Source organism: Budorcas taxicolor, chromosome 13, assembly GCF_023091745.1.
Source record: "Budorcas taxicolor isolate Tak-1 chromosome 13, Takin1.1, whole genome shotgun sequence".
Taxonomy (NCBI): domain Eukaryota; kingdom Metazoa; phylum Chordata; class Mammalia; order Artiodactyla; family Bovidae; genus Budorcas; species Budorcas taxicolor.
This window is the reverse complement of record NC_068922.1, coordinates 56,919,894-57,064,072: the sequence shown is the minus strand read 5'-3', so window position 1 is coordinate 57,064,072 and position 144,179 is coordinate 56,919,894. Positions and strand designations below refer to the sequence as shown.

The window sequence follows — 144,179 nt, the reverse complement described above, 5'->3', positions numbered from 1 at the left end:
CTCAAATATCTTGTCCTCAGAATATTTTGCTTTGTCTGTCTCCTCCCAGCCAGTTGTGATTGTAAGTCTTTTCTTGTTTTTTTTCAGAATACGTACAGCCGCCTGACATTATTTCAGTTGTCCAGTTATTGTGTTCCATTATTTGGAAGTTGGGGGGTTTCCTTGGTGGCTCAGTGGTAAAGAATCCCCCTGCCAATGCAGGAGATGCGGGTTTGATCCCTGGTCCAGGAAGAGCCCCTGGAGAAGGAAATGTCAACCCACTCTAGTATTCTTGCCTGGGAAATCCCATGGACAGTGGAGCCTGGTGGGCTATAGTCCATGGGGTATTAAAGAGTTGGATATGACTTAGCAACTGAGCAGCAACAATTTAGAAGATGGATTTTTTTCACATGATCATACAGGTAAAATAAGAATGTATCTCCATGACACTGTTGAATTGCCCATGTGTGTGAACATCAAAATAACCATCATCCAAATCTGAAGTTCCCTTCTGCAGTGGACACACGTAACTAACATGCAACTGACCAGGGTCAGCATGCTAGAAGAAGATCTTGGATTGGATGGGAAGCTTCTGTAACCTTTATGCATGTCATGGATGTAGGGATGGAGTGGAGAATTTAAGCAAATCATAGACATTTAGCAACAATCCTGAAATGGGAACCAAAGCAGGAAAACCATATACAATTCTAAAGTCTGCTTTGAAGAGTCCAACACTTGGGACTTTAAATCCTTTGATGGATTCTTTAAAGAAATGCCACATCATCAGGGTTATGGATGAATGCATGGATGATGAGAGACCGTGGAAAAAACCCAGACACTGATGACAGAAAAGTCAGGCTCTGTGTAAAGAAGTCTGAGGAATAATGATCAGTTTGTTTCACTTGTATTTTCATTTTTATGTATGCACAATAGTAATATATGATAAAAAATATTTGTCTAAAGAAGTCTCAAAGAACCCTTTCGATAAGTAAAATTAAAAATTCTAAGTGATAAGAAAGCATTTGTATCATGGTTTAATTGGCAGAGTATTTTTCTTTCACAGTGGAACGAAAAATAACAGTGCCTATTGCAATTGTGTGTCTTAAGAGTTGATGAAATATGGTATTTCTGGCTGGGGCTGCTCTTATCTAATGACATCTGCTGTGTCACTCAATTCCATTTCAGTGGAGTTTAAGCAAGACCTCTGGCCATTTAGAAAATTGGCTCACTTGGCCTTAGAGGCACTTTGCTTTTAAATGTTACCACCTCAGAACTTCAGAAGGGCTCGAATTTTGCTTTGAATGTCCACTGGGTGCCTAAGGCTTGGATGTCCATAGGTTCTGCCCCTGGATGGGACTGGGACCCTTAACCCCTAGAGGAAATTCATCCATTCCTAGACCTTGGGTGTGTCTTATGTTACCATCACAAATTTTCTACTGAATTCATGAGTCACCTGTACTATCATTGAGTTAATACTTTTCCCTTTGGAAACCTTTTTTCAATAATTACAAAAAGAGTAGAGAGAGGTTCTTCACCCTCTTTCGTTGGTAACATCATAATAACTATAGTACAATATCAGAAGTGGGAAGCTAAAAATACAATTTATTAAGGTGGAGACCTTAGTCAGATTTCACCAGTTTTTGCATGTATTCATTTGTATGTGCAAATACAGTCTATGCAATTTTATCACACGTGGCCCCTGTCAAGATACAGAACTGTCACCTCCTGGTTTATAGTCTGTGGGAAACTGAATAGAATTTGTATTCTGCTGTTGTATGAAAACTGCATAAATCTTATGTTGAATTGGTTCATAGTGCTTTTCAGGTCTTATATCCTTCTACTTTTCTATTTATTCTATTAATTTTTGAGAGTATGATATTGAAACTCCAACTAAAAATCTTAATTCATCTACTTAAAAAATAATTGTAACATATAGTGGAACTGTATGGAACTCTATTCTATATTTTCCAGGTCTTCTGTAAATGTGTTATCATACTTTCATAATTTAAAAAAGAGAGAAGGAAAAAAGATATAAAACTGTCAGTTACTATGACCCCTTCGTGGTCTTACCCCACCCTCCATCCCTATGCCCCGGTCCGCTAATCTGTTCTCCCATCTCTATAATTTTGTCATGTTAAGTTGAATCACACAGGATGTACAACTATTTTTTTCCACTTAGCATAATGTGCTTGACATTCATCCAAGTTGTCGAGTGTATCGACACTCGACACTTTTTGATACACTCGAGTGTATCAGCACTCCAGTCTCTTTTTCTTTATTGCTTAATTATATTCCACAGTGTAGACACACTGCAATTTATTTACCTGTTGAAGGATATTTGGGTTGTTTCCAGTTATTGGCTATTACAAAGAAGGTATCTATAAACATACATGGATGGATTTGTATGTGAAAATAAAATTTCATTTTTCTGGGCAAAATGCCCTAAAGTGCAATTGCTGAGTTGTCTAAATAAATGCATGTTTGATTCAGAGAACGGACCTATGGTTGCTGGGCTTGGGGGAGGATAGGGGAGGCAATAGTTAGGGAGTTTGGGATCGACATGCCCACACTGCTATATTTAAGACTGATAACCAACAAGGACCTACCATGTAGCACAGGGAACTCTGCTCAATGTTAAGTGGCAGCCTGGATGGGAGGGGGGTTTGAGGGAGAATGGGTACACGTATATGTATGGCTGAGTTCTTTTGCTGTTCACCTGAAACTATCACAACATTGTTAATCAGCTGGCTACACTCCAATACAAAATAAGTTAAAAAATAAGTGCATGTTAAATTTCATAAGAAACTGCCAAATCATTTTTCAAAGTGACTGACCCATTTTTCACACAAACCAGCCGCTGGTGGGTGATGATGCCGTTTATTCACATCTGGACCAGCACTGTACTGTTTTTGTAAATTTCATCTTAGCCACTCTGACAGGTGCACAGTGATGTCTCATCATGGTTTTAGTTCGCATCCCTTGTGGGAGATCCATTGAGCATCTTCTCAAATACATCCTGGCCATCTGGCTGTCCTTTTGATGGAATATCTGTTCATGTCTGTTGCCCATTTTCTAATTTGATTTTTTTTTCCACTGTTGAATTTTGAGAATTCTTTATGTATTCCAAATACTAGTCTTTTGCCAGATACAAGGCTTGCAAATATTTTCGTCTTTTTTTTTTTTTTAATAGAGACTTTGTTTTGTGGGGAGCAGTTTTATGTTCACATCAAAACTGCAGAAGTCGGGAGAGGTCCCATACGCCCCCTACCCACCCACTCTGGGTCAATATCCCCCATCAGACGGTGCTTTTGTCACCTCTGATGAACCTACGCTGACAGATCACTGCAACTCAAAGACTCTGGCTTTCCTTAGTGTTCATTCTTCCTGCTGTATTTCCTCGAATTTCGAAAAATATACAAAGACACGTGCTCATCATTAAAACAGGCTTCCTTATCACACATGCCCTGAGAACGCTCTGTGCTCTGCTATTCCTCCCTCCCTCTACCCCTTTAGCTGTTTGCTGTCGCTTGTCTTTCTTTTCGAAACTGTCTCTGTAGTTTTGCCTTTTCCAGAATATCATCTGGGTTTTCTTCTATGATATTTTCTAAGAGTTTGATAATTTTGCATTTTGCATTTGGGTCTATGATCCACTTTGAGTTAATTTTTGTGAAGAGTCTAAGGTTTGTGTCTAGATTCATTTTTCTGGCATGTGGATGTCCAGTTGTTCCAGTACCAGCTGCTCAATAAAGCTGTTTTTCACGTTCTTAATAGCATCTTTTGCAGAGGAAAAGATTTAGTTTTAATGATGTCTAATTTCATTGGCTTTTTTCCTTTATGGATTGTGATTTTGGTGTCATGTCTAAGAACTCTTTGCCTTAACTTTAGGTCCCGAAACTTTTCTCTCATTTTTTTTTCTCTAAAAGTTTTATAGTTTTATATCTTACATTTAAATCTACAATCCATTTTTGAGTTGCTTTTTGTATAAATTGTGGGTTTAGCGTAGATTTTTTTTTGCCAAGACATCCAATTGCTCCAACATCATTTGTTGAAAAGATTATCCTTCCTCGATTAAATGCTTTTGTGCTTTTGTCAACATCAGTCAAGCATATTTGTGTGGCTCTATTTCTGGTTCTTTGTTCAGTTGTATTGATCTTCATGTTTATCTCCATCAATACCTCACTGTCTTGATTACTGTAGCGAGAGAGAAAGCCTTAAAATTTGATAATGTGATTGCTCCAACTTTATTCTTTTTCAAAATCACTTTAGGTCTTCTAGTTTGTTTGGATTTCCATATAAGTCTCAGAATAGAATTTTTATTTAAATTGGCTATTAAGATGCATTTAAAAGGGATATACACAAGTTGGATCTGGTATTTTTATTGAAATTAAAATATAACTAGTACAATTTTGAAAAACTCACCTGGGACTTCCCTGGTGGTGCAGTGGATGAGAACCCACATGAAGATTCACATGACATGGGGCAACTAAGCCGTGTGCTACAACTGCTGAAGCCTGCACACCTATAAGAGAAAGCCACCAGAACAAGAAGCCTTCACACCGCACCAAAGGGAAGCCCCCGCTTGATGCAACTAGAGAAAGCTGTTGCTCAGCAACAAAAACCCAGTGCAACAAAACCAAATAAATAAAAATCAGCTGAAGACCATGTGAAATGATCTCAGAAGCCACTCGATTGACCCAGACCCTTCCCTCCTGGCACCCGTGTATTGGGAAAGGGGCTCTCTGTGGAAGGCCAGCGGTGCTCCCTGGGAAAACACACAAGACCCTGCTCCCTCGTCCAGGGCTGGCTCAGTGGTGGCTGACCTCACAGTCATCTACAGGATGGCTTGAAGCCTAGGAATTGGCCCAGAAGGTGGGCTCTGCTCAACTGTAAGGTCTTTTATGAACCAAGTGAGGCCACTGGATACTCCCTGGGAAAGCGTGAGTGTCAGGTGAAGGGGGCTGCTGGTGGGAACAGGGTGGCAGCCATGGGGGAGAGGACATAGGAGGGAACGAGACACTCAGGAAGCAGCAGCCACTCCTGTGAAGAGCAGCTGATTCCCCAGTGGGACATGCCTGAGCGGGGAGCCCTGGACCTCCTCTGGCCTGTCCTCACAGGGAGGGGGGCAGAGCTAGACCACCAGGCACACTGTAAAATCCATTAAACATAACTGCACTAGGTTCTGTTGTTTTTTTTCCCTAGCATTTTATTTTGTATTGGAGTATAGCCAATTAACAATGTGATAATTTCAGGTGGACAACAAAGGGATTCAGCCATACATATCCATATCCATTCTCCCCAAAACTCCCCTCCCATCCAGGCTGCCACATGACATTGAGCAGAGTTCCCTGTGCTATGTGGTAGGTCTTTATTGGTTATCCATTTCAAACATACCCAGTGTGTACATGTCCATCTCAAACTACCTAACTATGCACCCCATGTAAACAAAAGCAGAGATTAGCTTTTGTTTATCCATCACCGTTTTGCTCCTAGTGCCAAAGTGCTGGCACAGGGAAGTTCTCCAATACACAGCCATTGCCTGTTCTGGTTAGTGAATGGGTAAGTGGTGAGGGTGGAGAAGGACATGGCAGTCCACTCTGGTATTCTTGCCTGGAAAATCCCATGGATGGAGGATCCTGGCGGGCTACAGTCCTTGGGGTCAGACACGACTGAGCGACTAACACACACTCAGTGGTTGGGGAGGCACTGGGATATCCAGACTCGCAGGCGGCCTTGCTCTGCTTTGGCTCCTGGAGGAAGCTGATGTAACTGGTGCTTGTGGGTCCCATTCTGTGTCCACATCAGAAAGCTGGCTGGTTTTTTTTTCCTTGAAAGCCTCTTTGTGAGGGCACTGGTCTCAGCCTGGAATCCCCCACCCCCACATCCTCCCTTCCTTCTCTCTTGGGATAGGCCTGAGCAGTCCTGACTCTCACTCCAGTCACAGCAGGACAGCCCCTACCTGCCTCTCCCGGGCTCCCACCCACTTGTACTTTTTCATCATCCAGGAAAATCTGTTTCCAGGGCCAAGGTCCTGGGTCCTGCCCTCGGGGTTCTACCGGAGCTGGGGTGCAGAGTGAGAAGCGGCCAGTTTTCTTCCTTGAGGTTGGGCAGTCATCTGGAATACACATCTGAACTTGAATTTCACTCTCCTTTTGTCAGCCTCCAATAGTTTGCTGTGTGCTGGGGCTTGCGTGGCAAGCCCGGCCCAAGATTTCTTTGAAAGATGCATTAGTGTTGTCAGCACAACCGTTACCCTCCTTCAGAGAAAGGTCAACAAATAATTTCATCTTTGTTTAAAGCTTCTTTAATGGATTCTGTAAAATGCTCTAATTACCAATGATTATACGTCGAAGTGCTTGCGAGCTTTTAAAAGATTTTCTGCACCCATTTCACTTTGTTCACACGGAGTTCAAGTTCTCTGGTGTACTTGAGCAAGAGGAGGCATTTCTTTTCTTTTTCTTATTTATTTATTTGCTTAATCATGTGATTTGGAGTGTTTACAAGGCCAGCAGGCTTCCTCTCTTCTTGGTCTGAAGCAGAAAGCTCTTACACGACTTCCCATCTGTTTCCATTTTGCCCCCCAATCAGAGATGAAATGCCACCTAAATGATGAAGAAGTCTCTTTCTTATCAAATGTAACATAACTGCCTTTTGCTTTACTCAGAATCCTCGTGCGCATGGTCTCACTTGAGCCCCACCAAGGGGGCTGAAGGACTCACCCAGACTGGGTCCTTCACTTCTGCTGGGCTGTTGACCTTCAGGATGGATCATTCTCTGCCTTGGGCCGCCCTGTCCATCTTCATAGGCTGTTCGACAGTATCCCCAGCCTCTACCTACCGGACACCAGTAGCACTGTTGCTAGTTGTGGCAACCAGAAATGTCCTCAGATAGTCTCAAATGCCCATGAGGGCAAGATCACGCTTGGCTGAGGAGTTTTCACATGAGAGGCCAACGCCCAATGCCCAATACCCCCATCGACGGTGAGCCATAGAGCTAGAGTCTCTTGGCACTGATGGGCCCAGCAGCCCCCGAATCCAGTAAGGCGCACCATCTTTTCCTCCCCTACTCCTGTTCAACTCCCTCCATCATGGTCCTTTCTGACCTGAGCGTCTCTATGCAGCAGGTCTCTCTCCTGGAATTTCTGTGTTTCACACCTCTTCTATTCTGGTTCCCTAATTCTCACACTGTCCAGGATCAGACTTGCCATCTGATCGTTAGAGTGTCCATCAGGGGTTTGAACAGGGTGTCAGAAGGCTCCCCCAGGGAGTCTGTCCCCCCACCTCACCTCTGCCACCCTGCTAGTTTGGGTCAGCTCTGACCTCAGGCAAACCCCACCCCTGGGCTGCAAAAGTGAGGTGGAGACCCCCTGGAAGGGGAGAGAAGCTGCACTGACTCAGCTCCACACAGCGCCGGGGAAATTGTCCACTTTCCTCGTGTTCCTTGTCCAGCTGGAAGCACAGTCTCCAGTTCATGGGTAACTAGCCAGAGCACCCATGTTAGTAACAAGCTTAGAGTGTTCTGAGATGGTGACCTCTGACCTGCCTGGTTCCCAGGATCTCGCTTTACCTGTCCTCTCTTGGCTGAAAGGGTTGATTTGGGATCAGGCCTCCACTGGGGGGTGGGGTACATGAACGTGTGTACAAAGTGTGCATACATATGAGTGTGTTGTCATGGGTGGTGGTGGTATTTGGGGAGAGGGGATTCTTTCATCTAAGGTCTACATGTATTGGAAATACTGGATTAGACAACATTACACAGGATTCTTTACTGAAGGACTTCTCAGAGTCTTTACTTGCCAACATGCTCTGTGACTATCTTAGAGTGATACAGGATGCAATGGTTTCCAAGGTAATTTGTCCACAGGATTTTTTTTCCCCATTTTCATGGAGTATCTTATGCCACCATTCAGAGTATTCCTTGAGAAGGCATTCACTGGATATGAAAGTGCACCTCTTTCCCCTTCGTCGGCCAGTTCCAAGGTAGCTTTGCAACCAGGAGGGATCCAGGTGGCCAAATACAGATGTACAAACCCTCCTTGGGTGTGATGAGTCTCAGTGGCTGGAATCAGGGCAAGACCCCAGAGAAAAGAAAATCCTTCCCAAATGTCTGGGCATGCCCACTGTGGCCTGGGGGCTGATCTGAATGACCTGACCTTCCCGTCCAGCTCAGTGCCCCTAAGGGTAAATGGTGTGGCCAGAAGACATGGGGTGATGGGGTAGGGGGAGCCTGGAGAGAGAGAAATCCACCCTTGCCCACCTTCTCTGAAACTCCAGAAGAGAGGTGCAAGGGAGAGTGTGCAGGGGGAAAGAAAAACAGAAGATTCCATTTGTACCGGATGGTTTTGTTTTTTTATCTGTTTGCAAATGTTCAGTGTAATGGTTTGAAACCCAGCCGTGTAGCTGCCGCCGCCCACACACAGAGCTGCAGTACCACTGAGCATCGGCAGGCAAGCCGTATCTCCAGCATCGGCCATTACACCCGAACCCACACCAGGGCAGGCTGCACCCCTACCCCCTGGGTCCCTCCAAACCTCCCCCCCTCCGCCACCCTGCACCCCTGACACCCACCATCCTCCACACACACAATTAAAAAAAAATTTCCAGCACTCGGTTTCCTCTAGAGAAGGCAGAAAGAGAAGCAAAGGCAGACATGGGACGAGGAGGGAGGAAACTCGTGCCTCATCGGAGCCACCGGTTTTCCGGAGAGCGCGGCAGCCCCCACCTGCCTGTGGACTGACCACTTCAAGGTGAGAGAGGTCTTTGTGATTTCTTTGTGCACCTGGAGGTCTGGGAGGCAAGGCCAGATGAAGGGAGCTTAATCACTGAGCCTTGTCTGTCACCTCCCGAGTGATTCTATCAGGCAAGCATGATGGATGCTCTCTCCCAAGCACACACAGTTTTCTGTGACACAAGCCCCCACTCAGGTCCCCGTGAGCGCCTTGGAGTCAGGGGGCTTCTCAGGCCCCCTCCTCCACCTCTCAGCACAGCCTCCTGAGCTGAGACGTGGACTAAGGGCTGACCCTGCCTTTGGCTTGACCTGTTGATTTCCGACTGAGGCCACTGACCTTCCTCCTTGGAGTGAGCGCTGACCCCAAAGTGGGTCCCTACAGAGTGGTTCTCCATCTATGGGGCTTTGGGAAACCTGTCTGCCCAGTGGCCCCAAGCCCGGTAATCAGAAGCAATCAGACCCAGCTGTCCAGCTAATCTCTATGAAATAGGCTTCCTTCCCAGTAGAAATCAACAAAGTTTAAAATAGAACGGACTGTAATCGGAAATGAAGCTATAGAGTTGTGTGTGTGTGAGGCAACAGGCAGCAACATCCGTATGGAAAATATTAAGGACAAATTACATAGCTCACCGCCATGGGAGCCAGGAAAAGAAATGATTTCCTTGCTTATTAAGCATGTTTGTGGGTCGGAGGGGAGCTGAGTGGGGACATCTCCTCTGGACACTTTCAACCTCTGGACCAGAAGAAGAGGAATTAGAGAAGAACGACAAAGATGGAGGGAAAGGAAAAAGGCCATAATGTAACGTACTTGGAGAAGAGAAGCAGAGAAAAAAAGCTCCGAATTCTGTGCAGTGAGGGATGAATCAGTTGGCATAGGTTTATTTTTAGTCTCTAAGATCTGCTGTTACAGTTTGCCTGGCATTAATTAATGTCATAGGCGTGTTTCAGACTCCGAAGGTCCTCAGCGTGTCACTCAAACCTGGAGGTGTCGACCCTCATGTCTGGGTGCTCTCGGGCCTTGGGGTCTGGTCTCTGCACAAACACGAGTCCGGAATGTTGCGCTCTCTGACCTTGCCCTCTCCGGGTGTATCCGTTCATCTCCTGGCTCCAACCCGTGGATGTCTGGCCACTGGCCAAGGGAGAATTGCAATTGTTATGCTTTGTTTTTCAAAAAGGAAAGGCTGTACGGAGTCGAAATTGGGGGAAAAAGATGTTGGATCATGGCTTGGAAAAAAAAAAATGGCTTTAGGGGCATCTCTACCACCACAGGGAAGAAGGACGGGGCTCCCTAATCTCCACACTGGGTGAATATTGACGAAGTGTGTTTTGTAAGCAGAGAATCGCTCCCAAGGTAGTTAGGACGAAGTGTAATACTTTAGAAGGAACTCATCATGGGGCTTGGAAGTGGTCAGATGTTGGCTGAAATCTCACCTGAGGCTACTTACCCTGAAAACGCCTGTTCATATTTTGGAGCCCAGGCTGTACTGAAAGAGCAGTTTAGATGCAAGAGCTGTCCTGAGCAGGGTGCCTTGCTCTCTGAGGTGAAAACAGGATAACAGCTGGCATGAGGAAGAGGCAAGTGTGAGAAACAATACCGAGCAGTAGTGGAACCATTGTGCCAACTGTCTTTGTACGTTTGCAACAATTATTAAGTCAGTAAGAAAGTGTGAATGCATCCCAGCCCCTGATTCAAGAGGACATCTCTTATCCTTTCTTAAATTAATCCAAATATCCCCCCACGACCCTACAGTCAGACTCAGTTATTGATGAGTAGGTGTTCAGAGCCGCCTATGTATGGTCTTCATTTAGCTTCTGAGTCGTTCATGGTTGGTCCATCTGAGACAGGGGCATGGACAACCCCACCCAGGAACATCCCAGGGCAGTGGCTGACCTCTCTATGGAGTGAAGAAATACAAAGAGTGTGGCTGATCTCTGATGGCCACTGGGCAGGTTCAGTGCTCAGGTCCTCAAGAGAGATTAGCATCACTGAATTTGAGAAGTTCTTAAGAAGGAGGGTCAGGACAACCGAGAGGGTGTAAGTAGGCAGGGAACTGACTTGGGTGTTTTGTCAAGACTGCGTTCTGTCCTTCAACCCAGGCAGCGGACTCAAGGATCCCGAGTCCATGCATGTGAGCTGTGTGTGTCTGGGTGAGTCATGCCCTCCCGACCACACCAAGCTCCTTGAACATGGCCCATCATATCCTCTACCAAAGCTTCTTCAGCAACCACAGTTGGATTTTTCTGGGCTGGGAACACCTAGCTGGCAGGGGGTGATGAGTGGGGATCCAGTGGATGGGTAACGGGAATTCCGTTCTAATGGGAACCTCTGGTTCCTTCCAGGTTTGCCATGTGTGTGGCCACTGATGTACGAGATGGGTGCCCACCTGGGCACATCAGACAGGACAGATGACAGACCTTCAGGCTCTTGTCACCTGCTTGAGACCTGACCAGAGGATGCCCTTAGAAAATGAAGTGAAAACTTCCCCTGGTGCTGAAAACCTGGAGTCTTTAGCAGCTTTGTAATTTGTTTAAGTGCAGAGATGCCAGGCCAGTTGAAGGGATAAGTCCAAAACTATGATCAGAGAAGGTGACTGCTGCTGCTGACTCTGACTGCCCGGTGTTATGCCAGGGAAGGAGATGCTTTGCCTGCATCTCTTTTTCTAGTCCTTGTAATGCCTGGGAGGCTGCAGCCATCCCATCACCTTCTGATGGAGGAGGAAACGGAGCCTTATGTATGTTATTTTTTGCATTGCCTTCCACAGTAGACCCACCGATCTTACTATAAAATAACTCTTTCCCCTAAACAAGGCTTGATGAAGAATTTTCCGCTCCCTCACTCCTGGGTGAGGCACGTGTTTACCTGTGGTGTCTGCAGGTGGAGTCCTGCCTATTCTGGAAGTACAGGGGCCTCATCGGAAGAGCCAGAGCTCAGACCGCTGGAGGGAGGCCTGTGGGGCCGGAGGGGTGGCCTCCCTACAGGTTTGTGCTCACTGGCAGGTGAAGGGCAAAGGCTCCCCAGCCCCGTCCCTTCCCTGCTGAGTTCCCACCCCCAGCAAAGGTTTGCAGCTAGGCAACTGTAACCTATGATCCTGGGAAGGGCCAGTTGTCTGCAGTGCGATGCAGAAACTAGACAGGGGTCCAGCGTGGAGGCGGTCGTCCCACATGAGGGGGTGGGGTTCTCCAGGGCCCCTAGCTACAGGCCCTCCCTGCCCCCCTTCTCCTCTGTGACCGCCGTGGGCCTCACATCCTGGGGGGGGGGTCCCTAGAAACAGGGCCTGTTGATGCAAACACATGTGTCTCTCGCCACAGGAAACGTGGGCTCACGTCCACAGTGATAACCACCGCGCTCCTCCCAGACACAGAAGAGGAACAGGTTTTCGATGTTTAAGTAAATTAGGAAACACGTGTTCTCCCTCCCCCGTTTCTCCTTCTGGCTGTTCTCAGTTGACCTCAAGTGGAGCCTCTGCTCTTGCTTTCTGTCCTACAGTGGGAAGCTGGACAATTAGGCAGTAAAGCCCTGTTCCTCTGATCTTAGCTAAAAGCTGGGAGAAAACATGGTATTAGTGATACTAGAAGTCAATGCGTTTCTAGTTTCTAGATACTAGAAACCAGTGGATCTGGGGTCCTAGGTAGGGCTGTCCGATAGAATACAGGCACCCAGCTGGACTTCAGGGATGCTGTGAATTCTCTTATACTATAAGGATTGCACAGGATATTCTAGCTTATTCTTTGTTGTTTCTTCTAGACTCAAATTTAACTAGGCATCCTGTCTTTTTTAAATTTTTTACTTTAAAAACATTTAGTTTTATTTGTTTATTTGGCTGTACCAGTTCTCAGTTGCAGTACGCGGGATATTCAGTCTTGGTTGTGGCATGCAAACTCTTAGTTGTGGCATACGGGATCTAGTTTCCCAACCAGGGATCAAACCTAGGTTCCCTGCATTGGGAAAACAGAGTCTTAGCCACTGGACCACCAGGAAACTCACCATTCTGCATTTTTTCCTTTTCCTTTTTTTAAAAAATGATTTTATTTATTTATTTTTATTATTATTTTTTTGGCTGTGCTGAGTCTTTGTGGCTGTGCAAGCTCCTCTCTAGTTGCAGCAAGTAGGGGCTACTCGAGGAGCGCAGTTTTCTTAGGTTTCACATGCAGGGCTGCTCTTGCTGCAGAGCACAGGCTCTAGGGAGCTGCAGCTCCGACAGCTGCAGCATGTGGGCTCTGTAGTTGTGGCTCTCGGGCTCCGGAGCACAGGCTCAGTAGTTGCGGCACTCAGGCTTGGTTGCTTCTTGGCATGTTGGATCTTCTTGGACTAGGGATTGAACCCATGACTCCTGCTGTGGCAGGTGGATTCTCGCCCACTGAGCCCACCAGGAAAGCCCCCCCCTCATGCATTTTTAAAAATTGATATATAGTTGATTTACAATATTAGTTTCAAGTGTGCAGCACAGTGATTCATTCAAAGATATATATATATATATATATATATATATATGTGCCCACATACATATATATTTTTTCAGTGCATTCTGCATTTTTATATATTTGCTACAAGTAGTAGTAGTATGGGCTTCCCTGATAGCTCAGTTGGTAATGAATCCACCTGCAATGCAGGAGACCCTGGTTTGATTCCTGGGTTGGGAAGTTCCCCTGGAGAAGGAAAAGGCTACCCACTCCAGTATTCTGGCCTGGAGAATTCCATGGACTGTGTTGTCTATGCGGTCGCAAAGAGTTGGGCAAAACTGAGTGACTTTCACTCACTCACTCACTCTGTAGTAGTATCTGTAGTACAGGGTATGCCCACGCAAACTTGAAAAACTTGCTCTGGGAGGAGCTGGGGTCAAGTTCTCCATCAGATTAGCTCCCTGGGCCCTGAGGAGAATAAAGTTGCCTATGTGCTGTAGTGGGTACCTGGCTCTGGGCACACAGTAACATCTTATATGCAGGGTGGTCTCCTTGGGATTTTCCTGGGGAGGCGTGATGAAATTCGCTGTCCCGGGGAGCAGCCAAGACCCAGGGATGCTGGCCTGACTTTCCAGGTGCTCAGATTCTGCCTCCCTGCCTACGACTTTCTGACAGTGGGTGGGTAAGCAGCACAAGCGCCTAGGAAAATCAAGCTTTGGAGGAGCAGTAATAACAGGTTAGCTTGGAAATGCTCTATGCAGAGACGGGAAGGCTGTATCAACACATGCAAATTATATTCAAATACACTTGGCCGCCTGGCAGTGTGTACCTGTGGGAGGCCATGAGCTCATCCCACCTGCACCCCACTACTGTCCTGGGTCTCTGGCTATGGCAGGTGTACTGGGCTGAGTGCTGCTGGGACCTGGTGAGGTCTACGTTCCTGGAACATGTTTGGCCTGGGGCAGGAGGTGTGTGTGTGTGAACAAGTACACACACGTGTTCTCTGGTGTAGCTGAGGATGCGAGGGGGCTGGTGTGGAGGTGGATGCATGCGGGGGGAACACATTGATGTGTGCGTGACTTGCCACTGTGATCTGTGCACGCCCAGCCAGACACACAGCTCCTGTCTCTCAAGATAAGCCCTCCTTAGGCTCCCCTGGGATCTCTCTCCAGAGAGGAAGAGACAGTCCCATTTTCTGGTCATCCTTCTGCCAAGACGCCTGGGATGGATGCTGTTGATGAAATAGTTGCAGCTGTAATGTTCCCACTGGCTTCCACCATGGCTTCCCACGTGGCTCAGTGGTAAAGAATCTGCCTGCCAATGCAGGACATGCAGGAGACGCGGCTCAGTCCCTGGATTGGGACGAAAACCTGGAGAAGGACAGAGGAGCCTGGCGGGCTGCAATCCATGAGGTCACAAAGAGTTGGACATGACTGAGCACACACACAAAAATGCTCCCATTAACATTGACTGGGGTTAGAGGTCCACCCGCCTTTTGGGGAGCACCATGAACTTAATTGACCCAAGTGCCTGGGGTTATTATCATCCCTGCCAGACAGAGCAGTCTATGAAGGCTTTGAAAGATAAAGGAACTTGTCCACAACTAGAGAGAACGGAGCCCAGGTTCAACCCTAGGTGCCCTAAGACCCCTGCTCTGAGATTTTGGGAGCTTGGTAGAGCCCTGTCCACTGAGGACTGATACCTGAATCTTGGGCACAGACTTTTTGGAGAGAGTGGATTCTCATGGGAAAGTCTTCACGGAGATTTGCAAGTTTTAAGTGAGATGGTTTGGGATTTGTGCTTTTAGAGTTAACAGGGTTGGCCTCAAATATTGGTGCCAACTGCACCCCCATATGTTGAGAGATGTTTCCCAAGAGAGCAGCTGAGCCCAGGGACCGATGATGGAGGGGTGGACTTCCCCAGCCCATCTGTCTTGTCTGCTGAAGAAAGGAGCTCGGGTTAATGGCTAAGCATGGTGACGTGAGCCTCTTCTCAGGCTCCCCAGAAGACCCCAGATCTGAGTTAGGTCTGAAGGTCTGGAGCAAGGTGATGAGGTGCAGACAGAAGGATGGACACGGACCTCAGGACTGGGAGTGGCTCCCGTGGGGCCCCCATGCCAGCAGGAGCTGAAAGGCCATGGTGGGCTGGGATGCAAACAGGAAGTGGAGTTTGGGACGGGGCCGCAGAGGTGTGCAGAGGCCAGCACCCTGGCGACCATGCAGGGAGGCTACTTTAGGGAGCTGTGACTGGAGTGAGGATGCTGGACGGGATTCTGTTTGAAAATCAGCCCTCTGGTCGTGGGAGGAGCGTGGTGTTTACAGGGGGCCTGGGGGTGAAGGGAGATCACTGGACCTTTGCTGCTGGTGGGCACACAATCCATTTCCATCCTGCTCGACTGCCTTCTCCACCCACAGCCCAGCAGGCTGAGCGGCCCCTGCAGACCGTGTTCCTGAGTTCACCCCTCTTGGCTCCCTCTCCTTCCCGCCTCCAGAGAACACGTGCACTGGCTCCCAGCCCGCACTGCCCTGAGTTCTTCCCCTCAGGGCCAAACTCGGCACAACTGGACCCCACGAGAACAGGAAGAAGTCAGTGCAATATTAAGCATGCCTGAGCCCTGCTGCCTGACTTTTGAGAAGGTCAGGGCCTGATTTTTGTTTGGCCCCCACTTCCCTGGGCTGGGCTTCCCATGGAGCAGAAGTCATGGTGGGAGGAACTGATTGCCTCACCGAGCGGTCTTGCTCCCAGGCCCAGTGGGGGAAGTGCTTCATGGTGCAGGATGCCGCCCCCAGAAGCCTGGGTCTCCCAGCTGCCCAGACTTGATCAGGGGACTGGACAAACACACCTGATGGTTATAGCCACCCCTGCCCCCACCAAGTGCACCCGAGGAAGGACAAGTCAGAGGTTGAGCATCCCTGCCATGCTAAGCTCTGGAGAACAGGAAGGTCCTAGAAGGAAAAGGACATGGTAGGAAGTTGCTTTGGCCAGCCCAGCCTTGGAGAGGGAGTTACTGCCCCACTGTTTTGTGCCAGGGGGAGCTCTTTCTCTGAAAAAAGCTACAAACAACCTTTGCTCTCCCAGCACAGCTGGGAAGTCGATCTGACAGTTGCTTACCAAATACCTGCGTGGAGCTGGCTACATGTGTGTCACTTCAGTTGTGTTCCATTCTTTGCAACTACATGGACCATAGCCTGCCAGGCTCCTCTGTCCATGGAATTCTCCAGGCAAGAATAGTGGAGTGGGTTGCCATGCCCTCCTACAGAGAATCTTTCTGACCTAGGGATCGAACCCATGTCTCTTACATCTCTTGCATTGGCAGGCAGGTTCTTGATCACTAGTGCCACTTGGGAAGCCCTGTGGAACTGGGCTAAAAAGTTAAAATTTGTCACCACCTTCAAGGAGTGCAGCTGGTGACAGAAGCTGTTGGGTAAACCAGTCATTGCAACATGCTGTTTGAAGTGCATGGGGAAGGATGTGCAAGCTACTGGGGCTCCCTGAGAGAGGAGAAGGCCCTGGGGTGCCTGGACAATTGGGTCACGCCTCACAGAGGATGCAACATCTAGACAGGCTGGATCACTTTTTCCTGCTCGAGGGAGAGGAATCGTGAGTCCAGAACGTAGTCATACACATGGGTCGAGCTTGTAGAACAAGTATATAACAACTTTGGAACAGGAACTCATGTGGTCCAGTCTCAAAGCAGCTTTACAAGCCCCAGACAGGGGCTTGTAGGAGACAGCAGATGATTTATCTGATAGGCAAGCAGCAAGGTCCTTTGCTTGAGTTTCTTCAGTGCTGGGGAGGAGTCTCATGTTCCACAGCAAAACTTGTAACATTTCTTCTTTCTTTCTCATCCACGTTCCCTCCTCCAGTGTCCCTCTTCTCCAAACTCCAATGAAAAGCTTGTTCCTCTGTCCTGACCCTCTTTCTCTCAACCGATTTCCCAACGTCCCTGCCACGTCTTAACATCACTGTTAGTCGCTCAGTCATGTCCGACTCTTTGCAACCCTGTGGACTGTAACCCACCAGGCTTCTCTGTTCGCGGAATCCTTCAGGCAAGAATACTGGAGTGGGGCTTCAGTCTTGCCCTTCCCTTCTCCCGGGGATCTTCCCAACCCAGGGATCAAGCCTGGGTCTCCTGTGTTGCAGGCGGATTCTTTACCATCGGAGCCACCTGTGGCCTCAAAAGCTCTACACCCCTTGCCCTCTGATTGGACTTTGGCCTCATCTTGTAGCATCTTCCTCTTTGCTATTGTTCTGCATATCCATCAGCCTCCTGCTGGTTTTAAGTTGCCCAGTGGGTACTTATCCCAGGACCTTTGCACATCAAACTCCCTCCATTTGGCACAACTCACCCTCAGATTCCCCCTTGGCTGAATCATCCTTGCATTTCAGCTATCCTCATGTGTCACAGCACTCCATTTTTTTTTTCTGTATCACTTATCTCTATCTGAAATGACTTCACTCACTTATGTGTTCTCTTCTATATGATTGTCTCCTACTCCAAAAGGTGAGCCCACAAGCGCCGGGGCCTTATCTTATTTTCCCCTGATCCTTTGAACTAGAACAGAAACTTGGAACCTGTTTGGTGTTCAAGAAATAGTTGGTGAATGTGTGAGTTAGCTGTGGAATGCAATTTCCCAGGAGTGGGTCTGTTTTCTTCTTCATGGCTTTTTTTGGTTGGTATCTGCCTGTTTGGTTTTTGTCCTTGTTTTTCCTCAAGCATCTTGAACATGCATCACAGAAAAGACGAAGACCAGTTTGTTGTTGTTCAGTTCAGTCCCTCAGTCATGTCTGACTCTGTGACCCATGGACTGGAGCATGCCCGGCTTCCCTGCCCTCCACTATCTCCTAGAATTTGCTCAGGTTCATGCCCATTGAGTTGGTGATGCTGTCTAACCATCTCATCCTCTGCTGCCCTCTTCTCTTTTTGCCTTCAATCTTTCCCAGCATCAGGTTCTTTTCCAATGAGTCAGTTCTTGGCATCAGGTAGCCAAAGTATTGGAGCTTCAGCTTTAGCATCAGTCCTTCCAATGAAGAACAGTTCAATGATGGCAAAACCTTCTCTGGGCAGTGGGAGGTGACAGGGCAGACTGGACAAAGCACAGCTTCGCCTGGACAGGAAAACGAGCCAACCCACTGACTCAATGGACGTGAGTTTGAGTGAAGGACAAGGAAACTGGGTGTGCTGCAGTCCATGGGATCGCAAAGAGTTGGACACAACTTAGTGACTGAACAATAACAACACGTAAGGGACACACCCGGAGGATGGGACGGTGGGAAAGAAAGCCAGAACGTGAGCTCAGAGGCCACCAAGAGAACAAAATCCCTGGGGTCTCCTAGGCCAGGACTTGGACTTGAGGAACAGTCATCATTCGGTTTCTTGAGGACAAAGGGATACTTGGCTTGGAGAAGTAGCTGGCAGAGGCTGATATACAAATCTTGGTTTTAATCTGTTTATTGAAATGTTTAAACATATCATTTTTGTAAATACATCCGAAAGACACTGATTAATCCATCTCCCAAGGGGTGGGAGGGGTGGGGGTCTTAGCACCGCCATTTTGTTCCCCATCTGGATCAGTGAACTCTTCCCCTTAAAAAAAAAAAAAATAAGAAAACAAACTCCTTACATAAGAAACTTTTGACAGAGGGTGGAAGAGGGGAACCAGTTTTTCTTTTTATCTCTGAAATGTAGGGCTTATTCTTTCTGGTCTAAAAAATTAATCTACAGAAACAGTGGGTGATGCCGACAAAAATCACTTCAGGTGCTGGGAATGATTTCATTTTTACACTTGATGATTAAAAATCAGATCAGCCAAGTGCTCAAGAGCCCCAGCACGCCTTCCTAAATAGGGATACTATGGGGAGGGAACGAAATGCACATTGCCTTCGCCTGGCTTTTGGTCTGTCACTCAGGTGCTTCTGTTCTCTCTAGCTCTGGGAAAGCAGAGTCAGGGTGACAGTCTGGGGAAATGAACTGCTCAGGCAATTATGGCAGGAGCATCAGCAACAAGGCAGTAATGGGCCCCAGAGGCTCTGAATCTTTCCCCAGATATAGTACGATCATAGCCCGGTGTGAGCCGGAAAGCTGGAGTGATGGGAGCTGTTCTGGAAAAGGAAGGGGGCATTTGTTTGCTGACTAGGGGTGGAGGAGGACAGTTTTGGGGAAACTGTCTTGAGAGTCAGAAGGACATTGTCCTGATGAACCTGTGCCCCCCATCCACTGAACCACGGCCAGGGGTATCTTCCTGTTTCCTCATTCAACCCTCCCCTGAATGGATCTGGACCAGAGAAACCAACCCAAACCCAGCCCATCCCCGGTATCAGAAGAGTCTAAGGGGCTGGCACATTGTCTGACCTGACATTTTCCAAGACTGGTATCTAGACCTGGGGTACTATATATATTTTTTTTAATTTCCTCACTTCTGTAAATTTAGGTGGAACCATTGAATATTATTATTATTTTTTTAATTGGAGGATAATTACTTCCCAATGTTGTATTGGTTTCTGCTGAACAACAGGGTGAATCAGCTATGTGCTTGCATGCTAAGTTACTTCAGTCGTGTCCGACTCTTTGTGACCCCATGGACCGTAGTCTGCCAGGCTCCTCTGTCCATGGGATTCTCCAGGCAAGAAAACTGGAACGGGTTGCCATTCCCTTCTCCAGGGGATCTTTCCAACCCAGGGATCGAACCTGTGTCTCTTACGTCTCTGTCTCCTGCTTTGGCAGAATGGTTCCTTACCACAAGAGCCACACGGGAAGCCCTGAATCAGCTATACATATATACATTTGTGTCTATACTATATACATGTACAGAGGTATCCCCTCCTTCTTGGGCTTCCCTCCCCTATCCCCCTCCCCTCGCACCCCACCCCTGCAGGTCCTCACAGAGCCCCGAGCTGAGCCCCCTGTGCTGACAGCAGCTTCCCACTGGCTCTGGTTTACACGTGGTCATGTATGCATGTCAGTGCTACTCTCTCAGTTTGTCCCACCCTCTTCAGGAGAAGGTGTGTCTGCAAGTCTGCTCTCTACATCTGCATCTCTATTAAACATTTTGAAGATAAACTTTGTATCTTGGAGCCATGTTCTGTTTACAGGAAAGTTGCAAAGTTAGCCCTTTGTCCCACTGTGAGCATCTGACATGCACACAGGGCTGCACAATGACAGAGATGTAGTATGTTGACGCACGACTGTAACTGAATTCCAGACTTTATCTAAACTTCCAGTCTTCCCTGGATGTTGGCTTTCTATTCTAGGATCCAGACGAGGGTCAAATGGTATCGTCTGACATATCATTTTAAAAAGTGACTACCAAGGGAGTTATTTTAATGGATATTGCAGAAGTATATCATGACCACATCAACTGTGATTACAGTTTGTAAACAATTAAATGACAAAAAACATGTCAGTTTGAAGAAATATGTTCTAAGTATAAATGAAGATGACGCTCAGCTTGGGGATGAGGATCCGGCATGCAGTGGTCTGGCTCCTTTTCATCACCACTGCCCTCCCCCCAACTGAAAGGGAGGGCATGGCGTAGGGTCCCCCAGAAATCTGGTTGTAGAATCCAGACTGTGAAACTGGCCCAAGGGAGACCCCCGGGCCAGCAGCTCTTCCACGATCCAACAGCGCCTCCTTCCTCAGCAGGAGGAAGGCAGGAGGTGGAGGTGGGGGTGCGTGAGATCCTCTGGTGGGAATAAAGTTTCCATCTCAATTGTTCAGCTGACCCTTGACTCCCATTATCATGGATAATCACAAACTGGCTGGATGCTGCGTGTTTTACATAAAAACGTGGTTGAAGTGGCCCTGAGGACCCAGAGGCAGGTAATTGCATGGGCTGCTCCTGCGACTGCTCTTCAGGGGGGTGCGCTTTTCCATCCGCACAGAAATGAGAACAACGGCTGTGGGGACGCGTCACATCCCTGTGGAGGGCTCCCCTCAAAAGGAGCTCTACAGGTGAACCTCATTTCTCACTACACAGGGATTGCAGTTACAAACCTCTTTTGATAAGCAGAATGTTAAGGGGAACAGAATCCAGAGAGCAAAGGGGCTTAAATGAAAACCCTATTGCATGTTCCCAAGAGTGCATGTGTGCGCCCCTGCCTCCCGCTTGAAGCCCACTGCGAACACTCTGCAATTGATAAGCTTGGAGACTTGGAGGTTTTCCATCCCGGCAGGTCCCACCTGGCTGGTAGGTGTCTATGGGCCCCCATGCAAGGTCTGGATTTGGCTCAAGGCTGGAGAAATTTGATGGCGTTTGTCTCTGGGTAGATAGTGTCCTCCGGCTGACCCTATGCAGGCCATCAGGTGACAGAGGGAAGCCCAAACAATTACTTAGGACACCCCAGGAAGACAACCCTAGAGGGATGAGAAATGTGAGGGCCCATCTCAGGAGAGTCGAAGGAGAAAGGTGGCTGTCTGTCCTGACTGGTCTTGCGTAGTCTCTTCTTCACAAGTTGTCCTGCTGCACGCACAGAAGTGAAAACAAGCAAACAACAAACAGATACATCTACACATTTCCTTTCGTTTAACACATGCCCTGGGGACTGCGATCTGCTCTGGGCCCAGTTCAAGGCTTTGCAGAGGCCCCTGGAGGTAGGGGAGAGAAGGGCTGGCAGCAGGATGTGGAGAGAGGACCGCACCTGGAGGCGTCTTGCAGTCACTTCAGATTTGACTCATCCGAAGCCTTGAGAAGATCTTAGCGCCCTGCTTGCTGGTGAGGCTGAGCCGGGTCCCTCGGCCCCAGATTTCCCGCACAGACTCATCCTCCTGTGCAGTCTTGGGGGAGGGCTGCTCTCAGAGCTTCAAGAAGGGGGCCAGGTGCAGCCACCCTGGGGATTTGGGCCATGTGGCTGCATCTCTAGGGGCTGGGGAAGATTCTGGGCACTGAACCCCAAAGGCAGGAGGTGATTAGGCTCCCCCGGCCCCACTTCTGGACAGGAATGTCACTGAACCCCAGAGGCAGAGGGTCATTGGACTCCCCTCGCCCCCACTTCTGGAAGGGAATGTGTGTCAAGGGGCACAGGGGCCACGCAGCATTGCTCCTTGTGTAAATTCCTCTTCCCACCCAGTCTTCCTAGACCTGCGGGATATCTGCCGTCCTGTCCTGGTCTTGCTGTCTTTTCTTTTAGCTGCAACTGAGAGCTGTGCTTTAGAGAACTGTCATTACAGACTGTAGTTTTGCCAAACGAGCCTTACTCTTGGCAAGGGAGTGACATATTTTTTTGTTTCCTTGAGAGAGGAAAAAAAAAAAGGCCCAAGAAAGCAAGTTCACAATAATTCGGAAATGATTTTTCTTTTTCTTTGGTGACTGTTGTCACAGGCTTACTGGGTTGGTTATCTGCTGCTCAATCTGGACAGTTGAATTATGTGACAGTACTTAGAAAAATTGGAAGGGGAGCCATTGTTTATTATCTTGAGATATAATTCACATACCATAATATTTCCTTTCCAAAGTCTATGATTTAGTGGTTTTTAGTGTATTCACAAAGTTGTGCACTTATCTGTATGATCGAATTCCAGAACATTCCACTCCCTATCCCAAATAACCTCTGCACGTAGCAGCCGTCACTCCCCTCCCTAGCCCCAGCCCTAAGGAGCTATAACTCTACTGTCTGTCTCTGCAGATTTGCCTTTTCTGGACATTTCATATACATGGAACCAGACGACATGTCATCTTTGGTGTCTGGCTTCTGCCACTCAGCATAGCTCTGGGGTCCACTCAGCGTAGTTCTGGGGTCCACTCAGCATAGTTCTGGGGTCCATTCAGCATAGTTCTGGGGTCCACTCAGCATAGTTCTGGGTCCACTCAGCGTGGCTCTGGGGTCCACTCAGTGTAGCTCTGGGGTCCACTCAGCGTAGTTCTGGGGTCCACTCAGCGTAGTTCTGGGGTCCACTCAGCATGGCTCTGGGGTCCATTCAGCGTAGCTTTGGGGTCCACTCAGCATAGCTCTGGGGTCCACTCAGCGTGGCTCTGGGGTCCACTCAGCGTAGCTCTGAGGTCCACTCAGCGTAGCCCTGGGGTCCATTCAGCGTAGCTCTGGGGTCCACTCAGCATAGTTCTTGGGTCCAGTCAGAGTAGCTCTGGGGTCCACTCAGCGTAGCTCCGGGTCCCCTCAGCATAGTTCTGAGGTCCACTCAGCATAGCTGCGGGTCCATTCAGTGTAGCTGGGGGTCCACTGACGTTGTTGCAGGGTCGGGATTTCATTCTTCTGTTGCCTCATGTCTCCATGGCATAGATATGTGAGATTTTTAATCTAATCACCCATTGATATGTTTATTTTCAGTTAACTCCAAAGTCATGATTTTTAAAGTTACTTTTGTACAGGAAAACTTTCCCATTAAGCTGTCTTCATGAAGTGTATTCACACTGTAACTTAGGAGGAAAAAGAAAAAGTAAATCAAAGTCCTTTCCGGATGTAGAGACAGATTCTTTTCTGAGGGCTTCCTTGGTTATGGGGAACTGTCTACTGGCTTCTCAGCCCTTTCTGCATCCTCCCCGATGGCTCTCTACTTCTGGGAGTTTTGCCTTACTCCAGGGGCAGGCCCAGCTCTTCAGCTCTTCCAGTCTTCTCCTCTCCCTTCCCTGGTCCACAGCTGTCCCATGGCCCTCTCTCTCCCTTTCGGGGACAGCTGGGCACTCACAAACCTTTGACCTTCATGCATTTCCAAGCCTCCCCAGCTTGCCTCTTGCTGCTACACCTGCCCAGAAAATTCTTTTTCATCCTGCAACACCCAGATCATCTATTTTCTCCAAGAAGTCCCCCAAACTGTCTTTCCCTGGGCTTCCATGATGCTTTATTTTTGTGTCATGGTCAGGGGGTGGTTCTATGGTATTTAACAGTGGGAAAACTGTAGGTACCAATACATTGGATTGGATGCTGGTGGCAGTGCTGGGATCTGGGGATGCTGGAGGGTCCCGGGGAGGGGAAGGGATGTTGGAGCGGTGCTCATGCTACACCACTGAAACACTGCCTCTGGCTTTCCCCGTCTTACCTGCATACTACCTGTGACCACTTGTACACCTGGTGGCTCACATAGCTGGGGAGGTGCCTGAGCATTGATGCTGGAGGTAGAGGGAGTGGAATCCACATGAATCTGCAGGATGTGGTTCTTCCAAAGACCAGTTTACTCACCCAGGTAAAATTCCTCCCCAAGCCCAATCTAGTTCAGCATGAGGCTTAGATACATGACCATCTGGAGGTTGAGATGCAGAGTCTTAATCACTGGACCACCAGGAAAGCCCTGAGACTTTTTTTTTTTTGACCATATCAATAGCTGCAATTAAAAAAAAATTGAAGTTGATTTACAATGTTGTGTTTCAGGTACACAGCAAAGTGATTTAACTTTATATGTATACACATGTATATATGTATTCTTTTTAAAGTCCTTTTTCATTTTTGATTATTAAAGATACTGAATATAGTTCCCTGTGCTATAGGTCCTTGTTACTTATTTTATATATAGTGGTGCATGCGTGCTCAGTCTCTGAGTCACGTCTGACTCTTTTAGACCCCATGGACTGTAACCCGCAAGGTTCCCCTGTCCATGCGATTTTCCAGGCAAGACTACTGGAGTGGTTTGCCATTTACTCCTCCAGGGGATCTTCCCCACACAGGGATCAAACCTGTCTCCTGTGGCTCCTGCATTGGCAGGAGGATTCTTTACTACCGAGCCACATGGGAAGCCCATATATAGTGGTGTGTATCTGTTGATTCCAAACTTCTAATTTATCTCTCCCCACCCTTTCCCCTTTAGTAACCATAAGTTTGTTTTCTATGTGACTTAGAGATTCATTTTGCCTCTCAATTTCCACCACTGAGAATAATTAAGAATAATTATTATTTATGTACTGAACTTGTACATACTGTATTTTTACATATTTATGGATTGTATTTATTATACTTTTCAATGCTTCATCACTCCTGTGTTTTCTCCTTCCAAAGTTAGAGCAGGGCAGGGACTAGAGTGGGGAGTCAGAGAAAACTCCACCATGGATGCAGAATTTAGGGGTGCTCCAAACTGAAGTCATCAAGATAATGTTTTCATGTGATGTATTGAAAAGAAAAATTAATGGTACAGCAGAAACCAACAAAATATTGTAAAGCAATTATCCTCCAATTGAAAAAGTAAATTAAAAAATATTAAAAAATTAATGCAAGTGATTCCAAATTAAGATAATATCACAGAGATCCTTGTCAGGCCTTCTTCACTTGCAGTGGAAATACTCTACCTGGGCCCTGAGAACCTGCCGTGTTATGTGGGGAGGTTCTTGGACGCTTCTTCCAACCCCACGTCCAGGGAAACAACCACACTGGCTCTACTTCTTACCAGCCTGTACAGAACAAACACGGCTCTGATATGCGGGGTGCCACACCTCCATTTCCCAGCAGCAGGCTCAGTAGATGTGCTGTTAGATCAATAGTCACAATTACTGAAGGCCTCAGCAGAGGCTGTATTTTTTTTTTCTCTCCCTCTCTGCATCTCTCTCTTCCTGTTTTTTAAAGGTTGTTACTGTGACATTAAGTGATGTATAGAAAAGAATTGACTTCCTATTTCTGAGCCAGACCAAGTTTCATCTCTGCATGCGTCTCCTCCAGGTTGTTCAAAATGGTGCTTTTCTCACTTAAACCTGGTGTTGACTCAAAGGCCAAGCCACGGGAGGTCATCCTCTTTTACTTTATTTTCTAATACACAAAGAGGATGCCTCTGCCCTCTGAGATGCTGCCTATAGAGTGGGCACCATTTCAGCAAAGAGGGTAGGAGGCAGGCCAGGCCAGCGCCTCTCTGCTCTGAGTTCTTTTCTGGGGTCACGGATGTCTCCCCAGTTTCAGGCCAGGTCATTCGTGTTTGAGTTGGAGCACCATTGGCTGCAGGTACATCTCTCTTCATCAAGGTATGTAACATACTTCACGAGGTAAGCCTATAGATGATGCTAGTTTTTTTAAAAAACAAACTCCTTTTTTTCCTTACCCTGTACTCTTAATGATGTATTTATCTTCAAGCATATAGTTAAAAAGAAAATGCTACATAAAACTGGGCTTGACCCAGTTCAGTAATTGTCCTGTGTGCTTACCATCACTGTTCTTTTTGTCAAAATATTTACTGCAAATCATAATGGCTGTCAGAAACTGAGTCCGCAATCCGTGTTCTACTGAACATAGAAAAACCTATAAGGAAATTTGTTGCTGTTGCTTGGTAAGCAGTTCTTTTTTTTTTTTTTTAGTGATGGATCTAATTAAACTGAAGGTGTGAATTGGTTAGGAACATTAGTTCTATTAGCCCAAGAGTTAGAAAAAGAAAACATACAGTATAATCTAAGTATCAAGGTATTTGAGAGCCATACTATTTATAGCAGCTCTACTGAGCAACCACCCAAGGGGAGCATTTTTCAATGAGATTTACAAGGGACCCTGGACCTGGCACCATGTATTTATACATATATTTGGGTTCCCAGCATCCAAAATAGCTAAGAGCTGGAGGGTCTGTCAGATAAGCCCTGGAGCCCAAGTCCTGAGAGGTGGCATGTCTCTGGGCTCCCGTCGCAAATCTTCCTGTAAGAATGAGAGCCGAGATGTTATCTGCCGGAATGCAAGGGGAGACAGGATGCAACTTAGAAGAACGATAACGTTGGGAGACTGGGAAAAGCAGAATCAACGTCGGGGCCAATTTAAAATAATGTGCCTTTTAACTAATTCTAGCACCCTAGCTAAGGGTAAGCTTTTAAGATCACAAGACTGATACCCATCAGAGCAAGTGTTTGGGTTCTGCACAAGGCTTGGGGACTGTGGGAAGATTCTGAGAAGCCAAGAGATGAAGGTTTGCTTCCTTGGTTTTACTTTGACCAGAAAGACAGGGGAGGGGGAACCCCCCAAAACTTAAATAATCACTGCTTAGTTGCCGAGGGGAAATGAGGCTGCCAGGAGGGCCAAGTGGGTACCAGCCAGAGGCCCTTCTCGTGGTAGAAACCACAAGCATGTATGCAGAGAACCAAGACTGTAGAAGGGGGATGGGGAGGTCTGTGTCGGATTAACACAGAGAAAAACACCCAGCGCAGAGTGCCCACCACCATACACATTTACCAGTTGTCTGATCCTCTGAACAAGTGGGCATAAGCCCTGACCTTCAGAGAAGGAAAACATGGCAAGGAGAGTCGAGGTGACTTTTTCAAAGCCCTAAGAGGTTGGGAATTCCCTGGCGGACCAGTGGCTGGGATTTGTCACTTTCACGGCAGTGGCCCGGGTTCAATCCCTGGTCGGGGAACTAAGATTCCATGAGCCGTGTGGCATGGCCGACGATGCCTTGTATGTGCATGCGTGTGTGCTGTCGTGTCTGACCCTTTGTGACCCCATGGACTATATCTGCCTGGCTCCTCTGTCCATGGAATCCTCCAGGCAAGAATACTGGAGTGGGTTGCCGTGTCCTCCTCTAGGGGATTTTCCTGACCCAGGGATTGAACCTGAGTCTCCTGCACTGGCAGGTGAATTCTTTACTGCTCAGCCACTGGGGAAGCCAGTGATGCCCTACAGCACTTTAAAAAATAGTTTATAAAATCATAGAGTTTGAAGGGAGCTGAGTAAAGAGTCAAAGACAGGTATGGTCTCCAAGGTCTGGGAGTTCTGTCCTTCTGGGTGTGGCTGAGCAAGGATGACCGAGTTTCTCTGAATGGTCAGTCAGGAACCTCTACAGAGTCTGTCAGGGAAGCCTTTCCTCTGCTTTGACTTGCAATGAAGTGAGAAATCTTTGAGGGTCTTTACTGATATCATACTATCTTTATAATCATTTGCAGTCATATAATTGTGGAGCCTTGCCGTTTATGGCAGTGATGTAAAAATGAATATAAGGGCACTTGAGGACAAGTGAATTGACCTAAAGAAAATGATGCAGAGGAAAATGATATGCATCAAGTCAGTGTTTCTCCAAGGGCAGCCTTATGGCGCCCAGGCCTAGGGATATGGTTTTAGGTCTCTAGATGCTGCAGTAAATAACATGGGTTCACGTGCAATGAAGGTCACTTCCTGTTTCAGTGCTCTTTCTTTTTGTTTATTTATATTTATTATTTTTATAAAGTAGGCTTTTGTTTTGAGATAATTGTAGGTTCCCATGCAGTTGTAGGGGTTCCCTGGCAGCTCAGACAGTAAGACTCTGCCTGCACTGCAAGAGACCTGTGTTTGATCCCTGGGTAAGGAAGATCCCCTGGAGAAGGGAATGGCAACCCACTCCAGTATTCTTGCCTGGAGAATTCCATGGACAGAGAAGCCAAGCGGGCTACAGTCCATGGGGTTGCAACGAGTTGGACATAACTGAGCAACTAACACTTTCACTTTCTTTATTTCATGCTGTCGTAAGAAATAATCCAAAGAGATCCCACGAACCTTTTAGCCAGGTTCCCTCCATGGTAACATCTTTCAAATCACAGCCTGCATGTTGATTTAGTCAAGATACAGACTGTTTCATCACCACAGGGATATCTAGTGGCCACACCCACTTCCTCCCCACTCTCCTCTCAACTCCTGGTAACCTTTCATCTGTTTTCCAGCTCCATAATCTGTCATTTCAAGACTATTATACAAGTGAAAAAAAAAAAAAAAAAGAACTTCCATAAGAGGTAGCCATTCTACTCCTGGGTATAGAAACAAAAACATTAATTTTAGAAGATCGATGCACCCCAACTTTCATAGCACCATTTTTTTTTTTTACAATTGCCAAGGTATGGCAGCAACCTCAGTGTCCACCAAGAGATGAATAAATAAAGAAAATGTGGTGTATACACAGAATGGAATATTAGCCATAAAAGAAGGAAATGATGCCATTTGCAGTAACATGGATGGACCTAGAGATGATCATAGCTAAGTGAAGTCAGAGAAAGACAAATACTGTATAACATCATTTACATGTGAAATCTAACAAAATACAACAAACCAGTGAATATAACAACAAAAAGCAGGCTCACAGATATAGGAACAAACTAGTGGTTTACCAGTGAGGAAAGGGACGGGGGATGCGGCAACACAGATCTAGGAGATTAAGATGTGCTAACTCTCAGCGATAAAATAAGCTACAAGGGTATACTTACAACAAGGAGGCTACAACCAATACTTTATAATAATGAAATGGAGTGTAACCTTTAGAAATTGTGAATCACTATATTATACACCTGTAATTTATAGAAGATTATAAAGCAACTACATGTCCATTTTAAAATGGAAAAAAAAATAGAAAAAATAAAAAAAAGAAGAATGTCGTGTAAATGAAATTACAGTGTCTGGCCTTAGGGTGTGGCTTTTTTCACACAGCATAATTCTCTGGAGATTCATCAATACTGTTCCATGTAATAGTTCACTCCTTTTGATTGCTGAGTAATAATGACATGGCTGGACCACAGCTAATTTAAATGTTCATCTGTTGAAGGACATCAGGGCTGATTTCGATTATCAGCTATTACACATAAAGCTGCCATGACCATTTCTGCACAGTCTCCTGTGTGAATCTAAGTTTTCATTTCTTTGGAATAAAAGGCCAGGAATGTAATCCCTGGGTTAAATGGTAGTGGCAGATTAATTTTTTTTTTTAAGACGCTGCCAAAGTTTTGTCCAGAATGGCCTTATCACTTCATTTTCACATCAGCCATTCATGTCATCTTTCCACATTCTCGCCTGCGCTAGGTGTTATCACTGTTTTTCATTTCCGCATCCTGATGGGTGTGCAGTGATATTTCGCTGTGGTTTTCATTTGCATTTCTCTGATGGCTAGTGGTGCTGAACGTCTTTTCATGCGCTTGTTCCCATCTGTATACCTTTGGCGATGGGTCTTTCTTCATGTCTTTTGCTCACTTTTTGATTGGACGGTTGTTGAACTTTTTTTTTACATTTAATTTTATTATATATTGGCATATAGTTTGAATCTTTTTTAAACTTAAAATTTTTTTATGTTAGATTTTCATACTCTAGGTTTAATTCCTTGGTCTAATATATGGCTTACGAATACTGTCTCCTGGTCTATAGCTGATGTTTTATATCCTCTTCAAAGCAGGGATTCTCATAGAGCAGATATTTTTAATTTTGACGGAATTCAATTTATACATTTTCCCTCTACGGCTCATGCTCTTGGTGTCAAGTCTGAAAACTCTTTCCTATGCTCTGGATCCTAAAGAGTTTTCTCTTGTTTTTTTATTCTAGAGTTTATAGTTTTATAGTTTCCATTTAAACTTCACATTTAGAGTTAATGTTAATATAAGTAAGGTCTGAGGTGTAGTTGAGGTTATTTTTTATCTCTGGATGTCAGTTACTCCAGCACTGTTTATTGCAAAGATTACCCTCCCCTCACCAAATTGCTTGAACTTTTGTTAAAAATCTGTTGGGCCTACTTGTGCAAGTCTATTTCTGTTTTTTTCTTTTTTTAATTCTGTTCAATTGATCTATGTGTCTGTACCTCTACCAGTAAGGCACAGTCTTCTTTACCATAGTGCTGTAATAAGTTTTAAAATTTATTGAAAATTTAAACTGATTCCTCCCATTTTATTATCCTTTTTCCCAAACTGAGTTACCCTAGTTCCTTTACCTTTCTCAATAAATTTTCAAATAATCTTGTTTATGCCCACAAAAAAAGCTTATGCGGATTTTGATAGGAATTGAATTAAGTCTCTCTATCACTCTGGGGAAAACCTATACCTTTACACCTCTACTATGGCTAGTCTTCCAAACCATGAACACAATCTATCTCTTTATTTCTTTAGATTTTCTTTGAGTTTTTCATCAGTGTTTTGTAGTGTTCAGCATATAGGTCCTGGTTATGCTTTGTTAATTTTACATCTAAGTATTTCAGTTTTTTGAATGCTTGTAAATGGCATTGCATTTGAAATTTGGGTTTCCGATTGTTCATTGCTAGTATACAGAAGTGGGATTGATTCTTGTGTGACTTTGCTGAACTTGTTAGTTCTAAAAAGCTTTTTTCCTTTTCTCTCTCTCTCTTTTTTTCTGATTTCCTGGGATTTTCTACATAGATGATTATGTCATCTGCAAATATAGAAAGTTTCGTTTCCTCCTTTCTTGCCTCTGTGTCTTTTATTGTCTTTCTTGCTGTGTTGCACTGGCCAGAATTTCTACATCTCTGTTACATAAAAGTGCTGAGTGATCTCTGTATAATCCTGTTTCTGATGTTTAGGAGGAAGTATTCAGTTTTCCATCATTAAGGATAACATTTTTAGATGCACTTCATCAAGCTGAGAAGCTTTCCCTCTATTTCTATTTTCTGAGAAAGTTTATCATGAATAGGTGTTGACTCTTGTCAAAAGCTTTTTCTCCAGCAATTGATATACATGTGATTTCCCCCCTTCTTTCCTCTGTAAATATGATAGATTAAACAGATGCAGGCCCGGGGCCCTGGGTCATGGGCTGTGTAATTCTTTCTATATTGCAGAATCTAGCTGCTGATATTTCATGAAGGATTTTACATCTATATTCATGAAGGGATAGTGCTCTGTAGGTTTTGTTTTGTTTTGCTTTTGGACTGTCTTTGCTGATTTTGGTGTCAGGGTAATACCTAGCTTCATGAAATTAATGGGGAAATGCCCCCTCCTCTTTTGTTTCCTGGAAGAAGTTGTATAGAATTTGTATTAATTTTTCTTTAAATTCTAGGTAGAATTCTTCAGTAATACTATCAGGATCTTAAGACTTTTCCTTGGGGTGTTTTAAAATTACAAATTTGGGGGACTTCTCTGGTGGTCCAGTGGTTAAGACTTTGTCTTCTAATGCAGGGGGTGTGGGTTTGATCCCTGGTTGGGGAGCTAACATCCCACATGCCTTGCATCCAAAAATCCAAAACAAAGAACAGAAGAAATACTATAATAAATTCAATGAAGACTTTAAAATGATAATAAAATTACAAATTTGGTCTGCTTAATAAATACAATGCTAATCAAATTATCTGTTTTATGTCTGGTGAATTTTTGCTAACTTGTGCTTTTCGAGGAATTGATCCATCTCATTTAAGTTATCACATGTATGTGGATGGAGTTATTCACGGTAACCCTTGTGCTGTCCTTTTGATACTTGCAGAGTCTGTCATGATATTCTATTTCATTCCTGATGTTGGTAATTTGTGTCTTCTGTCCTTTTTCCTTTCTAAATCTTTGTAGAGATTCTAAAGATAAATTTTATTAAAAATTTATTTTATTGAAGTATACTTGATTTACAATGTTGTGTTAATTTCTGCTGTATAGCAAAGTGATTCAGTTATATATATATGTATATACATTTATTTTCAAGTTATTGTCCATTATGGTTTATTATAGGATACTGAATATGGTACTTTGTGCTATATAGTAGGATCTGGTTTTTATCTATTCTATATGTAATAGTTTTCATAAAGATCAATTTATTGATATTATTAAAGAACAAGCTTTATTTTTCATTGACTTGATTAGTTTTCTGTTGTAGTTTAATCATTTTGTTTCTTTTTCTTTATTATTTCCTTTGTTCTGCTTATTTTGAGTTTCCTTTACTTGGTTATTGGTGTAGGAGCTTGGTTATTGATTTGAGATTCTGTCTTTTCTTGAATAAGCATTTAATACTATAAATGGCCTCTCAGCACAGCCTTAGCTGTGTCCCATAAATTCTGAGATGTTATATTTCCAGTTTCATTCATTCTCTGTGTTTTGGACTTCCCTTGACCCCTCCTTTTTGACTTGTGGGTTATTTAGTAGCTTGCGCTTTAGTTTCCAAGTGTTTGGAAATTCTCCTGTTGTTGTTCAGTTGCAAAGTTGTGTCCGACTCTTTGCAACCCCATGCACTGCAGCACATTAGGCTTCTGGGTCCTTCACTATCAGAATTTGCTCAAATTCATGTCAACTGAGTTGGTCATGCTATCTATCTCATCCTCTGGCACCCTCTTCTACTTTTACTTTGAACCTTTCCCAACATCAGGGTCTTTTCCAATGAGTTGGATCTTCGCATCAGGTGGCCGAAGTATGGGAGCTTCAGCTTCAGCATCAGTTCTTCCAATAAATATTCAGGGTTGATTTCCCTTAGGATTGACTGGTTTGATCTCCTTGCAGTCCAAGGGACTCTCAAGAGTCTTCTCTAGCACCACAATTCGAAGGCATCCATTTTTCGGTGCTCAGCTTTCTGTATGGTCTGACTCTCACATTTGTACATGACTACTGGAAAAACCATAGCTTTGACTATAGAGCAATAGTACAGGGTTCTTTTTGAAGGACACTTAGGCTTCCCTTCAATCAGAGGCCTCTGGCTCTGTGAACTGACTAAGGTCTGCAGAGTGGATGAAGGGCCAAGTCAGGTTACTAGTGACCACACAACCATGCATAGAGTTTCTTGTTATCCAGATCAAGCCATATCCTAGGGACTGACCTCCTATTTTACCCCCAGTGGCACCCTGCTCAATCAGCTACCACGGAAGATCTCTAGGGCCCAAGGAACTCTGACTCCTGGCCCCTCCCCATGGCCCTGTGCTGGATGCGCCCACTTTCTCATGGACAGTTAAGTGCTCCCACTTGGCCTCCGCTCTCTTGGGATCCCCAGTGAAATTGGAGGACCCATCTCAAGGCTGACACCCCTAGACATACGTGACCTCAAAGGAGAGCAACCACAGAGGTTTTCAGGGATATGAGTGCAATGCCCTAGAGAGGAGAGGGCCTTTGGGTCTTCTAGAAAATTGTGGTTGGGGAGTGGGTGGGTAGGTCTGAACGTGGCACACGGTACATCCAGGCCAGCCTTCCTAGTTACCTGAGCTGCTGAATTCCTGCCTCCATATCAGACCAGAGGAGTTCTGGCATCTCAGTCTCATGAAATCTAGGTCACCATTGGGTCCAAGTTTCTGTTAACCAACCAAGGAAGCTGCAAAACCACATCCAGCCACTCAAGGAATACATTAAGTTGAGAACTTCTAATAAGCACCTTATCAATGGAAGTGGCCCAATCACTGATGGTCTTTCTATCCCTTCTGTTATAACACTCTTAGGATCTACTCCCAAACATGGATTCCCAGGTTTCTGCTGATATGTGTTATCAAGGATCTATAGATATTTTGGTATATAAGCTATTTCTTCCTGGGTAAAGCTCAGGGGCATTATGGACTCAATGGACATGAGTCTGAGCAAACTCTGGGAGATAGTGAAGGACAGGGAAGTCCAGTGTGCTGCAGTCTATGGGGTCACAGAGAGTCGGACAAGACTTACAACAACAATAATATATAATAAAAACAATAAAATAACAATAAACAACAATAACATAGCCTGTACCTGTTCCCTGAATCATGCCGACATGCAGCTCTAGTTACTGACAAAAGGGTGGGGGGCTGTGGTGAGCTCTGAAAAGAGAGAGCATCCCCGTTTGAGGCATCTATTAATGCCCCAAGGGAGCATACCATGGGGTTTTCAAGCTGAGGAAGATTGGTCTTCTTGGACCTTGGAGGAAAAGCTACTGCTACTGGTCAGAGAGGTTCAGAGTGACTTGGAGTCAATGCTGTCAGTTTCTCCAGGTCCAATCAGATGGTCTTATTCCAAGTTTCAGGATCTCATTCTTACCTGATTACCGACCTAATTTTCACCCTAGACCCTTAGTGAGACTGTGAATCCAGCTGCCATTTAAATGCACAATTTGCACCATTAAATTTTGTGTTTGATCTTCTGTCATGTCAGCCCTGAAATAAATTCTTTCAGGGCTGTTGTGGAAGCTGTCTGATTCTCAGATCATGACTTGAGGTTGGAGTTAATAGACCTGGGTTTATAGTTTTCTAAGTGCTCAATGGCAGTCAGAAAAATTCATCTCATACCACATTCCTGATTGTCACCATCACTGATGTGTGCCTGGTATTCCCAAGGCATGTGCCCCCATTGGCACTTTATCATGAGCAACCACGGGTAATAGCTTGATTAACTGTGATGGCACTGCTTGTCATGGGTTGCAAGCATCCCGCTTCTCATAGGCAAGGATCTAACCTCACACTTAAGTTCAAGGACATGATCCCATCTTTAGGGATCTGTCTCTTGGGGCCCCTTCCAGTACTGATTCTGTAGTACGTGTATCTAATCAGGGGATAGACATCACATAGTTGGTTACACTGGGGAAGTTTAGGATAAGGATGATTAACTAAAATAAAAGAGTAACTATAAGATGTAAGAGGGCTTCCCAGGTGGTGCTAGTGGTGAAGAACCTGCCTTGTCAGTGCAGAAGACATGAGAGATGCGGGTTTGATCCCTGGGTCAGGAAGATCCCCTGAAGGAGGGCATGGCAACCCACACCAGTATTCTTTCCTGGTGATTCCCATGGACAGAAGAGCCTGGAGGGCTACAGTCCATAGGGTTGCAAAGAGTCAGACACAGCTGAAGTGACTTAGCACGCACGTACGCACAAGACTTAAGAACGTTGTTTATAGTCCCTAGGATTGTGAGAGATTGTCCACGAAAGGGCAGATTTTGGATGGAGTTCAGATTTCAGTGAAGAAGTTGTGACTTAGTCACCCAACAGCAGAGATGTTGGCTAGTTTAGCCCGACTGGAGCTGGTCTGGAATTGCTGAGCACACAATAGGTAGCCCTCTGGAGTGTGAGTTGGAAGCAGGCAACGACAAGAGATGTGGGTGTGCATTGGGAGTATGGACACGAGTGGGGACAGAGGCAGTCAGAGCTCATGGGCTGTGTGGAGGGAAGTCGGGCTTGCAGAGGGACTGGCCAGTCTGTATGGACCCCCAGCCACAGACAGTTGTGCTTTGCCTGGATGGGTACCCAGTTTCACTGTCAGGAAGGCTGCAGCCACATCCTTTCCAGCCCAAGGTTCTATGTATGGTTGCAGAGAGATGGCATCTGTGGCCTGTGGTTCAGGCAGGCTCTGTCGGATATCCTCGTATTGAGTATGTGGTTGCTGTTAGTATTGCATTATAGATTCATAACTCATCGTAGTCTATCGGTGTCCCTGCTTTACCAGCTGAAGTGAAATGTAGAAACTACCTCCTCTACCTTCTCCCACTTATATTTAATTGTCTTAAATATTTCTTCTAAATGCATTACTGTTTTCTGTTTCAAACATCATTTGGAAAATTCAAAAGGAAATATTGAATTTATCTATATTTTCTCTCTCTCCAGTGTTCTTTCTTCTTCTTGAAGTTCCAAGTGTCCTTCTTTTAGTAGTAGTAATGTTATTTTTACAAGAATGGATCACACCATTAATTTATGATGACTTTTTATTTTATGCTATTTTATTTGAAAAATTTTTTGCCACACCACATGCCTTGTGGGATCTTTGTTCCCTGACCAGGTATTGAACTTGGCAGTGAGAGTGTGGAGTCCTTACCACTGTATCACCAGAGAACTCCCCCTTCCTTTATTATTTCCTTTCTATGTAGAGAACTTCCTTTAGCCATTCATGCTGATGATAAATTCTCTGTGTTTTATTTGAGAATGCCTTCATTTCCCCTTCCTTCTAGAAGGGTCTTTTTGCTGGATATAGAATTTGTGGTTGACAGTCCTTTTCTTTAGGCCCTTGAAAAATGTTCTGCTACTTCCTTCTGACCTCAAGTTTCAGACAGGAAGCCCTGCTGGCATTAGGATTTGTTTTTCCCCATAGGAAAGTTGTCATTTCTCTTTTTCGGCTTTGAGGAAATTTTTCTTAGTCTTAAGAGTTCAGAAGTTTGACTGTGATGTGTTTTGGTGAGGATTTCTTTGGTTTATCCTGTTTGAGATTCACTAGTGTCCTGATTCCATGGGTTTATACGTCTTTTGTCAAACTGAAGTTTTCAGCCGTATTTCGATGAATATTGTTTTTATCCCAGTCCTCTGTCTCGTCTCCTTCCAGAACTCAGATGATATGAATGTTATAGCTTTTGTTAATCTCATAGGTCCCTGAGGCTCTGCTCATCTTTTATTTTTCCAGCCTATTTTCTCTCTGTTGCTCAGACTGGGAAACCTCTATTGTTCTATCTTCAAGTTCATGGCTTCTTTTTCCCCCCTCCCTTCTGTTGTGCTGTTGAGCGCACCCACTGAATTTTAAAATTTGGGGTTATAGTATTTCTCAGTTCTAAAATGTCCATTTGGTTGTACTTTTACTTTTGATTTCCTTCCTGAGACTGTTTTTATTTGTTTCAATCCTATTTGTAAGTATTCATGGAGACTTTTTTTTCATGATGGGCCCTCTAAAAGCTTCGTCAGATAATCCCAACACCTCTTGCATCTTGGTATTGGCATTTATGGGAATTATCTTTCTTTACTCAGTTTGACATCTTCCTGATATGGAAAGTGATTTTGATCAAAACTTAGTCACTTGGGTACTACCTTATGAGAGTCTGGATGGATTAAACCTTCTGTTTTTACTGGCTTCCTTTGATGCTGCTCAGCAGGGGGAGAAAATGGAGAGAAGTGCAGATTGCCCACCTGATTCCTATTGACCCCAAGGGTGAGCTCCTCATTACTGCTTCATGGGGTGGTCATCCTGGCTCCCCACTCGGTTGTCATGGGTGTCTCCCTGGAAAATAGGATGCCGTGTTATGGCTCCTCACAGGCTTCCGCTGACCCCATGGGTATGAATGGCCTTATTGCTATTGAGGGGTGGTGAGCATGCTGGTTCTCTTTTGAGTAATGGTATAGTTCTCCTTCGTTTTCCCCTCCAGTTATTATAAGCATTTATTTGTTGGTTGTTTTTGTTTTAACTGATAGCAGACACGGCATGATGATCTATGCCTCATACTTCTCGGCCAGTGACAATAAATGTCTTTTCACCTATGTCTTTAAAAACTTAATTGCTTTGATTTTTAATTTTAAAAATTAGTAGACAATTTTAAAAGAGTGGTTTAAGTTTATAAATGGGCTTCCCTGGTGGCTCAATGGTAAAGAATCCACCTGAAATGCAGGAGCTGTAAGAGACGCAGGTTCAATCCCTGGGTTGGGAAGGAAATGGCAACCCATCCAGTGGGTTCTTGCCTGAAAAATTCCACGGACAGGGGAGCCTGGTGGGCTGCAGTCCATGGGATCACAGAGAGTTGAACAAGAGCGCACATGCACGCATAATGACATGTACCCAGTGCTACAGTGCTATGCCAGACAGTTTTATTGCCCTCAAAATCTTCTGTGCCTCATGTATTCATCCCTTTCTCCCCCTCATCCCCTGGAAACCACATATCTTCTTACTGTTTTCATAACTTTGCTTTTTCCAGAATGTTATATAGTTGGATCATACAGTCCAACTATATAGCCTTTTCAGATCGGCTTCTTTTAATTAAAAATATTCATTTGTGTGTCTTCATTTTTTTTATGATTTGATAGCTCCAGTCTTTTGTCATTAAAATTAAATTTTAATTAAAATAATTTCTTTTTAATGTTGAATAATATTCCACTGTCTGGATGCACCATGATTGACTTATTCACCCACCTACTGAAGGGCATCCTGGTTGCTTCTAAGTTTTAGAATATTATGGATTATTTAGAATATTTAGAAAGTTATGAATAGAATCAATTGTTGCTTTAAACCTGTTTGCAGGCTTTTGAATGAAAATAAACTTTTGGCTAACTGGGTAATGATATAGTGAAAAAAGTGAAAGTGTCAGTCACTCGGTTGCATTCAACTCTGTTACCCGTGGATTGTAGTCCGACAGATTACTCTGTCCATGGGATTTCCCAGATAAGAACACTGGAGTGGGTAGCCATTCCCTTCTTCAGGGGATCCTTTCAACCCAGGGATCCAACCTGGGTCTCCCGCATTGCAGGCAGATTCTTTACCATCATAGCCACCAGGGAAGCCCGGTGATATATTATCACCTTTCTTTTTACTTTTTAAAAGTTGTAAAATATGCATAACATAAAATTGATTATCTCAACCATATTAAAGTGCAGTTCTGTGCTTCTGAGTACATTCACAGTCTTATGCACATAGTTCCCTGTTAAAGTAATGCTAGCCCAGGTGCCCAGGGATTGGGGGAAGCAAGTGGTTTCCCCACACAGCACAGCAGGTGACAGGCAGCCAGGATGGACTGACGTTTGGAAAACTTGCAACTAGAATGACAGTCTTGGTACCCACGTTCTTTCTGGAAGTTCCATCTGCTGAAAATTCCATCTTCATAGTCTTTTCTCTCAGGCCCGGAAGGTGAGTTTTTAAAACCTATTTGCAGCATGCCCACTTTGTCTTTTTGCCCAGGGCCCCTTGTGGGTTGCTCTGAAGAAAGCGGCCTTTGGAAATAGTCACTTTCCTCAGGTTCCTCCCACCTTTCTGTTCATCTCCCCGGGGGGCCACACACAAGCTTAGAGGAACATAGCTTTGGTGAGTGGGAAGCCCACACGTGACAGATGAAGGAAGCGAGGAGTCCTAGAAGCTCTCCGCAGGGTGGACCCTCAGGAGGGCAAGGGGGCGGGGACAGCGCTTGGCAGTGGGTCTAGCTGAGCAGGTGGTCCTCCTAGAGCCTTCCTGGGGCACATGCTTGATGGCGATAGGATGGCTTCCCACCCCCTTGGTTCAGAGTGAGAATCATCAGCGCAGTCCTTTGCAGTTTTCCTGGGAAAAGTGCCATGTCCCCGCTCCCCAACCTCCGGAAGGTGCTGGTGGGCTTGCTACCTCCCTGGCAGTGATCAGCTGCTACTAAAAGGTGTCAATTTTGCTGTGATCACGCAACAGGCTGCAGAGAGCAAAATAATCATTGTGGCAGGTGTGTCAGAGATGTAGCGCTCTTTTTCTGGAATTTCTATTTTGAAGCCTCACTCCTCCCACCTCAAGGCAGTCAGTTCTGGACTTCTTTTCTCTCTCCCCTGATGATGGGCTTATTTCAGGAGACAGGTGGTGCTCACTCAGCCCCCAGCTCCCCTCGCAAGCCAGCCCCTCCTCGCTGAGTCACCCCTTCTCCTGCATTGCCCTGGGTTTGACCCACTTTCCGGGTCACTCTCGGCCCCCTCTTGGGTACTCTGGGAGTTGTTCTGGGCTGTAGCCCTCTGGGCTCTAGGGTTCTGGGCATAGAACCCTGGGGGCTTCTTCCATCCCTCCCACTGGACTTGTGGCTGCAGCTATTGCTATTGTGGGTCTCATCGCCTCCCTCTGGCTTTTCTCCTTCCCACTTCCTCCCAACCCAAGGATGGTCCTCATCAGAGTCCCCTTAGGGTTTAGGCTTTGGAATTTACAAGTCTGTCCTCTGTTTTTGCCATAATAACTCCATTGGAAGCCTTGTCCATTCATCCTTCTCTACATTTACCATTTAGGAACAAATTGCAGGCAGTCTTGCTGGGGATGAGATTTTCTGGGGCCACAGGGCCCACTGGGTGTGTCTCCTTGGTCAGCTGGACATGCCAGCCATTGCGCCTTCAGCCCCCCAGTGGGGTAACATGTTTATATGATCTATTGTTCCCCAACCTGGTTAGGTGAGGTCACGTAGAGCCCTCAGTGAGGACTTGCTTGATGATACACTCTATTTTTAAAAAATATTTTTTATTGTGGTAAAAGTCACAAAATATAAAACATACTATTTTACTATTTTAAGATATTTCACTGTATAGTTCAGTGGCACTAAGTATATTCACATTGTCATGCAACTGTCACCATCATCCGAGTCCTGAATTTTTCACCTTCCCAAACTGAAACTCTGTCCCCATTAAAGACTAACTACCCCTCCCCTCTTGCCTCCTCTCCACCCTCCCCAGCCTGAGGCATCTATCAGTGTACAGTCTAACCCTATGAATTTGACTCTTCTAAGTACCCTGTACAAGTGGAATCAGACAGTATGTGTCTGCATCTAATGTATATTGGAATGCATTTTTAAGGTTAACTTAATCTATGGATAACACACTCCTTAAAGCTTCCTTCACCCTGCTTTCCCACTCCCTTGTCAGTGTTATCTGAAATCACCTCCTAAACTGAATCCTTATCATGCATGGCCTTCTTTCTTGGGAACTGCACCTGAGACAGCCTCCCTTCCCGGAGGCTCTGAAGGGAGTTGGCTGCGCTGACTGATGGGGAAGAGACAAGGGGTAGGAGGGAAGGTGGGGAGGGGAAGATTCGCTCATTAACAGTTCAAAATATTATGGCGTATCACTGGAAACTCAGATGAACCAAGCACTTCCTCCCTGCCTGATGCCACCCTCGATGTTTCCATACACGTCATTCATCCGATCCTCCCAGCAGCTGCGCTCAAGTGACCTGGGAGCCAGGTGAGCAGAGACAGGAAGGCGGGTCTGATGGTTCTCCTGGGAAGCACCTGGAAATTTCTCAGCTAGTAGAAAGGACATGGCACCTTCAAGGAAGACTCACCTTCCCTTCACAGCAGTGCTTAGAAATTCTAGTAGCTCCTACCCCTCCCTAGGGATTTCTGTCTTTAAGTCTTTCCTTAAAAAATTACAAGGTCTCAAATCTGTGAGATCTACAACACAGACAGGTTTATGAGGAACAGAGAATGGGAGTGACAGTCTTGGGACAAAAAAGAGAAAAAGGATTAATTGTAGCATTTTCCAATTTCTGTGGTATAAATACTTCCACTGAAGCCAATCCCAAGCTATGAATGTGACATGTAGCTATTAAGTTGTGTCCAATTCTTAACGATCCCATGGACTGTAGGGATCGTTACAGGCTCCTCTCTCCATAGGATTTCCCAGGCAAGAATACTGGAGTGGCTTGCCGCTTCCTTCTCCAGAGTATCTTTCCCCTGTGTTGTTGCCACCTTTTGGCTCTTTTGAATTGTGGCTATCAAATTTTATGTCTATGTTTTTATTTCAATACCTATTTTTAATTCTTTTGGGTATATACGAAGACGTGGAATTTCTGGGTCAGGTAGTACATCTATGTTTAACTTTTTGAAGAGCTGCCAAGCTGTTTTCCACAGAGTCCCTTGGACTGCAAGGAGATCCAACCAGTCCATTCTGAAGGAGATCAACCCTGGGATTTCTTTGGAAGGAATGATGCTAAAGCTGAAACTCCAGTACTTTGGCCACCTCATGCGAAGAGGTGACTCATTGGAAAAGACTCTCATGCTGGGAGGGATTGGGGGCAGGAGGAGAAGGGGACGACAGAGGATGAGATGGCTGGATGGCATCAGTGACTCGATGGATGTGAGTCTGAGTGAACTCCGGGGGTTGGTGATGGACAGGGAAGCCTGGCGTGTTGCGATTCATGGGGTCGCAAAGAGTTGGAGACGACTGAGCGACTGAACTGAACTGCACTGAACTGCATCATTTTACATTCTCACTAGGGTTAAAATCTTCTCCACATCCTCAGCAACATGTTATTTTCATTATTATTATAACAGTGTGCTAGTTGACATGAAGTCATATCTCATTGTGACTCTGATTTACATTTTCTAATGACTAGTGATATTGAACATCTTTACATATGTTTTTGGCTATTTGTATATCTTCTGGGAAATAGATGGGGAAACAGTGGAAATAGTGTCAGACTTTATTTTTGGGGGCTCCAAAATCATTGCAGATGGTGATTACAGCCATGAAATTAAAAGACACTTACTCCTTGGAAGGAAAGTTATGACCAACCTAGATAGCATATTGAAAAGCAGAGACATTATTTTGCCAACAAAGGTCCATCTAGTCAAGGCTATTGTTTTTCCAGTGGTCATGTATGGATGTGAGAGTTGGACTGTGAAGAAAGCTGAATGCCGAAGAATTGATGCTTTTGAGCTGTGGTGTTGGAGAAGCCTCTTGAGAGTCCCTTGGACTGCAAGGAGATCCAATCAGTCCATCCTGAAGGAGATCAGTCCTGGGTGTTCATTGGAAGGACTGATGCTGAAGCTGAAACTCCAATACTTTGGCCACCTCATGTGAAGAGTTGACTCATTGGAAAAGACCCTGATGCTGGGAGGGATTGGGAGCAGGAGGAGAAGGGGACAACAGAGGATAAGATGGCTGGATGGCATCACTGACTCGATGGACATGAGTTTGGGTAAACTCTGGGAGTTGGTGATGGACAGGGTGGCCTGGCGTGCTGCAATTCATGGGGTCACAAAGAGTTGGACACGACTGAGCAACTGAACTGAACTGATATCTTCTTTGGAGAAATGTCTGTTCAAACCCTTTGCTCACTCTTTGTCTGAGTTGTTTGTCTTTTTGTTATTGAATTATAAGAGTTCTTTATATATTCTGGATTTATCCTGCATATGATTTGCAAATATTTTCTCCCGTTCTGTGAGTTGTCTTTCCACTTTCTTGATAATGTCCTTTGATGTACAAAAGCTTTTAATTTTGAAAGAGTTCAATTTATCCTTTTATTTTAATTGCTTGTACATTTTGTGTCATAACTAAGAGCCCATTGTCAAAACCAAGGTCATGAAGATTTACTCTAAAAGTCAAGAAGATGTTTTCTTCTAACAGTTTCATAGTTTTAGTTTTTACATTTAGGCTTTAGATCCATTTCAAGTCAATTTTTATATGTAGCGTGAGGTAAGGATTCAATTTCATTCTTTCGCATGTGAATATCCAGTTGTAGTAACTTTGCTTTTAACATGCTTTATTGAATTGCAGATTTATATAATTTAACTTTTAATTGTGGGCACATTTGGGCTTCCCTGGTGGCTCAGATGGTAAAGAATCTGCCTGCAAGCAGGAGACTTGGGTTTGATCCCTGGGTCGGGAAGATCCCCTGGAGAAGGAAATGGCTACCCACTCCAATATTCTTGCTTGGAGAATTCTATGGGCAGAGGAGCCTGGCGGGCTACAGTCCATGGGATAGCAAAGAGTTAGTCATGACTGAGCATGCGCACACACAAATAATGCATAATTTTCTAGTGTAAGCAAGACCAATGCAAGAATTGAGACATATATCCATGCTAAAGAATTATGAATTGTTTATCTGAAATTCAAATTTAGCTGGGAGTTTTATATTTTCATTTGTTCAGTTTAGTAAGCATCCCTTCAGATTGGTTTTCTTCCCTGTTGTCCTCATCCAACAGCAGAGACTCAGCACTCCAGAGTGGAAGATGCTGATTCTCTGCCCACTCTACAGATCTAAAAATCAAGGCCCAAATGAAGAAAGGGACTTGCCCCAGTGCATGGGGTCACTGTGGACTTTGAGGCCCTTGATGAGCTGCACGACTTTCTTTTGTCTCAAAGTCAGCACATTTTCTGAGTGTCTCCTCTGCACAGGGCACGGTGCTGGGTAGGGGGATGCCAGTGACAAGCCCACCGCATACCTGTGTGCAGGGCAAGAATCGAGAGTTCTCTTTGGAAAACTAAATAAAAGACAGGATTCAGACAGACCTGGGTCTGAACCCTGCCCTGTCATGTTTCAGCTTCACGACAAGTCACTTCCACTTGCTGAGCTTCAGTTTTCCCCTTTTTTTACAAGAGCGTAAGGGCATTTTTTTTGAGGGAGGATTGTTGTGGCTTCAGTAGAGGTGATGAAATGCCCAGTGGGGACAGGCAAGTGTGTACTGTACAATGAGAGAAGAGAGATACCCACAGTAAAGTCCGGTTGTTGCTCACAGGTTTCCCAGCACCCCGGCCACCCAGATGATGTGGGATGGATGTGCCAGAACTCGCCTGTCCTACCTCGCCTGCCAGGGACCAGCCGGCACCTGCTTCTGCCCCACCAGGGGCCCCAGGTGGGCAAGCATCGCCTCACTTGACCCTGGGCCCCGTCATCCTGCCTCGGGAGCAGGGCTTGGCCCCCACCGTGTTCCTGAAGGCCCTGCCCATCCCGCTGTACCACACAGTGCCTCCCGGAGGGCTCCAGCCGCGTGCTCCGCTCGTGACAGGCAGTCTGGACGGGGGCAGCCTGCCCTTCGTTCTCAGCCCCCTGCTGCAGCCTGAAGGGCCCAGTCCCACCCGAGCAGGGAAGCCGGTGGCCCCGGGGCTCACGGTGAACATCGTGGGCCCTCTGCCCATCCTGTCACCAGGCCTGGGGCCCGCTCTGGGCAGCCCAGGCAAGGTGCGCAACGCTGGCAGGTACCTGTGCCCACACTGCGGCCGGGACTGCCTGAAGCCCAGCGTTCTGGAGAAGCACATTCGGTCCCACACCGGGGAGCGGCCCTTCCCCTGCGCCACCTGCGGCATTGCCTTTAAGACCCAGAGCAACTTATACAAGCACAGACGGACCCAGACCCACCTCAACAACTCCAGACTCTCCTCGGAGTCCGACGGTGGGGGGAGCAGCCTCCTAGAGGAAAGCGAAAAGGCCGCTGAGCCTACGGGGGCCGACCGGGCGCGATCACAAAGACCTCTTTCTCCCGGCACCCACGCCGCTGGGCACTGCCCGGTGCCCACCACGCATGTGTCTCTGGTTGCCAAGAACCTGGATCGGAAGTTGGACGCTGTTGCCTGCCGGGGGTCCACGTTTGATATCAAGGAGGCCCCTGTAGACTCTGCTCCCGGGCTCCCGCTGGCCAGCCCGCAGTCGAGGTGGAAGCTGCCAGAGCCTCGGTCCCCGACGGCCAGTAGGCCGAGCTCAGCGCTGCAGCAACAGCAGGTGGAGAAGCCTGGAGACGCCAAGCCATCGGAGGGCCGGCTGCGGAAGTGCGAGAGCACCGACTCGGGCTACCTGTCCCGTTCGGACAGCGCTGAGCAGCCGCCGGCCGCCGGCAGCCCCCTGCACAGCCTGTCGGAGCATAGCAACGAGTCCGAGGGCGAGGGCGGCCCTGGGCCAGGGCGCGCGGAGCGGGTGGCCGGTCTGGAGCTGGAGAAGAGGCGGCTGGAGGAACGCATTGCCAGGCTCATCTCGCACAACCAGGCTGTGGTGGACGACCCCCAGCTGGCCCACGTGCGGCCCCGCAAGACGGTACTGTCCAAGCAGGGCAGCATTGACCTGCCCATGCCTTATACCTACAAGGACTCCTTCCACTTCGATCTGCGGCCGCCGGGACCTGGGAGGCTGCCGGCCGCCTTGCGTGCCGCGCGCTCCACCTGCACGCCCCCAGACAGGGCGCGCCCCCTCTTCTTCCACTCGGTCCCCACGCAGCTCTCCACTGGCACCGATTGCGTGCCAGTCACCAGGAGCAACTCACTGCCCTTCGTCGAGGGCACCGGGACGTGGCCGGAGCCGCTGGAACCTCGGGACGCCTGGCCCCAGAGGCAGAAACCTCTGAGCCACAAGCCCACCCCCACCCGCCCAGCCGATGCCCCAGGCGGGCACCCTCGGGCCCTGGTCAGACAGGCAGCAGTCGAGGACCTGCCATGCCCCCTGACCGCAGATGCCCTGGCTCCCGTGGAGGACCCAGAGGGAAAGAGACCAGCTGCTGAGGCAGTGTCTGCCAGCAAGGGCCAGGGAGCTGCTAAGAAACGCGGCCAGAGGAAGCTGAAGATGTTCTCACAGGAGAAGTGGCAAGTGTATGGGAAGGACACGTTCAAGAGCATCTACCAGAGAGCAAAAGCCAGCCACCGTGGAGGCAGAAAGGCTACCGAGGTGACAGTGGGCGGTGGGGTCGCGCTGGAGCGTCCTCTCCAGCAAGAGGCCACGGGTGGTGGAGACACTGTTGTGGGGACCAAGCCAGGGCCGTGGGCAAGTCCGCCAGTCCTGGCAGGCCTCTTGGTGACTGAGCCCCACAAGCAGGGGGAGACAGTGGCCGGAACAGGAGGCCCTGACCAGCTGGGCTCTAACAGGGCCGCCTCACCCCCCGCCCTCAGCAGTGGAGAAGCCCTCGGTTTAGGCAGCAAGAGCCCTCTGCTTCCTCCACATGAGGGCCCAGAGCTGGAGTGTCAGCAGCTCCCAGCACCTGGTCCCCCCAAAGGGGGTGATCTAGAGGCTCTCAGGCCAGACTCCAAGCTGGAAGGTGGCACCTGCAGTGGTGAGGGCACCACAGAAACCTGTCAGCAGGCCCATGTGGTCCCGAGAGGGCCTGGTGGGAGCTCAGGAGAGTCCAAGCCCCTGGACGACAAGCTCCCCTCAGAGAGGAAGAAGCTGAAGGTGGAGGAGCTAAGCTGCCAGGAGCTCCTGGGAGCAGGAGGAGAGACTCCTGGTGGCCCCATGCAGACTGCCTCACTACCACCTCAGAACCAGGACATTAACCCTGGGGAAAAGCCAGGGGGGCTGCCTGGAAGTGGCAACTGCATAGAGAGGGTCATGTCTAGAGCCCTGAGGTGGGAGGGTTCTCAAGACATGCAGCCTCCACCACGTCCCCCTGGGTGTCCCTCCCAGCTGGCCTCCCACCCTCCAGCTCCTCACACCCTCACTGGCCCGGTGGACATAGCCTTTCCTCCCCAGTACCTCCTCAGGTTTCCCCAGCGAGACACCCGCCCCCTGTCGCCTGTCCCCCAGAAGCTGGACCAAGGCCAGGACTCTATCTGCAAGAGAGGGGGGCCTGAGGTACAGACATCCTTTGCTGAGTCAGGGCAGGGGGCCCTCCTGCCTCCCTGTCCTGTCTCAGGCCAGGCCCCAGCTGGAGAAGACAGCTGCTGGGAACACCCCAGCTGGTCCAGGTCATGGGACCAGAGAAAGGGGGTACAGGGAGAGGAGAGGGGCAGCTTGAATGCTGGTATACCAACAGCCAGCGCCCTCAAAGGGTCAGCCTCCTTCTTGCCTGCCCCAACGTGCAAACCCTGGAGGAGTGGGACCCATGACACCCTAGAAACCTCCAGGAGCAGCACTGTGGCGAGGGCTGGGCCCTCTGGGGGTGTCCTCAATTCCTGGGAGCCCACTGGGGAGCTGCGGGTGCCTTCTGAGAGTGCCACTCAAGCCCCTCCTTCGAGGTCTCCACCAGAGCTTAGCCCCTGCTGCTCCCACCAGGCTGGCTCCTGTCTCTCGGCCAGCACGGCTCCCCACTGGCCTGAGTTGGCCTTGCACACCAATGCAGAGCCTGCCCAGAGCCGTGGGGTCCAGGGCTCTTTTCCATCACTGAGAGCCGAGCCCCGGCTCACGTGGTGTTGCCTGAGCCGCAGCCTCCCCCTGCCGATGGAACAGAAGGAGAAGGATGCTTCTGTGTACCTGGGCTTACATTTGCCTGGAGGTAGCCTCCAGGGTGAGGGTCCGGACGCCTGGCTGGTGAGCAAAACAGTGTCTGGAGCATGGACCAGGATACGCCCTGGAGATGGAGGGCAGATGCAAATATCGAAGGTAATACCAGTTTTGCCCCAGGGCCCTGGGAGCCGAGGGAGGATGTTTGGCAGGCAGGACTTGTGATGATGGAGAGAAAGTGTGAGGCCGTCTGGTATAGCCTCCGCTGTCCTGTAGAATGTCTTCTCAGCCCACTTCCAAGGGAGTGAATAGAGGCCCCAAGAGTAAAATAAAATGAAAGAAAATCATGAAAAAAAAGAAGTTTCAAAGGAAAGAATAACTGTACCTACCACTCTGGGTGAGATCTTTTTCATAACGGGACATAAACCTTGACTAGGAGCTTCCTGGTAGCAGAAGCAAAAAGTAAAAATGAAATGCTGCTCAGGGGAGCTCTCTGGGTAGTCAACAATTATAAATCAGAAACCTTTACTGAGAGACAGACACCAGGGAAAAAACTCTTCAAAGGAGAGTGTTATCATTCCAGGGATTCCAGAAAAAATAGTTATAACCAGATTCTACTGATTCCTGAGTTTCCTGGGAGCCGTGGCAGAAAGGTTAAGGAGCTGAGTGCTCTAGAGGGTTGATTAATCCTTGGTGATTAAAAAAGCTTAGAGTCCCACCATTAGAGGGACCCCATGCACCTGGATTGTATCATTGAGGATGCTGTCCCACCCTGGGATGTCTTGGACCAGTGTGACTGAAGATGGTCCTGTAGCCTCTGTTCTAATTTAATCGTGTGGAACAACAGGGCCTGGTTCCCTGTAAGCAGAGCTTACAGGCTGCTCTCCCTGGTAGTATTGTCTTCATCCCAAGAGTGGTGGGTTAGGAAAGATTGTGCTGGGCCTGAGAGAGAACCTGAGTTAGCCTCCTTCCTCCAAAAGGCAATCAGTTACTGGGTGTGGATTTTGCTGGAGGAGGGCAAGGAGACAGCCACGGTATCACCAAAGGTCAGGGCTTTCCTCTGCAGATCCAGCCCAGGCAGTTTCCAGAAGATTCTGCCCAGGAATGCACAGACCATTTAGCAAGGCAGTATTTTGATGCCTGATTTCTCCAGACAGGCATCCTGTCTGCAGTGGGAGACCCCTCTGTGTTGTTCCCACCACAAGGGCTGTGAGCAATATGACGCCAGCATCACTGGTATTTTCAGCTCTCTGACCCAACAGCCCAAGGGATGCTGTCCTGGGACCGGGTGTCTGAGCCAGAGTGGAAGAAACGACGGTCTCGTAGAAGAGCGAAGATACCTCGTGGGAGCAGCAGGTGGAAACATCTGAGCACCCACTCTAAAAGGTAGGGCGTGTGGCCTCCTCTGTCACTTCCCCATGTGACACTGTCACTGCAAACTGCAATTTCAATAAACCTGCAAAGAAAACTTCACCAGGGATTCAAAAGGCATCTCTGTGCCCAGAGAGAAAGGGAGAGAGAGCGAGAAAGAGAAACTCAGAGAGAGAGAGAGAGTCCTGTTTAGGAACTGGGATCTAGAGTTTCATGGTTATAGGACTCAAATGTTTCCCCATCAATCCACTGGCTCTGTGTTTTTCAATGGTGCCCTTTTCAAGGCCAGGCATCCAGCAAATATTTGAAACAACTGAGTGGAAAACACATCCATTCAGTGTAAGTCCTGAAGAGAGAGCATGTTAATTATTTACAGATTTTATTGCTTTTTTAATTATGCAAGTGATGCGTGTCCTTTGCAGAAAAATTAGAAAATACACATGAACAAGGAGAAGACAATAAAATATTTTAGTGATCTCACCATTCAGAGACAATCACATTTAGGTGTGTGCCCTTTTAGACTTTTCTCTGTGATCTGAGTGCATATGTAAACTCCCAACTGCAAATGAGGCGGGGGGTAGGGGCAGATGGATTATAACACTCCTCTTCTAGCATGACATTCTGATTGTCTTGCCCCTTTACTCAAAACCCTTCACATTGCCCACTGTGTGCAAGTTAAAAAGCAAATTCTTTAACAGGACCATGACTTATCTGCTAAACAGCAACACGGCCCTGCACCCGCTGCAAAGTTTTTCTGTCCCGTTTTCCCATGGTTGTTCCCTTCTCCCTCAGTGTGACTTGTGGTCCCAGCCCTCATCCATTCTTCATTTGACACTCTGAACCCAGATCCCTGAGGCTCTCTTGCAGCTCCACACCATACCTCGCCCTCCAACGATGTCTCCTTCCAGGAGTGCTTGGCCTTCTCCTCTTATTGTAGGTGTTTGATCCAGACCTAGGTGCTCATCAAGAGGCCACGCAAATCCCTAATGCTTGCCTTCAACTACTCAGAGTCTCCGTGGCTGGAGATGACAAACCCTCTTTTGAGTCCCCTGCCCGTTTCACATGTCTGCCAGGACCACGTTTCCACAGCTGGCTTCACTGAGGGTTTACTGTGTGCCAGGCTCCCCATTTTTCTCATGAGGACACTGAGACCCACAGAGGGATTGGGCAGCCTCCGCAAGGACCCAGATCTGAACCAGCAAGCCTTCCTCCAGTGCTTATGTGTGAAACAGCAGCTTGCCCTGGTGTTCCCAGCCCATAACAGACACGAAAGTCGCATAGCATGTTTTGGAGATTTTTTGTGATGCTGTGTCAAATTCAGTGGGTCCGAGTGCTATCCAAGAGTCTGTATTTCTTTTTTTTTTTAATTTTTATTTATTTATTTTTGCTAATTTTATTAAAGTTTTTTAAATTAATTTTTTCTTTGTTTTTAATTGAAGGATAATTACAATGCTAATTCTACTTTTAATTTTTTTTTAAATTATGAAAATATAACACAGTTACAGGAGACTTGGAAAATGCAGAACAAAGTTACAGATAGTTCCATGATATATTATTTTTTTAAGTAGATAAATTAAAATTTTTAGTTGGATTTTCCATATCAAACTCCCAAACATTAATAGAGTGATTATACAGAGAAGTAGAAAGATAGAGTAGACCGGAAAAGCACTATGAACCAATTCAACATAATTGAGATCTATACAATTTTCATACAACAGTAGGATACAAATTCTATTCAAGTTCCCATAGACTGTAAACTAGGGGACACTGGAACATATCCAGGGACATAAGACCAGGTACAAAAATTTCATGGTCTAAAGGTATTGAAATCATATAGAGTCTGTTCTCATCACTGTTAAATTATGTTAGTGATCAATATCAAAACAGATTTTGGGATAAGCTACCCACTCCAGTATTCTTGGGCTTGCCTGGTGGCCTAGCTGCAGGGAATCTGCCTGCAATGCGGGAGACCTGAGTTCGATCCCTGGTTTGGGCAGATCTCCTGGAGAAGGGAATGGCTACCCACAACAGTATTCTGGCCTGGAGAAATCTATAGACTGTATAGTCCATGGGGTCGCAAAGAGTCAGACACGACTGAGTGATTTCACTTCACTTTCACATATCTTCAAGTGCAATATGACATTTATTGAGAGAGATCTTTGGAGAGTCTGTACTTCTAACATGTTCCTCAGTGATGCTGAGGATGCTGGTCCAGAGAGTGGGCTTAGAGAGCAATGCTACATCACCCTGACCACAGGCCAGGAGCACTGGTGTGTGGCTTTGCTCCCACATAGCAAACTACACACCACACGACATCTAAGTGACAATGGCAAGCCTGAAATCTCCAGACCTCAGTCAGGGTCCTAGGAGATGTGGGGAGGGCTGCAAGGCTGGGGGTGCCTCGTTTATAGCCTTCTGTTCCCAACGCTTGAACTAGACTGGTTGAACACATGTTCATCACGATCACGTCCGCAAAGTCTCTCTAGCCATGGAAGGTAGCATATACACAGGTTCTGGGGATTAGGATAGGGTCATCTCTCCAGGGGTGAGTGGGTATTAATCTGTCTACCACACTCTCTGTCTCCATCCATCCCCTAGATGTGAATGACTATATTATAGGGTGTGTGTATCCATTTATATATCCATCTACCCACTCACATATGTATGTATGCTTGCATATCTATATCTATCTATCAATATCTATCCATCCATCTACCTACCTACCTTGTCTATCTATTGATATCTGTCTGTCCATCCATTCATTCATCCATCTACCTTGTCTATCTGTTTATCTATCTATCCATCCATCCACCTAGCTATGCTGTCTATCTATCTATCAACCTGTGTGTTCTCTCCTTAAGAAAGAAGCCCATTTTTAAGTTCATGCCCCCATTTTCACTCCATTTGTCTTTAACATTCTACAGGAAATGAAATACTGTGGCAGATTCCCCTATGGTTCCCAGCTCACAGAGTATTGTGAAACTCATGTATCAGCATATTCTCTCTCTCTTTCTCTCTCTTTGCTGTGCTGCACAGTTTGTGGGATCCTAGCTCCCCGACCAGAGATTGAACCTGGGCCCTCGGCAGTGAGAGTGTGGAGTCCTAACCACTGGACTGCCAAGGAATTCCCATCTTTTTCTCTTTTTTTGAAAAAATAAAAATAAAGAAAAATACAGAAAAGTTTAGAAAATCTATAACAGATTCATGGGTGATGATCCAGAATTAACAGATGTTAACATTTTATCATATTTGCTTCCAAGCCTTAACAAATAAAACAAAATATTACTTTATGTAGTATTTAAATATTACATAAAATAAAGGAAATAGAACAAAAAGATAATTAGGTAGCTTTATATGTTTGGTGCTGTTTCCATCCATGTGTTCATACCTTATAATCAATGTATCCACTAATATATAAATTGTTTAGTGTTTTTAAAATATATATGTATATGTGTATATTTACATATATATCACATTGAATTTATCATCTTGCAGTTTGATGTTTAAACTTCATATTGTATTTTTGAAGATATAGCCATGTTGATACATACAGATAAAACTCATTCATCTTAATTGCTATAGAGTATTCTATCCCATGAGAATAACACGTTGCATTTTCCATTCCCATATTTATGGACATTTACATTGTTTTCAGTTTTTTGTGTATGTGTTAACTTTGCCGTGAACATGCTTATGTATGCCTCCTTAAACACAATGTGAGAGGCTTTCTAAGAAATATACCTTAAAGTGGAATTACTGGGTTATAAGATAATTACATTTTCAACTTGACAGTGTGAGAGTTTGCATGCTCCTATATTCTTCTTACTAATGTTTGTCAGGAGCAGACCCTTCATGTTTTGCCCACCCAGAATGTGTAGGATTATGTGTATATCCTAGAATTGCATATATCCTTTGCCTGTAATACATAACTACAGGTACTTTCCAAGTCTGTTATCTGATGTTTAAGCCCATGCATTTCTATTTGCCCATGAAATTGTAAACATTCTGCCTCTTCATTGCCTTTGGCATGTCAAATCTTTCTTCTGGGATTGTTTTCTTCTGTCTGAAGCATATTCCTGGGAGCTTCCTTTAGAGAAGAAAAATCTCACTTTTTATGAGTCTGAAAATGCATTTATTTCATCCTTATTGTTGAAAAATATTTTTGCTGTGTCTCCAGTCTTAGGTTGACTGTTATTTCCTCCTAATCCATCAAAATTCCTACTGCATCATCATTTAGTTTCCATTTTATGGAGAGAAGTCAGCGATTCATCTACTCATCTACCTTTTGAAGGTCTCTTTTCTCTGGCTACTTTTAAAGATCTTCCTTGATCTTTGGTGTTGCACACTTTTACTTTGATGTCTCCAGATACATGTCACTTTAAATTATTCCATTAGGAATCCCTTGGGCTTCTAATATTTGTTTGCTTGTTTGACACTGTGTGTGTGCAGGCTCAGTTGTGTCCAACTCTTCTGTCCAGGGGATTTCCCAGGCAAGAATACTGGAATGGGTTGCTATGCCCTCCTCCAGGGGATCTTCCTGACCCAGAGACTGAACCCGCATCTCTTGTGTCTCCTGCATTGGCAGGCAGATTATTTACCAGCTGAGCCACCACGGAAGCCAGTAAGCCGAGGTTTTGGGAACTTTGTGGTGGGTTTCTCCAGTAATTTGTTTTGCTTCTGCTGGGTACCTGGGAGCACCCATTGACCACTACTTTAAAGAAAATTCTTGCTTGTAGTTTTTTCCATGTCCTAGTGTAGTGTGAATTCAGATTGCAAACCCATGAGAAGATAGACTCAGTGTTATAAAATTAACAGGAGAGACTTTTGCCCCCTTTACTCAGTGATAAGATTGGAATTAAAAAAAAAGTTCTCTGGGCTGGTGTTGGGGGTAGGGTGTATTATTCTTAATTCACCGAGATATTGAGGATATAACCTCTGAGGTCTCAGCTTTACGCAGGACAAGAGTTCGGGTCTTCCGGCCACCTCCCACACAGGGTAGATTCTGGGTTTGAATTCTGCACCCCACACTGCCCCACCAGACCATGAACACGGAACAACAGGCTCCTGTGGTTTGGCAAATGCCCTCAAAATGAAAACAGTCTCACTTTTTTTAGGTTTCTATTTTCACTTGGGTTTTTGACTTTTAAATATATCTTACCTCCTAATCAGAACACCAGTACATTTAAATATAAGTTGTAAACATTTTCATATTTTAATCTGCATTTTTAGTTGGTTTCAGTATCAGGGTAAATAGGAAGGTAGGCAATCAGAGTAGCTAGCCCACTGTACTGTGGAAATGGACTTCTTATTTTTTAACCTTGTTTATCCTTTCTGGCTTCCACGGTAGCTCAGGCAGTGAAGAATCTGCTTGCAGTGCAGGAGACACGGGTAACACCGGTTTGATCCCTGGGTCAGGAAGATCTCCTGGAGGAGGGCATGGCAACCCACTACTCTTGCCTGGAGAATACCATGGACAGAGGAGCCTGACAGGCTACAGTCTGTGGGGTCGCAGAGTTAGACACGACTGAGTGACTAACACTCAACACTTAGACCTCTCTGATCATCAAGAAGTTGCATATTTTGACGTAGTCAGACGGAGCTCCCTTTTCCTTCATGGTTATGACTTTCTGATCTTGTCTAAGAAATTTTTCCTTACTCTCAGTCTCCCGGGGTAAAATGACATTCTCATGTTCTTTCTTTATCTGTATTAACATTAAAGAAGGATTTATTTGTATATTTATGTAGAAAACAATGGACCTTGGGTCAAATTTAGCTCTTGACTTGTTTCTTTATACCCTTGTGAGGAAGGCATGGTTTCTACGTTTAGAAAAATGCATATAGGCATATATGTGTATATACACAGATATTTGCATAAAAATATATAAATGTATACATATATGAGCTTTCTCTGTGGCTCAGACAGTAAAGGGTCAGCCTGCAATGTGGGAGACCCAGGTTCAACCCCTGGGTCGGGAAGATCCCCTGGAGAAGGAAGTGGCAACCCACTCCAGTACTCTTGCTTGGAAAATCCCGTGGATGGTGGAGCCTGGCAGGCTACAGTCCATGGGGTTGCAAAGAGTCAGATACGACTGAGCAACTTCACTTTCACTTTCATATACCTATATATAAATATGTATTTATGTATGTGTTAAGTTGCTTCAGTCGTGTCAACTCTTTGTGACCCCATGGGGGGCCCAGGAGGTTCCTCTGTCCATGGAATTTTCAAGGCAAAAATATTAGAATAGTTTGCCATGCCCTCCTCCAGTGGATCTTCCTGACTCAGGGACTGAACCTGCATTGGCAAGGGGATTCTTTACCTCTAATACCACCTGGGAAGCCCATAAATATATGTGTGTGTATATACATATATACACATAAAAATATGTGGTAGAGACCACATAGACTTTCTATGGCTGTGAAGTCTAAAATATTTATTATCTGGACCTTTACATGAAAGGCTTATAGACCTCTGGTCTAATCCACTTTTTTCACTTTTTTGCTGTATTTTAACTTCCTGTGTATGCTTGGAGTTTATTTCAGGGCCCTCTATTCTGTTTCACTCATCTCTCTGCTACCATCTCCAAATATGTAATGAAAATGGGTGTTTTCATTAATGAAAGTACAGGAGTTAAAGGAGAAGGATTAGAAAAGACAGGATCTGTCTTCAGAGCGGAAATGGGAAAATGTAAAAAGTTCATACTTGGACACCTAATTGCCCTGACGTTAACTAGTAGAGGTGTAGAGATTCTGAGTGTTCACAGAAAACGTCTCAGCCGTGCCCAGAGCAGGCACTGGACCATGGAATTGGATTTTATTGATTAATTTGTAACTGTGTACAGTGCTATCTGAAGCATGAAACGCTCAGAGACTAGTTCTAGGAAGCTCCTGACAAATGAACAATGAATTGTGATGCCCTGAGTGAATTGGGATGAACAAGGAGGAGATTGGAGGTTATGTGGGCAAAGGGCGCTTTGTAAACCCTAAAATGCCCGTTAATCATGGAAGCGGACGACACAGGCGAAAACACTGACGGCAGAATTCTCCTAATTGATGGTATTTTTCCTTGTAAAGCGGAAGTGTGTGTGTCTGCTCACTTAGTCATGACACAGTCTACTCATTCAATGAGATAACTCTGAAGTGAGGTGGAGGCACAGACCTGGTGCTGAGGCTCATGCTCCCCACGGCACCAGAGCTGACTCCAGATCCTGCGTGGTAGGGTGCTGAGGGTCTGCCATACCTTCCCACTGTTTCTGTTTGCTTTATTACTCCTTGTAGGATTAAGAGAGGGTCACATGGCAGACCACGTATTCCTTCTCTGGGATCAGCATGTATCAGACCTGCAAGTCTGCCTCTTTGGATCTCCCTTCCAAGACTTGCCTGATAGAAAGGGCAGTGGGAGTGGAGGGCCAGGGTGGGGTTGGAGCAGGCAGGGTGTTCAGTGGCTTTCAACCAGCATCGAGATACATGACAGTCCTACCTTGCCTGCTTTCGTGAGCCTCCCAGTGGACTCCAGAAAAGTTGGTATCCATTGCACTCGTGGCCTTGGCCCCCCGGTCATTAGGGCCCCAGCTGGTGCTGACCCAGAGCAAGAAGGCTTCTTTCTGATTGGTCTTTCACGAGGTCTATCAGTGAAGATACTGTGCTAATCTTACGTAAGTTATGTTAGTTCTTAAAGGAAGACCTACAGAGAGAGACCAAGAGAGCAGAGGGTGTGTCAGGTATGAGTTGGATTTAAAATCTGGCCCTTAAATAGCCGACTCAATGACATGAGTTTGAGCAAAAGGACAGGGAAGCCTGGAGTGCTGCAGTCCGTGGGGTCACAGAGTCCAGACATGGCTGAAGCAACTTAGCATGCACATGCATATTTGAGGAGATTTGGTAAATGCGCCCAAGTGCCGCTGGGGGAAATAGGCGGGCAGGATTGAGAGGAGGAGGAGCAGGGATGACCCTGGAATCTTGCATCTGAGGTTGGGCTCCCCAGAAGAAGGGCCTGAGATGCGGGTGTTGGTACAAGTGGTTCACCTAGGGAGGGTTCTCAGGAGGCTCGTGAGGGGTGAGGGAAGCAGGCCAGGCGAGGGAAGAACTCAGAAGAGATATGGGGTCAGCTGTCCAGTCGTGCTTGACCCCACGGGAGCTCTAGACTGTGACATGTGTCACAGAGATTGTCCCGCTCTGAAGCAAAAAGATTGGGGTCTCACACCCGGTGACAATGGCTCAGGGCCCTTCCTGGGGGTGTGCACACTTCTCCAGGCCTTCCAGGCAAGCCAGCTCCCACTGGCCAAGGGCCATGCTCTTGAGAAGGTGGTAAGAGTGCGTCCCTAGCAGCTGGCACCCCAACAGCTGACATGGACGAGTAGCCAAGGCGGAGGCAGTAGCTGAGGCACTCGTGGCACCTGCTGGAGCAGGAGGGGCCTCTCAGGACAGTGATGGTGAGCTTGCAGTCCTGCCCCATCCCAGCTGTCCACCCCAGGGGGATGCTGCGCTAGGAGGGGTGCTCACACAATGTTCTGGAGAACCCAGGAGAGAAAGAAATTGACCCTGCCCACGACTAAACAAAACTTGCTTTGAAGATAATGTCAAGGTCCACTTGGGCTCTCCCCCAGGGCCGAAAGGGTCTAGATTCCACTGCAGTAAGACCCGAGTCCAGACGCTGCAGCTCTCCTGGCAGTCTCCTAGTTATTTCCATCAAATGCAGTCCTTCGCTCTTGTCCGTTTTCCGAAAGCAGACCTCCCTGCAGTTCAAACTGTGCCATTCTTAACACCTGTGAGCGCGTGTCAATCACCTGCTGACTGGGGGCAAAGGTGGACCCACGGCACATAGGCGAGGAAGGTTCCCGCATCCCTGCACCATCCTTCCTGCCTATGTCTCTGTACTTGGAAGTCACTCTCCCCCAGGGCCTGCAGCAGCCCAGGCTGGTTTGACGGGTTTATGATTAGCAGAACAGCAGCCCTGTGGCTCTTCACCTGGGCTCAGATCACACTTTCAGGATCCTGAAAGTGAGGTCTTGACAAACAGGAAAGGGTTGCTTCAAAGAACCAGGCAGGCACCCATGGGGAGTGACAGCTCCTGCCCAGGGCCAGGGAGGCAGTAGTGCTTGCAAGTGGAGCCTCTTCCAAACATGAATAAGATGAAGAAAAAGTCACTTTGTCCTTGTTGCTGCTGTGAAAATCAGTGCCCAGGAGGATACGGCACTCTGCAGATCTTATTTAAAATTCTGCCAATGGCCCTGGTGATGAGGGGACTGCGGCTGGATGTTGGCAACAGCTCAGACAAGTGAGAAAGGAAACTCGCCAAGCAGGTTGCCTCACATTCCTCTGCCACCAGGTGGTTCTTAAGAGCATCATGGTGGGAACAGAATTCTTGTAAACTGAGCCTTGGGAAGGGAGACCTTGTAGCTTGACCAGGCAGCTAGAAGCGGTGCAGATGTCTTTTCAAAGAGCTGACCACTGATAATGGTCAAAATGGTGCAGGGACCTGAGTCAAGAGTCCCAACTGGCTACAGGGTTGCGAGTCAGGGCACATGACAGGTGGTTGGTCTGTCTTTCAGTTCCTTCACCTGCCACGAGGGGGTGCTAGACTAGCTTGCGGGTCTGCTTTTGGCTGCACATTCCTACTGGTAAAACATCTTTAGCCTGCACCCAAGAAATGCATGGAGAAGGAAGTGGCAACCCGCTCTAGTGTTCTTGCCTGGAGAATCCCAGGGACAGAGGAGCCTGGTGGGCTGCCGTCTATGGGGTCGCACAGAGTCAGACACGACAGAAGTGACTTAGCAGTAGCAACAGCAAGAAATGCATAACTGTTTATTTACCAGTTAATTATACATATTTTCTACTCCCCTAAAGTATTATGCACATTATAAAGGGCATGCAACAATAGATATAAGAAACTCTAGGTGAAAATAACTGTAAACAGAAGCTCAGTATTTTTTTTTTAATTTGTTGAAGTAGTGTTGATTTATAGTGTTGTGTTAATTTCTGCTGCACAGCAAATTGAATCAGTTTATATACATAGGCTTTTGTGGCTCAGCAATAAAAATTTGCCTGCAATGCAGGAGATGTGGGTTCAATATGTGCATGGGGAAGATCCTCTGAAGAAAGAGATGGCAACTTACTCCAGTATTCTTGTCTGGGAAATCCCATGAACAGTGGAGCCTGGCAGGCTAAGTCCGTGGGGTGGCAAAAGGAGTTGGACATGACTTAGCAACTAAGCAACAACTCTATGCATTCTTTTTTCTATTCTTCTCCAGTATGGTTTGTCACAGGATATTGAATATAGTTCCTTGTGCTCTTCAGTTGCACCTTGTTGTTTATCCATCCTATATATAATCATTTGCATCTACCAATTCCAAACTCCCACACCCACCCTAACTCTTGGCAACCACAAATCTCTTCTCTATGTCTGTGAGTCTGTTCCATAGATGAGTTTTATCTGTGTCCTATTTCAGATTCCACATGTAAGTGATATCACATGGTCTTTGTGTATCTCTTTATGACTTACTTTACTTAGTGTGACATTTTCTAGGTTCATCGGTGTCACGGCAATGGCATTATTTCATTCTTTTTTACAGCTGAGTAGTATTCCACTATATGTATAAACCCACACCACATCTTTTTTTTAATCCCTTCATCTGTTGATAGATATTGAGGTTGTTTCCATGTCTCGAGTATTGTGAACAGTGCTGCTAAGAACACAGCGGTGCCTGTATCTCTTCAGATTATGGTTTCATCTGGATATATGCGGAGGAATGGGATTCCTGGAGCTTATAGTAGCTCTATTTTTAGTTTTTTTAAAATGGAATCTCCACACTGTTTTCTATAGTGGCTGCACCAGTTTACATTTCCACCAACAGTGCAGGAGGGTTCCCTTTTCTCCACACCCTCTCCAGCATTTGTTATTTGTAGACTTTTTAATGAGGGCTATTCTGACTGGTGTGAGGTGGTACTTCACTGCAGTTTTGATTTGCTTTTCTCTAATAGTTAGCAATGTTGAGAAGCTCAGTATTTTCTTTCTCTGCCCTTGTTACATACCTCCCCTTCCCCCGGGATGTGAAGGCTCTGTTTTGGAGGTTAGACCAGATGACCTGGAAGGACTTCTCTAGGGGGAATGTCCGTGATGCCCAGTTTTTTCAGAGAAGACCCTTTGGACCCAACCAGCCCAATAATGGTAGCTACTAGTCACTTGTGGCTCTTTAAACCCATTAAAATGAAATTGACCAGAAAGCTCAGTTCCTCAGACATATGAACTACATTTCAGTCACTACAGAGATGCCTATGGTTAGTGGCTACCATGTTGGTCAATGCAGAGCATAGAAGGCTTTCATTAGTGTATAAAGTTCCACTGGACAGCCTGTCACATAAGCAGTCAAGGTCATATATTCAGTGTTTAATTACAGCAACTGACCTTGATTAAGCACGTGCTGTGTGCTAGGTGGTGTGGGAAGCATTTTCCAGATGCTGTCTCATTTCATGCTTACAAGAGCCGCCTGAGTTGTGTCCTGTTGTCATTCTCACATCCTGGCAGGAGAATGAGGACTGGAAGGAAGAGGGGTTCCTGAGAGCTGATGAGCTGCCTGGACCTCATGCCCTTTGTGCTCTCCCAGACTCCCCATGGGAGCCTGGACTTTTCCCTACGAGCATCCCGATTGGAATTTCTGTGCCCACGAGCTCCAGGGCACAGGCTTTCCAGGGTGCTCATGCCCCCTGTGCTTCTTGTTCCCCAGGTACAGAGGGAATGTTCTGCCGAGTCGTGTCCAGCTGAGAGTCACTAGACTGCGGAAGCCACACTGGGGTCTGAGAAAAGATGGCCACCCACCCCGAGCCAAGGGCCTGGACTCCTGCAGGACCGGAGGGCAAGCTTCTTCAGAAATGGCAGGTAAGACATGCTCTCCTTGGAGGTGGATCCAAACTGGGCACCATGCTGCTGGGGACGTGAAATGAGCAGAGGCAACTGTCCTTGATGTCTGAAGCCTGACATCCAGCAAGGGTATGGGTACTTATGGGGTGATGACAGAAGTGTTACTTCTGTGGGGCGGTCAAGACCCTAAACTGGGGGAGAGGGTCCTGGGTGGGGGATATTGGGAATCAAACATTGAGATGCAGCAAACATCCTTGAGTATGGAGGGCCTGAGTCAGAACTCTGGGTGCCTCCATCTTCCCCCCATCTTCTTCTCTGAAGAAGAAGCTCACTGGACTCTTTCTGCAGGGCCACTGTGAGGCTAAATGGGTCAATGGATGGGCTTTCGAGTGAGCGTGAAATAAAAGTAGCAGGAGGAGCTATAATGAGAGAGCGGCTGGGAACATTGCTTCCATGGGAGGCTTACAAAAGGGGCTCTTCGTGATGCTCGGAAGTAAACAAAGGCTGAACTAATGGAGATTGCTTCCTGGAAATGGGCTATTTTGAGTTGCAATCACTGGGCAAGTCACTTCACTTCTCTGGATTGCAGTTTCCTCTCCTTCCTCCCTCCACTGGACATTCGTGCGCCCAGCCTTAGCCTTGTGGGCAGTGTTTTGATGGAGGCAGACCAAGACCCTGTGTGAGAAGGTGGTGGGGGTCCCATCTGGCCAGTGGTGACTGAATGAACTGTCTTTCGTGGCTGATTGTTGTCCGTCTGGCTCAAGGGCTGACCCGGGGTTCTGCCTGCTGGTGGAGACAGTTGGGTAGGATCCCCTCTTCTCAGCCTCTGTGAAGCCCCACCACTCCCTCAGGAAGATAGTGCTTCCATGCTGCCCCTCGGCCCCTCACCCCACCCTTGCAATCCCCGTGCCTTCTCCTAGGCAAGGATGAGGACTCGTTTTTTTCCTCAATGAGAGTTTAAGTCAAAGTAGGTATTTGTTCCAATGGATGGCCAGTTGTGGAAGGAAAAGCACTGTCTTCTGATGGAACATCAAGGGTTAAGACCTTGTTGGTGGGCAGTGGGCCAGACAAAAATGCAGTCAGGGGACTGGGCTTTGCCCTTTCTTCATTTTCTGTGATTCCTCACGTTGAACTCCATTACTTGCCTCCTTCTCAAGGAGATCCAATCCAGGGACCTGCTCATTAGGGTGTGCTTGGGTGATATCACCCCCAAGAAAGCCCAACAGAACCCACCAGAATTTTGCCAGTTGCCCCAAATGGCAGTGCTTTCCCACCAGCTCTCTTCCCAGCACCATAGAGAGCTGAGTCAAGCTGGTCCTGGAAACTCACGTCAGCCACCATGTTTCTATTCCTAAGCTCCATGCTCAGAACTGAAAAGGAGAAGAAGACAATGCCTGCCCTTGATGAATGAGGTACAGGGTAAAGACAGACAGACAGACAGGCTCGCTGTCCATCCTTTGCTTCAATCATGTGGGGAGTGACACTGGAAATCAGCAAGCTCCCTCCTGGGAACCTTCTGTCTGTAGAGAGGACGCTGATAGAGGTCTTACCCCCATAGTGGCTCAGGGTGAGGGTTGAGCAAGGTTGCGTACAGCAAGGAACTCTCAGACTCTAAAGTAGATGAGAAATGTTGATTCTTAGCTCTGGAGCATAATAAGCATACGTGTGTAAGGTCTGGGGCTTCCCAGGTGGCTTGGTGGTCAAGAATCCACCTGCCAATGCAGGGAACACGAGTACAATCCCTGGGTGAGGGAAGATGCCCTGGAGGAGGGAATGGCAACCCATTCCGGTATTCCTGCCTGGAAATCCCATGGGCAAAGGAGCCCGGCAGCCTACAGTCCATGGGGTGGCAGAGAGCTGGACACGACTGAGGGACTGAGCATGCACACATGTGTAGGGTCCGGCATACGCTGAGCGCCGAGAGCATACACTGAGTGCTGAGAGCACGTGGGGTGCATGGTACTCAGTGTCCCTGTTGTTTAGTGAAGGATGAGGTCAGTGTTTCAGGGAGAAGCCCAAGGGGGCGATTTCTCAGCAGAGAGATGGCTTCTTCTGGATGTTCAGACGTAGGGGGAATAGAACAGATGCTCTCTGGATTGGTAAATTGCTTCGGGCTGCGGAAGAAATTGCCACAAACGCAGTGGTTTAAAATAACAACAATGTATTCTCTCTCAGTTCTGGATGCCAGAAGCTGCCAATCTCTCCAGAGCCTCCAAGAGGGGATCCTACCCAGCCTCCCAGTTTCTGGGGGCTCCGAGCATCCTTGGCTTGTGATTGCACCCCTCCAGTCTCTGCTTTCATCTTCACACAGCTTCTGTCCTGTGTTTCTGTGGGTCAAATATTCTCCAGTCTTTCTCTTATAAGGACACTTGCCATTGGACTTAAGGCTCACCTGAAATCCAGGATGATCTTACCTTGAGATTCATAATTTAATTTCATGTGCAAAGATGTTTTCCCAAGTAAGGTCACAGTCACAGGTTCTGTGAGTTTAGGACTTGGATATATATGTTTTGGAGGGATAGGCACAATTCAATCACGAACCACCTCAACAATTTTTCCCCCATCTGAGAACCAACAGAAGGGACCTCAAAATGTGTTTCTAAGCGGAAAAGGCAGTGGCATGCACGGACACTCATCGTCTGTGCTCTCCTTTTGTGCAAATGGCTTTGGCAGGAAAGTTCTCTATAAACCTAAATCAATATGTATTCATTAAAACAGGATCATGCAGCCCACCTCCCAGTAGGACATATTCACACCTGCAGGCACGTGGTCCAAGTGAGCTTCAATCCTGAGACCGGTGTGCTGGGTTAGGGGGCCCCCTTAGCTTCTCTTTGGGAGAAAGACCTGGTGGCAGTCTGGATGAGGGCAGGCAGGGCTCCACATGTGGTTGAAATGCAGTCACCACCTGTTGGTCCAGCTGTTTGCTCTGCCTGGGGAACTGTCAGCCCAAAGCAGGGAGCTCTTCTCTCCTCCCGAGAGGGTGGAGGCATCTTCCATACGTCCTCCAATGGATGTGGTCACTTCTTCCTAAGATGCACGTGTACCCTGTGTGCTCATGGTGACCCAGGGGCCTCAGTACTAGTGGAGAGACCAGCTGGAAAGTCTCTGATCTTTCATGGTCCTCCTCATCCTGTCTTCCCTTCAAAAGCTTCTCTCGACCTCAGGGACCAGCCCTGCCACTCCATGTTGAGAACATCACACTCAGTAGCTTTCTGATCTCAACACCAGCCTGTTCTACCAAAACCCAGGGAATGGGGGATAAAACCAGGCCCAAACAGAAAAGAAAAATCGGAAACAAAATCTAAATGTGGAGCTAAGATTGGGAGACCAAACACAGGGCAAAGCCCACTGGGAACGTAGTCCCCTTCCACCCCCACCCCCACGTAGGCAATAATGTTGCAGCCGCAGAGCAGGTGGTAATAACAGATGACTGTGCTTTCGTGTTTGTTGTTGGAACAGTTGAGCCAGAGGTCTAGGTCACAGGTGCCCATTTTCAAAGGGCTTCCTCCCCCACGATTACGAAGCACATGGAGTGTGTCCATTAAGGGCAGTGGGAGTCTGTGGGGTGTGGTCTAAGCATTGGCCCCAGGGAATATTAATCACCCCTTGTTCCTGATTGAAGTGTCAAAGATGGAGCAGGGATGTCAGGTCGGATAAACCAACAAGCATGGGGTGAATGAGCCATTATGGACACCATTGTGTTGGAGGGGGGGTGGAATGTGTTAAAATAAACACCCCCTGGGAATCAAAGGAGCTCAGAGAGCTTACCTCCACCACCACCCAAAGCCAATATTTCACAGCAGAGTGACGGACTCTCTGAAAGTGTTGGGTGTCTGAAGATGGAGTGCCGTTAATAACTTCAAAGGAACCTAGAGATAGGCCTTGGTCACCCACGATATACAAACAACTTTCTTGTCTTCTTTGACCTGGCAGGTCCTGGTTAGAGAGATCAGAGCTGGCTTCTTGGTGAGAGAGCTGACCCCACTGTGTGTGTGTGTATGTGTGTGTGTGTGTGTGTGTGTGTGTGTGCGTGCACACGTGCAAATGTGCACACATGATTTTGTGAGTGCGTGCAAACATGTATATTCTTGAGGGGGGAGGACCTGGTTTCCTCAGCACTGCAATGATAGGGTGATTTGTTTGGGGTGATCTGAGGGGCTATAACATGGGGGAATTTGAAACCCAGCAATGAAATGGAGAGTAATCTTTTGATGGGGGTGCAGGGTGGAATTTCCCAATTCAAATCTGGGAAAGAAAACCTTTGGCCCTCATCTTCGAAGGTCAGCTAAATCAGCAAAACATTTTCAAAGAAGTGGCCAGGAATACTTGTGTCCAGGGGCTGAAATAAGATGTTGTTACGGATTCTTTCTCCTTTTTATTTTTGGAGAATCTTCCTGTCAATAATTTATGAAGATGACAGAGAGGATGTTTTTGAAAAATATTTTTTAAAAGGATGCTTAATTTCCCTCTTTCAACTATTCCAATAACTTGGGACTAATCATTCGAATTAACAGATGGCTTGGCAGTGAAGTCTTCTGCAAGCAGAAGGCCAGAGGAGTTATGAAGGATGGAGACCTAATTTATAAGATTTTATGATGATTGGCATCTTTGAGACTCTTCTGAGGACTGAACTTTTTATTTTTTTGACTTTCCAACACCACTGAATTTAATAATTTTTTTTAAAATCTTATTTTATATTGGACTATACAATGCATATGGTTGCAAAGAGTCAGACACGACTGAAGTGACTTAGCGTGCGTATAGCTGATTTACAATGTTGTGTTAGTTTCGGGCGTATAGAGAGTCAAGTGGTTCTGTTATACGTGTAGATATATCTATTCTTTTCAAATTCTTTTCCCATTTAGGCTATTATAGTATATTGAGCAGAGTCTCCTGTGCCATACAGTAGGTCCTTGTTGGTTATTTGTTTTAAATATAGTAGTGTGTCTATGTCAATCTCAAACTCCCAGTTTATCCCTCCCCCTCATCTTTCCCCTTTGGTAACCATAAGTTTGTTTTCTATGTCTGTGAATCTGTTTCTCTTTTATAAATATTAGTAATATTGTATCTTTTAATTTTTTTAGATTCCGCATATAAGTGGTATCTGGTGTCACATGATTTTTGTCTTTCTCTGACTGACTTCGCCTGGTATGATCATCTCCAGGTCCATCCATATTTCTGCAGATGGCATTATTTCATTCTCCTGGTATGAATGTCACATGCCTTTTATTTATTTCAATTTTTTTCATATTCCTTTCTGTGATGGTTTATCACAGGATGTTGAATACAGTTTACTGTGCTATACAGTAGGACCTTGTTGTTCATCCATTCTATATGTAATAGCTTGCAGCTGCTAATCCCAAACTTCCAATCCAATTCTCTCTCCTCCTAAACTAGTGGCTTGGCAACCACTAGTTTATCCTCTAAGTCCCTGATTCTGTTTCTATTTCATAGATAGGTTCATTTGCGTCATATTTTAGATTCCAAATGTAGGTGATATGATAGGGTATTTGTCTTTCTCTTTTTTACATACTTCACATAGTATGATAATCTCTAGTTGTATCCATGTTGCTGCAAATAATAACATTTCATTCTTTTTCATGGTCCCATAGTATTTCATTGCATACACACACACACACACACACACACACACACACACACACACACACACATATACCACATCTTATTTATCCATTCATCTACTGATGGACATTTAGTTGCTTCCATGTCTTAGTTACTGTAAACAGTGATGCAGTGAACACCAGGGTATATGTGTCTTTCGAACTATGATTTTTCTCTGGATATATGCCCAGGAGTGGGATTGCTGGGTCATATGACAGCTCTATTTTTAGTTTTTCAAGGAACCTCCATACTGTTCTCCATAATGGCTATACCAATTTACATACCCACCAACAGTGTAGGAGGGTTTCCTTTTCTCCACACTCTCTCTAGCATTTATTATTTGTAGACTCTCTGATGATGGTCATTCTGATTGGTATGAGGTGATTTCTCATTGTAATTTCAGTTTGCATTATTCTAATAATTAGTGATGTTGCATGAACTTGTTTAAAACCTAAATTCATGATCCACCATCCAAGTTTCCAGCAAAGGAGTGAGGGGAGCTGGAAGTTTCTTTGTAGATTTCAAGTAGCCTTGACTTACCAGACACTTAACAAGCATAAGAATAGGAATGGTGTCTACAACTCTGAACAGAGGTTCTTATGCATAACATGTTTGACAACCACTGAGGGCAGGGAGGGTAAGCAAAAAGGTGATCCATCCATCCAGGCTGCCCTGGTAACAAACAGCAGTTTCTAGCGAGGAATTTTCAAATGTCCCTGCATGCCCATGAGCTGTGTGCCATTTAGTTTCTGCGTTAAGTGTCTGAAGTTGTGACGACATCTTAATGGATTGGCTTGTTGGGGGATTAACTAAGATATTGGAGTTGTGTCTTCTGCGTGGTGTGGGAGGTCGTGTTTCAGAAATCAGGGTTTAGGTTAAATGTGCGATAGGTCCCTGCTGGAGTGGTTTCTCTTCTCACCCGAGCACCTATCTGCCTGATGCCATTTGAAGAACTGGGGGAGTTGTTTTCCATTTTGCGATTATTCCATGTAATTGACGTCAGTAAAAGGCCATCTTTTGTACCTGAAGGAGAAGTTCACTACTAAGCCTTGTCATGAAAATGATCTGTTTATTTCCCAGGTTAGGGTCTTAGGGACTTAGGAAAGGAAGCTTTGCAGGTGTGTGTTGTGTGACAGCTTGTACATTTGTCTTCTCACGTTGGAGTGTTATTTTTCCATTAGAAAAAGTCACTGAAAACTCACATGTCCATACAAAGTGGGTGAAACTACCTGAGCAAAAGCACCTACTGATTCGCTTCTGTTGTGGTTATACAATTCCTGATGTGTTTCTCCTGATGAGGTCACTGCTCTGAAAAGAATACTTTTCAGAACATGGGGAGCAGCAGGGAAGAACTCAACATCATTCAATTCTATTTGCATTTCAAATGGGACATTCTAGTCTCCAGGAGCTTAAAACTCATCAGCAGTCAGCCTATTACCCTTTTCCTAATATCGCAGTTATTGACCCTGGGCTGCAAAAAAGAATCTCGTAATGAGATTTGTCCTGTTTTTGTGTTTATGTGCACATTTCTTTCTCTCTAGTAGATGACATATCAGCGTTTATTTATTTTTTATTATTGAAATCCTTTGTGTCAAAAGGACCTGCTCCATTAACTGAATCCTGTTCTATGTACTCTGATGTGCGGATACACTAAAACACTCCTTGGTATAAAGAGTGTTCTTATACCTTTCCTTAGAAACGCATTTCGTGGAACTGAATGGAGAACGCTGATGTGGTTGAGGTTAATTATTCGGACTTTTGTGGGCACATTGGAAGTCGTGCTGCTTCTGCCAGTACACAGACTAAAATTGGAACGCTGAAGAGGAGCCCAGCGTGGCCCTGTGCCCAGATGACACATCTGAAGTCATATTGATTGAGAGAGATGCTTTATTGAACGATAAGAACTCCATAGAGTTTCTGGTTTTGCAATTTCCTGCAGCTGGCCTGGCTTCTGGCAGTAAACACCGTGAGATTTAGGGTAACATTTCAAAGTGAGATTTTAGAGAAATCTCCCAATAACTAAACTCAGAAGGCACTTTCAATTCAGGAGCTGCACCCACATCTAATCCCCCCAACAGACTTGAGATGATTCATTCTCATTTTCAGAGGGAGAAACTGAGACTCAGCGTCTCCAAGTCATCCAGTGCCACCCAGATGATGAATCCGGGGTCCACGGTGTTTCCTAAATTCAATAATTCATGGACCATCTTCAGAAATGTCCCATCTGCATGTCATCTGTGTGATTACTTGCTTATGTGATCCACTTAAGCTCACTGGCAAAACCCATAAATTCTTTTATTTTCAATAGAAACTATTTATCAATGCTGGAAATGGAAAGCCAGTATCACACGCCATTAAGAGAACTTTATAGAAAGAAAACACTATGAACATGTTTTCCTGGCAAATAAATTCTGTCTAGATGGTTGTGGGCGAGAGCCCTAGACACACTCTCTTTGCTTAAAAAGCGACCTGGAAGATTTCAGGAGACGTTAGAGATACATTAGCATCCAATTGGGACTTTCTTTCCCTGATAAGAGGGTTGTAGGGAGAACAACCTTTTCATTGGGTGATTCCATTTTATTCAATGCTAAGCTTGCGACTCACTCCCCACTGGGGGTCTGAGTCCCTCCCTGGACTTTCTTGTGCTGTCACATCTGCTTTCCTCTGTCAATAACATTCCCTCGGCTTCTGCTGTCTTAGCTAGGATTTCCTCACCTTTTCTAAGGCCTTCACCTGTATCAGTTTAAACTCTATGTTCATCAGAGTTGGGCTGTAGAAGCTGTGGACCAACATTCTGCAAAGACCCTTCTTGAAGACTGAAGTTTTTCTGCCTCACGGGGGTGGGAGCTTAGTGGTGTCAGAGGTGTCCTAGGCAGGTTCAAACTCTGCATTTATAAGTCTGAGATGCTGACCCAGAGCCTTCTGTGACCAAAGGCGGGATGATGGGAAATGCCCAGAGTGCAGAGAGAGGAGAAGGAGGGACCAGGAGCATCTGAGACCTGGGTGGGGGCTCATCCTTCTCCTGAGGACAGTGAGGGGCCATTGGAGGATGAGGAGGGCAGAGAGCAGACCATCCATCGTAGGTGAATGTGGAGAAATGATTGGGGCAGGTAGAGTGGACGCTAAGAGGCAGATGAGGAAGTTCCTGAAACAAGTTGGGCAGGTTTGTGTTGAAAATGAAATTGGAAAACATGGATGCTCCACCTAGAGGAACAGAAAAGTTTAGTTTTTAATTATGTGAGTAATGATGAATCATACATCTTTTAACACATTCAGTTATGGTAATGAGGCTCATGTTCACTTTGACCACCACCCCCATTCCCCATGCCCCCCACACCCCCCCAGATGAAACTACACTTTGGGATAGGAAGGCACCTGCCAGAGTGTTGTTTCTGTGCATGTGTGTGTGTGTGTGTGTGTGTGTGTATGTGTGTCTGTGTCTAATAGGAATTGTACAACACTACCCATCTCATTGTGCAACTTGCCTCGTTTTACTCAACGCCATTTTGTGGTCTTCCCATACCGTTAATACATACAGAGCTATCTCAGCCTTGTAAATAGGGATGGAGTCTCTCTGGGTGGGGCTGCTGTGACTTTAGGCAGTCATTCTCTTAACAATGAATAGTTCATCTTATTCCCAGTACTTCACAGGGACCCCCTGTCCATGACTCCCAGGCCCAGGTAGGGAGTTCCTCTAGGGAAGACCCAAGAAGAATTGCTGAGTCTTTGTTATGTTGCACGTTTACAATACTTTATTTTATATTGGAATATCGATTTATAATGTGTTAATTTCTGGTGTACAGCAAAGTAATTCTGTTATACAGATATATAAGGGATATATGTACCTATTCTTTTTCAGATTCTTTTTCCATAAGTTATTACAGAGTATTAAGTACAGTTCCCTGTCTTACACAGTAGGTGGTTGTTGATTATCGAGTTTATGAATAGTGGTATATATACATTGACTACTTACGTATAGTAGTGTATATGTAGTAGTGTATATGTAATCTCCTTACTTACCCTTCCCCTCTCTTTCCCCTTTGGTAACTGTAACTTTGTTTTCTATGTCTGTGAGTCTGTTTCTCTTTTGTAAATAAGTTCATTTGTACCATTTTTTTAGATTTCACATATAACATGGTATTGTATGATGTTTGTCTGACTTATTTCACTTTGTAGGATAATCTCTAGGTCCATCCACGTTGTTGCAAATGGCATTATTTCATTCCTTTTTATGGCTGAGTAATATTCCAGTGTGTATACATACACCACACCTTCTTTATCCATTCATCTATTGATGGACATTGAGGTTCCTTCCATGTCTTGGCTGTTGTAAGTGTTGCAGTGGACATTGGGGTGCATGTATTTCTTTGAATTATTTTCTCCAGGTATATGCCCAGGCGTGGGATTGCAGGATCATATGGTAGCTCTATTTTTTAGAGTTTTGAGGAACTTCCATACTGTTCTCTATAGTGAAAGTGAAAGTGTTAGCTGCTCAGTCATGTCTGACTCTTCTAAACCCCACGGATTGTAGCCTGCCAGGCTCCTCTGTCCATGGAATTCTCTAGGCAAGAATAGTGGAGTGGCTGCCATTTCCTCCTCCAGGGGATCATCCTGACCTAGAGATTGAACTTGGGTCTCCTGCACTTCAGGAAGATTCTTTACCATCTGAGCCACGGGGGAGGCCCATGTTCTGTAGAGTAGCTGCCCCAGTTTACATGGAAGAGGGTTTCCTTTTCTTCGCACCCCGTCCAGCATTTATTGTTTGTAGACTTTCTGATGATGGCCAGTCTGACCTGTGTGAGGTGATACCTCACTGTAATTTAGTCATGTTGCACAGTTTTAGTAGATATTTCCAACTTGCTTTCTATTTCACATTCCCATCAGTACCTTTCCTATATTAGAGTACCTTTTCTTTCTTTGATCTTATCAAGCTTAAAAAAATCCCAAGATGTGTAACAGATGCTAACTGGAAAGCCTGTTACCAGGAGGGCCTTTCCACCCCAATCTTGCATCTCACTGCAGGGAGAGGGGGTCCACTGCCAGACAGACCGGGAGGAAGGCTGGCAGAATCTGGTGGAAAAAAACATGGAGGGATGAATAGACTATCTTGTTTTGAAATCACAGAGAAGTGAGTTTCTCTTGAGCAAACTTTAAGTCCACTGGGTACAATTTGATGTTCTCTCCAAATATTAATAGATTTGTTCCTCGGCTGAGGCACGATGCCTCGGTCTGCTCTGAGAGAAGTCCGTCACTGCAGAGGACACAAGGCCACACAGGACTTCCTCTGTGCCGAGCCAATTCATTAGACCTGGTGAGCAATTTGCAGAAGAGATTAATTGATTTGCAGGCTGCTGAGCTCTGAGCATTACTCAGCTACCTTCCAGAATGCTCAGGCCACCTGGGAACTCGACTAAGCAAACAGCAATATGTGAGGCTTTAGTCAAAACCTGAGTGGTATCTTCATCCCTCATTATGGATGAGATGAATGTCTGGAGAGACATGCGAGATGAATGTATGGAGAGATGAATGTCTCAGCCTTCTCTGGTTTACTGTGGGATCTGGGGCCACAGTCCAGACTCCCAGAATAAAATGAGAAGGCTTGCAGAGAATATGATAGCAATGTTTCTTTTTGCAAGCTTTGACTATCCCCAAACAGACACCTTGTTTATCTTATTCTGAAATGCTGCTACCAGCAGTGGATGCCTGTATCTTTGGGTTGTGAGGAAAGAGACTCAATTTAAATTGGTCTAGACAGAAACATTATCTCAGGGAACAGAGAAAGGGGCTTCAGGCTTGGCTGGATCTAGGGGTACAAATGATGTCATCCGGATTCAGTTTCTGTCCATCACGTGGATCTGCTCCTGGGGTGTCATCACTGGTTCCTCTAGGACCTGCCTTGCCTGAATATGCTTGACTCCTTTCTGTAACCCCAGATCCCTGAGTCTGGGTGGCCTACTTGGGAGCAGGTATCTCTCTGGAACCAATCACTGGGGACTTGAGTGACCAGGTCTAAGTCACACACCTGCCCTTGTAAGGAAGGATGGGTTGGGACCTTTAGGAGTAGAGGAGAGACAGTTTCCTAAAAGAGAGAGGGGCCCAGATGTCCAGACCACCTCTTACTCATGGTTGAATGGGATTCAGCTTCTGTGTGTCAGAGTTATGCCCTTAGAGTGGGGAGAAGCAGAAGATGCCGTGAGTACTCTCCTAAGGAGCTTGGGGACCGGTTGGTGGACCGAGACACCTTTGTGAAGTAGATGAGAGTTCATATGCAATTAGTCGGGTCCGCTCTGTGCCAGGCAGTGTGTGGGAGCAGGAAGAGAGGCAAACAAGAACACGCCACGGCCCCTGTCCTTAGGGAGAGCCCAGTCTGGCAGAGGCAGCCGGCACAGACTGGTAAACAAGTCATTACACATGCAATGCGGTAAGCTCGCTGATATGATTAAGCTTCCAAATGAGGGATCCTGACAGGGCCGACTGGAGCGGGGAAGGGAGAGTGGGCTAGCGTAAACAGGAACAAAACAGGAACAAAACAGGAGGGGGCCGCGCTTCCGCCACACATCCCATGGCCCCTCCATCCGGGCCCCCACAGCAGGGGGAGCGCGGCCCCCTACAGAGACCTGCAGCCTGTCACTGCATCATCCCTTTCTCTCCTCCTTGGATCATAAAGAATCTTTGCTATCCACAGTAAACTGCTGGAAGTGGAGGCGTGCCGCACTTAACTACTATTTACTTATTTATCTAAGATGCTAAGTGTTTCCCTTGGCAGTTGCTAATAGATTCCTGTAGAAACGGAGCGACACATCCTGAATTCCGATTTCTGCACCAACAGAAGTTGGGAGCACGAGAGTGTGCAGTGCACTCGTGCCTGGCTCCACGGGGAGGCCAGAGGTTAGGGCCATAGAGTCGTTTACAGAGGCTGAGATTTGGAAAGAGCAACTATTATGTTAAAAGATTTCTTTTAAAATAAAAGAGGTACATGCCTTTGATCACAAACCTGAACTGGAGACTGTTCTGCTTCGGGAGGGCTTTCTGGAGACTGTCTGGAGGGCTTTCTGGAGAGTTGGGGGAGCCTCTTCTCAGCAGAACCGTCAAAAAGAGTCTTGTTCTAGAATATTCTATGTTGAAGGACTGGTAGACAAATGGCATCAGAGGATGAAGCAAGAGGAGTGATGATTTCAACAGACCTACCAATGGGGGACAAAACCATGGACGGTTCCGGTCACCTTGTTGGGTCTTTCCTCTCTCACCTCCATCTGGGACCTGATCTTCTGGAGGGGACAGGCTGTTTTGCTTTGGGGGACAGGCGAGCCTTTAGGGTTAATTTCAAAGGTGAATTTTAACTAAGGGATTAGTAGCAAAGTGAGGCCTGAATGGCGTCAACAACTTTGAAGTGATAAGGAGACCAACTGCGTTGAGTCACAAGGAGAAGGTCAATCTCCGTTCCTTTGTAAGCCTCTCCATTACATCACAAAGGACGTCCCCCTTTGATGCTAATATGTCTTTAACACCTGCCTGGCTAAGTCTTGAGAGAGGTTGGGTTTCAACCTCTAACTTGAATTTGAGAACTAGGTTCTGGGTTTCTTTTTTTTTTTTTTTTTTGGTCTGTAGTTTTACAGGTACAGGGCAGATACTTCATCCTACCCATTTGCTTCCTACAATAGACCTTGGAAAGCCAAATAATTTTAAAAGTGCCAAACACTCCTTCTTTCTCCCTCTCTTTCAGCCCCTCATTTGGCCAGTAGTAGTGCAGGGCAAGAAACTTTGTTTCTGGAGTCTGAAGAATTCAAGTCCTGACTTTTCTTCTTACTACTTCCATCCTAGAAAGGATGGCCAAGGTCATCTTTTCTCTTTCCCTCAGATCCTCATCTGTAAAATGGGGCCACATCTGAGTCCATATGTATCAGAGACTCACTAACCTGGCACTTGAAGAGCCCATGAGGCCAGTCTAGATAGCCCACTCATCTGTCCAGGGGACTGTCAAGATACCCAAGCTACAGGAGATGGTGAGTTAGAAAGAGGCTGTGTCACCCATTGAAAGGACTTTGTGGGTGTCACAGTGGTTATCCTGGCTGACAGTGGGGGCTGTGGGTTATCCTTCCACCGAAGTCTGGGAAAGACTTCTACAGGTCAAGGGGATGAATCAAGGAATAGTGAATTTCAGATGCAGAGCTAGGTGGTATGGAGTCAGTGGATGCTTGGGGGCACATGAATTTATGCACTTGGGTACAGATGGCCTGTGAGTGCAACTGGCCCCAAAGGTAGAGGGGACAAAGGTATTTGAATAATCCTTTGGGTTCTGGCCCCATCCCATCTCATGCCTTCCTGGCACTGTGAGTTCTGCTTAGGGACACTGCCTTTCTCTAAATAAATGCATTCACTGTGGCCTTTACCCCAAGGTTGGATGCTGGCAGGGAGCACAGGGGAATTGTGTCCAACAAGCTTTGCTTCCTGCTTGAGCACTGGAATTTCTTCTAATAATTTTCAATATGGCCCTTTGGGGTCAGCAGGGGGACGTCAAGGCCATTCTCCATTCTACTTAGGAGTCCTGCCCAAGTTCAAACGTGGAGGAAAAGAAACGCAAGTTCCATTCTAAGGTTTTTTTCTTTTGCTAAAACTCTATATTTTGCTTGTTTATTTCCCTAACTTCCAGAGACACGAAGAAGTAATTTTTGTGCCCCCACCCGCTCTGCACAGACATTAGCGATCGTTTTCAGTCATTGCAGCTCTCCCTTTTTGCTACAAGGCACCTGGCATGCCGGGAATGGACAAAAGCTATTTCTCTAAGTACTCGCGTTTGAAATTATTAAGTGTTCATTAAGCACCCCCGGGTGCAAAGCACTCTCGGAGATGTTTGTTTCTCAATTTTCTATAATTTCCTGATTTTTTTCCCCCTTGGCAAAAGGCAGATTGAAAAATGAACTCAGTGCATCTCAGTTTCTGAATCACAGTTAATGTACGACGCCCCCTCTCATAACCGCGCTGTTTTCCTTCTGCCTCCTCTTGTCTCCTTTCTTATCAATCTGAGATAAAGTTCTTATTCTTTTAAACCCCTACTCGAGAGTTGGGGTTCGTGGGGGTGGGGGCTGGAACTTTTTTTCGCTTTGTTCTCGACTCTCTGCCAGGAAGAAAAGAGTACAAGAGCAGTGACCAGCACCCGCCCGGACTGCGGGTGGGCACCTCTGATGGGCATTGGGGCTGCGGGCGGCTCTGCGGCACCCGAGCAGGTGATCAAGAGAGCTGGGACTCTGCTCGCCGGGGGACCTGCCCCCCAGCTGGTGAGCAGCAGGGATTCACCGCCCCCCCCAGAACTCCGCTGTGCGCGGACCCTTGTGGAAAAATACAGGAGCCTTAAGCACCCCCTCCCGTCCGCCCTCACGCCCGGTGATGCTGAGTCTTCCATGAGTACAGAGAAAAGCTGTTTTTCTCTTTTTCTTTTCTTTTTTATTAAAACAACAACCTCATATAACCTCAAAAGTTGCCCATGAATTTACCAAAACTTTTTTTATGAAACTATTCTAACCTCTAATGGGGGTTAAAAAACAAACCCTGTGAATTTATTACCGAAGCGGGAGGAAAAAAAAAAAAAAGCACTTTTTATTTGATGGAAATTGTCTTCCAAGCTTCAAGGGCGCCCCCTAGCGCCGAGGAGCAGGCAGCGAGGCTCACTCTTTCCGCCCGGGAGCCCTGCTGAAAGCTCAAATTTGGGGTCCCTCTGTGGGGAACTCTGATCTCGCCCAGTTGTGGGTCCCGTGTGGATCGGACCCTGACTCACGTGGGGAGGGGGACTGCTCTGACTACCAGAAGACCCCTTGGCACGAATTTATTTTCTTTTCTTTGAAATTTAGATGGCTACAGTGCAGGGATGGGAGAGGAGGGTTTTCATCTTAGGATCCCCTCCCCACCCCATTTTTGAAATAGGGAGAACCACTCCTGCTCAAGATGTGGCCCTTGCCACTGTTTCAGCATGCAGGCGACCCCGGCTCTTTCCTGTTCTCTCATTTTTATTATAAATGAGAAATGCCACCCAGATGTGCAAGAATAAAAACCAATGCTAAGAGAGGAGGCGGAAGCGCCAGCCGAGGATGGAGGGAGGGAGAGGGGAAGAAAAGAGAAGAGTGATACGATGAGGGTAAAATAAAGGACTAGACGGGGCGGGGCGGGGGTTTGGGTGGGCTGCAGGACATTTGCCGGCTCCCTGTCCCAAGGTATGTGAGCAGGATACAGGATTCTGCTGCAAACGCAGACTCCTGGCTCCTTGCACAACAAAGAGGACTTTTCAGTCTTTCTGTGTCATGTATGTGAAGTGTTTCTATCCTCCCCAGCTTGGAAACAAACCAGTTCTCCTTCAAAGCTGACCATGTTTTTAAGAAGCACGCCTTAGAAATATGAAAAAAAAAAAAAAAAAAGAAGCAAATGTTCTAACCCAGAGATGCAGGGAACGAGCAAGCCTGCGGCAGCCAGCCCAGCAGGGGCACCAGTGGGACAGCATCTCCCGGATGGGCTTGGAGGGAGGCTGCGGTTCTGTGTCCTCGGCTGGTCTTGGCGGCACCATTACCTCAGTTTCTCTGTCTATAACTCCAAGACGACAAATGACAGTATCCATTTGGTAGGACTGTTGAGATATCACTTATGTCTATCATTTAAAACAGGGCTTAATATCTTATTTGACAATGAGCATTCCAGATCATGACTTTTAATCTCTCTCTACCAAGGAACCAGAAACCCAGAATTTTCCATTAAGTTAAATCTCCCAATTTTTACACGACGAGTGAATTCACATTTAAAAAAACAAGCTCATACATACACACTGGTCTGAGCCCCAGTATAGTCAGGAGATTTGAGACCTTTGCCAGCTGTCAGGGGGCTTGGGAAGGCTGCCCCCATCCCTATGTCAGCCCCCACCCCTACATGCTGAAGCCAGTGTGCTCACAGTTCTTTTAGCGTGAATGGATTTGAGGGAAATGACCCCTTTTCCTCCCCCTTCCCCAAGAATGTGGGAGGGGCACTTCAGTGGAATGTGGTATGTGGGCATGCATGTGGGCAACCACAGAGACGCAGGAAGGGGGGACTTGTCCCTGAAGACCTCGCTGGACCCTCCCAATAAGTGTGTGCTTTTCAACCTTGGTGCTTCAAGGTGTTCTTGGCTTCTGTCCTGGTTTTGGTGGCATCATCTGCCAGGCTGGATTACCATGTGTTCCTGTACCAGGAGAGGCCTCCCCTCTGCCCAGCCCCTCCTGGGTTTCCTGTGTCCACTCCTGACTGGTGTGCCCTTCTGCCCTGATGCCTCAACACAGCGTCCATGTACTCTTACTGCTTGGATGAGCTGGTTGCTCTTTGCACATGGCCCCACTTCCTTCACTCGGTCCTCCACGCACTCAGGGCCACTGATTGAGCATCTTCTGTGCTGTTACATTGTTTGACGGGTGAACCAAGCCCATTTTACTGAGCTTCCTTTGTCTCCAAAAATGTTGAGACCTGAGCTTCTCCAAGTGTCATAGACAAAACAACAACAGAAATTACATGGCACAGTGATTCCAAAAAGCATGAGAGGGAAGACGACTGAGAACCAGAGACACGAATTCCCATTTATCTTTGTTCCAATGGATTAAATAGAGTATGCTATTGATTTTTTTAAATCCACACATTAGTGGTTCAAAAGAAATTCGTTTTGTATGTTTTAATATGAAAGCAATTATTTTCCTTTTAAAACTGCTTCCTGGGTCTGTTTGGTTTGTTTTTTTCTTTCCCTTTTCATTCTGCAGAGCAGAATACTGCATGTTGCTAAGTGGAGGGAGGGGGAAAGCTCTTCATTTTTCCCTTATTAATCTCTATCTGCTATACATTTTAAATGCTACATTCTATGATGCTTAATTTCAATTAATTTGGATTCATTTAAGTAACATTTCATTATAGATTCAATGCATCCATATTTTTCTGTAAATTAAGAAATGAGGAACATTATTTAGTGACTTAAGTCATCCTGTATCAAAACTAAGAAAAACCACGTAGCCTTGTTTAGTCTGGAAGTTTCCTTGAAGAGGAAGAAGTTCTTTTTGGGTTTTGTGTTTGTTTACCTTTCCCATCTCTTCCTGGATTTTCTGCAGCTTGTTTAGTAAGACTTGTGTTGGTTCTGACAGCTTGAGGCTTTCAATGCTTCTGAGGACAGAGGACATATTTCTTCTTTGCCTCCAGTTTTGCTACTCAATAAATTTGAGGAGTCATGGAGCCGTCATCTGCGTAGTTAGATAAGGAAGAAAATGATGATTTTTCTATTATTTTGCTTAGAAGAATGGGAAACTAGATTAATCACTGTCCATTGGAAGTGCCTCTTTATAGAAGAGACTGGCTCCTTTCAGTGAAGTCATGATGTGTCCCACGTTGGATGGTTTTCCGGGGACTAGGAGCAGACAGTCTAGCTTTGAATTTTAAGTCTGTCATTAGGCGAGGTTTGGTAAATTCTTAATCCCACTTTGAATATGGTTAGGAAGGGGCTGGGGTGGGAGCGGGGGGAATACCCATGGCACCCACCCACCTCCTTTGCTGGGACAGAAGGGAAGTAAGCAGTGTCTGTAACAGTCGGGAAAACAGTTTGTCATGTCTTACTGATATAATTGTTGGTAGCATGGGACCAAAATCCAACTCAAAAAGATTTGAAATTACTTGTGAAACAAGAAGCCCAGAGACTCAAACAATATCACCAGGGCTCTGTTTATCCCTCTTCCTATCTGAGCTGGCCTTCTTGGTTGGGTGAGTGGGGCGTGCTTTGTTCCCTGGCATGAGGTGGCCCCCGGCATGCATCCTACCCTCTTAACAATTGCAGTAGGAAGTGTCCTATTTGAATTGAATTGAAGTCCAGCACCAACTCTGACTTAGTGAGGTTTGGGTCATGTATCTAGCCCTGAGCCTTCTGTTTGTCCAAATGAGTGGAATTTGCTTTCTCCTAGAGATGAGAAGTGGTGATTGGTTATAAACCAGCCCACTTATACTGAGAAGAGATGTTCCAAGAAGGTGGAGGAATGACTGCTGAAATCAAGGAACAGAAGATATTTATCACAACCCACTCTTTTTAGTGCTTATTTTTATTTGTTTTTAAATTGGAGTGTAGTTCCTTTACACTGCTATATCAGTTTGTTCTGTATAGCAAAGTCAAACAGCTAAATGTCTACCTCAGTTCAGTTCAGTTCAGTCGCTCAGTCGTGTCCGACTCTTTGCGACCCCATGAATCACAGCATGCCAAGACTCCCTGTCCATCACCAACTCCTGGAGTTCACTCAAACTCATGTCCATAGAGTCAGTGATGCCATCCAACCATCTCATCCTCTGTCGTCCCCTTCTCCTCCTGCCACCAATCCCTCCCAGCATCAGAGTCTTTTCCAATGAGTCAACTCTGCTCATGAGGTGGCCAAAGTACTGGAGTTTCAGCTTTAGCATCAGTCTTTCCAAAGAACACCCAGGACCGATTTCTTTTAGAATGGACTGGTTGGATCTCCTTGCAGTCCAAGGGACCCTCAAGAGCCTTTTCCAACACCACAGCTTGAAAGCATCAATTCTTTGGTGCTCAGCTTTCTTCACAGTCCAACTTTCACATCCATACATGACCACTAGAAAAACCATAGCCTTGACTAGACGGACCCTTGTTGGAAAAGTAATGTCTCTGTGTTTCAATATGCTATCTAGGTTGGTCATAACTTTCCTTCCAAGTAGTAAGCGTCTTTTAATTTCATGGCTGCAATCACCATCTGCAGTGATTTTGGAGCCCAAAAAAATAAAGTCTGACACTGGGTCCACTCTTTCCCCATCTATTTCCCATGAAGTGATGGGACCGGATGCCATGATCTTCGGGTTTTCTGAATGTTGAGCTAATTTAAGCCAACTTTTTCACTCTCCTCTTTCACTTTCATCAAGAGGCTTTTTAGTTCCTCTTCACTTTCTGCCATAAGGGTGGTGTCATCTGCATATCTGAGGTTATTGATATTTCTGCCGGCAATCTTGATTCCAGCTTGTGCTTCTTCCAGCCCAGCATTTCTCATGATGTACTCTGCATAGAAGTTAAATAAGCAGGGTGACAATATACAGCCTTGACGTACTCCTTTTCCTATTTGGAACCAGTCTGTTGTTCCATGTCCACTTCTAACTGTTGCTTCCTGACCTGCATACAGGTTTCTCAAGAGGCAGGTCAGGTGGTCTGGTATTCCCATGTCTTTCGGAATCTTTCACAGTTTATTGTGATCCACACAGTCAAAGGCTTTGGCATAGTCAATAAAGCAGAAATAGATGTTTTTCTGGAACTCTCTTGTTTTTTCCATGATCCAGCGGATGTTGGCAATTTGATCTCTGGTTCCTCTGCCTTTTCTAAAACCAGCTTGAACATCTGGAAGTTCATGGTTCACGTATTGCTGAAGCCTGGCTTGGAGAATTTTGAGCATTCCTTTACTAGCGTGTGAGATGAGTGCAATAATTGTGAGGTAGTTTGAGCATTCTTTGGCATTGCCTTTCTTTGGGATTGGAATGAAAACTGACCTTTTCCAGTCCTGTGGCCACTGCCGAGTTTTCCACATTTGCTGACATATTGAGTGCAGTGCTTTCACAGCATCATCTTTCTGGATTTGAAATAGCTCAGCTGGAATTCCATCACCTCCACTAGCTTTGTTCATAGTGATGCTTTCTAAGGCCTACTTGACTTGACATTCCAGGATGTCTGGCTCTAGGTGAGTGACCACACCATCGTGATTATCTGGGTCATGAAGCTCTTTTTTGTACAGTTCTTCTGTGTATTCTTGCCACCTCTTCTTAATATCTTCTGCTTCTGTTAGGTCCATACCATTTCTGTCCTTTATTAAGCCTATCTTTGCATGAAATGTTCCCTTTGTATCTCTAATTTTCTGGAAGAGATCTCTAGTCTTTCCCATTTTGTTGTTTTCCTCTATTTCTTTGCATTGATCACTGAGGAAGGCTTTCTTATGTCTTCTTGCTATTCTTTGGAACTCTGCATTCAGATGCTTATATCTTTCCTTTTCTCCTTTGTTTTTTGCTTCTCTTCTTTCCACAGCTATTTGTAAGGCCTCCGCGGACAGCCATTTTGCTTTTTTGCATTTCTTTTCCATGGGGATGGTCTTGATCCCTGTCTCCTGTACAATGTCACGAACCTCATTCCATAGTTCATCAGGCACTCTGTCTATCAGATCTAGGCCCTTAAATCTATTTCTCACTTCACTGTATAATCATAAGGGATTTGATTTAGGTCATACCTGAATGGTCTAGTGGTTTTCCCTACTTTCTTCAATTTAAGTCTGAATTTGGCAATAAGGAGTTCATGATCTGAGCCACAGTCAGCTCCCAGTCTTGTTTTTGCTGACTGTATCGAGCTTCTCCATCTTTGGCTGCAAAGAATATAATCAATCTGATTTTGGTGTTGACCATCTGGTGATGTCCATGTGTAGAGTCTTCTCTTGTGTTGTTGGAAGACGGTGTTTGCTATGACCAATGCGTTCTCTTGGCAAAACTCTATTAGTCTTTTCCATGCTTCATTCTGTATTCCAAGGCCAAATTTGCCTGTTACTCCAGGTGTTTCTTGACTTCCTACTTTTGCATTCCAGTCCCCTATAATGAAAAGGACATCTTTTATGGGTGTTAGTTCTAAAAGGTCTTGTAGGTCTTCATAGAACCGTTCAACTTCAGCTTCTTCAGCCTTACTGGGTGGGGCATAGACTTGGATTACTGTGATATTGAATGGTTTGCCTTGGAAACGAACAGAGATCATTCTGTCGTTTTTGAGATTGCATTCAAGTACTGCATTTTGAACTCTTTTGTTGACCATGATGGCTACTCCATTTCTTCTAAGGGATTCCTGCCCGCAGTAGTAGATATAATGGTCATCTGAGTTAAATTCACCCGTTCAAGTCCATTTTAGTTTGCTGATTCCTAGAATGTTGACGTTCACTCTTGCTATCTCCTGTTTGACCACTTCCAATTTGCCTTGATTCATGGACCTAACATTCCAGGTTCCTATGCAATATTGCTCTTTACAGCATTGGACCTTGCTTCTATCATCAGTCACATCCACAGCTGGGTATTGTTTTTGCTTTGGCTCCATCCCTTCATTCTTTCTGGAGTTATTTCTCCACTGATCTCGAGTAGCATATTGGGCACCTACTGACCTGGGGAGTTCCTCTTTCAATATCCTATCATTTTGCCTTTTCATACTGTTCGTGGGGTTCTCAAGGCAAGAATACTGAAGTGGTTTGCCATTCCCTTCTCCAGTGGACCACGTTCTGTCAGATGTCTGCATACATCCCCCCTTTTCGGATTTCCTTTCTCTTTAGGTCACCACAGAGCATTGAGTGGAGCTCCTTGTGCTCTACAATAGGTTCTCACTAGTCATCTCTCTTGTACATCACTGGTATTGTTCAGTCTCTAAGTCGTGTCTGACTCTTTATGACCCCATGGACTGTAGCACTCCAGGCTCCCCTGTCTTTCATTATCTCCCACAGTTTGCTCCGATTCATATCCAATGAGTTGGTGATGCTACCTAACATAGTAGTGTATACATGTCAGTCTCAGCCTTTCAATTTATCCCATCTCCCCTTCCACCTTTCACCTTGGTATTCATACATTTGTTCTCTACGTCTATCACAGCCCAGTGTTGTTTCCTCATAGAGGAGAGCAAAGAGCAAGACCGTTTCACTCCGTACTATTAGGTGACTGTTCTGGTGAAAGCCACTTGTGTCCTGCCCAGATCCCTTTTCAGGCTGGGTGCCCATCACCCCTGTGTCCTGGCTGCTTCCCTCTTTATCTGTACCTTCTCCAAGGGATTGGCCCTTGACTGTTGGGAATTACTTCCCCCCAACATACATGTAGTCATGTATGGATGTGAGAGTTGGACTATAAAGAAAGCTGAGTGCTGGAGAATTGATGCTTTTGAACTATGGTGTTGGAGAAGACTCTTGAGAATCCCCTGGACAGCTAGGAGATCCAACCAATCCATCCTAAGGGAAAATCAGTCTGGAATATTCATTGGAAGGAGTGATGCTGAAGCTGAAGCTCCAATACTTTGGCCACCTGATGGGAAGAACTGACTCACTGGAAAAGACCCTGATGCTGGGAAAGATTGAAGGTGGGAGGAAAAGGGGACGACAGAGGATGAGATGGTTGGATGGCATCACCGACTCAATGGACATGAGTTTGAATAAACTCCAGGAGTTAGTGATGGTGTGCTGCAGTCCATGGGGTTGCAAAGAGTTGGACACGAGCGAATGAACTGAACATACACACAGTTGCTGGAGGCTGGTCCACAGTCCCTGATTGACTGATTGATTGATTGATGGAGGGAGGGACAGCTTTTTGCCTTCAGGAAGAATGAGTTTTGTGATTATGGTTTGTTCTCCAGAGCCCTCTGTGGCCATCTCCCAAAATCCTTGTCTAAACTTCTGGATTCTCTCACTTTTTTCAAGTTTCTTCTATAACTGACTTCTTGATAAGTCAGTTACACAAGAGTGCAAGACACCGACTATCTACAGATTGTGAATCACAGCTATTAATGTTTACCACTTTTGCCTTAATATAAGGCAAAAGGAGAAGGGAGTGGTAGAGGATGATATGGTTAGATAGCATCATTGACTCAATGGACACGAATTTGAGCTCACTCGGGGAGATAGTGAAGGACAAAGGAGCCTGGCGTGCTGCTGTCTAGCAGGTCGCAAAGAGTCGGACACAACTTAGCAAGTGAACAACAAGGCTGTCTCCTATTTTCTCAACACAAAGATCCAAAGGAGTTTCTGGACCAACGTGAAATACAACCTCAAGATGGAGATGAAGTAGGCAAACTTCTCCTTATACTGTTTTATGTATTCAGCTAGTTGCACACAGTCCTTTAAATCACACATTACATAAAAGACCGGTGTAGAGACATTATGTTTTTTACTCACATTTCACAAAGCCATTCTAGCTGAACTTGTAGCATGAATCTTTGAGATGGCTTTTGTCATCGCTAGAGCCCCTGGTTTGAGTCACCTAATAGAGATTTCCGAGCACAGCATCTTCACTTTCAACCCAACTCTTTGAAATTTAGTACTTTTAGAATCTGAGCACAATGCCATCGTAGAAATTTATCCACCACGTAAGCACCTATTTATATAACATTAGGACAGTCACTTTCATTTCTCAGGTAGGTGCCTGTTTGAAATTTCCACCAAATAAACACATCCTATTTTGCTTTTTAAAGCAATCTTCAAGGGACTTGTTTGCAACAACACTCAATGCTTATAACTGTGTCCTCACCACCCAGGAAAAATGACTAAATGTGTATTCAAGGTCCTCCTTCCTGTCACCTTTTCGAAACCAAAGGATTCAGTTTACATATATGTATATCCATTCTGTTTCAGATTCTTTTCCCATATAGGCTATTATAGAATATTGAGTAGAGTTCCCTGTGCTATACAGTGGTTCTTGTTGATTATTTTATATATAGTGATGGGTATATGTTAATCCCAAACTCTTAATTTATCCCTCCCCCCCAATCAAGTCTCCTCTTTGGCAAACATAAGTTTGTTTTCAAAGCCCATGTCTTATTTTAAAAGGACTTCCCTGTAGCTCAAATGGTAAAGAATCTGCCTCCAATCCAGGAGACCTGGGTCAGAAAGAACCTCTGGAGAAGGGAATGGCAATCCACTCCAGTATTCTTGCCTGGAGAATCCCAGGGACAAAGGAGCCTGGTGGGTTACATCTGTGGGGTCGCAAAGAGTCGGACACAACTGAGTGACTAACACTCATTATTTTAAAAAGTCATTCATTTCAAAGTCTTTTATTGTAAACATTTTTATTCTCAAACTTCAATTCTATTCATTGCTCAGCCATATTATAATTTGTCTGCAGTGTATTATCTAATAAGAACCACAATAGGAATAATCTTAGCTAATATTGATGGGTGGTCCCCATCACTAGTCACTATTCTGAGCCCTTTTATTATCTCTTGTAAAATTCTTGATGGAAATACAAAAGTGCTCAAATTATACTCATTAAAATTTTGGGGGTTGTTTTTTAATTTTTACAATGTATTGGTTTCTGCTATACAACAATGCAAATCAACCATAATTATACTCTCCTCACTCATTTTAATGATGCAGAAATAAGATTATACAGCAAGCAAGTGCCAAAACATGTAGGCAATCTGCCACTAGACCAAGGTTATGAAATGTTATGCTTCTCATTCCCAATCTCATTAGTTATCATTGGACATCCCTAAATGTAATATATTTACATCCAATATTTATAAACAAATATTCTGAAGGAATTTGTATCATCCCAAAATATGCATATTAGTCATCATAAATATGTATCTCTTGTATCAAAAGTAATGACACATATATTTACTATATAGCAGTATCTATGTCAAACATAGGTTTACCTGTGATATGTTAGCTACTGCTGTGTAACAAAACACCCCCAAACTCAGTAGTTTATGAGTATTTATTCTTGCTCATGAATCTTTGGGTCAGTGGGCTATCAGGTTTGGCTGAATTGGCACTCGAGTCTTGCTGGGTTTGGTCATGCATCTGTGGGGTCCTTGTGGGAATGGCTGAGACTGGCCAATCTAGGATGGCATCACTCACATCCTGGAAGTTGGTTGGCTATAAGCAGGGAGAGTGGGGCTGGTGGTCTTTCTCCGTAAAGGTCAGATAATACATGTTTCTTTAACATTGCTGACCATAAAGTCTCTGTTGCAACAACTCAACATTGACATGTTAGGGAGAAGACGGCCACAGACAATGTGTAAATGAATGGGCATGGTTGTGTTTCAATAAAACTGTATAAAAGTAGACAGAGTGTCAGGATTGGTCTGCAGGCTGTAGTTTGCTGATCCCTGGCCCAGATAATTTGTAGATATGAAAAAATGGGTGAAGGCTTAATATTAGTTGGTCAACAGGCAAACCAAATTTGTCAAGACTGTATGGGGATAATCAAAGTTTAGGGGTTGCTGGGTGGCTCAGTGGAAAGGAATCTGCCTACCAGTGCAGGAGACACAGAAGACATGGGTTCGATCCCTGGGTCGGGAAGATCCCCTGGAGAAGGAAACGGCAACCCACTCCAGTATTCTTGCCTGGAGAATCCCACAGACAGAGGAGCCTGGAGGGCTACAGTCCATGGGGTTGCAAAGAGTTGGACATAACTGAGGACGCACACACACTCTAACCAAAGTTTAGGTAATAGTCTAAAGTTTATTAGACTCCTACAGTAAAATATTTCTCATCACTGTGGTACTAAGTATGATAAAGCTTTGGCTTCTCTCTTGGAAAGTGAAAATAACTGAATTTAAAGGGATATGTAAAGCTTTATTCCTCTCACAAATGACTGTTGTGTGTAACTAGAACAATCTAGGATGGTGGTTTCATGGTAGGGACCCAGGTTCCTCCTGTCTTGTTGCTCTGCTCTCCTTGTCTCCTTGCTTTTCTTGTTTTGTGGTCTAGGGTGGCTTCTTCAGCTCCTGCCATCACATCTGCACTCCAGCTACTCGAAAGGTAAAGGAGGAATGAAAGGGGACCAGCCCTTCCTTCAAGGGCCTGCCTTGGAAGTTGCATATATCATATCCTCTCACATCTCTTTGCCCAACATTTAGTTACCTAGTCATACTTGGCTGCAAGAAAAACTGGAAAATGTAGTTTTTAGCAGAGCAGCACACCCCATCCAGAAAGTGGGTTTTCATTGCTAAGAAAAAGGATCAGAAATAGGGAGGCAACTCTCAGTTTCTGCCACAAGGGCTAGAGATATAGACGGGGTAAAAGTCCAGACTTTAAATTCGGTTAATATTCATGCCAGAAACGCCATTCTCCAGGTGCTGTGTATGTGCTAAGATTTTCTCCCTGTGCCTGAGCTCATCTCTCTGGGCAGCAGTGACATCTTATTCCTTATCGTACCCTCCATCACCAGACAGAACTTTAAAATTCTAGTTTGAGAAAAAAACATGTTTCTGTTTGTTTATCTCCAGAGAGCAAGTGATCCCGCTTCAAGAATCTTGTTACTAAACACCCGTGTTCATGCTGACAAGCTCGGGGGTATGTCTCCTCCCCAAGTTCTTTCAGTCTCATGTGCTTCTGCTTTGAATCCCTTTGGCATGCTCCCTCCACCCCTGCAATGGCCAAACAAGGAACCAGGTTGCCTCCTAGGTCCCCACAGTTCCAGAGCCTACATCTAACAGTGCCTGGCTTCATCCTTTCTCTTCTGTTAGGTCCTTGCAGCTTTTTCAACATCGCCCACTGATGGAATCTCAAATTATATGGTGAGCTACGGTAATAAGAGTAGGAAAAACACCTTGCTGTTATTTACCCAGAACGAGACATCAAACTGTCATAACTGCGTGAGGGTGTCCCATTATCTACACGTATCCTACTGTTTCTTCCTGGTACTCCCCCCCACCCCCGCCCTCCCCACTCATCAACCAGGGAGAGCTCGTGGTTATACCTATGTATCCCTGACAAGAAAATTAATTTCGATGGAACAGAGAGGGTAGAAGCTGTGTGGAATGCGGAAACGTGAACTGGCTTGTAAGTTTTAAGGCTCTGTTTCTCTTCCTGAGGAAAACAGGGTTGTGGTCACTTTTAATCTTCTTCTTCAGATTACGTTCAGGCTCAGAGCCCGTTACCTTCAAAATTCATATGGAGCTTTTAAAGAGAACAACCCCTTTAAAGAAAAAAAAATTCTTGATGAATGCAAATTGACATTAAATGCAGTTTAAAAAAATGATCAGGGTTTTTAAATATGATTATAATCAGTGGGAATAGTGGAGCAGAGTCAAATCATTACTGATCTCATTCATGGGGGTGGCCTGGAAGGACTGCTGTGAATTCATCAGAAAATGAGCTTTTCTCTAAAGCCTGACCAACTGGGGATGTGCCCTGGGACGCCTGCCTGAGGCGCTGAGATGCTGCACACATATTAACCCTTGCAGAACTACTCCCTGGAGATGCACCTACAGTCACAAAGGGCAAGAAACCTCTGTGCAGGAGTGAGAGCTGCCATTGGGAGGAATGAAGGTGAAAAGCAGCATCTGGCCTAAGTTTCAGAGTCAGGCCGACGAGGTTGCGCTCTGTAAGCTCATTCCAAGGGTATTCATCAAGCAGCTAATATGTGCTGTTCCCTCAAGCCCTTTAGGTGCTGGAAAAACGGGGACCATTGAGGCAGGTCAGGTCCCCTCCCTCCTGGAGCTGATGTTCTAGGTGGAGGGAGATGGGCTATAGACCACAAATTAATGACTAAGATAACAATACAGACCTGAGTTTTATCCCAGGTCCTGAGCATGGTGTGTGTGGTACCCACTCATCTAACTCAAGCACCCCAATAGGCAGTGCCGGGTTCCTCGCACTGCACAGACGAGGATATAGCAGCACAGAGGGAAGGCATCCGTGCGTGGAGGTGAGTAAATCCTTACAGCTCCTGGCTGACTCAGTAACCGCCGAACGGTTGGCTTTATGCCTCACAGGTTCGCCGCTGTGGCCAGCGGTCTCCTCCCCACATCTGCCTTTTTGCTGCTCTGGGTACAAGGCTGGGAGGAGTTTGAGTAGCAAGGGTGCAGGTGGCCTTGCCAGAATCCAGGGGAACTCCGCTGCATCTGTTAAAGAACCTACAACTCCATAAACAGGCTTCCCTGGTGGCTCAGATGGGAAAGAATCTGCTTGCCAGTGCCAGAGATGCGAGTTCGATCTTGGCTGGAGAATTCCATGGACAGAGGAGCCTGGTGGGCTACAGTCCAGGGGGTCCGCAAAGAGTGGATCATTACTGAACACACACATACACAACTCCATAAACACAGGGACTGTGGTTGGATGACAGTTTTATTTATCATACCTAAAGCCTACCTGTGCTGTATCCCAAACACATGGCAGGAATTGGGGACAGACTTTGAAGTGTTCTCTCAAGGCCTTTCCAATTTTCCCGAGGGCCAAAACTGACAACTGCCTTCATCATGTGCCCACTGTTGAAAAGCTAATCCTTGTGTGTGAGGTGTGTGTGTGTGTGTGTGTGTGTGTGACAACCACCACCCCTCCAGACCTTCTGAAAATGAATAAAAGAGAAAACAACCCAACTGAGCCTCTCCTTCTCACAGAATCCCTCCCTCCCCATTATGGACTTTGGGTTCCTCCCTGAGAAGAAAGGTCAGCCAGGGGTCAGGGGGTCTTGGGGTCCTTTGGGGACTGACAACACACAGAGGTGTGTTCCTTGATTTGAAACACCTCGGTCCACATAATGCCTTTTTACAGAAGCTCCATGCCTCAGCTCTTTCTGTCCCTGAAGGATCGTTCTGTTGGTTCTTTCCCTTGTTGATGTGAAGATGGGCTTGTTCCACAGCAGTCAATACCTGCTAAGGGAAACCCTAGTGTGTCTGGGAGCTGCACAGCATGCAGGGCCAAACTCGGAAGGCCCCACGCTTGCTTCGCTGGGCTGACTTGAAATTCTTTCTTCCTTCCAGTTTTATTGAGATACAGCTGACACACAGCACTGTATCAGTTTGAGGTAGGCAGCATCAGGAGTTGACTTGCACACATTATGAAAAGATCACAATAAATTTAGCAAACATCCATCCTCTCACAGAGATACAAAATTTAAGAAATTTAAAAGAAATGTTTTCCTTGTGAAGAGAACTCTGTGTATATAACATAGAGCAGTGTTCATTATATTTATCACATTGTACATTACACCCCTAGTATTTTATAACTGGAAGGTTGGACCTTCTGGCCATCTTCATCTAACTCCCCCTCCTTCCATCCCCTGCCTCTGGTTACCACAAAACTGATCCCTTTTCCTATGAGTTTATTTTTGAAGTATAATTGACCTCCAACACTATGTTAGTTCCCATTATACAACATAGTGATTCAATATTTCTATACATTTCAAAATGATCATGATAAGTCTAGTTACCATCTGTCCCCATACAAAGATATCACATAATTAGTAACTGTGTCCTCCACACTGTACATCTCATACCATGACTCATTTAGTTTGTAGCTGCAAGTTGGTACCCTGTAATCTCCCTCACCTGTTTCTCTGTGCACCCGCCCCCCCATCCCTGTCCTCTGTATCTGTGACTGTTTCTGTTTGGTGGTTTGTTCACGGTTTTCTTTAGATTCCACATGTAAGTGATATCATGCAGTATTTGTTTTTGTGTGATTTATTTCACTAAGCATGATACCCTCTAGGTCCATCCACGTTGTTGCAGATGGGAAGATTTCACTCTTTTTACGGCTGAGTAATATTCCATTGCATGTATATACCACATCTTAATATCCATTCATCCGTCTATGATGGGCATTTTAGCCATTCATCTATTGGTGCTTCCATATCTTGGCTAATGTATGACTTGAAATTCTTAACCATTTTAAATAAGGGCCCACATTTTCATGCTCAGTGAGCTCTGCAAATTACATAGTTTGGGCAGACAGCATAGTACCCTGGATACTGTTAGAGAAAGTGGTTTGAAATGGGAGAACTGAAAAAATACATATATATTTTTTTTACTTCAAGACCCATCAAGGAAGGAAAAATGCTTTCCTGACATATCTCAGAGAAAAGCTGCATTGTGGACCTAAGATCTGAAGAATAAGAGAAGTCTGGACTTCCAGAAAGTTCTTAGGTGCCTCTTGTGTCTGACGGCATCTCTACTTTTCTTGCATTCGATGTCCTCAACAGTTGGGAGGACTCTTGCTTCGTACTGGGGTTTGTCTCATGGTTTTATCATGGTTAGACTGGGGTCGGGAGGTGGCTTTGGTGAACAAGACTCTGGAGGTAAATTGATCTTCTTGTCACATCCTATCAAGGGTGTGCCATCACATGACTAACCGTTACTGATGTTGACCTTGATCACCTGGCTGAGGTCTCTCAGGCTCTCTTGTCAACTTATCCCACACCTGCTCCCACTATTGGACTTTTTACCCACAGGAATTCTGCTTCTCTCTCCTGGTTATACCAAGGATGGCCTCTGCATCCCTGTTCCACCACTGGTTGCAAGCTCTGCCTTGAAGACTCCCCATTCACCCCATCCTGTCCCTGTGATGCATGATGTCATTATTATTTCTAGAACAAAGGTAACCCAGAGCCACGACCAAAGACCAAGTACTATCATCTCTACCCAAACCAAAACCTGATGGGAAAAGTAAATTACTTTTATTTTCATTGAAAATATTTGATAGGAAGTGCATGAGAATGCTCGCTGAGAAAATAGACCCAGAACCTATCATCAGAGGAGTGATGTTATCTATAAAAAAAAGGGAAGAACCACTGGGTACATTTCCATGCTGAAACCTCTTTCGAATTTTATCCTTTACCCTGTACTCTTGCATCCATTCTCATCTCCTCTCCCTGAATTTATGAGCACAGGTGGGCACAGCCTCCTTCCCCTCAGAGGACCCTCATCATGAGGTAACACACACTCGATTCTCTGCCATCAAGGGCAAGGCAGTGCGGGAGGGTGATTTCAGTAGAAAATGGGTTGCCTTGGGGCCTCATCTAGGGGGAGAAATATTTTTGCACAGCCAGTCCCCAGTCAGATTCCCTTCCCCACACCCTGTAGGGGTGGGAACATAGTTAGCAGATGCAACTATAAGGCACCCAGTTAAAGCTGAATTTCAGATGAACTAGACATAAGCATCGGCATGCAGAGTTCCAAAGAATAGCAAGGAGAGATAAGAAAGCCTTCCTCAGCGATCAATGCAAAGAAATAGAGGAAAACAACAGAATGGGAAAGACTAGAGATCTCTTCCAGAAAATTAGAGATACCAAGGGAACATTTCATGCAAAAATGGGCTCGATAAAGGACAGAAATGGTATGGACCTAACAAAAGCAGAAGATATAAGAGGTGGCAAGAATACACAGAAGAACTGTACAAAAAAGAGCTTCATGACCCAGATAATCACGATGGTGTGGTCACTCACCTAGAGCCAGACATCCTGGAATGTGAAGTCACGTGGGCCTTAGAAAGCATCACTATGAACAAAGCTAGTGGAGGTGATAGAATTCCAGCTGAGCTATTTCAAATCCTGAAAGGTGATGCTGTGGAAATGCTGCACTCACTATACCAACAAATTTGGAAAACTCAACAGTGGCCACAGGACTGGAAAAGGTCAGTTTTCATTCCAATCCCAAAGAAAGGCAATGCCAAAGAATGCTCAAACTACCTCACAATTGCACTCATCTCACACGCTAGTAAAGTAATCCTCAAAATTCTCCAAGCCAGGCTTCAGCAATATGTGAACTGTGAACTTCCAGATGTTCAAGTTGGTTTTAGAAAAGGCAGAGGAACCAGAGATCAAATTGCCAACATCCGCTGGATCATGGAAAAAACAAGAGCATTCCAGAGAAACATCTATTTCTGCTTTATTGACTATGCCAAAGCCTTTGACTGTGTGGATCACAATCAACTGTGGAAGATTCAGAAAGAGATGGGAATACCAGACCACCTGACCTGCTTCTTGAGAAACCTATATGCAGGTCAGGAAGCAATAGTTAGAACTGGACATGGAACAACTGACTGGTTCCAAATAGGAAAAGGAGTACGTCAAGGCTGTATATTGTCACCCTGCTTATTTAACTTCTATGCAGAGTACATCATGAGAAAGGCTGGACTGGAAGAAACACAAGCTGGAATCAAGATTGCCAGCAGAAATATCAATAACCTCAGATATGCAGATGACACCACCCTTATGGCAGAAAGTGAAGAGGAACTAAAAAGCCTCTTGATGAAAGTGAAAGAGGAGAGTGAAAAAGTTGGCTTAAATTAGCTCAACATTCAGAAAACTAAGATCATGGCATCCGGTCCCATCACTTCATGGGAAATAGATGGGGAAAGAGTGGACCCAGTGTCAGACTTTATTTTTTTGGGCTCCAAAATCACTGCAGATGGTGATTGCAGCCATGAAATTAAAAGACACTTACTCCTTGGAAGAAAAGTTATGACCAACCTAGATAGCATATTCAAAAGCAGAGACATTACTGTTCCAACAAAGGTCCGTCTAGTCAAGGCTATGGTTTTTCCAGTGGTCATGTATGGATGTGAGAGTTGGACTGTGAAGAAAGCTGAGCACCGAAGAATTGATGCTTTTGAGCTGTGGTGTTGGAGAAGACTCTTGAGAGTCCCTTGGACTGCAAGGAGATCCAACCAGTCCATTCTGAAGGAGATCAGCCCTGGGATTTCTTTGGAAGGAATGATGCTAAAGCTGAAACTCCAGTACTTTGGCCACCTCATGAGCAGAGTTGACTCATTGGAAAAGACTCTGATGCTGGGAGGGATTGGTGGCAGGAGGAGAAGGGGATGACAGGGGATGACAGGGGATGAGATGGTTGGATGGCATCACCAACTCTATGGACATGAGTTTGAGTGAACTCTGGGAGTTGGTGATAGAGAGGCCTGATGTGCTGCAATTTATGGGGTTGCAAAGAGTTGGACACGACTGAGTGACTGAGCTGAGCTGAGCTGAACTGAACTGGTATGTATATTGTTGTTGTTGTTTTTTAGTTGCTAAGTCATGTCCAACTCTTTTGCAACCCCATGGACTATAGCTCGCCAGGCTCCTCTGTCCATCAGATTTCCCAGGCAAGAATACTGGAGTGGGTTACCATTTTTTCCTCCAAAGGATCTTCCTGACCCAGGGATCAAACCCACGTCTCCTGCATTGGGAGATGGCTTCTTTACTACTGTGCCACTAGGAAAGCCTCTAAATACACACACACACAAACACACATACATACATATACACATCTGTATGTGTGTGTTATATATATTAGCATAAGTATGCCCCCAAGCATGGCAATAGGATACACTTAGGTTACAAATGATCCATTGTTGATCTGACGTTCACGTTTAACTTGGCATCCCGTTTCACCTACTACCCTTCCCTGAGGCCCTCAGACCACCATTTCCAGCCTCTACCATCCTGCAGGAGGGGGGCTCCATGTACTTGAAAATACACCTGACCGTTCTTTCAAATTTAATTCTACTTCTGCAGCTTGATCGGTGTGGCGGTGCCCTGTCCTCCATGCCCAGGCTAGGGGGCGCAGGGCACCACCTTTTCTTGCAGATGGGTTGGCTTCTGGGCTGTCTGTTGTTCAGACTCCTAACCTGTTACCGCTGAAGAGGCTGGTTCAGGGTCAGCTGGTCAGATCACCCGTTCTGGGTCACCTGGGCACATGGATCTCCCCATTTGCCCTGCAATTGGTCCTGTTTGCTCTCTCTTTCTTTCTCTCCTTCCCTTTGTGTCTCTGTCCATCTCTGCCTTCTGGCTCCTTCCCCTGGTTAAGGCTTTTCCTCCTATGGTCTGAGGCCACTCATCAAGTCACCTGGACCCCAAATGAGGTCAGTGGCAGGGGCAGGCATCCTCCAGGCCGTGTTACTCCACCAGTGATGACAGGCCGCCTTCACTTTCTCTCCTTTCCAAGCCAAACCCTGGAAGGAAAGGGGTTAATTTTCCTTTTGAGAAATTCATGCGGGAGGTGACATCAAATCTGTCAGTTCTGGCTAAGAAAATACACTCAGAAGCTGTAATCAGGGGCAAGCCTCGACCTTCTAGACATGGTACATCTCTACACTCAAACCTAAATTTTATCGTCTCCCGCATGCTATTTCATCTCCTCCTGCCCTCCCCACCTCTTGTATTTATTAGAGGCTGGGTATGGATTTCTTTCCCTGGGAGAACTTCCATAATAATGAAGTATACTTGGCAGACACTCACAGTGAATATACAGGGTTGGAGGATATTCTGCAAGGAAAATGGTCAGGCTTGTTTTCCAGATCAGGTAGACTAATCGTTTCTCAAGGTAGAAGTTTTGAAGGTTGCTTTTGCCTAGAGAAGTTGAAAACTCCTTGAAGGGGCAGAAAGTTTCTGTGATGTGGATCTTTATGACTTCCCTCCGTGGCAGTCTGCAATCATCTTGTCTCTCTGGGTACCAGCATCCTCTGGGGTTCAGTCCACTTCACGTCTTTCTTCTGCTCTCCCCACAAGGGGTCTGGCTGAGAAAGCCAAGAGAACCACTCTTCGTGCTTCTAGCCCTTGTTCTTTGATGGATGTTCATGTAATTTTCTCATTATTTTTCTTTCAGCATTCACAGAAACCGTGTAAACTACTTTATTTCAAAACCATTATGTTAGTTTACTCCATGATAATTTAAGCCATGTATTCTTTTTTTCTGATTTGAATTTAGTAATAATATATTTTAAACAGAAGTCAAGATTTCCTGAATAAATTTTCAATGATAACTGCTGATGTTTCTGGGTACCCCCCCACCTCCTTCTTTAATCTCCTTTTATTGGACCTTAGTTCTACATACGTGATGAGCTGTCCTTTCTTTCTCCGGGCATTTTAAACAGACTCTGGGACTTTTAGGAGGAGAAAATTTTGGAGGGGGATGGTCGTCTTATCGACCCAGCTGTCTCTGATTCAAAAAAATAACCAAGGGGACTTCCCTGGAGGACCAGTGTTTAAGACTTCGGCTTCCAATGCGGGGAGTGCTGGTTCGATCCCGGACCTGGAAGCGAAGATCCCATATGCCTCTGAGCCAAAAAAACAAAGCATAAAACAGAAGTAATATTGTAACTAGTTCAATAGACTTAGAAAAGAAAGAAAGAAAATAACCAGGGTCCAGCTGTGTGGTCAGGTGCACAGGTGCCCCAAACCCAACCCTGCCGGGGACCACTCCCAGGGAGGATTCCAGGGACTGCTGGAAGACAGGAGTTTGTAAAGACTGTCTTCCCTCCCTGTAGCAAGATTTGCCTATTTTAAATTCTGTTTTTTCCCTCAGCCCCTTCGTCTTTGTATATAGTGCAGAATTTTGTATCTGCTCCAAGTCTCGTCTCCCACTCCATTCCTTACCTCTTCCCCACGTGGAATTTTCTGGATTCCTGACATTATTTATACTCCTTTCCAGGCAATAGTTAGAAGCATCTCCCACTTTCTGTTAGACCTGGATCTCCCTTCCTATAGTGCTCTTGACTTGTGAAAGACTCCCTTTGTGGGTGATGGAGGAGAAATCTTCAAGGAATGATGTAAAGATTTCTTATATGCTTGAAAGCCTTGACTTTCTCCGTGGTTCTAATATGTCAATTGCTCTTCTTAAAAATCTAGAAATCAAATTTATTAATGAATTTGGTAGCATGAACATCTATACATTTATTTCTAGGGAGGGATATTCTTTCCTTTTTATTTTCTCTTTCTCCTTCATGCTGCTTTGGGAGTCCTATCTGTACTTCCAAGAATGCTTTCAGTTGTGTAACTGAGGTTTTACATTTCCAGGGCATTTTAACCAGACTGATTAAATGTAGAGGAAGACAAAGTCTATGACTCCAAGACTGGGAGAGTTTCTGAAGTTAAAAAAAAAAAAAAAATCCTGTAAATTAAGTTTCCTGTTATAAAAGGCAGAATTTCTAAAGCTGCTGGGAGGACAAAAGACTGACTTCCTAGGATTCTGAAAGAATTGGGTCCATTTCTTCCTGTTAGTACTCTTTCCCCTTTGTTACACGCGCTTCCAAGTTCCACGTAACCTTGAGGTTGGAGCCTCTTCATCACAGGGCAGAGTCAACCCTTGATATTTTATTTCCTGCTTCAGCTGAAAGAACTCATGACTGTCCCCCTCTATTTTTCTCCAGCATCCATAGAAACCACATCGAAGCTTTTGCTCAAAACACACTCCTTGAGTCTCTTTGCTTCGGAATTGCAGTCGCAGGAGGGCTCTTTTCTTTTGAGGTGGAAATCTTGAGAAAAGCTGAAGCCAAGTTAAAAGTCCTTCCATTATGGGCAAAGTCCGCCCAGTCAAGTTTCTTTCATTATTAAGAAAACCACACTTAGGAAATCGGTTGAAAGCATACATTCTTGAGTAAATTTTGGTCTGAAAAGTTTTCAAAGAGTCTTTTGAGTTGCTTTTATTCCTTTCCTTTTCTCCCAGCCCCCTTGCTCCTCTATAATAGAGTTTAAGAAATGCTGTTGAATTCTGGGTACGGGATTTCACATTAGTGAAATATTTCACACTGGCTCCTTCACTAATGTTTAGAAGAAATATCTGAGTGAAAGTTTTCAGCTTTCTAAATACTTGCCTTTCCTCAAAAAAAGGTAAAGGCAGGTGTTCTGGAGAAAGACAAAAAATGCCCGAGTAGCACATGCGATGTAGTATCTAAACACGTTACAAAAACAGAAAAATGTTCTCTCGTTCTGTTTCCTGGGTTTCTTGTCTTAATGATTTTACTGCATTTTAGGTTTGAGAGAAGACAGAGATTCTCCCTGGATATTATCTTTCACAGAGGCTAAACTTACAATGTTTCTTTCCTGAAGTGATTGGAAGACCAAACGGATTGAGGCCAATGCCAATATTTTCTTTCTTGCTTTTGTTTCTAGCTAGAAACTAGTCCATTTCTCCCCCTTGTCAGGATTAATGAAGGAGAAAACAAATGCTCTTTCTTCTCAGTTATTATCATTGAAATGGATCAATTTCTTCTTTTTAAGAATGCAAATCTTGAGGACAAATTGAGCTTCTCAAATATCTCAATTATATTTCAAGAAATGGACAGTCTTTTGCAGCCTCATTTTATAGGCTCATAAAGAAACATTGAGAATCATAATTCAAAGAGGATATACTCTTGATTTCGATCTGGGTGTTACAAATTCCAATTTTTCAGTAATTGTATTTTTTTTTTCTCCTTCACCTCATGCCCACAGTGGCTCTCTAAATTTTAGGTACATGCTTATGGTCTGGGAACAAACTTGCAACTTCAGGGTTGATTTTAAACACAGCTTTCCACTCAATATCTTTCAGGGAAAAAAAAAAATCTCTGAGAGGGAAATCTTAAATTGATTGCATTTCATCAAAGAAGAGAAGTAAGTACTGCTAAGAGTAGTTTCTGAAGGAAAACATGATTGCTTAGAAAATTGCATTAGGAGAGAGAAATACTCTGGCATGGAGTGGGATTTTAGTAAATGTATTTTTCTGTCCCTCTGGTGGGTCCTTCAACTGTATTCTCTCTGAAGAACCCAGCTGAGGTTTCATACTACTCCTTTCCCGAACAGAGGGAACCTACCTCAACAAAATAGAGGGCACACATAACAAGCCCACAGCTAACATCACACTCAGGGGTGAAAAGCTGAAAGCATTTCCTCTAAGATTGGAAAAGAAACAAGGATGTCCGTTCTCATCACTTTCATTCAACATAATTTTGGAAGTCCTAGTCACGGTAATCTGAGAAGGAAGAAAGGAATCCAGATTGGAAAAGATAAAACTGTCAGTGTCTGCAGATGACATGACACCATACATAGAAAATCCTGAGGACGCAACCAGAAAACTACTCAAGCCCATCAATGGGTTTGATCAAGTTTCAAGATACAAAATTAATACACAGGAACCTGTTGCAATTCCATAAGCTAAGAATGAAAGATCAGAAAGAGAAATTAAGGAAACAACCCCATTTACCATCTCATCAGAAAGAATAAAATACTTGGGAATAAACCTACCAAAGGAGGCAAAACTCTGAAAACTCTAAGACACTGATGAAAGAAACTGAAGCAGACACTGTGTTCTTGGATAGGAAGAATCAATATTGTTGAAATGACTATACCACCCAAGGCAATCTACAGATGCAGTGCAATCCTTGGATGGTTCTGCAAGGTGACATTTTCTTGATTCCTCAGGCTGGTCACTTCCTCTCAAGCCTAATTAAATGTCCTTGTGCCGTGATTCATAACCCGTCTCCTTTGTGGCATTTACCGCAATACCAGTCTTTATGTAATTATGTCTTAATTTTCTTCTCTTCAGCTACATGCACACTACATCAGTGAGGCAGAATTGAGCTGCTTAAATCATTGACAATAAACCCATATTTAATTCCAGGGTGAAGGAGGCACTTCTATGCTTTCTTTCTCACTGGAATCTCTTCTTTTGAATTTTCTGTTCATACCTAAGCTTTTAAGTGACTGAAATATTTTAACTGATTTTTTTTTCATTAACATAGTTTAGGAAAAATTCTTCTGAGGCAAACATTATCAAAGCAGCTATATTTCATTGAAAAAAAAAAGAAAGGTAAAGAGAACTTCTCTGACAGGTACTTCTTGAAATAAAAATTTACTGAATCCTACTGAAAAGGTGGGATAGCTCAATATTATATGAGGATGGTGATGTAATTCTCTGAAATTAAGTACATTTGAATTGTTTTTATCTTTTCACCCTTTCAACTTCTGTTAGTCATGAGTGAACTGGGACTGGTGGAGATGGGGGGGGGGGGTTGGTTTACTTCCTGTCACTCGTGACCTGCTCCCTCTGTCACAAATCACCTCCAAATGTTTCCCTGAGAGAAACAAAATGGCGGCCTGAACTCCAGGGTTCCCTCACCCACCAACTCACTCTCCGCCTCTGACTAGAGCTAATGGCTCCGTACCATTATTTTTCCTGTCAGATTTAATGGGGAGATATTCTTTTCCTAAAGCCATTAGTAAGTAATATTGCTTACGGAATCACTGAAACAAGGATAACACCTCCTTCTGAGGGTGTAAATCTTAAGAAATGATGAGGCAATTGCCTAAACACATCAATTATATTCCAAAAGCCTGAATTTCTTTTTTTTCCTGCTACAATTTTCATTTAGAGTTAAGAAAGTTTGAAAGTAATGATCTCTAAAGTAGGTTCTCTTGATTCAATTTTGGCATTAAGTAATTCAAATAATATTAGCTGGGTTTTTTTTTTTTTTTGTTCTTCATTTCATTTTCCCTCTTCCCTACAATTTGTCCTCTCTTTATTTTAAGGCATTCTCTTTTTGTCTGAGGATGATTTAAAGTTTCAACTTACCAAAAGATTTTAAGCATACTTTCCCACTAAATATGTTTTTCTGGGGAAAGTGGTAAGTGAAGTGTTCTCAAACTGATTGCTTTTCATCAGAGAAAGAGAAGAGAAATTTAAACCATAGAGAAAAGTGGTTTCTGGGGGAAAAAAAAGAGATTGGAAAATGATTACTTGGAAGCAGAAAAATCTCATACAAAAAATAAGGATAGAACAGAAGTACTTCAGATTTGGTTAAAAGATGGAAAAATATATTTTCCTTTTCCTTTTGTGCATCTCTCAACATTGTGTGTTTCTCAGCCTGAGAAACTGACCTGTTGTTATGAGAGTATGATGGTCTTCCTTGTTCTGATAGAAATGATTTGCCCTGCACACTCTGGAGTTTTTCCTCATGACTTTCAGTCTGAGTTTTAAAGCCAATGACATTATTGGCCTCTAATTTTTCTTTCAGACTGATAAAACCATACCATACTTGTTGCAACAAAGAAAGCAACACTGACATATGCAAGGAAAATTTGACAATCCCCAGCCAGCCTCATGGGCCCTAGAGGCTGCCAGAGTTGGGTTGATGCACCATCACACATCCATACATAAAAATATGGACAGACACTTTATTTTGTTGTTTACACAAAATAAGAGATCACACCATATTCAGTCATCTACAACTCTTTTCTTCTTAATATATCTTGTATGTAACTCTAGGCGTATATTACAGATTGATGGATAGATCATTTTAATAATGGCACAAAAATCCCACAGTATAGCTGTATCATAATTTATTTATTCAGCTCTTCCTCTATTGATGGATGTTCCTGTTGATTGCTGTTGGTTTTCCTACCACAGCTATTGCTGCAGTAAATATTCTTGCTCAGTTTCCCAGAGAGCAATTGCTGCATCAAGGCACGTTTTATAATTGTAATTTTCATTTTATAAGACACTACTAAATTACTTTTCAAAAACAGGATTACTCTCCCATAAATATCTTTTTGACAGTATTTTTTAAAAAGAAACTTTGCTTCTGCAAAAGAGCAGAGGCTGAGTGGAGACTAAAGCCTTACCTTCATCCTTGGTGCCCCTGAAGCTCTTCCCCAACAAAGGGTCACTCATTGGCCTCTCTTGGTGGCATTCAGGCCACAGATAGGTTGGTTGTTAGTACAGTGATGTGGTTTGAAAATTAATTTATCAGTGTGTAAAAGGGAACCATGAAGCTCAGATTTCTGGTTTCTCATGAAAAACCGATAGCTCCAGCAAACTGGACTCTTGGTCCTTGCTGGTCTCGGTGAGTGGGGGTTGAGGGGCAGCCTGGCCCTTGGGACTGGGCCAGTCTTTCTTCTTCATCCACAGCCCTCGTTTCTGTTACTGATCTGGCCCTGTAGCTTTTGAGTTTATGATTTTTGGTTTCAACCAGGGTTTCCCAGTGGTGACCCTGTTGACCTTTGGGGTTGGGTTCATCCAGAATGGGATGGGGGTCTATCCTGTGCACCTCACATTGGAGAAAGTCCCTAGACATCACCTCTGGCTGAAAACCACTGTCTTTGACCCACTAGATGCATTTTCTTGAGTAGTTGTTCAGATAAAGCTTTTCCAAGAGTGTTTCTGAGTTGCTTTCATTACTTGTCTTTATCCTGAAGGCATCTGTCTTGCTTCCTGAAGGAACATTGTTGAACTCTGTACACGACCAAGCTTTAATGTCACGGAAAGATTTCAAACCAACCCTGTTCGCAGAGTTGGAAGAAAATATCTGAATGGAGAATGTGATCAAAATGCTTCGCTTTCATCTCAGGAACAGAGGTGTAGACATGGCCATGATTACAGGTGGTTTCTCAAGTAAAAACTCTTCCTAATTACACACACATAAAAGGGCCAATTTCCAAACACTGGATGAAGAGGCTTGAATACGTCCCCAGAATAAAGGGTGACTGTGCCTTTTTTCCTGGTTTTCTGCAGCAGTTTCTTTTTGTGATTCAGGGCCTCGGGCCAGCAACCTTCTCCCCTTCTGTTCTCACAAGAGTCCTCAGCATGTTCCTGAGCATCTGAAAGAATTTGGAAGGCAGAGGAGGAGGGGGTCTCTCCTGGGCTCTTCTCCCACTTTGCCTTTGCTCTCCTCCTCTGACAGAAGCTAATGACTTTCCTACATCTTTTCTCATTAGAATTAATAGAGAAGTATCCTTTCTTTCCCTAAAGCTATTATTAATAGTTAAGTCACCAAGCTCTGGAATTGCTGAAACAGAGTAATTTCTCCTTCCTTCCAAGGTGTAAATCTCCAGGAAAGATGAGAAGCCGTCGTGAGTATATCAGTTAGGTCCTGGGGAAGGGACCTTTGTAGACAATTGCATTTAGCAACAGGAAACTTTTAAAATAACGATACGGAGGATGGATGGGTTGCATTCAGTCTCAGCATTTAAAGTCTCAGGTGGCCATTTCTTTGATCATCTCTTTTCCTGACATGATTTCATCATTCTATTTTCACTCTCCATTATAAAGTCACTCTCTTGTTGTCTGGACAGGATCCAACTGTTAACTTCAAGCACGATTTTAAACAGCAATTTCCGCTAAACATAGTTTAGGTAAAGAATTTCTGTGTGGGAAGATTTCTTGTCCTGATTGCCTTTCATCAGAGGAATAGAAAAGAGATGAGAGCCACTAGGAAAGTGTTTCTGAATAAAAAATTCATTTGTGATTAGTTAGAGGCCAACTTTCCAAAGATTGCACTGGGATAGCACAAAAATGCTCAAGGCTGCTCTGGATAAATACCTTGTCCTGGTTCTCTCTCTCCAGTCCCTGTCCATCTATGGAACTAGAATCAGGCACTACTTGCTCCCTATTGCCCATGGCCCACCCACTTCTGATCATTTTCTGATTGGAATGAATGTCCCCAGCCTCTGCCTGCAAATAAAGCTTCTTCCTTCCATCATTTTCAGCTGTACTTTCTTTTCCTCTGGAGTTCCTTACAACAGAAATTGTAATAGAATTGCAGAAATGAATGGATTTACTTGCAAAAAATTTTAGTCCAGTCTGAGAGCCTTAAAACTATTGGTTGAATAACTTACTCAAATGAATGATTCAGACTAGGTAGAGAGAAAACCAGCCCCAAACAGGTGGTGTGGGTTAACAGTTTTACAACGTGGGTGATTTTACTCCTGTTCATGGATACAGGTGGGGTCAGGACCCCCTTGCACAATCTTATTGCACCTTTTGCTTTTTCCTTCTAGCATTTGCTACATCTACTTGGTGATTTTTTTTAATTGAAATTTTATATTTTGAAATATTTCTTTCACATTCTTTTCCATTATAATTTGTTACAGGATATTGGATATAGTTCTCTGCGCTGTACAGTAGGACCTTGTTGTTTATCTATCCTGTATATAATAGTTTGCAGCTGCTAATCGCAAACTCCCAATCCATCTATTCTCCAAGTACCCCCCGTCCCCCCTCGGCAACCACAAGTCTGATCTCTGTCTGTGACCCTGTTTCTGTTTTGTAGACAAATTCATCTGTGTCATATTTCAGATTCTGCATATATGTGGTACCATATGGTGTTTTTCGTTCTCTTTCTGATTGACTGCATTTAGTATGATCATCTCTAGGTCCATCCATGTTGCTGCATATGGCATTATTTTGTTCTTTTTTATGGCTGAGTAGTATTCCATTGTACATATATACCACATCATCTTTATCCATTCATCTTTTGATGAATAGTTAGGTTGCTTCCATGTCTTAGCTATTATAAACAGCTCTGCAATGAACATTGGTGTGTATGTATCCTTTTGAACTATGGTGTTCTCTGGATATATGCCCAGGAGTGGGATTGCTGGATCATATGGTAGCTCTACTTTCAGTTTTTTAAGGAACCTCCACTATGTTCTTCTGAGTGGCTGCACCAATTTATATTTCAACTGACAAGTGTGGGCGGGTTCCCTTTTCTCCACATCTTTTCTAGCATTTGTTAATTGTAGATCATTTTTTGGTGTAATGATTTGCTGGCTGAATTTCTCCCCCATTAGACTGTCATTTCCATAAAGGTGTCTGCTTCAGTCACTGAATAAATTGCCTATGTTCAGCGCAGTTCCTGGCAGAGTGTTGACTGTGGTCAGTAATGAATATTTAGGCACAGTCACATGGACTCATAAATAGCTCAAGAAACAGGGACTCAAGGACTTCCCTGGTGGTACAGTGGATAAGATTCCCTCCTGCCAATTCAGGGGACATGGGTTTGATCCCTGGTCTGGAAAGATTCCACATGCCACAGAGCAACTAAGCCTGTGGACCACAAGTACTGAGCCTTGGTGCTTACAGTTTGTGCTCTGCAACAAGAGAAGCCACCCCAACAAGAGAAGTCACTTCAACAAAGAGTAGCCCTTGCTCACTGCAACTAGAGAAAGCCCAACTGCAGCAATGAGGACCCAGTGTAGCCAAAAATAAATATTTTTTCAAGTTTAAAAAGCAACAACAACAAAACGAAACAAAAATATGGACTCAAAAAAATGGGCTCAACTAGTATTTGGAATATGAGCAAATAACTGCCCACATGGTGACTCCATTTGGAGCTCTGCCTGGCTTTCCTGAAGTAATTGCAAATTTTAAATGCTAGCACTTTGTGCATATTTCAGTGTCAGGGATGCTTGTAAACAATTTCATCTCAGATGAATTAGTAGTCTGGTGATTACTCCTAGGATCTTGTTGATACTTACAGTTTACTTAACAGGGCCCACGTGGAAGACTCCTTTTTACTCCTTTCTTATAATTCATCATCTTTGGACTCTAAATTCATGGAGGTTTGGGGTGATTTGGGGCAACTGATGAAAAGGCAGTGAATTTCTTACATTTCCAGATAATGATATTTGAGTAATATGTCTATTAGCATTTTAATATGACGTAGCTGGCAGGAGGCTTGGCATTAAGGGTGTCACCAGTTAAGCTGTAAGTTTCATGGTGTTGTTTCTTCATTCCATTTTCCTTCTAATTATTTACAGTTCCCTATTGCTGTTTCAAGCTGGTTAAATTTAAGTTTGTTGCCACACTAATCAGTCTCTTCCTCTCTCCACATGGTTTGGCAGTTATTTCTGAAAGTGAAAGTGAAGTCGCTCAGTCAAGTCCAACTCTTTGCCACCCCATGGACTGTAGCCTTTCAGGCTCCTCCGTTCATGGGATTTTCCAGGCAAGAGTGCTGGAGTGGATTGCCATTTCCTTCTCCAGGGGATCTTCCCCCCAGGAATCGAACCTGGGTCTCCTGCATTGCAGGCAGATGCTTTACTGTCTGAGCCACCAGGGAAGCATGTTATTTCTGAGGGAAATTATTAAATATGCAGCCATTAATGGCAATAGGGGAACAGAATGGCATACAGAGCTGTGGTGAGAGATGAGTTCTCTAATAATAAGATGCTGATGATTGCATAAGAGCAGTTGAATCTGCAAAGATTGCCATAGGACATAGAAATCCACAATTTCTGAAGATGTATGAAGTGATTCATAGAATGATGCCAGAACATAAACAGGACCCGGTTCTGTGCTTTAACATTGGACCTGAAAAGTTTTTGAAATGGGCCATCCATCTAAAAGCAAGGGTGCTGTCCTTTCCCAAGAATCTCAATTCATTTAACACATTTTAGTGACATTATTTGGGCATTTTTCACAATGATTAAAGATAACTCTCTTTTCTCTGTAGACTGTAGGTCACAAGCAAATTAAATCAATGGATTTTCTCCCCTCGCTTTCTCCGATGAGTCAGAAGTTATTGGTCAAAGGCACACATGGCCTTTTCGTTAAGCTTAAAAACCCAAACAACCTGCTGAGAAGATGCTTGACCAATCTGATTATTTTCTCTATACTAATTGGTTTTTACTCTTCATTGAATTGAATGAATTGCCTGGTGGTTTTGTCACTGTGGGGACACGGCTTAATCCACTTAGAGTGAGGCGCGTGGGCCTGGTAGACTCTGGGACTCTAGAAACGTCTTTCATCATTATTGTCTTTGGGTGGTTTTTCATAGGTGAGAATGAAAATGATCTCAAATCTATGTTCTCCATTTCTCTCCCCACTGCCCTAGCCATGCCATCCCCCCAGTCCCCTGGATGACCCTGGGAACCTTGTAACTGGTTTTCCCACTGCACTGCCCTCTCCCCTAATTCAGTCTCTGTATAGTAACCATGTGCATCTTTAGAGAATGTAGACTTCTTGATGGAAACACTGGTTTCTTCACAATGAATTGTGAATAAAATCTAACCCCCTCCCAGGACTTCTTGCATCCTACAAGACCTGATCCCCCTGCTCTCCACTGTGCTTCCAGCAAAGCCTCCTTCCACTGAGTCCATCCTCTGAGCTCCATCCCACTGCAGGGCCCCTGCCTCTGTTTCTCCTTTGTCTGGAATGACCTTTGAGGGCTGGTTCTTCCTGATCCTGAAGGTCTCATTTCAAGTGTCACCTTATCAGAGATACCTTCGTCTACTAGGCAAGCCAGTTAACAGTCCCACCCCCAGTTACTCTCTGTAATCTGCCCCTTGGATACTGTTACTCTCTATAATACTCTGTTTATTATTACTCTCAGTATCATTCTCCCTTCCCTGTTTACTGCATTTCTGTCATAGCCTCCTCTGTATTGGTCCTCCCTGGAGTACCTACCCCTCATTTCTTTCCTTCTTGACCCCCATCACAACCTCAATTACCTTACATGCCTCTGTATCTCTTCCTTGTTGGAGCAAAGTCTCATAAGAACCAGGGCATCTTGGTCTCGTTCTCTGATTCCTTAGGGTTGAACATGGTGCCTGGTTCCTTGGAGGAGCCCAAAACGTGTTTGTTGAGTGGATGAATGAAATACCAAAATCCTGGTGCTCTGTTTTTAGATAATTGTGGTATTGTGGTGCTCAAGTAAAGATTGTGTTAAAGGGAAGATCACAACTTCCTTTGCCAGATCATTGCAACTTGGATAGATGTTTAAGCCGATTTGCTCAAGATTAGTGTGCTCAGGTCATCCAGGGACCTGTCCCGAAGATATAAGAAGTGGATCTGTCCCTTTGGGTTCAAGATGGAGGAGAGAGCATGTTCACTTTCTTCCACTTTCCTCTAAAAACTCAAAAGTTAGTGAGGAATGTGTTTGGAATGTCCAGGTCTACAGGCACGAGGTAACCAGGGAAGAAAGAGTGCCGTGGTTGTGGGGATTAGAATGCAGAGGCTGAATGGTCACTGAGTAGCAGACCCAAGCGAACTTCATCCTGATTTAACAGTGATCAAGTCCTGGATATTAAGAAATTCATGGTACCAGGTGGGACTAAAAACAGGATTGTTGGTTGACCACTCCCCAACCCCCTGAAACCTCTACCCTGCCACTGATTCTCAGATCCTGGTCACATCCTTCACTCTCACCCCCAAATAATGCTTGGGGCTTAGTCTCTGGAGACCCTACAAAATGCTGAGGAGCAAGGGAACTAGGTTGAAAACAGAGGGTTTAACCAAAGGTTGGCACCGGATGCTGAGCCCCTCCCTGCCCAATCTCAATTCGGACTGCAGAATGCTGCTGACACCTGCCTTACAATTTCCAGGCAGGACATCAGAGAACTCCTGCAAAAGTCGACTAGCCTGTGTGGAGACCCAAAGTGGATGACTTCAGGGTTTTCCACGTCAACGAGGCGACAAGATAACCCTGCAGGGAGATCCACAATGGACACTTTACATCTGTAGAGTTTCTAACCAGCTTTTCAGTACCTACTTCTAAAACATGGGCGGATAGATTGCTGGATATCTCAGGGAAGCCTTTAAATATGAAAGAGAGATTAAAGCAAACAGAAACAAAGGAACCTAGAAGATAGACAGTGTAGGGACAGGCAAGTTTCAGCAATGACAACAATGGCAACATCTTGCCTGAGACAGGTGAGAAGATGCTGGAGCCGTGAAGTAGTAATAGGATGCTATAAAGAAGGGACAATTATAATAATAAATTATTATTATTATTAATTATTGGAATAATTAATTATCTTGAAATAATTAATTATTCTAAGAGTGGGCTCTTGGAAATTAAAAACATGATACAGACATATCAATCCCTCCTTTAAGGAAGACTGATGCTGAAGCTGAAGCTCCACTACTTTGGCCACTTGATGTGTGAAGAACCAACTCATTGGAAAAGACTCTGATGCTGGGAAAGATTGAGGGCAAAAGGAGAAGGTGGCAACAGAGGATGAGGTGGTTGGATGGTGTCACTGACTCGATGGACATGAGTTTGAGCAAATTCTGGGAGACAGTGAAGGACAGGGAGGCTTGGCACGCTGCAGTCTGTGGAATTACAAAGAGTCAGACACGACTCAGCGGCTGAACAACAACAACAGACAGACACTTATAAGTTGGGGTAGAAAGTTGAAGGAATTCTCCCAAAAGAAAAGAAAAAGAAATAGAAAATAGGAGAGAAAAGAAAAATAGAGGGTTAACTCAAGAGGTCTAATAACCTAGTAAGAGCAGTTCTAGCTAAAAAAGAAAAAAACATAAGAAAAAATATATCAAAGAAATAATATATTTTTGTAAAACATAAAGACATGGTTCAGACTGAAAGGACCCATTTAAAGTGTACAGACAATGAATGGAAATAGACTCGGGATCATGGTGACACTGTCATAAAAAGGAGCTTAGGAGTTTCCAGAGAGAAAAACAAAACCGTTTCCTCCAAAGGACTGGGAACAGTAAATCATGTTGGCTCCAGACTTCTCAAAAGCTAGAGCTCTGTGGAGCCACATCTTCAGTTTTGAAGGAAGATGAATTTTAATTCAGACAGCTATATCCAGACAAGCCACTAGTTGAAGTCTAAAGAATTTTATTTCACCCTTTCTCATGAAATTGCCAGAAGTTTTGCATTAGGAAAAAACGCAAAGAGTAAACCCAGGAAAAAGAAGTGTGTGTGTGTGTGTGTGTGTGTGTTTGGCGGGGGCGGGGCTGTCCAGGAACCAGAGGTGAAGAAAATTGTTAGGATGGGGGTGTAGGGAGATGCATTGGCTCAGGCCCACTTTGGGCCTAGGGAGCAGTGGTCCACTGGGAATAGGTCAGAAAGTTCTGAGTGGCAATAAAATGAATGAATAAAATGAAATAAAAGACAATTGGGAAGGAAATGGGAGGTGGTTTTGGTAATAAATTCGTACAAAAAACTAGGCAGAAGAAAAAGACAAAATAATGATTGATTCCAGGAAAAACAGTGTTGGCAAGAAAGGCAATGTAATCATGGTACACCACCTGACTTGGTGGTGAAAAGCATGTTCCTGAGCATAATGATGTAAACATTGCATATTCTCAACAAAATCTTGACAGCATAGTCATATAACATATAACTGAAGAGAGGAGAGAGGGGAGGGATGTGTGCCCAGGGGTGGGGGTGATAAGGCTTGTGGATGAGGGTTCTAAACCCACCTCTCCCCTCATGACATCATCAGCTGTTCTCCAAAGTGGAAAAGGGGAATCTAGATGTAATGCTATATGTTTGTCCTTAGGAGAGAAGGAGATAAACACGAAAGGAATCCCAAGTGGGAAGAAATGAGTGGGTGGGCAGGTGTGGCTGTTTTCCTAAAGTAGAAAGACAACTTAAAAAAAAAAAAAAGCACCCCTGTGCATGTGTAATGTTAATCAAAATAAAAGCAGATTTAAAAGTACATTGACAAGGGGGGAGGGGGTGGGGGAGGGAAGGACTGGAAGTTTGGGATTAGTAGGTGTAAACTATTATATAAGATGGATAAACAACAAGGTCCTACTGTAGAGCACATGGAGCTCTACTACACTCAATATTCTATGATAAGCTGTAATGGAAAAGAATATAAAAAAGAACGTCCATATGTCTAGGGCTCCCAGGTGGCTCAGTGGTAAAGAACCCGGCTGCCAATGCAGGAGACATAAGAGATGCAAGTTTGATCCTTGGGTCAGGAAGATCCCTTGGAGGAGGGCATGGCAACCCACTCCAGTATTCTTGCCTGGAGAATCCCATGGCCAGAGGAGCCTGGCCGGCTATGGGCCGTAGGGTTGCAGAGAGCCGAACACGACTGAAGTGACTTAGCACGCATATGTGTATAACTGAGTCACTTTGCTGTACAGCAGAGATTGGCACAAAACTGTAAATCAGCTATGTTGTTGTTGTTCAGCTGACTAGTCATATCTGACTCTTTGTGACCCCATGGACTGCAGCACGCAAAGTTTTTTTAAAGTTCATAAACTGAAAAGTGGTTTAAACCCTTTTCTGTGGCAACACAGTTCTTAGAGAATGCTTTTCTGCTCTGCTCTCATGATGGGATCTACATGCTCTGAAATTCCATGATCCTTCTGACCTATATCCCAGGCCAAAATGATAAAATGGAAGAGAGAGTAAGGTTCCCTTGAAAGGGAGATGATATTTGGTGGGGACTGTCAAGGCCATGTCTTTGTTGCCCCTCTTCCCACACTCATCACAAAAATCACCACAAACAACAGCAACGCAAAAACCCATCACCTTCCTGCTGTCAGTGCTCTGATGGAGATCAAGACATCCAGCATAACAGGGAAATTTCCTTTCTCAATATTTCCACTCTGGCCTCAGCTGAATGACCACAGAATTCGAGCCAATCCAAAATTAACCAATGTGGCAAGGAAGATGACTCTAATGAAAAAAAAAAAATCCACATGAAATATTTTTAAAAAATCTGTAATCAAGGGATTTTTCTACCTTGGGAACTGGTTTTTCCATCTCTCTCCTTAGCAGAAGTGGAGACATTTTATTTGACCGTGTGAACTGATTCAAGGTAAATCAAGTTGGTGGACATGCCATGTAGGATGCAGCTGATGAGCTCGGAGCTGGTATTGAAGACATTGGTCAACCCCTGGGAAGTGGCTATTGGCTGATTTTGTAATTTCAGGCGTGTATCTGTGTGCCCCCATTTCAGGTGTGACTCCGTCAGGGGAGCCCTCCTGTGTCACCTCAGGATCATCTGTTTGCCCTGAGAACAGACAGCAGGAGGAAGAGGAGAGCGGACACGTCTCCCGGAGTTTCTGTCCTAACACAAGCTTAAGCACCATCGGGGACACGGACAGACCGATCGCAAAGGTGGGAATTGAAATTTGGGGTTGTCTGTACCCATCTGTGGTCTAGATTTATGCCTCTCTTTTTCTTGTTAGTGTCCAGTGTGGTGGAACTCACTCAGGACACCTAGAGAAGTTTCCTGGCATAAAAAGCCCCTCGAGGCAAACAGATGCCTCAATCATGGTGCTGAATGAGTGGACGGTGAACCATTGGGATGATCTCACAGTCGATTAAAAAAAAATCCCAAGTCCCTTTATAATTCATACTTGAATAAAGATGCTGCCCAGTTGGTGGTGGTGGTAAAGAACCCACCTGCCAATGCAGGAGATGCAGGTTTGATCCTTGGGTCAGGAAGATCCCCTGGAGGAGGAAATGGCAACCCACTCATTTTCTCGCCTGGAGAATCCCCCAAAATAGAGGAGTCTGGTGGGCTACAGTCAGGGGGTCTCAAAGAGTCGGACAGGACTGAGCATACACACACACATTGAGTAGTACACATTAAGTAATGATCTAAAACCGGATGCTTAGAGCTGGTTGGATAACTGAGTGATTGAGTTTTCTTAAGTCCAGATAAAAATACAAAGCGGTCTCAGTAGCTTATTGTGTGTCAACAGGGAACTCTCCTGGAGTTAATGCATCTATTAGTTATTAATGGAAACTGAGGAGAACATTGCATTGAGGTTCACACTAGGTAAAGAATCAGGACCTCCAGACCTTGTTCTCATTGAGGACCACATCTCTGATCACAAGTTTTTGGTACCAATTAACCTTTTTTCCCTCCATTTATTTTCCTTTGCACTTTGTTGCAGGAGATTTCATCTGCTGGTGAGCATGGGGCTGGTTGTCCTCTAATCACAGCTGTGGGGTCAGGTTTATCTCTGCCATCTGACTCCTTGGGGGCTAATGACAGACTTCCAGCACGCAGCAAAAGTCTCGACGTGGGATCATTGGAGACTCACCTGCTGCCCTCTCAGCAGCACATCTCAACAGACCCCACACCATGCGTTTTCTCAGATGCTCAAGAGCCTTCTACCTTTGTGTCCAAAGGAACCTCTCTCGGCCATGACCTTGCTACCTCTGCAGCTGCCGTCTGTCCTTCCCTGGGGGCAAGAGCAGGCCACACAACCCTGGGAATTCACAGTGTGGAACTGCAAGACCACAGCCAGGGTGAAGAGGAGACTCTCACACAAAGTTCTCCAGACAGAAAAATGATAGCAGAGGGTGTGTCCCCAAACCTTTTGCCAGGGAAGCCTTCATCTGGGCAGAGAATTTCAGGTTCAGTTACACCAGGGTCCATTGGAAAAATTCATCTTGAAATACCAGCTTTAGGACCAGGTTCAGCTAGTTCACACCAAGAGGAAGGGAAACACAAGTCATGTTTTCCTTCTGGGGGGCAATGTGGGTGTAGGGAAGGGCTGGTCCCCTGCCCTCTGGTAGGACCGGACAGTGTGAAATGTCAAGAAACAGGATTCGTGGCTCTAAAGGATGATGCCATCCCTTCTAACCCAGGGCTGCCCACGGAGATCCCTGCAGCCTCTTTGAAAACCCTCAGGAAGAGAAGTTTGGAAGGAATGAGAAAGCAAACTCGTGTGGAGTCCAGCGACACCAGCAGCGATGATGAAGATCGGTTAGTTATAGAAATCTGACGCTACCAGAGAAAGATGGTGTCTGTCTTTTCTCCACTTCCAGGGAAAGATGGTTGATGCTTTGCAGTCAATGCCATCAAGTGGGCGGCAGAAATGAACTCTATTCATGAAGCCCCTGCAGAGAGGAAGGCCATCTGGGGGTCTTTCTAAGATGTCCCCAACCCACTCTGAAACCCAAGCTCAGCCTCACTCCTCCCCAGATGCCCTGCTCACAAGGTGCCAGCAGGGCAAAGGTGGCAGTGAAACAAAGTGTAAGAAGGGTTGACCTGCACGAGGACTGTGGCTTGACTTCTAGCTGTGTCCTCTGCTTTGGTTCCTCACTGCCTTACCCAGGAAACTGGCATTGACCCAGAGAGCCACAATTGACTTGCTTCTGAACCAGGGTCAAGGTGACAGGTCTCCTTCATCAGTGAGCTTGGGGTTGGCTTCAAAGAGGGTAATGGTACTTGGGAAAGTTGGGGGAGCCTGCAAAGGAGCTGGGGTGTGAACTAGGCCGTGAGATACTTCTGTTCATTCCGGATTCCTCCAAAAACTGAAGTTTGGGCTCAATAATTTGCCTCCTTGGTGGAAGTTGTAAATATACTTCAAAATGCCTATGATCTGGTGAAATACTGAGTGTCTGTCAATGTTGCACACATGGTCAATGCTTACGTGTGATTCAGTGACACAGCATGTTTAGCTTGTGTTCCTGGTGCCTTTTCTGTGGAGACCTCTGGAACCCTTGGTTTTTCTAGCTCTTGCAAAAGGAACATTGTGTTAAAAGTTGATAGAACAGACTCTGTAATGAGTCATTTTTGAGGGGGAAAATTCACTTGTTTTCCTCCAGTTCTCTCTGTCATATTGTGCTCTGAGCAATTTCAATTAGAGGGTTACATTTTAGTAATCTCTGCAGCTTAAATTGATGCCTGCTCATCGTGATGGGAGCCTTTCAGATTTCCTCCAGAAGCTTCAAGGTTACAAAACTAATTGGAGTTTTGACGCTGTTTTACATCTTGGTAATTTTATTTTGGGGGCTTGGTGTTACTTTGCTGTCAAATTAAATCAGCCTCTGTATTGTGCAAGTCAGAACAGCACAGAGAAAATTCCCCAGGATTCCAAGCCCGTGCACCGCTGTGCAGGAGAAAATAGCTGATGTACGTCAGCGGTGAGCAAAGCCTCCAAGTTACCACACTCTTCTCTTTAAATGGGAGAGGAGAAACTTCAGGAGATCTACACTGCTGCATTTCAATAAAATTTTATACTTGCTTTTGGTATGATTTTGTACCATTTGGAATTTATAGCCCAGCTCTTTTGGCTTCACTTTGATGTAAGGATGTTCCTACGACATAGTTCAAAGGCAACATCTCGCATGGTACGAAGATGTTTTAATGCCTCCTTGTCTGTGATGAAGGACGGTCAGAGAGTCTTCAAGTGAAGTTTCCAATTTTAGGCTTGTTTATACAGAAACTTTGTGGTAGGGTCAGCTTCTCCCGATGACTTAGCTTATGTTTGTAGTCATTTCAGATGTGCTTCGACGTAGCCTAGTAATTTCAAGTCCAGTCAAGGAAAAGATAAGAAGGAGGCTAGGTGTTTGCTTCCTGTACTTTCTAAACCAAACAAAAGTGATGTAATTATCTACCCTTTGATTTATCCTTGCCACTGTAGTGAGAGAAGGTCTAGCAAAGTGGTCTGAGTCCTGGAGGAAGAGGGAGAGAAGGCCTGACCTTGTGCAGAGCTGGCTAGGGAATCTTGGTGAAGACTTACGCCATTTTGTCACCTTTTTCTCCTTCTGGGAAGGAGCGAGTAAGATTAGATGCACTGAATGCTGCTCTGGGCCCTGATTCTCATGAGCGTGGCTTGGAGGAGGGCCTCATGAGAAGTAGTCTTGCACCCAAGAAATTTGGAAGGCGGATGTGGGGAACTAAACCCAATTATTATTTTTTTGAAGAATGTGGACTCAGGGAAGCTCTTTCTAATTTTCCCCCCAGAGTTCCAGGTTTAGGGGGATGCAGTCAACCCATTTCTAAATGGTGGCTTATAATGTAAAAATTAGAAGCAAAAACAGAACACTACTGTGTAGGAGGAAGCCAGCATATCTGCAGGATGAACTAGTTACTTTGTCTTGGGAGGCACTGGTCAGGGGGGAAAACTATGGTCTAGATCCTTCTTTCCTGGGTGGTTGCTGAGTTGCTGGCTGCATCACTGTAGTGAAGTCAGTACATCACAGCTCCCAATAGCACGACCTCAGGAGAATCAGATGGGAGCTTGATCGTTCTACAACCCATCATTGCTGGCTGCCACATCCCAACCTCCTTCAAACATGGCAGAATGCTGATTTCATCCCTAATTCTCTGTGCCTCTCATACAAAGGTGAGCAGATCACCAATTTTCCTCTCTCCAATGGTCCTTTTAACTAGTTGGTGGCAATGTTTACAAGTGTACCTTACTTCATATCAACATGAATTTGTGAAAAGCTGTATTTGAGTGGATTAAAAAAATTTTTTTTAATGTAGTTTGAATGACCCTAGAGGACTTGGCTCTTGAAAATCATCCCAAGGTAAATATTTTTTTAATGAAACATTCTTTTATAAAGCAACAGACAATCTCTGATTTTATAAGTCTTAATTTTCTCAAGTTCTTAAGGATTTTCTTAAAGTGAACTGCAACTATAGGGGTACATTTTAAGGATATTATTGGTGAAATATAACCCAGTTTGGGTTATCGACAATAAAATTTCAGTATTATTGATTGGTCATTGCTGCTATGACCGTACAAGTGTGTGCCGTGGAATGGTTAAGGGAAAGCAAATTTATTTTAGAACAGGGCAAAATGGAGTCTAAAAATCCAGGATTCCCCTTTCTCCCCAGTGCTGTTAATTTCACTGTAGCTTGAGGTAAGAGTCTTAACCAATGAGTGTCTCAGCTTCTCCCACAGAGAATAACTCCCAGGATGCTGTCATAGAAAAAGTGCACTTGGAATTCTTTCCTATTTTCTTGGAGCAAGGTATACAAATGCCATAAACTCTGATACTCAAGACACCACCAAGTGTGTCCCTCCAGCTGTACCTACACCCGGCCAGATCTCACTTGTTGACGATGCATAGAGAAAACAGGTTTCACATTCCCCCGCTCTTGGCAAACTATACTGTTAAGTGGCTCTTAATTAATGTCATGTTCTCTTTGATGGACAACCTGAATCTTCCTTGATGTAAGGCATGATGGAGACAGCTCATGCCTCCTTGTTGTAAGACTTGATAGAGACAACTCATGCCTCATGATAGAGACAACTCATGGCCTTTGAGATTCTGGACCAAGCTAATATCCCCTCATTTCACAACCCAGGAGAACCTATGGTTCATCTTCCAAGAGGTTAAAAAAAAAAAAGACAGGGAATTGGTGCTTCTGTGTTTGAATCAAAACCCTGTCAATGGCATGATGGGTAACTAAGGGCAGGTTAAACTTCCCTCTCCTAAAATCCCACCTCTAGAGCTCAGATGGGAAGAGTGGCCTTGTACAATTGCATTGTGACCACAGCTCTTGCCATGACAGATGAATGATTTCTGTCTCATGCCAAAATGTATTTCCTTGCATTTACATTCATTACTTAGAATGACCACATTATTCATTTTTTTCTCCCAGCATAGAAATTTGCATTTTGCACAAAAATCTGCCTGGTGCAGCAGATTTTGTAGTTATGGAAGCTGTCATCATTATTGGAATGTACGGCTGCTCAAATCTCCAGACATAATTTAATCTGGTGAGGAAAAAAATGACCTGCCTGGCTCTATGGAGGTCATCTTTCTACGGCGATGGCAAACAGGGCTCATGTACTTTTTTTATCTTCAGTTGTGACTCCCAGAACTCTTGTGAGGGAGACTCTTTGGCGTTTGAAACACTACATTTCTCAATCTGTAAGCGCAGCTTTTTGCTCTGCTTTCCCAGATACTCATTACACCTAGATGGCAAGACCCAAGAAATCCTATGTGCTAGATCGGTACCCTGTACAATCCTTTTCATCCATGCTTTGTATGTATGTGGGAATACACATAATTCAATCTGAAGTATAGGACATTGAGTGTATTACTTCACCACTGAAAGAAGAAAGAGCCAGGGAAAATAATCAGCTGCCGTCGTTTGGAGCCTTAGAGGATGACTCAGTACTTATATATGCAGCCAACTCTTTAGAACTTACTACGCTATCTGTTGGTCAGAATCAAGAAGCTGTTGGCTTCTTGGTTGTTTGTTTAAATGTATTTCCTTCTTTATATGGTTAAATTATTTTGTTTTGATAAAAATAAAACTGAAAATAAAAGTGTCTTTTTTGATTTGTTAACATTTTAACTCAGACTACCACCAAAAATACATCCTAGATAAGTTGGATATCTGAATATTCCTGAAAAGTTGACCAGACATTTCATCCACCATATTGGTATCCCATTCCACTCAATGAAAGAATTGGGTAAAGGCAAATTATCACATTTTCTTGTGTTGTTCTCTTTCCTCATGTGTCCCTTCTGTCATTGTCTGCCATATTTAAAGGTTTATAACTTAGAAATGTGTTTTTAAATGTAGCTAGATTTTAAGGCCACATGAGGGCACTATCCACAGTGCAATAATCCCAAACTTTTCCCTGTGGAATTGATGTTACTTGGATATTTAATATTATTCATTAACCAAGAAAACATCCTTACTTCAAAAACAATGCCTCCTTATAAGTATAAATCATGTACTCTTGGCAAGAATAGTAGACTTATTTTTACATACCAACACAGTATTCTATGTCTATATCTCCCGGAGCCATTTGAAGTCAATGGAGACATAATGCATTGGGAGGAAAAGTGTGAATGGAAACATGGGAAGAGCAGATATACTGACTGATGGATTTTCATAGTTTCTTTTTGCTAACTCATCAAACACTTATAGTCATAAACTGATCTATTCTTTACAAACTTCCATCATTTGAGAACCATCTTACTGCTTTTTGCCATATTTGTCCACACGTGGGTACATTCTTCATTTAATACTTTTATTTAAATCATCTCTGTTTAAAGAAGCTACTCTTTTTGTAAATTATAGTATCTGTGAAATCTCAGCCTTAATTTGGTAGGTGTGTGTATTTTCCGATATGAATTAAAAGTATTAAGATTGGTCATCGCATACCAGTTAAATATCTTCTTTGTACTACCCAGGATAGCCCTTCCCACACACACACTCTGGGGGGAAACATGGACCTAATCTAACAGATACTTGTGTTAGTTTCTTGAGTTATTCCAGTTTTTATTAAGCTCAGCTCTCTCTCAAGCCAACAGAACTGGTGAGGGCAAGTCGCACTGTAGGCTTATCAGATAAGTGTCTTCAGTCAAACTTTACAGCTGAGCAATTAACATTCCAAGTCAAAGGACGCTCACATCTATTAGCCTCAAAGGAACAATCATATAATAGCTGGTTGTGTCAATATAGTTTTTAATGTTTTGTTTTTTTATTGGTTGGTTGGTTAATGAGTATAGAATGATACACGAAAAAGTGTATTAGGGATTCATGCTGAACCACCAGCAGTCCCTTCAGTTCTGATGAAAGACTAGCTTCCTTACTCTTGAATCTGAAGCAAATGGATTTGGCTGTGCTAACAGCTACTGAGAACAAGTCTCCAGTGGCGTATTTGGGGACAGCCTGTTAATCTTTAGGCTGCAAACGCAGAAGGAACTGCTTGGTAGCATCTAAGACATTTGTCCCCAGCTGTGAGTGACGTCTGTTCTCAGTCTCCCTCAGCTTCTGCCAGAGGCAAATTCAACACTCTTTACCTCTGAGGATCAAGCATTAGTCCATGTGATTTCTACCCATAAGGAGAGGAACTAGTCTCTGGATAAATGCAGGTGTGAATGGTTTCCTATAGGAAATTGGCAGCTTTGTATGTGCAGCATCTGTGGATGGGACTCAGTCCTGTCTCTGACCTTCGTGGGAGTCGAGTTGTCTTCTATGTGTATGTTGCATGCAATTGGCAAGAATTGATTAGAATTCAGCAGAAATTCAGACACAGTCCCTAGACTTCATCATAAATAAAATGTCAGGTATCTAGGCTTTTTTTTCCCTATATGTTAGAGTTCCCATAAGACATGTTTGCTCTAAGGAGTCTCACCCTATGCTCAGGTGTGCACACGTAAGCCATACTCTACTCAGAAAGTCCCCTCTTGTTAAAATAAAGAGCTGGGTGGTAGAGGTCCATGAAGTACATAATGAGACAGCCACACAAACAGCCCCAAAGATATGCCCTTGGAGGCAGGGCAAGGTGTCTTGAGGTTCTTAGCAACTGGGACAATGCCTAGTTCATAGCAAGTATTAATGTACATCTGCTAAGTGAAGGAACAGAAATGGCTCACTAGGCATAAAGGGGAAAAAAGAAAGAGTCTAAGTTGCATGACTTGGCTCCACCCCTTTTCTGATTATCGCCTCATTATCAGAGACAAAGTCATCTAGAGATGCTGTTCAATATCCTATGAGGCACAGAATGGTCCCCACCAAGAAGTATCCAGTCTCAGTGCCAATACTGCTGAGGTTCAGAAACTCTGGTCTAAGAAGGTGAGGTCACAGTCTGTTAGAGATCCCAGAGCAGCCTTATACTTGGACTGGATGACAAGACTAGAATGGGGAGAAAGACTTGCCTTGGCAGGACCAGAAGCAGAGTCTAGGCTCCATATCCCAGTCCTGATGCTTTCTGTTACATCACCTCTGGAACTTCCCCAGTTGTGTTCAGTTCAGTTCAGTTCAGTCACTTAGTCCTGTCTGACTTTTTGTGACCCCATGGACTCCAGCATGCCAGGTTTCCCTGTCCATCACCAACTCCTGGAGCTTGCTCAAACGCATGTCCATCGAGTCGGTGATGCCATCCAACCAACTCATCCTCTGTCATCTCCTTCACCTCCTGCCTTTAATCTTTCCCAGCATCAGGGTCTTTCCCAATGAGTCAGCTCTTTGCATCAGGTGACCAAAGTATTGGAGCTTCAGCTTCAGCATCAGTCCTTCCAATGAAAATTCAGGACTGATTTCCTTTAGGATTGACTGGTTTGATCTCCTTGCAGCCTAAGGGACTCTCAAGAATCTTCTCTAATACCACACTTCAAAAGCATCAATTCTTTGGCGCTCAGTTTTCTTTATGGTCCAGCTCTCACATCCATATATGACTACTGGAAAAACCATAGCTTTGACTAGACAGACCTTTATTGGCAAAGTAATGTCTCTGCTTTTTAATATGCTGTCTGGGTTGATCATAGCATCTTTTAAATTCAAAGCAAGAGTCTTTTAATTTCATGGCTGCAATCACCATTTGCAGTGATTTTAGAGCCCAAGAAAATAAAGTCTGTCATTGTTTCCCCATCTATTTGCTGTGAAGTGATGGGATCAGATGCCATGATCTTAGTTTTTTGAATGTTGAATTTTAAGCCAGTTTTTTCACTCTCCTCTTTCACTTTCATCAAGAGGCATTAGGACGTGCATTTTAAATCCATACACTGTAGACCATCTATGGGTTATGGTCCAATTAACTTCATTTTTTTTCACTCTTCATTCCACTTTGAGGAGAAAGAACTAAGACATGGGAACTTAAGTCCATGTGAACAGATGTTTGAATATTGACTAGACATCCAGCAAATACAGATATAAAGATCAGCTTTTACTGTGAGGGTAGATGCAACCCAGAGTCCCAAACAGTCTTCATTGACCTCTATAACCAAATGAAATGAAAGAGCATGAATACTGCTGCTGGGAACCAAGGAGTTTTCAGATATGGTTTTGTTCTTATTTAGTCACTAAGTCGTGTCCAACTCTTTGCAATCCCATGGACTACAGCACGCTAGGCTCTTCTGACCTCCACTATCTCCTGGAGTTTTCTCAGATTCATCACCATGAGTTGGTGATACCATCCAACCATCTCATCCTCTGCTGCCCCTTCTCCTCCTGCCTTCAATCTTTTGCAGCATCAGGGTCTTTTCCAATGAGTCAGCTCTTCGAATCAGGTGGACAAAGTATTGGAGCTTCAGCTTCAGCATCAGTCCTTTCAGTGAATATTCAGGGTTGATTTCCTTTAGGATTGATGGGGATGCACCAAATCTGAAAGGTTGTTTTGCATCTTCTTCTTTGTAGAGGAAATTGAGAACCTGAGGATGTGGTCCTGGCTTGAGTCAGAAGCAAGGATATGACTGATATCAAAGCCTCAAAGTCCAACATGCTTGCCATGACATGACCAGATTCTGCCTCTGAAATTGTCCATTATCTCCACTCTCCTCGATAAGAGCGTCAAGAGGATCAATACATTTTATCAAGTTTTTCTGCATCAGGGTTGGGAAATACCAATGGAGTTCTGGTTAACTGGAAATCAGTCAGAAAAATATATTATCCAGACTAACTCATCCTCCAAATGTTCCAGTTAATCTAGGTGTGATTGTGTTGGTTTTGCAAAAAGAAAACTCTCTCAAGACATCTGGACTCAAATAGATGTGACTGGTGCCTATGTGGTCCCATAATTTATGTACTTGAGCTGCTGTTCTGTGGACAATTTGGCAGGGTTCACAAGCGTAGACAAAGAAGATGTTAACAGCAAAAAAGACATCACCAAAAGCATTTGGAAGACAAACACTTCACGCCTTCAATTATAAGACAACCTGATGCAGGGAGAGAATAAATTAATTTAAAAACCTCCTGCACAAAGAAGATAATGGAAAAATACATTACAAATAGTTATCACTTTCATGCTAAAAACAAGTGACTTAGAGAAAACTACTGATAGAGCTGAATGTTTTAGTCTTATTATCTTTCTCTGGTTTTAAATTCTTAGGGGAGAAAGAGAGAACAGGAGGAAAAAAGAGAAGCTTTCATTGTTTCAACAAACATTTGCTGAGTACTTAGTATGTTGCCAGGCACCAGGACTTTCTGTGACTTTTTCTACTTTTAAAATTACTTTCAGTAGAGAGCTTCAAGTGCCTCATTGCTGATTCCAACAGCTCTAGAAAGGCCCTTCGTCTCAGGTTTTTGCCTAAACTGTCAGCTTTAGAGATGCAGCTGGGAATTTCACTGAGTGTCCCCCTGTCCACCGCCACCAGGAGCCTGAATTTTAGGGCTTGGTCCACCCTAGGCTTAAGGGGCATCCATTTTCTAGGAGAGGCTTGTGAGTCTCAGGTTAGCTTTTCCCATAAGCAGACTCTGAAACAGAGTTTAGTGCCTGAGGTCTACCAGGAAATGCTCTTAAGGTTCAGCCCTGTGCAAAGGAGAATGAGGAAACACGTTGGGCAGACGGAGAAGCTGAACTCTAACACAGACTATGACAGCCTTGGCCAACCTGTGGAACGCTCTGGAGAAGGGGTGTGACCTTGGGGAGGCAGCTCTCTGCAGCTGAAGCAGTCGCCATAGGGACCTACAGTGCTGATAGCGCTTCCAGGGGCCGGGGCAACAGTCCTGCCCTGGAGCAGATCTGGTGGTACTTCACAGCAGCCACAGTGAGGTTCCACTGCAGGTGCATCTATGCTCTCTCCTTCCCTCCCTCCCCCAGCCTCCCTTCCTCCCTTCTTTCCATCCTCCCTCCCCTTCTTCCTTCTTTCCATGCATCCAACAAACTATTTATTGAACGCCTGCCATCTGCCAGGCACAACCTGGTAGAGAAGATGTCGTGAAACAAAATATTACACATTATTTACTTACCATTTTTCAAATGCTAAAAGGGGCCATACCAGGTGAGAAAAGAACTGGGGGAACCCACAGAATCAGGGTACCTTGAGACTGAACGCTGAAAGATGAATTAGAATGAGAGGGAAATGGATGTTCCAGGTGGAGGGAGCTTTGAGGGGCAGGAACTGAAAAGACAATGGTATGGCCCCGGGCACAGAGGGGGACAGGTGTGTGGTCTGGGGAGCAGGAAGTGAGACTGCAGGGGGCAAGGCTGGACCTGGAGGATTTTATGGGCAGAGTTAGAGTATATTTTATTCTAAATGCTATGAACAAGAAATCCACACCATGCTTGGTGAATCCAAGAAAGAGGTTCTTCTGGAACTTAAAAGCTGAAAATTGACCTAAAATGTAAACGCACACTCCTGTCTACAAGGTGTATACTGTTCCTGAGAATGGGAGGTACCTAAAACGAAAGTAGCATCTTCCAACCAGCTCAAGGAGGAGATGTGTAGAACTGCGCAAAACTCTATATGGACCCATTTAGGGTTTTGTGTAGGCATCTGGTTTAACCTGACTTCCCCCCTGCCTTCTTTAATTTTCACAACAGCTCACCCCAACTGTTAATATGTGAATAATCTAAGCCTTAAAACAAAATCCTTAAAGGGTCCATTGACCCCAAGGCTTGAGAACTGCTGTCCATAAACCCTCTGATAAAGGAGTAGATGACTTTAATCGCCTTGCAGTTTTTACAGTCATCTGGATGAAAAGATGAAAGGGAAAAAGTCCCTGCAATAACAGAAGAATCCAAATGCCTGCCGTCCAGTGTTGAATCTTGTGAGATGTATGGAGCGAGACGATCTCTTCTCACTTATGTAGGGACAGAAGTGAGACACACTGGGATCTGATAAAATTCAAGAGGCTTAGGTTTGTATTTGGAGTCTTCCTCTTTCTCTCTCATTCTCTCTTCATTGAGATGGGGAAGCATTTGAAAAACAAGCCTGTTTTTGGCTTGAGAAGGAGTGGTTCTACCCGACGTGTGGTCTCACCCAGGACTCACTCAGAATACCCCGCCCACCGAGGTGCTTTATTTTGTTCAGCCAGTTTCATTCTGATTTCACATAAAGTTTGAAAAGCTTAACCTTTTCCATTAGTGGCTGAGTCCTCCCCCATCCCCCATAGAGATCATCCAATTAAAAAAAACCAGTTCCTGGGTCAGTGTACATGAGTCATCTTTTGTTTGGTGCTTATAAAAATGGTCTGCATCCGATGAGGAAGGCATCGGGAAAAAGTACTTCAAAATGTGCTATCTTCCAAGTGTCAGAAGAGAATCCTTCAGGACTAAGGGAACAGAAGGCACATATTGGTCTTTAATTAAGAGAACTGTTGAGAAGGAAGGACATTTAACCACCTGGGTGGCGAAGATGGGCTTGTTGCCCTGGTTGTCCTCATACCTGCCTTGGTCTGTGCAACTGACCCAAAGCTAAATGCTTCCCACCAGGGGTTGGGGTGATTAGAAATGATCGTGGACTCGCTGTGCTGTGACAACTCAGTTTTCACCAGCGGTGCAGGAAGCAAAGCTATAGTCCCCCTCCTGCGGGACACGTCTGCCACAAAACATTAACAGAGCAGGAGAAATAGCGGTTCTCTGCCTAGAGATTCCCGCAGACCTGGGAATGTGCAAAGGGCATATAGGACTAAGGATCAGAGCCTCACTACACAGATTTCAACACAATTTCATCTGAGGGAGAAAGAGCTTCTAAGAGTATGAATGGAGGGGAAAAAAATCCTATGGGTTGTACTTTGATTTTATAACCAGATTGTTGGAAATTACTGACAGATTGAATAAAATAATATGCTTTGGAGCAGCAGGGAGCTTCAAGGTGGAAGTCTAATTGATTTCTACCCTAAACCTAGGAGCTAGGGGGTGAGGTGGGAGGAGCTATGTTATTAATCACTTCTAAGGTCAATGCTTGGTGTTTTCCTGCCTAGCGGGAGGAAATGTCATTTTCAATTACGTACATATGAATTTCAGATGACACCTGGTGTACCAGAGAGAAAGATTTGTGTGGATAGACAGTTACAGCCCATCTCTGGATGCACTTGGGCAGAACCACATCACCCGATAAAATAGTGCAATTATAGAGCATCAGGGGTGGGCTCAGGCAGGTGGTGAAAAGCCCCCATCTGTAAGTACCCCACCTGGTCAGCTCTCTCTTAGAGCCATGTGCTGTTGTCCTTCCTGCAAAGCCTTTGCCGTAGCCCTGGCCTGAATAGACTGCAGATCTGCCTTGAATATGAAATACCTCTGGGGGCATCCAGCCATTTTCTACCCTGCAAGTCAGAGAGACAAAAGGCAGATTGTGTCTGTATTTAAATGATCTTTCAGGGGTTCACTAAATGTCGAGATAAGATGAAGGTCAACGAGAGAAGGTTTTTCTGAATTAATATGAATTCTTTAGCATCCAAGTTTGAAAGATAGTTTTCTGTTAAGCTTCCAGGTATTTCTTCTGGTATTCAAAAGACAAGGATTTTGTGATAGGGTTGATTCTTTGAACAAGAAAGTCTTTGGGCTTTCATGGAGAAGAGACCCCTCAAAATCATCAGGCATGTCTGATTTGCTTACAAGTAACTACTGTGGGTCCAGCCTTTATCTGGACATCCGAGATTCCAAGACCAAGTTAGACCTATTTCTGCTAACGGGAAGGCTCAAAATAAGATATGTTCAGTTATATCCACCTGAGTTGGAATGCTAATGTTGTGATGGGGCCCACCCTGCTTGCGCATTTGTGGAGAACAAACAAAACATACACATGTAAGGGAGAGGGGTGAAAGGTCACATCAGCACAGGTCTCTCACGCTTTGACCAAAAACGTGGGTAGTTGATTCAAATGACTTGCAGCTGGCGGTATGCTCTGAGGCCAAGCAAAAGCAGAGGCATGTGTCTCACATTAAAAAAAAAAAAAAAAAAAATCTGTGGACCACTTTTGGCTCAAAATATGCCAAGAGTTTGCAACTCACCTGTTCCCATTTTCTGGTTCAAAAGAAAAAAAAAAGGAAAAACCAGCCTGTTAGAATTCATGGGAGGACATGGAGTTGTTCTGAGACCCTGGCAACTGGATTTCTTTTGTTTTATTAGCATAAGTGAATTATTAATTCAGCATAAAAGGAACATAGATCTTTGTCATATAAGAATTGCCAATACCACAAGGGACCTTCACAAACTAGGATGAAAATAATATCTTACTGATATTTGCATAATGCTTTGCAATTTCTGAGGCCCTGCCATATACTGTGGTGGCTGGTGGGTTTAGCTCTGGTGGTTGCCTGAAATGGAGTTTTGCCCCATGCAGAATAGCAGGGTGATTTGACTTCATTACCATCAAGCCCCCTATCAGACATAAGCACCCTAGATTCAATCAGAAGCACCTAGGCAGGGAGGAAAGTCATTAATATTTAGCTTCTTTTTTTTTTTTTTTTTTTGCATTCCCTAACTCCACCAAACTTTTCTAGAATGTGCCTTTGAGACTCAAGGGACATGGTCCAGCTTTGGGGAGTGGTCCAGTCTGAGCCTTCATGAGCTCCATCCATTCTTTTATCCCTAACAGGATAGAGATGTTTGCCACAGTGACCAGCTTGTCTTGGTTTGCCTGGGACTTCCCCCATTTTAGGACTGGAAGTGTAACATCCCAGGGTCCTCCTCAGTTCTGGGCAAAATAGGAAGACTGGTCATCCTGCATTTGCCAAATCTCTGATATCACACACGTTGTGCCCATTATGGCCCTCTCCTACAATGCTGAAGACCCGGGTTCCATCCCTAGGTGGGGAAGATACCCTGGAGGAGGAAATGGCAAGCCACTTCAGTATTCTTGCCTGGAGAATCCCAATGACAGAGGAGCCTGGTGGCCTACAGTCCATGGGGTCACAAAAAGTTGGACTTGACTGAGTGACTAACAGTACGTATTTATATATCTTTATCCACTCATATGCTGATGAACAGTTAGATTGCTTCTATGTCTTGGTTATTGTAAATAATGCTGCTATGAACATTGGGGTGCATGGATCTTTTCAAATTAGTGGTTTTCTTTTTTTCAGACACCTACCCAGGAGTGGGGTTGCTGGGTCACATGGGTAGTTCTAGTTTTAGTTTTTTGAGAAACCTCCATAATGTTCTCTACAGTGGATGCACCAATTTACATTCCCATCAACAGTACACAAGGGTTCCTTTTTCTCCACATATAGAAATGTGTTTTCCCTGAGAAGCCAGAAGTTTGTGGACAAAACCGCCCCAAAGGCAATGACCTCAGAAGGGCCCGTCTGTCTGTGAGGACGTCTGACCCACCCTAGAAGTCGATGGCTTAGAACACAGTAAGCCTCCTCTTCCTGTGCAGTTCTGGGAAGATCCAGAAGGTTATACTGAGGAGGATTTAGTAGCTAATGCGGATAGAAAAAGAAAATAAATAAATAAAAGAAAGTAATCACTGTCTTTCAGAATGTAGTCTGAAAAATAACAACATAATCCTGATTTCATAATAATTCAAACCAGATGAAGAGAACTTCACACCTACCCCACACATTTCTCTGATTTCTAATCAATTATTGTGGAGGTAATCCATCCATCACCCACCCTTCCATCATCCATGCATCCACCAACAGCCTCTGGGAAGGGGAGGTGGGGGTGCTGAGCACAGGCTACAAAGTCAGGCAAGACTGGAGCCAAATTCCATTTTTCCTCCATATATCAGATCTATGATTTGGGGCAACTTACTGACTTTCCCTGAGCCTCAGTTTTCTCATCTGTAAATGTGGGCTTCCCAGGCAGCACTAATGGTTAAGAACCCATCGACCAGGGCAGGAGATGCAAGAGATGTGAGTTCATCCCTCGGTTGATTTCCTGGAGAAGGGCATGGCAACCCACTCCAGTATTTTTGCCTGGAGAATCCCATGGACAGAGGACCCTGGTAGGCTACTGTCCATAGAGTTACAAAGTAAATGGGGATAGTAATTGTTTTGGCTTCACCGGGTAAAATGCACATAAAATTCTAAATGCTCAGAGCCTGACACACAGAAGGTTCTTACTCACCATGAGCCCTCTCCTCAAATTTCACAGAACAAGACTCAGGACACCATCAGGTGGTGGCCACAGAGGGGCAGGGTCAAGGTGTGCGACGGCAGAGCCCTTGAGGTCCATCCGTGGCGTGGTCACTGACATTTTCCCTTTCAACTAACATGTCTACTTCTAGACTTTGTCTTAAAAAAGTACATTGACAGGAGCACCAAGGCAGTTTTAGTAGAATGCAGCAGAAATGCCCACCAGCAAGTAAAAAGTTCAATAAACCAGAGTACATCCATTCAAGACATATGTTTCAGGGTCCAAAAGAATGAGTCAGCTGATAAATATGGTAGGGAAGGGCCACCGAGTTTAGCATAAGAGTGTTTATCAGATGTCCCCATTTTTATAAAAACTAACAAGAAGGAATAATGTGTTGGAACAGAGCCTAGAGGAAAACAGTGGAATACACAGGACAATGTATCGCACAGCAGTTGGTAAGTTGAAAGGTTGACTTTTTCGGGGGAGGGTGGTGTCATAAGGAGCAGGGTCATATCATTCAGCAGCTGACAGAAGCTCCCTGGGGTATCATAGGGGACTTTCCTTGGTGTTGAAGAGCGCTCAGGACCCTCATTGCTGGTGACAAAATCCCAGGCAAATCTTCTTGGTTCACATCCCCCTCCCACAAACCCATATTCACTGGGACTGTGATTAAGCCAGGCCTGAACAAGGGAGGGAAGGCCTCTCCCAAAGGACCTTGCAGGTAAGGAGCCAGCTGTGGGGATGAAGTACCTCCCAAGCTGTCATGGGAGAAGAGGGAGACTGGATGCTGAGGAAGCAGAACCCATAGTCCCAGCATGGTCCATGGCGTGTTTTTGCAGCACTGGAAGTTTATAGATCTGAATGTCATTGGGAGAAATTCACTGGAATGACGCAAACACCAGAAGCAAGGGGACCTTCCAAGAAATCCCAGTGGATAAGGCTGGAGCTGCTGAGGACTCAGAAAAGAAATAACATGGTGAAGAGGGAAAAGAGGGAAGGGACCACGGGCCCCAGGTGGTGAAAGGGTGTGTGTTCTCTTCCTTGCATGGGGCGACGGAGTGTGCTTTGAAGAGCTGGCCATGGGGACCGCGGAGTGAGATGCTCCGGAAGGAGGGTTTGCTTATCCTGATTGGAAGCAGCTGTGGGTCTTAGACTTCGCAGAGAGGCAGAAAAGTTGGTGTTTCGATGGTGTGAGAGGTTACTCTGGATGATTTCCTGCTGCCCAGGCCTCACAGAATTGGAATGATTTTTCAACCTCCTCAGACATCCAAGACTTCCCAGGAGTTCTGAGGAGGTCTCTGAACATCCCTTTAAATCAATCTGGTGATGTTTTCCTGAGCTCCCAGACCTTGTCGGCTTGCTCTCTGCCCTTCAGAGCAACCTGGGTGACTCAGCTTTTCAAGCAGAGAAATGACCCCTTCAAGATCTGCTCTCACATTTAACTCTCAGGAGCCTTGGGAGGGTTTCTGTGGTGTTAACAGGAGCCTCAGAGCAGGGTGGGACAAGCAGCTAGAATGTTAAGTAGGTTAGGAGACAATGAGTTTTGACTCCCTTAGGTAGTAGTCTCACCATCAAATTGGGGAAGTTAAAAATCCCTACCTTAAAGGGTTCTATTTTTTTTAAAAGCAAGCTTTCTAATTTAAACATGTTTTTTATTTTAATATAGTTTCAGATTTACAGAAAAGTTGCAAAGATAGTATAGACAGTGTCCATCAACCTTTACCCAATGTCCCCTATTTTTCACATCTTTCGTTTCTGTAGTACTTTGGTGACAATGACAGGTCTGACATGGGACTATGTATGAAACTCCACAGTTTATTCAGATGTCACTAGTTTTCACCTAGTGTCCCTTTGCATGTCCAAGACCCCATCCTGCTCACCCCTTTGCATTTGGTCATCATCATGTCTCCTTAGGCTCGTCTGGGCTGTGATAACCTTGACAGTTTGGAGGAGGATTGGCCAACTGTTTTGTGGCTTGTCCCTCCATTTGGGTTTGTCTGATGTTTTCCTCATGATTGATGTCCCTGGTGGCTCAGATGGTTAAAAAAAAAAAAAAAAATCTCCCTGTAATGCAGGAGACCCGAGTTTGATCCCTGGGTCAGGAAGATCCCTGGAGAAGGGAACAGCTGGCTACCTACTCCAGTATTCTTGCCTGGAGAATTCCATGGATAGGTGGGCTACAGTCCATGGGGTCACAAAGTGTCAGACATGATTGAGTGACTAATACTTTTGGGGGGCTTCCCTGGTGTTTTCCTAGGGATTAAGCTGTGGTGGTGGGCTTTGTGGAGGGGATCACATAGGTGAAGGGCCCTTCTCATCACATCATATTAGGAGTTAATGCCATCCTATAGTTTGATCATGGAACGTCACTGTGAGGATTCAATGATGTCATGCTTGTAAGTTGCTTGGAAGAGTTCCTGGCCCCTAGAAAATCTGTGATGATTAGACAAATGAACTAACAATGGACCAAGTGGTTATTGAGGATTTTCACTTTGTCAGTTTGTGTGTCTGTTTCAAAGACAAATCAGCCCCCATTCCTACCCTCCAGGACACTCCAGTCACGAATGTAGACAGCCACCTCCAACTCCAATCCATAATGCTTTGTTCACAATGCCTTTCTTCAGCTATTTCTGAGTTAGGGCTGTAACTGCTGGCAACTGGAGTGTGTGTGAAACCAGAACATGAACCAACACAGCAATTTCTGGTCGGGATGAACAGCCCCACAGACAAAGGAATGGCAACTTACACAGCCGCCGCTCAGCATGCAGTGGAGACAAGTAGAAGAAGGGAGGGGATCCTTCTGAAAGAGCTCTCAGTGGAATCCAGAGGCTGAGAGAACACCTGTAGGGTGTTTTACATTGATTTTCACCTTAACCTTGGAAGCACTCTTCCAAAATGGCCATTGTTGATTTCCTTGAATGCGAAAACAGGGGCAGTCCTAGGGGAGCATTCTTTCTCTCCAGGTTCTCTCCAACATAGGTTGATGAGACTTTGGGTACAGGGAGACACAGAGACCAAAAAGCCCCAGTCTTCCTGCCTCAAAAAGCTCAGCTTTAGAATTATGGTGAGACTCAAAAGGTACAAAACACGTAAAAAGTGCTTTGAAGGAAAACAGTGCAAAACAAATGAAAGGTTTCTAAATAAAAGGCTGAGGTGGTCTCACCTGTCTTTCCAGTCCCTTTTTCTTACCAGCCTGGTGACACCATCATATATATATATATGCTGCTTTGGAGTTTTTGCTGCTTTTGAGTGGCCAGACTGAAGGGAAATTTCCCTTTTTTACAAGAAATAGGCAATTTTTAGATGACAAGCTTTTAATCAAACACAGTATGGTTAGTGTGATTCCCTGACATGCAAACCTGTAGTCTCATCCTTTTTTAAAAACCTTGGAAGATATGCTTCAGGAACTTGTTTCAATTCAGCAAACAATGGTTTTCAGAGGAGCATCTAACAAGTTCCCAACACTGATATGCGGGGATTCTTTAGTGGCAATGAATGTCCAGTTGAACTCAAATGAGTGTTCATATTTTTGGCAGAAGCAGCAACAGTGATGGGTATGTGTAGAATGTTCCTTCTGCTCTTTTCAATTATGGGAACATGTTAATCATGACTTCCTAATCAGTAAAGAGCTCATGACATATGTAGGTAGGATCATGGGTGAAAATGGATACTAGGAGAAACCAATTATTTTTTATTTTTGAGGGCAAGGGGAAGATGTTAGCTTAGCACTTGTGGAGTTATAAATGGACTTAGGACTGATAACTGCTCCAAAGCTCACCAGACACCCTTTCAGCACAGCTCTGATGGGCAAGGCTGTAAGGAACATTTCCAAGTGGAGTTTGCACAATGTATATGTTTAAGCTCAAGAGTTTGTATAAATTACATTTATTTTCACTATGATTTTCCAGGGAGAAGTTCAAACCTCAGAGGTGAAGTAATCAATCCTAGAGCTAGCAGACAATAGAAAATCAAAGGGCTCCAGCATCGCTTTTTTTCTTTTCTCCCAACCTCCACTGATGAGGAACAGAAGTTCTGCCCAGATCAGGCAGAGGATCTCAGTAGGACAAAGCCCATAAAATGAATGCATACCTGAGGGTTTTTTTTTCCCCACACCTGAATTTTTGTTTGCAGACATGTTGGCCCAAGTGAGCAGTTACTCTTTGTGACCCCAAGGACCGCAGCACACCAGGCTTCCCTATTCTTCACCATCTCCTGGAGCTTGCACAAACTCATGTCCATTGAGTCAGTGATGCCATCCAACCGTCTCATCCTCTGTCACCCCCTTCTTCTCCTGCCTTCAATCTTTTCCAGCATCAGGGTCTTTTCCAGTGAGTCTATTCTTTGCATCAGGTGGCCAAAGTATTGGAGCTTCAACTACAGCATCAGTCCTTCCAATGAATATTCAGGGTTGATTTCCTTTAGGATTGACTGGTTTCATCTCCTTGCAGTCCAAGGGACTCTCAAGAGTCTTCTCCAACACCAAAGTTTAAAAGCATCAATTCTTCGGTGCTCAGCCTTCTTTATGGTCCAACTGTCAAAAGTTACGGATGTAGATTTTAGTTGCTAGAGTCACCGGGGTCCCTGTAGTGCCTCAACTGATTTGCATTGGATTTTGTGTCTTGTCATCTAAACCTCCCTGGTCTCTAAACACAGAGCCTGGCTTGCAAGAGGCTTCTCTGTAGGCATCCCTGTCTGAATGACTGATAGCTTTAGAGGACACTGTCCTGTCCAGGATTCCCAGCCTTGGCGCATTGACGTTTGGGGCCAGAGGCTTCCTTGTCGTGCTGCTTTGTGCACTGGAGGAGTTTATCAGCACCCCTGGCCTCCATCCAGTAGATGCCAATAACCAACCTCCCTCCCCCAAGTGGCTGTCACCAAGCCCAAGCTCATTCTGCTTGCCACACGACAGGCCAACAAATTGGGAGATGAGTTTTCTAAATTTTTTATTTACCTTGGGCTTCCCTGGTAGCTCTGATGGTAAAGAATCTGCCTGCAATGCAGGAGACCTGGGTTCAATCCCTGGGTTGGGAAGATCTCCTGGAGGAGGAAATAACAACCTACTTCAGTATTCTTGCCTAGAGAATCCCATGGACAGAGGAGCCTGGAGAGCTAAGTCCATGGGGTCTCAAAGAATTGGACAAGACTGAGCAGCTAACACTTTCATTCTCATAGCCAAGTAACAATGTTGTGATAGCTTTATATGAACAGCCAAGGGACTCAGCCACACATATGTTAATACATGTATCCATTCTCCCCCAAACTCCCCTCCCATCCAAAATGCCACATGATATTGAGCAGAATTCCATGTGAGAAATAAGATCTTGACACAAGAAATAAGATCATTTCAATTCACCTTATCTCATTGTATTTTATTTTTCGGTGTCCTCATCCAGTCCATGTGGTACTTTTTATAGGAGATGTTCAATAAATTCTTCAAAATGAAATATTGCAGGGGAGTTTACATCATTGGTTCTCACCTAGGGGTGATGTACCTGCCCACACCCCGTGCCTGCCCTGGGTAGTTGAAACAAGGACTAATGATTTTAATGGGAAAGCTAGCAGACTAAGAAGATGGCAGACCAGCATCTAGCATCTCAAAAAACCATCTTCCCTCGGTCTGAATTCAAACTCCTTTTACATATAAAGGTGGGGGGTCAACTGTGGTGCCAATCAGTGGCTGAGTTGGGCCACTGTAACTGGTACCTGCCTCACTGCCACTGCACCCCAGGTCTGAAGGACCCGGCTGCTCCTGCTATGCTGTCCTTTAGCCCTCGATGGAATGAGGTCTGCAGATGGCAGAGACCACAGTGGCCATGTGGAGGGTTGTCAGGTGCTGTGGGTTCAGCCCACCCTGGCCCCAACAGTCAGCTCCTGACCCCAGAGACAGGCCAGAGCTGGTGCCCCCAGGGTGGAGCTCCTGTCTGCTTGCTAGAGCAGTACAGTGGGTGGGTGGCAGGAGTGGGTGGATGGGCTAGGAGGGGCTGTGGACAGAGAGGTCCTTGCCTCAGTGGAGCTCTTGGGGCAGTGCACTCAGGCCAATGTCACAGAAGGAAGGGCTGATTACACATCAGGTTGGGGTGGGGGAGGCCACCGCTACATGGTGACAATCAGAAATGTCTTCAGACACTACCCAGTGTTCCCTGGGAGCTAGACACACCAATCCCAGGTGAGAACCACAGATATAAACACACTTTCAATACTTCATTTTGAAGAATTTATTGAGCATCTCATAAAAAAAGTATTCGATGAGAACACTAGAAAATAAAATAAAATGAGATAAGGTGAATTGATCTTATTTCTTGTGTCAAGATCTTATTTCTCGTGTCCCTTTTGGTTTAGAAGAGGTTTTGTAATAGAGCTTGGCCCAGCACAGCCCTAGCACAAGACCATTGCTATGGGCCATTACCCCTCCCCCCTCACCACCCTGTTACCAGATGATGGTTACTGCAGAACAGTTAGTGGTCCCCATTCAGCTATTGGTCAGCACTGCAGTAGCCCCTCCCACAAGCAACCAACTGTCAGTGAGTGACCCTTAGTCTGGACATTCAGCCAATGGTCTGTGGAATGGTGGTTCTCAGACTGAGAGTGGGGTAAGAAGTGGAGCCCAGCCTTCTCCCTGGGACCCTCCAGTTTTCCTGGCCTCAGCCCAGTGGGTGAGCCAAGAGCCTGGGGAATAGGCTGCTGGCTGTGTCCTGCAGGATCCAGAGCCCTTGCCAAGGCTACCCACTGCTGGGCCCAGGTCTTGAGGTGGTTGTGGTGACCCTCTCCCCCATCTCTGTCTCAACCTCCTTATGGCAGTGGCTGTCTGCATAGGGTGCAGCCTTCTGGCCCCCTCCTTACGGGCAGCCTGAGGAGCCTGAAGGCCAGCTGAGTCCCAGGCGCCTGGCTCCCTCAGCGATGGCAGCTGGACAGGATCTGGGGACCTGGACCTTCTTGTCAGAACAGAGAATAACGTTCATTTGGTATAGATTTCCCAGAACCTCATTACCTGACCATGACCGGACCTCAAGAACAAAGGCTCTGACGCCAAGATGTTTGCAACCTCATGCCTCCTTCACCTTTCCCAGAAAAGGGTTTCACTGAAAGCCTTCCAGGACCAGAAGGCTGGCTATTGTTATTTAATAAATTAACTAAAAGGCTGGTAATTAAATTAAATTAATTTATTTATTTTGGCCCTGCTGGGTCTTCATTGCTGAGCAGGCTTTCTCTGTGGCGAGTGGGCTTCTCATTGCGGAGGCTTCTCTCATCACAGAGCAAGGGCTCTAGAGCACGGGTTCAGTAGTTATGGGGCACAGGCCTAGATGCCCCAGTGCATGTGGGATCTTCCTGGACCAGGGATCAAACCCGTGTCTCCTCTATTGGCAGGCGAATTCTCTACCATGGAGCCACCAGGGAAGTCAGAGTTTGGTATTCGTATGGAATGAGCCACCGCCTCCTTGCGGGGCCCTGCAGTAAAGCTTTCTCTGTTCCAGGCTTGGATGTTTTGGTCTTGTTTGGCCTCACAATGCGGTGGACACTGTGCTGCTGCCCTCAGTCCCAGAGGTGTGTCCAAGCCTTTGTGACCCTGTGGACTGTAGCCCGCCAGACTCCTCTGTCCATGGGGAGTCTCCAGGCAAGAATACTGGAGTGGGTGGCCATGCCCTCCTCCGGTGGATCTTTCCAACCCAGGGATCAAACCCAGGTCTCCCGCATTGCAGGTGGATTCTTTACCATCTGAGCCACTTTGCATTTCGGCAACAGTTTGTCATCTTCAGTTGCCAATGCAGAAGCTGATCCAAGCCATTTATACTCCAGAAGCTTTGGGAGAAAGACTGATTTCATTCATCGGAAGCTGCCAGTCACCCCTACCCTCTGGTCTGTTTTGGAGTCATTTACTTTCTTACCAGACTCTTCCTGTCCCACTCTGTCTATATCCTCTCTCTTAATAATGAAGGGGTTTCGAGGAGGGAGAAGTGTGCTTATCCTAATTGTGCTTATTTAGAACATCAAACTCTTCTCAAGATGACAGATTTGCTTTCTGTCAAAGTTCTGCAGCAGAAGGTTTATAACACGTCCTGAAATTAACTGGGTCCTGTCACAGAATGCAGGCTTCCCTTTTTTCCAGATTGTAGGTAGGAGAAGTCCCAGAACTGGCCTTGCCAGATGAGGCTTCCATCAGCTTTAGCTCACAGGGACGCAACCTTGTAGGCTCTCCCTGCAGCACCTTAGTTTTCCACTTTTTTTTTTAATGGAGTATTAATTGCTTTACTATGTTGCGTTAGCTTCTACTGTACAGCAAAGTGAACCATCCATATGTATACGTATATCCCCTCCCTCTTGAATCTCCTCCCCACTGCCCCATCCCACCTCTCTAGGTCACTACAGTGGCTCTTGATGCTGGGCACATTTCCCTTTGCACACAGCCGTCGCCTCTGCTGAATCTAGATAGCTTTGAACTTTCATTACACCACAGAACTGGGCTCTGCTTTGTGCAGAATTGTTATTTCTCAAAGCTTGTTTAGACAACCTCTGGCCTCCCTTTTGGTTAATGTAAGGATGTTCCCCCAAGGCCTCTGCCTTCCTTCCCTGGGAGTCTGAGGCTACTTCTAACCATGAAATCTTATTTATAAGTCTATTGTGAGACAGAACAACGGCACCAGGGCTGTAGAACCTCCTCAGAAGCTAGAAGCATCACCACTCCTTGCCCAATCACTCCCCACAATGCTTCTCTGTTTCTCAGAGAATGTGTTAGTGTCTCTGTGTTGTGGAAAAGCACCCGTGCTGAAAACCAAATGTGAAAATCTTGGAGCCAGCTGTGTACTTTGCATGTTAGCATTTAATTTCATTACCCCTGCTTTGCCCAGATTTTTTTTTTTTTTAATCTGCTGACACAACTTCCCAGGGACTTTCGCCACCTCTTTCCCATCCTGAACACATACACTTTACAGAAGCACGGGCAGAGAACACACTGGGCAGTCAGCAGGAACGATCATGTGTTTCTCAATGACACATAAAAAGAATGAATTTAAATTAAGTAGCCAGTGCAGGAAAACAAAAAAACAAAAAGCCCCCAACAAGACCCATGGACCAATATGCCAGATTTTTAAACAGATTTGATGAGATCAATGGATGACCCAGATGTCTTGCCTGGAAGAACCCACATAGCATACAGTTAAACACTGATTTTTCAAGGAACTCTAAGGGATGGGTACAAAATAAGGCAAACAAGCCAGGCACACAGCAAATAATCTTGTTTCCTGTCCCTGACAACTCCATGGAGTGATTTAACCTTTAATTTGTCTGAACATCAAAGGAATCCATTCACTGGAAATATTTTCCAAAATGTCATGAAATAATGTTTCTCTTCCAGACAAAGCCCAAGCTAGCATGGAAGCCTTCATTTATATACCTATTGGTATTTAAAAGTAAAATTCCCCTCCAGAGAGAGAAAGTGCTCAAACAGAGCTTGTTTCTGTCCAAAGGCCAGACTAGTTCAAAAATTATAATTCAAGTGACCCCCAAACAAAGAAGGTGACTCCCACCAGGGAAATCAACATCACATAGAGCCAAGGGGCTTTTTTTGTTTTTAAGGGTAGGGTATGCAAAAGAATTTTCTTGCCTTGGGGAAAGAGACCATTCTGCCTAGGAAATCAGCACCTGTTGAAACCTTTCATCCAGAGTAATGTATTATTCTAAAGCAACATCATGTGGTTTGATCGCCCCGGGTGACAGCCACATCTGGAGCGGTCTCTGCTTATCATTCATGAGGAGCCGCAGCTAGTGATGGGCCTTGGATTTAAATTAAAAAATCAAGGCCACCTTGGGACTTGTGGCCTCCTCCTTCATTATCATGTAACCTTTCTTCTCTGACCTTTCTCCTGACATTTTTTTTTAAATAAGAGATTTGGAACATCTCTTTCATTTGAAACTTGTATTATCTTTCAAGTCCCCACTGCCACCCTGCTTTTATTTATTTAAATTTATTATTTTTATTTTTTTATTTTAATTGGAGGCTACCCTGCCTTTATAGAAACTACAGAAAAGCCTGGAAGTTAGTCCAGCAATATATCACATTCCAAGTGCCTCGCCAGGTGCTGGGCATGGAGGGACAGATTTACAGCAGCAGTAAGATGAGGATCGAATTTCAGGGGCCCCTTTCTGAATCACATGCTCTGCTTCACCTGCCCCTTCAAGACATGGTGGGAGCAATATGCTGAGCGGTCACTGTAGACCAGCTATGCCTTGTAGAGGAGCTGAGAGGGGTTACAAATGATTTGCCCCAATTACTCTTTCAAAGACTAACAACCCTCTGTCCATGGACTAAAGAGCTCTGAAAAAAATAAATATATATAACAACTTACTTGGCCATTACTGTCATCAGCTGGGCATCCCTGGTAGCTCAGCTGTTAAATTCCTCCTGCAATGCAGGAGACCTGGGTTCGATCCCTGGGTTGGGAAGATCCCCTGGAGGAGGGCATGGCAACCCACTCCAGTAGTCTTGCCTGGAGAATCCCATGACAGAGGAGCCTGGCGGGCTACAGTCCATGGGGTTGCAAAGAGTCAGACACGACCGAATGTAACTAAGCATGCACGTCGTCAGTTACTTTGGGGGTGTATGGGAGGATTTCCACCCCCTTTTAATTTTATTTTTTAATTGTGGTTTTATACACACACACACACACACACACACACACACACAAGATTTACCATTTTACCATATCTATATAACATAGTATTTAACGTTTTAATCCATTTTTAATGTACAGTTTTGTGGCATTAAGTAAAATTCTTATCATTGCTCAACCATCACCACCACCATTGGAACGTTTTTTGTTGGTTATTGCTGATTGTGTCTGACTCTTTGTGACCCCATGGACTGTAGCACACCAGGCTTCTCTGTCCATGGAATTCTCCAGGCAAGAATACTGGAGTGGGTTACCATTTCCTTCTCCAGGGGATCTTCCTGATCCAGGGCTCGAACCTGCCTCTGATTTGCCTCCTCCCTTGGCAGGCAGATGCTTTACCACTGAGCCGCCTGCGAAGCCTGGGACTTGTTTTTTTTTAACTGAAGGATAATTGGCCTAAAATGTTGCGTTAGTCCCTAGTGTATAGCAAACTGATTCCATTTTAGATTCTTTTCAGACTGTTTTCCATTATAATTATTACAAGATAGTGAATATAGTCCTTGTGTTATACAGTAGGTCTTTGTTATTTATTTTATATATGGTGATATGTATGTATTAATCTCAAACTCTTAATTTATCCCTTCCCCTCCCCTTTCTACTTTGGTAACCATAAGTTTGTTTCTTATGTCTGTCTGTTTCTGTTTCGTTTTGTTTTTTAGATTTCACATGTAAGTGAAATCATACAGTATTTGTTTTTTCTCTGACTTATTCCACTTAGCATAATATTATCCAGACCCATCCATGTGTTCACTCAAGGCAACATTTCATTTTTATGGCTGAGTAATATTCCACTGTATATATAGACCACATCTTTGTATCCATTCACCTATAGATGGACACTTAGGTTGCTCCGTATGTTGGTGATTGTAAATAATGCTGTGATGAACACAGGGGTGCATATGTCTTTTTAAATTAGTTTTTTTCTTTTATTTGAAGAAAATGCCCAGAAATGGAATTGCTGGATCATACAGTACTTGTAACTTTTAGCTTTGAACCACAATGATATAGCACATCACACCTGTCAGAATGACAACTATCTAAAAAGACAAGAAACAACACATGTTGGCAAGGATGCAGAGAAAAGGGAACCCTCACATACTACTGGTGGGAATGTAAATTGGTGCAGCTACTATGGAGAACAGTATGCTTCTTCTTTCTGTTCTTTCTGTACTTTGGTCTCATATCCAAGAAATCATTGCCAAATTCAATGTAGTTGAAGTTTTTCCCCTAGTTTTCTTCTAAGAGTTTTACAGTTTTAGTTCTTAGGTTTAGGTCTTTGAACCATTTTGAGTGAATTTTTGTATCAGTTCAATTCAGTTCACTCAGTCGTCTCCGACTTTTTGCGACCCCATGAATCGCAGCATGCCAGGCTACCCTGTCCATCACCAACTTCCGGAGTTTACGCAAACTCACGTGCATCGAGTCAGTGATGCCATCCAGTCTTCTCATCGTCTGTCCCCCTTCTCCTCCTGGCCCCAATCCCTCCCAGCTTCAGAGTCTCTTCGAATGAGTCAACTCTTCTCATGAGGTGGCTAAAGTATTGGAGTTTCAGCTTCAGCATCAGTCCTTCCAGTGAACACCCAGGACTGATCTCCTTTAGGATGGACTGATTGGATCTCCTTGCAATCCAAGGGACTCTCAAGAGTCTTCTCCAACACCACAGTTCAAAAGCATCAATTCTTTGGCACTCAGCTTTCTTCACAGTCCAACTCTCACATCCATACATGACCACTGGAAAAACCATAGCCTTGACTAGATGGACTTTGTTGGCAAAGTAATGTCTTTGCTTTTGAATATGCTATCTAGGTTGGTCATAACTTTTCTTCCAAGGAGTAAGCGTCTTTTAATTTCATGGCTGCAGTCGCTATCTGCAGTGATTTTGGAGCCCCCCAAAATAAAGTCTGACACTGGGTCCACTCTTTCCCCATCTATTTCCCATGAAGTGACGGGACCAGATGCCATGATCTTCGTTTTCTGAATGTTGAGCTTTAAGCCAACTTTTTCACTCTCCTCTTTCACTTTCATCAAGAGGCTCTTTAGTTCCTCTTCACTCTCTGCCATAAGGATGGTGTCATCTGCATATCTGAGGTTACTGATATTTCTCCTGGCAGTCTTGATTCCAGCTTGTGCTTCTTCCAGCCCAGCGTTTCTCATGATGTACTCTGCATAGAAGTGAAATAAGCAGGGTGACAATATACAGCCTTGACGTACTCCTTTTCCTATTTGGAACCAGTCTGTTGTTCCATGTCCAGTTCTAACTGTTGCTTCCTGACCTGCATATAGGTTTCTCAAGAGGCAGCTAAAACCAGCTTGAACATCTGGAAGTTCACAGTTCACGTATTGCTGAAGCCTGGCTTGGAGAATTTTGAGCATTACTTTACTAGCGTGTGAGATGAGTGCAATTGTGAGGTAGTTTGAGCATTCTTTGGCATTGCCTTTCTTTGGGATTGGAATGAAAACTGACCTTTTCCAGTCCTGTGGCCACTGCTGAGTTTTCCAAATTTGCTGGCATATTGAGTGCAGTGCTTTCACAGCATCATCTTTAAGGATTTGAAATAGCTCAGCTGGAATTCCATCACCTCCACTAGCTTTGTTCGTAGTGATGCTTTCTAAGGCCCACTTGACTTCACATTCCAGGATGTCTGGCTCTAGGTGAGTGATCACACCATCGTGATTATCTTGGTTGTGAAGCTCTTTCTTGTACAGTTCTTCTGTGTATTCTTGCCACCTCTTCTTAATATCTTCTGCTTCTGTTAGGTCCATACCATTTCTGTATATGAATTTTTGAATGTGGTGTTATATAACTATTTTTTTTGTATATGGATTTCCAGTTTTCCTGGTACCATTTGTTGAAAAGGCTGTCTTTTCCCCCATTGAATGGCCTTGGCACCCTTGTTGAAAATTATTTTGAGGAAGTTCTCTGGTAGTCCAGAGGTTAGGACTTCATGCTTCCACTGCAGGGGACATGGGTTCAATCCCTGGTAGGGGAACTAAGATCCTGCAAGTGGCATGCCTTGTGGCATGGCCAAAAAGAAAAGAAAATCATCTGCATATGTATGCAAGGGTTTTCTTCTTTTCTTTCACTCATAACTTTTACTGTATTTATGCATTATTTGAATCTGCCATGTTTCCACAGCAATTGCACGATCTTGGTTCCTATCTGGTTATTCCACTGGATCTTATAACCTCTTTAACAGTGGCGCCTAGATTTTCTCATTATTTTGTATCTTAGTATTGCCTACTGCTCTCTTTTTCATTTAAAGCGATGGATTGGATCAATGTAGTCAGATGCACGTATTGATCTAAGTGAACTGGTGAGTGGGTCCACATGGATCCCTACTCATCCCCACCCTGGGCATTTCATAGATAACTTGTGCAGAATTCTAACAATTTTGTACCATCAGTCCTGTCTTCCAATTAGTGAGCTTCTTGAAAATACCCTCCCCGTTGTTCATGTCTCAAGAAGTACTTTTGAGTAAGCAGATGAGCCAGTGCATAAATGGTGTTGGAAATATAGGGGAGACCACAGATGTGTGGATTGGTACCCTCCCCCCATTACCAGTGCAGGGCAGTGGGCCAGTTGGGTCGAATCACAGCTGAATTCTCTTTTCTGTCCCCTTTCCTGGACCTTTCTAGCTCTAAACTTTGGCTCTCCCCAGTTCTCAGTCTCTGCTGCTGCTGCTGCTGCTGCTGCTGCTGCTGCAGCAGCTAAGTCGCTTCAGTCGTGTCCGACTCTGTGAGATGCCATAGACAGCAGCCCACCAGGCTCCCCCGTCCCTGGGATTCTCCAGGCAAGAACACTGGAGTGGCTTGCCATTTTCCTTCTCCAATGCATGAAAGTGAAGAGTGAAAGTGAAGTCACTCAGTCGTGTCCGAATCCCAGCGACCCCATGGACTGCAGCCTACCAGGCTCCTGCGTCCATGGGGTTTTCCAGGCAAGAGTACTGGAGTGGGGTGCCGTTGCCTTCTCCATCTCAATCTTTAAATATCTCCTTTTAAAAAAATAGATCACATTTTAAAAATATTTTATTCATTTTTATTTTTGGCTGTGCCGGGTCTTCATTGCTATTTGGGCTTTCCTCTAGTTGCAGCAAGTGGGGGTCACTCTCTAGCTGTGGTGCACGGTCTTCTCATTGCAGCGGCTTTTCTTGTCACAGAGCACAGGCTCTAGGCTGCACGCGCTTCAGTAGCTGTAGCATGTGGGCTTAGTAGTTGGGGCTCCTGGGCTCTAGAGCTCAGGCTTAACAGTGGTGGCACACGAGCTTAGTTGCCACATGACGTGTGGGATCTTCCTGGATCAGGGATCGTCTCCTGCACTGGCAGGCAGATTCTTTACCACTGAGTCACCGAGGAAGCCCTCCAGAAGTCTTCTTGATCCACATTTATTTCCACAGTGAGCTTATCCCAAAATCTTTGTGGGCAATCCTGCTGGGGATAACTCCCAAATTCAACCTCCAGACTGTGGTTGAGTCTCTGAGCCTTTCTGAGCCTCAGTTTCTTCATCTGTTAAACAGAAATAAAATGACCTTCCTTGCTCCTGTGTATTATACATATTGTAAGTTAATATGGGGCACCCAGCAGGTAGTAAGCATTATTTTAAGCTTATCTTATTAAGGTTAGGGCTTCCCTGGTGGCTCAGATGGTAAAGAAACCACCTGCAGTGCGGGAGACCTGGGTTCGATCCCTGAATCAGGAAGATCCCCTGGAGTAGGGAACAGGTACCCACTCCAGTATTCTGGCCTAGAGAATTCCATGGACAGAGGAGCCTGGCTGGCTACAGTCCATGGGGTCACAAAGAGCTGGACATGACTGAGTGACTTTCAGACTATTAAGTTTCAGCTGTAGGAAGGCCCCAAGATCGCTTCTATGATCAGACATTCATTAATAAATAAATATTTGGGGAAAAAATTGAAAGCAATAATTAACACACTGTAGATCCTAGCATCTCTTGGCTGTTCTTAAAGTCTGCGTGCAGGGCAGACAGCTCAAAGCCAGCCCTGATGGTGTGCTGCTGGATGCTGTTTGTTCTTTTCCGTGTCAATCTGTTTTCCCAAAGGGTTTTCATTTGTCAGTTTCTTTTGTCTTCAAGCAGTTCAGAGCAGGGATGGTAAGATACCAAGATTATTATGAGATGCAAATGACTGTGGTGTTGAGAGGGGGCATGGCTTGGTGAGAATGAGCGGGTCACAAGACCCTGCACTTCACCTGTTTCTGGGGTCTGTTTGCTGGGCTGACAGATGTGGGCTGGGGTGGTACAGCCAAGCACAGTGTCCCCGGCAGTGAGTGTGAGGGGGATGGGTAGGAGGCCCCAGAATTGGAGAGAGATGTTCCAGCACTCTGGGTTGTGGGGGTGGCCTCCAAGATAACTCTTTTCTCTTTCTCACGCCCCAAAACTCTTCTGTGGGAAATGTGCTTTGAATCTGAAGTGGAGATGAGGGTTGGAATAAAAGAAACTAATTGAGCACTAAGAGAAAGGCCTTTGGGGGGTGACCTTCTAACCTTGGGGTGTAGGGGCTGGCCACCTCCTAGTTTCAGTTTCTGAAAGGGTGTGAAAAATCCTCTTTACTCAGACAGAATTCCACACAT

The 144,179-nt window shown here is 44.9% G+C and overlaps 1 protein-coding gene across 1 annotated transcript; it reads left to right on the top strand.

The window, feature by feature from the left end:
* The first annotated feature begins 44,542 nt into the window (after positions 1 to 44,542).
* On the top strand, positions 44,543 to 113,208 carry ZNF831 (zinc finger protein 831). The gene is made up of 5 exons (XM_052651354.1): positions 44,543 to 48,067; positions 49,155 to 49,294; positions 61,000 to 61,151; positions 111,426 to 111,586; positions 112,372 to 113,208. Exons 1-5 carry the CDS (start codon positions 44,543 to 44,545, stop codon positions 113,206 to 113,208), a joined length of 4,815 nt encoding a protein of 1,604 aa, XP_052507314.1.
* The last annotated feature ends 30,971 nt before the right edge of the window (positions 113,209 to 144,179 follow it).

Bases quoted from the DNA above. Each gene is read 5' to 3' on its own strand.
- ZNF831 (XM_052651354.1), top strand. From the start codon at position 44,543: ATGGATGTGCCAGAACTCGCCTGTCCTACCTCGCCTGCCAGGGACCAG. The intron at 61,152-111,425 runs GTAAGACATGCT...CCCCCATTTCAG, and splicing joins AGCTTCTTCAGAAATGGCAG to GTGTGACTCCGTCAGGGGAG. The intron at 111,587-112,371 runs GTGGGAATTGAA...ACTTTGTTGCAG, and splicing joins CGGACAGACCGATCGCAAAG to GAGATTTCATCTGCTGGTGA.